This window comes from Hibiscus syriacus, unplaced genomic scaffold (assembly GCF_006381635.1).
Source record: "Hibiscus syriacus cultivar Baekdansim isolate YM2019G1 unplaced genomic scaffold, ASM638163v2 tig00110684_pilon, whole genome shotgun sequence".
NCBI classification, from domain to species: Eukaryota; Viridiplantae; Streptophyta; class Magnoliopsida; order Malvales; family Malvaceae; genus Hibiscus; species Hibiscus syriacus.
In genome coordinates, this window is record NW_024062824.1 from 1828993 (window position 1) to 1973171 (window position 144179).

The 144179-nt window shown below is 32.4% G+C and overlaps 2 protein-coding genes and 1 pseudogene across 2 annotated transcripts; 1 reads left to right on the forward strand and 2 right to left on the reverse strand.

Moving 5' to 3' along the window:
- Nucleotides 1-56522: 56522 nt before the first annotated feature.
- Nucleotides 56523-82845, reverse strand: LOC120138368. Its single transcript, XM_039153852.1, has 4 exons — nucleotides 82540-82845; nucleotides 82297-82404; nucleotides 81820-82191; nucleotides 56523-56678 (listed from the first exon to the last, which is right to left on the reverse strand). Exons 1-4 carry the CDS (start codon nucleotides 82843-82845, stop codon nucleotides 56523-56525), a joined length of 942 nt encoding a protein of 313 aa, XP_039009783.1.
- A 26560-nt stretch (nucleotides 82846-109405) lies between these two features.
- On the reverse strand, nucleotides 109406-111061 carry LOC120138369. The gene is made up of 3 exons (XM_039153853.1): nucleotides 110774-111061; nucleotides 110612-110687; nucleotides 109406-109566 (listed from the first exon to the last, which is right to left on the reverse strand). The coding sequence occupies exons 1-3, from the start codon at nucleotides 111059-111061 to the stop codon at nucleotides 109406-109408; spliced, it is 525 nt and encodes a 174-aa protein (XP_039009784.1).
- Nucleotides 111062-112373: 1312 nt separating this feature from the next.
- LOC120138370 lies at nucleotides 112374-113878 on the forward strand (annotated as a pseudogene).
- Nucleotides 113879-144179: the final 30301 nt, after the last annotated feature.

A 144179-nucleotide genomic window follows, 5' to 3' on the forward strand; every position in this document is an offset into this window, starting at 1 on the left:
GACATCATATTTTAGTCATATATCCAATATATTCATAGATATGATATCAATATGCCCAATTATCATTTATCATAAATTAGTGGATTAGATAGTTCATACCAAAATCATTATAAACGTTTTTAGAAAAGATTATAGAATATACCATAATATGATTTAAGTATTTTCCTTTAAAATCATTCGAGGTTGACTTATTGTAAGTCTTCTTCAATCATATACAATTAAAATAAGTAAGAATACACTCACCTTAAATGCCTCACTACAAAACCTTTAGTGTCGATATCCTTTATCCTTGTACTTTTTCCTTTACTTTTTATTCGCTTCGATTATGTTTTGATTAGAATCTATACAAAAGTCATATACATAACATATGTATTTTATAACATATCTTAGTAATACACTAACATAGGAATATTCTACCATAAAAATTCATAAGAAATCCATTCGATACTAAATACACTTCACAACATCAATGTTGATTTTAACATACCAAAAATTACACTTCAACTACTCGTTATGAATTCATTTAGAATTTAATTCAACTTTTTCCAATTTATTCAAAATGGTCATTTGTCATCCACTTCAAACTCAAATATCAAATAACATGATCAAATTTCCAAATAATGCCTTTAAGCCTAGTATATCAACCTTAACAAAACTATCATTTCAAATCCAAACTTTTCATCAGCTACTATTTGGTCCCTAAAGTTTGCTAAATTTCCAAAATGATCAAATTCAACATTCTAACATCATAAATCAACATTCTAACATTTAATTTCAGCATAGTCCAACTTTCAAACAATTGTATCTCAATCCTTCAATTTCCAAAAAATGTGAAAAGGTCCTTATAGCTTAACAAAGTTTGAAATTGGTCCAAATCAAATTTCAAAGTATGTAGAATCATTCTTATACCATTTCAAATCCTTAGGAAATTTTTTATATTTTTCCCATAATTTATTCATTAGGATCGACTATCAAAGTGTAGGAATTGTATTTTTTTTGGACTTGATTCAAGCATGAGTTCATCTTCTTAATAACATTCCCATGAAATCTCAATCATTTCCATATCAAATTCAATCCAAAATCAAACTTTCCTACAAACACTAGCCTTAGTTGAAACCTTATACATGTATTTCCAATTGGTTTTAATCGCCACACATGCTTGGAAATGAATCTACAACATTAATAACTTCAAAATTCAACCTTAAGCCATCATAACTCAACTTCCCCTTCATCCACCCTAACCATCGAACCAATGATCCAAGCAAGAAAAATATGAAATATTTATATCAAATATATAACTTTTGAAAATTATACTTTGGTTCATGAACTTTTACAAAGTTTTTACTCAGGCCACTAAATTTTCAATATTTACATTTTGGTGCTAGTCCAAAATTTGGGATATTACAGAAACACTCAAGGTATGGACTGATAATGCTCGCGGTAGTGGGGTTAGTGTTTGGCGACTTGCTTTAACGACAACTTTCCTTTTGGGTGCCATGTATAAAAGCTTTGGTGTGAAAAAACGAAGAGTGAAAATGAAGAAACAACAAGAATAAAAATGGGGCCTTTAAGGTTTTAGGAGGGTAACGACTGAAGGAGAATATGAAAAGGGAAAGGGAAATGATAAAATGATTTAATAGTGTTGTTGGTGGGAGTTTAAATGTTAGGGTGAAAAGATAAAATGATGAAAATAAGATTTTATCTTATCTTTTGAAATGAACGACTAGATAAGGTATGGATGGACGACTGTAATGACTGAGTTAAAAAGTGGACGATGATTCATTATTACCATTTTACCATGAAAATTTTATCGCCCAAATGGTGTTTGATACTAGCATCCAATATAGCATCAGCCATGCAAAACTGTAGCAAATGATGTGCAACAGAAGCTGAAAAAAACTGATGATGCAGTAGACAATGTCATGGCATGATGAGTGATATACTTTGCACATATTTTATTGATAAAAATTCCTTGTTGTTTATTTTATGCTACAGATTCATCTATTTTGATTTATTATTGTGTAGGAGCTTATTTTCCTAAGGCAACATTAAAAGGTACAATTTTACATTTTTTTTTATTTTCTAGAATCATGGTTAGAATCATAGGCATGACGCGGTCTAACATGATAGTTTCTAAAAGATCCAATCAGTGGCAACTTCTAGAAGATCAAGTTTGGCATTAATCTAGAAGGTGGGGAACCATAGCTATCTTAGGGAGATTTATCTTAGAAATTAAGTTTAAATCTAAAATACTCTGGAGATTTATTTTATTTTTGGATTATCTTTTTATTTTGAATTTATTTGTTCCATCTTTAGGGTTTTAGAAAACTATAAATAACCCTTTGAGTATTGCTTAAACATGTACTCCTTTCTTTATGTTTTATAAAATCCTCTCAAGTTTTTATTAAAGTTCTTTTCTTTTTAAATTTTTGTTTTCTTTTACTTTATTTTTAAAAAAATGATATGTACGATTTTGATCATGCTTAGCTAAACTTTTAATTAGCCAAAGGCCTAGCGATGACTCAATTCCGGGACTCTATGAAATATTGATTTGACAATAAAAAAAAAATTAGCTGAAGGGGTAAGGGGGAGGTAGGGTAGTAGGCTGCCCCCAACGCCAGGTTGAGAGCAACTTCCGTGGAAGACCTCCGTTATGAATTGCCCTCAGTGGGACTTGATCCCACGACCACAAGGTTAAGAGCCTTGCGCTCTACCAACTGAATGTTGTTTGGATTTCCATTTTGTAGGAAGGATCAATTGTTCGTAATTCAACTTCCTAGAAAAAACTTAGCGGCAATCCGCTAAGGTGAATCGACATCGGATTCAATTCTCACTTAGACACCATAATCTGAGCATGGACTTTTCCAACACTTATTGCTACATTGTTCTAAAGGCGATAGCAATGGTTAGTATAAGAACTGAATTTTGGAGATAAACTTGGGAATATTGGTCTATCAGAGAGAAAAGTAAGTTACAAGGGTTGGGCCTTGTAGACTGCAACCGGCATGAATCTAGAATAAAATCTCTTTCAATGATCAATTGGATTTGAGGCGAAGCGAAGCTTGAAGCTATTTTTATTCATTTAATTTTCTTTAAAATTTTACTTACTTTCAACTCTTGAATTTGTTCTTTCCAATTTTAAACATCCTTTTTTCCTTTTATTTTTTTCAAGATCAAAGCAAATCAACATCAGAAGCTCCGAAGTCCTTGCAGATCGACCCTTCTTCTCTTTACTATGCTTTATTACGTTTTTTATTAATTTTATTTTGAGAATAAAGAATTTTATTTGAAAATTATGACGCTTGTCAAATTGGTGCCGTTACGAGGGACTTCGGTAAAGTTATTAATTGTTTTTTTAATCTACGATTTGTACTCTGAACTAGTTCGTCAAGCTGACGACGTTAAACAAAAGCGCTCTAATGGGATGTAACCCTTTTTTATTTATTTTCATTCATTATATTTAATTTATTTGATCTAGTTATTAATTTAGTTTCCTTTGATTTTTTTTTTGTATTTTACGATCGATCTCAGAATTATTGTTGTAATATTTGTTCGAATGAAGTGTAGGATTTTATGCAATCACGGAATTAATTTTTCTTCCAAAGATCTCTGCCCTAATTTAAAAGTCATATGTCCATGTTAGCATCTCTCTTTAGATCCAATAAGTTCACAATAACAAAACCAATATCATCCCGTCATTTAAATGCTTCGCTTCATTTAACACACTACCCATTCCCACTTGATTTTTATTTCTTTTCGCAAACCCTACTAGTTCAATCCCTGGGCCCCAAAAATTAAAAAATGTTCTCGCCTTTTATATTTACAACCCCACGTGCAATCTAACATGTCTACCTTCCATCTTTTATTTGTTTTAAAACTAAACCCCACTGCAACATATTATATTCTCTTTTCTCCTTCATACCAACGTACCCACATGATTCTTTACCCTCAAAGTCGAGCATATTTTTTCATCAATCATTCGAAAGGCATCTCACCACATTATCATCATTTTTAAGCCGCCATGGTCAGAACAAGGAACCAAGTATTCAGTGACTATTTTTTGTCAATTAACCGTGGATCGACGCTTCTTCTTTTTACTAAGCTTTACTGCATTTTTGTTTACTTTATTATGAGATTTAGGAATTTTATTTGGCAATTATAGAGCTTGTCATGGAATTTCCTGTCCATAAAAATAAAAGAGAAAACATTAATAAAGAAATAAACAAACTAATCTAATATCAAAATTGACTTATTAAAAGAATCGAAAATTAAAGAGTTGGGATTTCGCTTGGTTTGATAGAAGTGATATTTAGTTTGCGATTATTGCAATAATGCTTGTTAGGTATGACTCATAAATATACCAGTAAATTTGTACCAGAGTTTATTTATTATAAATAGAGATGTAACCTAAACCTATGAGACATTGAATAAAACTTCTAGCGCCTCCTAGGCACCGAGGACGTAAGCACATTGCTGAACCTCATTAAATTCTTGTGTTCTTTCGTTTTACTTTACCGGATTCTCCAACAATGCTTTTAACGTTACCCATTGACTTTGAATGTGCTTATATCCACCAAGTTCTTTAACAACACAGCTCCATGGGATATACTTCAATGACTTCGAATGGCCCAAACCAACGAGATTTAAGCATCCTAGGAAATAACTTCAAACGAGAATTAATTAACAATACAAGTTACCCAGCATGAAATTATCATGGCAAAATATGTTTTTCACACCATTTTTTGCACTTATCCTTGTAAATTATTGCACTCTAATTGGCATCGTTGCGAAGTTCTTCAAGTCCATCATTCTCTTCTCACCAGTAGCATCGAGGTTGAACTTTAGACTTTTAAGTGTCCGTATTGCTTTATGCTCCAACTCCATGGGCAAATGGAAAGCTTTTCCATACACAAGGAAAAATAGAGACATACATAATGGGATTTCGTAGGTGTAAAAGCCAATCTTTCGTTGATGGGTTTACAACATTCTCTAGAATTCGCTTAATTTCACGATTAGAGACCTCGACCTTACAAATGGATTGGGGATGATATGTTGTAGCAATATGATGCTTCACACCATAACATTGTAAAGCCTTGAAAACTTGCTTACATATGGAGACATCTTAAAAGTGACTAAATGCTCCTGGTGTTCCAAAGCGAGTGAAGATATTATTGTGGAGAAATCTCAAAATCGCCTTAGCATCACTTGAAGGTAATGCTACAACTTCAACCCATTTGGAAACATAGTTAGCAACAACTAAGATGTAAAGATTACCACAAGATAATGGATAGGGTCCATAAAATCTAACCCCTAAACATCAAATAATTTTGTCTCCAATATAGGTTCCATAGGTAATTCATTGAAGTGAAAAATATAATGGTTCTTTGTTAAAGGTCACAATGCTTGACAAATTTATTTTCATCTTTGAACAAAGTTGGCTAATAGTAGCCACAATGAAGAGCCTTTGATGTCATGCACATGCGTTCAAAGTGTTCACCATAAGGTGTATTATGGCAATGATGTAGCAAAATTGTTGCTTACATTCAAGAACATATCATCGTAAAATTTGATCATTACATTGCTTGAAAGATATGGCACGTCCCAATGATATACTTTAACATCACTTAAGAATTTTTTCCCTTGGCAGTTAAGATCTAGTGGCAATAATCCACTCACGAGATAATTCACAAAAGCAATGTACCAAGGCAATACTTTAATAGCAAAAAGTTTTTTATCCAAAAAATGATCAGGAATCACAAGTATTTTTCCATCTTCACTACCAGATTCCAAATGAGACAAATGATTAGCCACTTGATTCTTAGAGCCCTTATTATATTTTACTTCAATGTCAAACTCTTGCAGTAGTAACACCCGACGCATTAACCTCGGCTTGGTGTCTTTCTTGGCCAAGATTTGCTTTAATGCTGAATGATCAATATAGAAAATCCCCTTTGCTCCAACAAGGTAAGATCTAAATTTATCAAATGCGAACACAATAGCAAGTAATTTCTTCTCGGTTGTTGTGTAGTTGACTTGAGCTTCACTAAAGGTTCTCCTAACATAATGTATAGCATGGAAGACATTGTTTCACCATTGTCCCAATACTGTAGCAACCGCTGGATCACTAGAATCACACATCAATTTGAATGGAAAATTCCAATTTAGTTCCGCTAAAATATGAGCATTTACCAATTTCAGCATGATTGTTTGAAAGGACTTAAGAACTCCTTCATCAACAAAAAATTTCTTATTTTGCTCTAGTAATGAGTATATCAGTGATTACTGATTTAAATAGTTATTATTTTTTTGTTAATTACTCCTTGTTCGTCGGTTTATGTTGCTAATTTAGACAATTTCTATTATTTTTTGTGCATGACATTGGATTCTAGAAAATGTGCTAAAAAGGGAATAATTTTGCAGTTTTTATTTTTCTGGAGTTAAGGATAGACTAGTGGGAATGACTTGGGGCATCACGCAACTGACAAGGAGTCCAATCAGCACCTTCTAGAAGGTCCAGTCAGCATTTTCGCGAAGATGGGAGAGTTAGCTGCAAATACAAATTCAACATTATGAATTATCTTTTTTTTCTGATTTAATTCAAACAATTTTCAAGGATTATCTTTTGTAATTCCTTAAGATATATCTTCATTATTTTTATGATTTTAGGAAGCTATAAATACCCTTATGGGGTAAGCTTCAAGCATATCTCATTTTTCTCATGACTTTTTTTGTTCTTGTTTTTCTTTATTTATAAAAGTTTTTACTTTTTCCTTTTCATTTTTTTGTTCAAGATTTTTCTTATTTTTCTTAAATAATGTTGAGTATGATTTCTATCATAATTAGAAAATTTTCTTATAAGCCAAAGGCTGAAGCGATGACTCAATTCTGATTGTCAAATTGAAAAGCACTTCATACCCTTCGGGATACTCAATTTTCTTATAAGCACTTCATACTCTTCGGGTTACTCAGTTTTATAATAAAAAGCTTTCTTTTCAGAAAGTCCACATTGGATTGATTGTGGTTTCGATTAACAGTTGGGAGGAAGGATCTACTTGTAGCATATTCGACTTCTGTGAACACATTTAGCAGCGGTCTGATATGGGAAACTGAGATTGAATTCGATTCTCAGCGAGACACTATAATCTGAGTCGCATTTTTCCAAAATTTTCTAACTAAGGTCGTGCTTGTAACGACTATCGCAATTAGTCCATGTAAGGACTGTTAATCAAAGATTGTTTGGATTGTCGGTTCACTTGAGAGAAAAAAAAGTTACAGGTGTTGGACCTTGTAAACTATAACCGGTATGAATCAAAAGTTAAAATCTTATTCAATGATCGACGAAATTAGAGGTAAAAGCAAAACCCTAAGGCTGATTTTCATTTTAGATTTTTGCTTTAAATTTACTTTCTTTAAATTTTTATTCCCTTTGCTTCCTAAAAAAAATCCCCTTTATTTTTATTTGCAATTTTTCGCCAGATCAATATCAAGGACAACTTCATCAACAACTTCTATAGTCTTTGCTGACTGAAGCTTATTCTCTATAATATTTTATTTTATTTATTTTTAGATTAAGGATAATTATTTGACATTAAACTAATGTGTGTCAAATTGGTGTCGTTGTCGGGGACTTCGACAAATTACTGATTAATTTTGTTTTTGTTTTATGACTATGCGAAACTCGGGCGAATTAGAAGAATTTGACTCGAAGATCGAATCACGAGCTAGAAGAATTCACAAACAAATGCTTCGAGAGAAACAAAGAAGGCGAAGAGAAGAATAAAACCTAGAAGAATCAGACGTTACCACCTATTCAGAACCAACACACTTGAGAGTATCATCACACGCCAAATTACACGTAATACCGGAAAAATCCATACCTGAGACCACACCTAACGCTGAACTGCCAGAACCGATAGACGATCAAATAATCCGAGAGTTAGTCGCAACACCCGCTATTCAATAACCACTTTGGGTCACCTTCCGTTAAGGTAAAAATTTATTTTAGCGTAAAACAAGGCTTATTCATCCTCTTCCTACCTTGCACAGGCTTTCCAGTAAGAGTCCACACAAACATCTCATAGAATTCCACTTGTTCTAATCAAGCACGAAACCATAGAGAGTTTGCGATGACCAAATTTAAATTAAACAAACATCTCACAAAATTCCCTTTTTCTTTAGTCGACATATTTAAAGATTGGTTATTTTACTCACCATCAAATTTTGTTAAAAATTGGAATGATTTAACCCAAATATTTTCGAAACATTTTTCCCAATAGCAAAGGCAATCACATTGAGAATAAGCATTATGAGAATTATGAAAAAAAATAGGGAATCACTCTACATCTATTGGGAGAGATTTTAAAAAATTTGTGCAAGTTGTCCACAACACGAATTAACCGAGCAAACGCTTCTCCAATATTTCTACGAAGGACTTTCTCCCTTAAAGATGAAAATGGTCAATATTGACAGTGGAGGATCTCTCATCCACATGACTACAAATGCATCAAAAGAATTAATTTCGATAATAGGGGCAAATTCACAATAGTTTTCATGTGAACCCTACCAACAGGTTCATGAGATAAGTTTTATTTCACTTGAAAGTTAAATTGATAAAATAGATGACGTTGTTAATTCTCTTATTTCAGGAAAAAGTGTAGTAGCAAGATTATGCGGTATAAGTACATGCTAGATCAACTGACAGACTTCTACCTGATGCTACAGGAAAATATGAGTGCCAAAGTCAATGTCGTAAGAAATTTTATGGGACCACCTAAGAAGACTTACAACCCACAAGGCAATATATATAATTCGGGCCAGAAGGACCATCCAAAATTTAATTACACATAAAATTCGAGGCTTAATCAAGCCTATCAACCGAGGTCACCTCCACTACAACCAAATCAGCCACAAAAGTCATCACTAAAAACCATCGTCGAGTGGCTGGCTATTTCCCAAGAAAAATTCCAAAATCAAATTGAAGCGCACTTACAATAAATAGACAAGCAAACCAATCTATTAGCTCAAACTATAGGGAACCTAAAGTCGCGTGGAATACTTCATTAACAAATTGAGGCAAACCCATGGGAAAATGTTAGCGCAATCACCCTTCAAAGTCGTGCCATTATCGCACCTCAAATCTAAGAGAAAAGTGTCGTATAATCCCAAAGAAAAGATGAAAAGACAAAATCCCGAAAGGATGATGAAATAGTTGGCCCAAACACCCAAGGAGAAAGGAGAGTTGACGTAGAATCCTGAAGAAAAAAGAAGGATGAACATAAATCGATTCCACACCATCTCCATATGACGTTCCACCACCTTTCTCCTCAATATTAGTAAAAAGAGACAAACTTGTCGAGAAGAAATAAATTTTATATGTATTTAAAAAATTAGAGATCATCATACCGCTCCTTGAAGTAATTTTAAAGGTTTCATGGTATGTCCAATTCCTTAAAGAACTCTGTACGACAATAAGAAGGCTCACGAAGCACAAAAAAATTAATTTAAGATAGCATGTATCAACTGTACTCCAACGAAAGCTTTCACCAAAGTTGAAGGACCAAGGTATGTTCGTCATTCATTATAGAATATGTAAGGTTGGAATAAAGTGAGCAAGGTGTGATTTGGGAATCTCCATTAGTGTAATGTCGTCATTTATATATAATTTAATTTTTGTTGAGCCCTTGAAGGATATAAGAGTTATGATACAACTGGAGGATCGATCTCTAATATATCATGAAGGACTTTTGGAGAATGTCTTAGTAAAGGTAAATGAATTCATCTTTCTGACATATTTCTATGTCATTGAAATGAAAAATGATTAGACAAATATTGCGTATAAAATTCTCCTTGGGTGCCCATTATTTAGTACAACAAATACAAAGATCGACGAAAGAAGTGAAATTGTTACGATGGAATTTGACACGAGGTCGTTAAATTGGACGTATACAAAGTGATGCGACATCTTGATAATGTTGATAGTTTAAATTTTGTCGATATTATTGAACCTATAGTTGACGAGATTATGGAATCTAGTTTTGTCGATGATTTATGCATGGAATTAGAGGAATATGATGAGGAAATGAAAGATTTTGAAAAAAAATATATTTATTCTGATTAACGTTTAATTCCTTCAAATTCTAGAATTTTACCTTCTGTTTTGTAGGCTCCTCAAATTGAATTAAAGCAGTTTTTGGATCACTTGAAGTATGCATTTTTGGGTGAAAACGAGACTTTACCAATTATAATTTTTGAAAAATTATTGAAAAATTAAGAGGAGGCTCTAGTGACAATGTTGTACACGTAGAAAGAGGCCATTGGGTGGACGATCGCTAACATTACAGGTCTTAGTCCTTTAACTTGTATGCATAAAATAAAGATTGAAGAAGGAGCTAAGTCATGAGAAGGACATCGCCGGTTAAATCCACCGATGATGGAAGTAGTAAAAAAAAGAGATACAAAAGCTTCTTAATGTCGATGTTATTTCCCCTATCTCAAATAGTAATTGGGCAAGTCTGGTCCATTTGGTCCCAAAGAAAACTTGAGTTACGGTATTTAAGAACTCAGATGGTGAGTTAGCTCCAATTAGAGTACATAATGGATGGTGAGTTTCGATCGATTATAGGAAGTCGAACTCCTTAATTCGCAAAGATCATTTTCCTCTTTCCTTTATAGATCAAATGATAGAAACATTAGCCTATAAAACTCACTACAGTTGTCTTGATGATTTTTTAGGTTTATTCTAAATCCTCGTGGTGCTAGAAGATCAAGAAAAGATGACTTTCACATGCCCCTTTGAAAGTATTGCTTATCGACGAATGTCTTTCTTTCTTTGCGATGCACCCTCCATATTTTAAAGATGTATTCTTAGCATCTTCCTAGTTTACGTTGAGAAATGTATCAAAGTCTTTATGGATGATTTCATGGTGAACGATAATTCTTTCGAACAAATACCTTTTTAATTTAACCAATATACTAAAACGATGCCTAGAATTCAACCTCATTTTAAATTATAAAAAATGTTATTTTATGGTTGATAAGAGGCTGATTATAGGCCATGTTGTTTCTTTTGATGATATTGTGGTCGGTAAAGAAAATATTGATATTATATGTCCACTTCCTAATCCCATAATGGTAACAAAATTATGATCTTTTACTGATCATGCAGGATTCTACCGTGGGTTTATCAAGGATTTCTAAAAGATAGCGCAACCATTATGCTATATACTTCAAAAAATACCAAATCTTTGACTTCAATCCGTAGTGTAAGGAGTCCTTCGATATCTTTCAAGATAAGTTCATTTCAACTCTGATTGTACAACCATCAAACTAGGACTACCCCTTTGAGCTCATCCGTGACGCATCAGACACAAGCGTTGGTACCATTCTCCCTCAAAAGATCAACAAAGTTTCACACGACATAGCCTACGCGTCTCGAAAATTGGATTCATGTAGAAAAAATATTCTATGACCGAAAAAGAATTATTTGCAATAATTTTTTCTTTAGAAAAATTTAGATCATATTTAATTCAAACTAAAATTATCATTTTTATGATCATGCAACATTACAATATTTGATAAGAAAAAATAAATTGAAGTCGACACTTATCTGATGGATTTTGCTTCTTTGAGAGTTCAATTTGGTGATTAAAGACAATAAGGGATGCGAGAACTTAGTAGATGATCATTTGAGTTGTATACCCCTCTCCATGTTTGATCCACAGATTCGCGTTGAAGTTCCCAAAGAAAATCTAATGTTTGCGCAAGGAATTTTTTTTGCTCAGCAAAGGGCAATTTATTAAAGTAAATAAAGAGTCGAAATTCAACTTATGAGCCTCATTAAAAACCTCCCTAATCTAATTGGAGGAAAAGAGTACTACATAAGAGAACAATACAAACACAACGAACCAAAAATAGAATCCTGAAACTCAAGTAACCCATCCCTTACAAAAACAACCCTTAACCATCTATAAGAAGCATAACTTTACAGCCAACAAAACTCACAAAGGTAAAAAAAATAGCAAAACAATTACAATCACCAGTTCAACTCATGACACCAGCAAACTCATACCGAGACACTAAAGCAATTCCATACACTCATACCAAACAATCACTAACCAAGCAACCAGACCACAATCATCTTTCACCCACCTGTGCAATTACACCACCAATGATAATGGCACTTCCATTATAATACCTACTAAATAACCTCATCTTAATATTCTTCAGAGCAGGACCTAATTGACACCTAACATCCAGCCCTTAAATCGTTCTTCACAAAGTATTGTCCAAGACTCGTAAGAAAATCTAAAATGAGCAAAATAATGCCTCCACAAAACCTCCAGCAGTACAATCATTCCCCCACAATAAACATAATACAAAACAATATATCCAAATTTTCCAGCTTATCAAAACCATAAGCAAACCATCTTTCTCAAGAACAATGATACTGAAATTCAACACTATAACCTTAGATTTGAAGTAATCCACAATATCGACTCAGATTCCACTATTTCGAGTTCAAAAACAAACCAACAACAACCAACTACCTAATCTCAATTGTCAATTTCTTGGACACACTCCATCTCAAACCAGCAGAATCCAAACTTTTGTCAACACAAACAACATCATCCTCTGTTCCATACCATACTCAAAGATAACAAAACAGGTAGTACAATCAGAAAAACATTGAAAAAACATCCAAGTACTCTTCCCCCAATCCTCCAGTAATGAACATCCATGAATTTAACACACAAACTCTCTAAGTACACCATAAATTACTATTAGATTTGCCAAGTGCATAAATTAATAGAATAAAAAGGAAATCCTGATTTTACATTTGGGATTATTCTACCATTGGAAGCATTGCTCTGATAAGGTAATCTGGCGATGTATCACTGAAGATGAGATAAATTTGATCCTAAACTTTTATCATTCATATTTCTGTGGTGATCATTTTGGACCGAAGCTAACTGCTCATAAGATCTTAGATGTGGTTTCTCTTGGCCTACTATTTTTTTTGATACTTACATGTATTGTAAAACTTGTGAGAGATGTCAACGTGCTTGTAATATAGGCCAAAGGAACGAAATACCTGAAAATTTGATTTACTTCTGTGAAATTTTTTATGTGTAACAAATCAATTATATGGGTCCTTTTTCTTTTTGGTTTGGAAACACATATATAATACTTGTTGTTGATTATGTTTCTAAATGGGTATAAGCTAAGGCTAACTAGAATAATGATTCCATAACAATTGTTAACTTCTTGAAAATTTTATTTTTTCCAAGTTTAGCACACTCAGGGAAATACTAAGTGATCGAGGGACTCACTTCATCAATAGGATAATTGAGGCACTCATGAAGAATTTCGGCGTAACACAAAGAATTGTCATGGCTTACCATCCCCAAAAAAATAGGATGGTAGAAGTACCAAATAATGGAATTAAGGCAAATCTTGAGAAGATCGTCAAACTAGATAAGATAGATTGGAGTCTTAAACTTCCCAATGCATTATGGATATACCAAACCGCTTAAGAAGGACCTATTGGAGTATGTTTGTATCACCTTGTCTTCGGTAAATCGTTCCATATGCTGACTGAAAAAATTACAAATACAAGAACTGGAAGAAATCCGAAAAAACACTTATGAAAGCTCTAGGATTTTCAAAGGAAAAAAGATAGGAGTTCCATGATTACATGACTTTTTTTAAATCATTTGATATTGGCCAAAGAGTTTTATTATTTAATTCTAAACTTAAACTTTTGCAGGTAAGCTTAGATCGAAATGGCTTGGACCATACACGATTATTTAATTATTTCTTCATGGCATAGTTGAGATTGAATATGACCGAGGAGCTTGATTTAAAATTAACTTCCAAATACTAAAGTCGTATTATGATAACACTCCAATTGGTTTCGTCGAAGAAATTAAATTGGAGGAACCTGTGATTTAAAAAAGGGTCTTCAAGCTAACGACGTTAAAACTAGTGCTTAATGGAAGGCAACCCATTTTTAATTTCTTTAGTTCAGTTTTGGTTTTTTATTTTAATTTTAATTTTTAATTTTATAGGTGCCCCGATAATTCTAGTCAAGTTTTAACTAAGTCGAAGCGGTATTTTTGGTCCAAACGAAGGTGAAATTTCTCCCATTGTCGAGCAGGTATAACGCGGCAGAAACTCTCCCAAACCCATCCCCTTGTGCACATCGTTTAATTAAACAATGTGCGTTAGCATCCCTCCCTCAAACCCGGTGTAAGTTAGTGCAACCCAAAACCCCAATTTTGTCCCATTGTCGCTCAAATTCAAGCCTACCCTTCATTTTCCAACATTCTTTTTGTTCGACCGCCAACTATGCCCGATACCATGTTTTTGTAACTCTCTTGGACTCCACCTTATCATCTCACCTTTCCTTTTTCAAATTTTCTTACCCCTTTGACCAATTGAAGAATTTAATACCTAGTTAAATTATTTTTCCCTTCCCTTTTTATTATCATAAACATTCCCAAACAAAGAAACCAAACCTTTTCTTATTCTTTACATAATTGCATGTCCCCTCATCGGCCCTTCTTAATCCAAGTTGATTGTTGTTCCAAATATTCTCTTATTTTCCCCTCTTCGTTACCATAGTGATAACATGAAATCAACTTGGCAACTCGTCTCGACCGTCGGTTACTCAATTCAGTAACCCGTCCCGATCTTCAATTACTATTGGTGGTGGTCGCGGCTATTTTACTGCACGACCCGTCATTGAAGTTCCAAGCGACTATGACTGGATGATACAACCACCACCTACTCACACCTCCATTCCCACTTCTCATCGTGGAGGCTAACGTTTGAAGCAACCGCGTGCACGTTCTCCTACCCCCTAGCAGGTTCACGTTCCAACGCCATCTCCTCCTTCGGCCACCTATTCCTCTGTCGATTTTATAGTGAAACTGCAAATCCCACATTTTATTCCATGCCCTCGAGATCATTCTCCCATTAGATGTCCTATGTCGCTCCATAAATGCCCAAATAACCCGAGGTAAATTCTAAACTTATTGAAATTGAGCCTTTACTAATGTGGCATCCCGTGTTTAGTTTTTTAGAAGATTTTAGGAGTGGTTTTCCAGCCCAAACACCTCCATCATCTACTACCGATAGCATGTCACCCTCTCCCCAATACTCCAGGCAGTCGCACGCTTCACCATCATTCGTTGCAAGCTCAAGCAAAGCCCCCATGCCACGCACCTGAAGATGTTCATTATTCTGAACGTCATCATTGAGGCTGCACTTACTCCGTTTTGGTTGAGGAGGTTCTTCACGGCTATTTAGACTTTGATGATGAGGAGGGTTGGTGGTTTGATAGCGTTAGGCACCGTAAGTTCCAGGTTTCCAAGTGTATTCCCGAGTGCACTATTGATTCTTTACATTTGCGAGATTCTGTTATGATGTACCATCGATTGGTTGGACATTATACTCTGACATTAGATGTAGTATACATTACGAATTGGTCTTTGAATTTTATACTACATTTACTTTCATGGCGCATCATGTCATTACTAATGATTCGACTTGTGTTATCTCTTTTCGGTTGTCTGGACAACATTTTACCATGTCTTTAGCGAATTTTAATTTTTTGATGGGATTCGTAATGAATGTAATGAATCATGATTATTTGACTACTTTACGTAAGATACCGTAGGACTTTGACAAGAATACAACTTACGACACACTCATTGGTTCAGCCGGTGTTACCTACAACACCAAGATGACGAAGGAATGGCATATTCACGATCCTTCTCTATTCTACATACACTGGTTCTTAGCATACAGCTACTCCAGATCTAACGATACTACGTCTTGTTTAAGTAAAGTTGAACTATTTTCCTTATGGTGTATGCAATCGGTAAGAAGATAAATTTGGGTTTTCGGTTTGCTCGCTCTTTCGAGCGAGCTGTGCGTCCTGATTTCCCATTAATTCTTGGCCCTTATAATACTCACCTTGCATCTCGTTCATTTTTGTTGACCTTTAATTGATCTTAGTTCATTTAGGCTTTTGCAATGGATCCTTTAGATGCACGGTGTTTGGACATGATGGGACTTCTCGCCAGCATCCCGATGCATCGCATATTGTTCCTCCCAGTATCATTACCCTGCGTAACGGGCTCGTATTCGTTCTAAGGACCTACCACATGTATCACTAAACGAGCATCCACAGTCATATGTATACAATGAGAACAATAAAGTGCACGACCAACTTAATTCCATTGAGATGAACCTTGCCGAGATTATCTCTTACCTTCCCCCAAGCCCATCTCAACATGGCCACAGTCGTGGTCGGCGTTAAATCGAGTAGTATTTTCGTTCCCTCTCTTGTGCATTTAATTTTCATATTGGGACAATGACTTAAGTGAGGGGGTGGAAGTTGCATCAAATTTTACCTTGCCTATTCGGTTAATTGGAGTTGAGTTATTCATGCATTGATGTGTTGGAATTTTCTTGTTGCTTATCTCATGTTTCACCTTATTTCTTTGATTTATTGATGAATTTTTAATCATGATTTTGTTGGAATTTAAGATGTATGATTGCACTTGGCATGACTAATTAGTTTTTCTTAAAATGTTTGGCATTCCAAGCATTTGTTAGTTGAATTGGTTGCATGACTTAGTACAATTTAACATTTCATATGAGTTTTGAGTCTAATGAGCATACATTTACATTCTTGTTCTTTTTTTAAATTGAATGTTTCGACTAATTCTTTGCATTTAGAACTTCTAGCAAAATGATTGTCGATACTACACAATCGAATATGATGTTTTAGTGTGATAGGAGCATTAGGATTTTACCCTTTTCTCTTCCCAAAAAAATAGCCTATCCTTTGTTTATTATTCCCCGAGTTAGCCAATTTTGAGAATTTTATCCTTTTATTAGTTTACCACATTTTTAACCCAAACCAATTTTGTTGCTTTCCCTCTTTTTTTCACCCTTTTTTGGAGCAAAGTAAGGTTGTTCTGAAAAAAAGAAAAAATGTGAGTTAAGAAAAATACACCGTTCGAACAGTAAAAAAATTGAAATTGTTTGAACAGTAAAAAAATAGTGTAGTTTTTTTTGAACAATAGTAGAATAAAACAAAGAAGTTTGAAAGAAAAACAAAGAAAAAAATAAACGAGTGAATAAATCTTTGATTGTTTGATTTCTTGTTTCATTCTTTCATTTTTACTTCATTTTGAATAACTCTATGGAATGATCTTCTCTTTGTCTTGAATTTTTAACCTAACTTTGGCCTTTATCCTAACGGAACCTTAGCCCCACTACATCCCCTTAAAGACCTTTTGATTATTGCACCATGTTAATACTTAGTAGTGGAGATTGGGTTTAGTTACAAGCTTATGGTAATGTTTTGATTAGGTAGACTTTAGCGATTCTTTCACCTGAAACACTATGAAAGAATGAGTGAACTACTGTGAGGTACTATGTCGTGCTTCTTTGAAATTTACAAGTAATTGGAATGTCATGCTTCCTTTATAATTGCTTTTAGTTATTTCTTTTCTTGATTACTCTTGGATTTCATCATTTGCTTTGACTTTGATTTACTTGGAAATCTTGGAAATTTTTTGAAATAGAGGTGGAAACTTCAAGATTTCAATGCATTGGTTGAGAAATTTATGAGGACAAGCATGAGGACGCCACGTTAGTCGCGTCATACATATTTTTTGAAATATAGATGTTGATTTAAATAGTTATTATTTTGTTGTTAATTACTCCTTGTTCGTCAGTTTATGTTGTAAAATTGGACAGTTTCTCTTATTTTCTGTGCAGGACATTGTATTCTAGAAACTGTGCTAAAAGGGGCGAAATTTTATAGTTTTTATTTTTCTAGATTCAAGGCTAAATAAATAGGTATGACACGACTGACGTGGCGTCTACTCAACACCTTCTAGAAGGTCCATTCATCATTTTCGTGAAGACGGAAGACTTAGCAGCAAATTCAATTTTGAAGTTAAGAAATATCTTTATTTTTTAGGATTTAATTAAAACAATTTTCAATGATTACCTTTTGTAATTTCTTAGGATTTATCTTAATCATTTTTAGGGTTTTAGGAAGCTATAAATACCCCTTATGTAAGCTTCAAGCATCTCTCATTTTTCTCTTGAACTTTTTGTTCTTGTTTTTCTTCATCTGTAAAAGTTTTTACTTTTTCTTCTTCCTTTTGTTTACTTTCCAAGCATTTATTTATTTTTCTATAAAAGTGTTAAGTATGATCTCTATCATACTAAGCTAATTTTCTTATAAACCAAAGGCTGAAGCGATAACTCAATTTCAATTATTAGCATTGAAAAGCACTTAATACCCTTTGGGTTACATACTTAATTTTTAGAATCAAGGATTGACAATCAACCATCCTTTTTATAATAAAAACGATTTTTTTTCAAAAAGTGAATTCTGGATTGATTGTGGTTTCGATCAACAGTTTGGAGTAAGGACTGGCTTGTAGCATATTTGACTTCTTGTGAACATAGTTAGCAGTGTTTTACTATGGGAAACTGAGATCGGATTTGATTTTGAGTGACACTATAATTCGAGTCTGGTTTTTCCAAAACTTTCTAACTAAGTTGGAGCTAGTAACGATTGTTACGATTAATACACATATGGATTGGTTATCAAAGATTGATTTGGATTGTCAGTTCACTTGACATAAAAACAAGTTAGAGATGTTGGGCCATGTAGACTGTAACCGACATGACTCTGATGCTATAATCTTATTCAATGATCGAATGAATTTGAGGCAAAAGCGAAAGCCTGAGATGGTTTTCATTATTTTAATTTCACTTTAAATTTATCTTATTTAAAGTTTTATTTCCTTTTACTTCTAAACAAAACACCCTTTATTTTTACTTGCAACTTTCGCCATATCAAAATCAAGGACAACTTCATCAACAACTTCCATAGTCCCTGAGAATCAACCCTTACTCTCTCTATACGATATGTTTTATTTATTTTTGACATTAAGGATAATTATTTGACATTAAAATGACGCGTTTCAAGCATCCTAATAATTTTGGAAATGTCGTTAATAAGTTGTCGATAAAATCCAACATGTCCCAAGAAACTCTTAACTCTTTTCACATTAGTACAATGAGGTAACATCTCAATAACTTCCACTTTAGCTTTATCTACCTCAATGCCATGACACAAATTATGATTCCCTAGCACTATGCCTTCGGTCACCATTAAATGACATTTCTCCTAATTTAACACAAGATTGGTCTATTCATATATCTTCAAACCGGTGGCTAAGTTTTTAAGGCATTGATCAAAGCATAGGCCAAAAATATAAAAATCATCCAGGAATACCACAAAAAAGTCTTCAACCATGTCAAGAAATATAGTCATCATACAATACTGAAACATTTCTAGAGCATTGCACAAACCAAAAAACATTCTTCGAAAAGCAAATGTGCCACAATAATAGGTCAAAATAGCCATCTATTTGGTTATAACCGCTATACCCATTGAGAAAACAGTTAAAAACATTTCCAGCAAGCATATCTATCATTTGGTCTATGAATTGCAACAAAAAATGGTCCTTTCGTGTGGCTTTATTATACTTCCTATAGTTCATGCATATATGCCACCCAACAATAGTGCGTGTATTAACTAATTCATTTTTTCAAAGAAGATAATGGTGAAATTGTCCAATTGCTATCAGAAATAGGATATATTATTCCAACATCCAACCATTTGATGATTTCGTTTCTAACCACCACACTCATAAGAGGATTCAACATCCTTTTCTGATCAATTGAATTGATGTTGGGATCTCCCAGTAATATTTTGTGCATACAAAAAGAAAGACTAATGCCCTTGATATTAGCAATGCACCAAGTAATTGCTTGTTAATGATGCTTCAAAACATTAAGGAACTATTCCTCATGCTATGCTACCAGATTTGAACCAAAAATAACATGCAAAGTCTTGTTTACTCCAAGGATTGCATACTTCAAATGATCTGGAAGAGTTTTAATTTGAGAGTGGGCAAATCTTCAATAGAGGGTTGAGGAACTTGAATAAATCGAGATGGCAGCTCCAATGACTCAAAGTGTTGCATGTAATTTCCTTCAACATCCTCATTGTCGTCTAGTTCCTTTATTGTCATAGTATTATCTTTGGCAGTATCAATGATGTGACAATAATCCCATTTTTCATGGCCAAAGACATCAATAATATCAATATAATAACATTCAACATTGTTATTCTCGTATGAAACATTATTCAAAACATTGAAAGTAATGTGTTCATTATTTAAGCGTATAGTAAGTTCTCACTTTTTAACATCAATCAAGGCTCGACTAATAGCAAGGAAAGGTTAACCAAGTATAATTAGGATATCCTTGTCAACTTCACAATCTAATATGATAAAATCGGTAGAAAAAATGAACTTGTCTACTCGATCTAGTAAGTTTTCCACAATGCCACTAGGATATACGGTAGAACGATTAGCGATTTGGAGAGTAACGGTGTTGTGCCTTGCTTCTCCACTCCCAAACTTCCTAAAAATTGTCAATGGCATGAGATTAATGTTAGCACCCAAATCACTTAATGATTTACCTACAAATTGATCACCAATAATGCAATGAATAGTGAAACTCCCTGGATCTTTGAGTTTTGGTGGAAAATTACTTGTAGCGATAGCATTACATCTCTTGGTAAGTGCAGCGATTTCAAATTCTCCAGGCCTTCTTTTATTAGAAAGAACTTCCTTCATGAACTTAACTTAATTTTGATTTTTCTCCAATGTATCAATCAATAGAATGTTGATTGATAATTGCCTTAGGATCTCAATGAATGTTTTGTATTGCTACTCTTCTTTAGTATTTTTGAATCGTTGAATAAATAGTGAATGATGCCTAGGATTTGGTTGTCCTGGAATTGGTGGTGGCATTATAGACTGTAGTGTTATCAACATTGTTGTTGGTAATGTTCCAGAATTACTACATTATCGTGCATCTTTTGCTGTAACATCCATAGTGGGTGTCTCAATATTCACTTCTAATTCCTTGCCTTTATTTTATTTTTTCAAGCCCCATATCATCATTCTTCTTAAAATCTTCAGTCAGCTCCCCAATATGGAGGCCACTTCATGTTGTTATTCCCTTGAAATGTTCATTACATTGATCATTCTCATGTGCCTTTGGAACTTCGGTGTTACCCGATAATGTTCATGTGGTCAATTGCTCATAGCATTTTCTAGTTGTCCTATTTGATTCTCCAAAGCTCTTAGTGATGATGTCTAACTTTGGTTCACAACTTCATTCATTGGGATATATTTATTTAGCAAAGTTTTGAGAGAAGTTAAGGTTGAATCTTGGTTTAAATGTTGTCATTGGTAATTTTACTGGTTGTGACATTGTTGTGGTTGCATTGTTTGATGTTGTGACTGATGTTGGGGCATCATCTGTTGTTGCGGTTGATAATGATGCTACGTATTCCAAAAGTTTCATTGGAATGCCATATTGGGATTTTCTACATTTTGGTTTCTCCAAGACAAATTAGGGTGATTTTAAAAATTGGAATTATAAGTGTTCTCATATGCATTGGTGTTGTCATTCTTTTTATAATTTCTCACAATGTACACCGATTTGAGATTTTTTTAACATTCTTCAAAGTTAAGATTATTTCCATAGTACACATAAGATTTAAAAGATTCAACCTTTACCTCATACATGCCCCCATGCTTTTAAATTTCCTTTATCATTTCACTCAATGTTGCCATCTGTGTGGCTGGCGTGTTAATAGCATTGTTATCAACTGTTACAATATTGCATCTACCCTTTATATTTCTTGTATTGGGGTATTGATAGTCATTGATGGATATCATTTCTAGTATATCCTAAGCTTCATTGTAGGTTTTATCCAGCAATGCTTCATTCCCTGATGCATCAACAACCATTCATGTTTGCATATTCTATCCATTGTAAAACATTTTCGTTATGTACAATGCTGAAAACCATGCATCGGCGATATGCGCAACAAATCCTTGAAATGCTCACATACTTCATATAAGTTTTTTTACTCCATTTGCTTGAATAATGTGAGATCATTCCCCAGTTTAGTGTTCATGTTGGGAGGGTTGAAACGCATCAAAAACTTTTGCACCAATTTATTCCATGATGTTATAGCACCAGATTGCAGCGAATGGAGCCATCCTTTAGCTTTGTTATAGAGTGAGTATGTAAACAAATTTAGTTTCAATTCTTTCTTGGGCACCCCTTAATGTACGAAAAAAGTCATACACTTCCGTGGATGCTCTAAGGAGTGCTCTGGGATCCTCGATAAAAGAACTGCTATACTACCCTATTGACTGCAACATTTAAAACATCATTGGCTTCAACTCAAAGTAGGTACCATGGATGGTAGGACAAACCATGCCAAGTTGTATATCATCTAAGGTGGCACAACATGCTCACAGATTGGTTTGTTACAGTTATCAATGTTATAAAATTCTTGTTGATTTATCCACTTCCATCCGGTAAATCATATTCACCGTTTCGCAATAGTGGAAAAGAATTGTCGCCATCACCAACATTCATAAATTGTTGATTTTGGTTTGTTGTCTTTAGCGTTGATGAAATGTTCATTCGATTTATGGATTAAAGGCTCTAATTATTGACTATTGTTGTGGGCCATGCTTCATCAACACTAAATTAAGAAAGTACCGACAAACTGAAAATGAAAAAGTCGATAAAAACAAAATGTAAAACTCTAATGCAATACCATTGCTCCCCTATAATGGGCCAAAAAATTAATGGTATGATAAATATTGTATTCAAGTAGTAAAGCGTATGCTACAAGAGCATCAGAATTTGAACCCACAAAGAGCTAATGTCTTAAAAGAATTGTAATAAGTATCAAAAAGATATGGTTGATATGGTAAGATAACAAAAAGACAGTAAAGCAATAAAATTAGGATGAAATAGTCATGTAGGGTGTAACACTCCTTTCCCGTATACATTCCCGACCATGAGTCAGAGATGTCACATGCTTTTTCAAACATTTCCCGTACTTGAAAACTAGGTAATTCCTTTTTTTTATATAATACGGTTTAATAATATAAAATAATATATACTTCTGCTATAGCATGTGTCAAACTCATATTAAAATAATATGGACTCTTTTAATGAGTATGCATGGCTACTAGAAATTTAAAACAATAGTAGGATGTCATTACCGATACCGGTAAGTAGTCTTTAATGATTGATGCCAAGCTCAGCTCCTTCTCCACTCGCTTGTTTTACCTATGCGTGAAAATTATCACTCGCTAAATATACACTTATTGTGGCATGAGAAATTAAGTAAAGAATTTTAAAAACATAAATAAACCATAATAGATCAAAACACAAATTTAATCGTATAAAATGCATAAAAACAGAAAACTGACTTGATAAGCCATGTTTCCGTCATAGAACCTGTGAAATCTTATTTCCATTTGCATAACATACTTATCAATCAGTGTATTCAAAAATCAATTTATAACCCAATGTATGACAAATGAGAATGCAAGGTACCCAATAAGCACCTAATTGCCACTATGACGTATAGGTGTTATAGTATACAACGACACTATACTAACAATTTCGGAGTGTAATTCATTATGAATACCATCCTTGCACACAAAGTGGACCCAATAAGCACCTAAGTGCCACAAAGACGTATAGGCACTATAATATACAGCGACACTACACTAACAATTTCGGAGTGGTATTTCATTATGAATACCATCCTTGCACACAAAGTGCACCCAGTAAGCACCTAAGTTGCATAGTACAACAAATGTACTGCTACAATCTTTGCACACATAATTCCCGTTATCACTTGCACTCAAAAGTTCCATTTCACTTTCATTTGAAGGTGCAATTTAACAATTGCACTCAAAAATGCCCTTTATACCAAAGACTCTCAATGCACATACAATGGAGTTCTAATCAGTATATTATACCTTTCATTTAATAGAGTATCCATAGATTCTAACATATCAATATCACATAAATGTTCAATTCGCAATTCATACCCTAAATATTCCATTATTCACATAACATGAGTAGATCATAGAAACATCACTTACCAGTTTAAATTTTGACATATGGACATTATAATTATGATAAATATCATAATTATCATGCTAAAATATTAGAGTAGGTATATTTCAAACATTTAAGATAGCATATAACATAAGAGTAGCATAAAAAGCATATATTATGACAAATTTCACATCCTGGCAGTTTGTGCTACCCTTAAAGAAATATTATTATTTTTATTAATATAAACATTTTAAAATTATTCAATTATACCAATGAAAACAACACTCAAATATTAATATAACCATATAAGGCACTCCTTCTAGTTCAATTTGTACAGTTTACAGTGAATTTTCAAAGTTGACTCACATAAGTTGTTTAGAGCAGAATCTGCTGCCCTATTTTTTGATCTATCCTCCATTTAAAATTCATATATTTTTATATACTCCTCAAAATTAATATCCATTTGTTTTAAAAAAAAAACTAAACTTATGTAAAAATTCAACGGTATAAGATTCACCCTCTAATATTTCCGTATAATTTATAGTGATTTTCTAAACTATTGTCCATAACATAAATTTCTAGGCAGATTTCACCAATTTGCATTTCCAGTTTGTTCAATAATTTTATCAACTCACCAAATGCACATGTATGCATGAATCACAAATCACATAACATTTAGGCGCCACTCCTTACCATATCAACTCTGTCACTGGCTCATTGCAAGCCAATGTTTTTTCGATAACATAAGTACAAATTAAATATGCACTCACCTATTATCGCTATCTTGCAAACCTTCCTTATAAATTCACATTCATCTTTAACTCTAATTTTACATGATATTGAATTCAATAATAATCTAAATGAAAATCATTATAAGCCATATACATTTCAAACCACATGTTAGAATCTCACTAACATATGCACACTATAGAAAATAATTTCCTAAAAACATTTTGGTGCTCATTTGATACAGTCTCCATGTCACAACATAAATCTTGACTTTATCACTTCATGTTGACCATTCCAATTCCTTTTTATCCAATTTATCCAAACTTTACATAACACTTTCACTTAACTTCCCAACTTTTCCATATTTTTGATTTAAATCCTTAATTTTTACCAACTTTCTAAAGTGACCCAATTTCACACTCTAACATCAATTTCAACATTCTAACATTAATTTCCAGCATAGCGCAACAACTATTAAACAATTACACATTAACCCCATAACTTTTCATAATTATTGAATACGTCCCCTAACTTTCCATATAATTAAACTCATCAATTTGTTTCCTAACAATTCTCTTACCTTATAATATGGCACATGACAATAGGAGATGAGAATAGCAAAGCTTTCATGAAATTTCTCCTTAATTTCATGTCAATTTATCCTTTATTTAAAATTCATTTAGTTGAGAAATGGCTAATTTACCATTAATGAAACCTTATAATTATATCCATACAAATACACATAACCCTTATCATCTTTCCAAAATCAAATATGGAAAAAAATATTATAACCTTTACCATTTTATCCATACAATTTTTCAAAAAATTAAATCTTGTCATTTTTATCCAATGGTCCAAATTGAACATGGAAACAAATTCTCAAATCCAATGATCCATATTACTTTCCATCATTTTAACATGTGGAAATAATATTTAATAAGCTTAATTTAATAAATCTAATTTTTTTTTGGTATTTCTATTTGATATGATTTACCGAATTTCTACGGGACTTTAACAGTTTGTAGCTTTTAACACAAATTTTGGATCAATCAACTGTTAACTACCAAAACATCATTATTAGGTTTGAACTATTCATTTATGGGACCAAAATACAAAACTTTTGACAAATACACTTTGGTCCCTAAACTTTTAAAATTTACCATAGTAGCCCTAAACTTTTCCAAACTTTACACTTTGGCCATTAAACTTTCAAACTTTGTATTTTGGTCACTAGCCAAAATTTGGGGTATTACATAGTGAAGCAGTATTCAGGATAGCAGTATGTTAAGGGATTAGCAAATGCGACTGTCATTTGGCAGTTTTCAGTACAATAATGTTGTGGTAATGGATTCATATGACTTGCGAAGATTAACACTACTTAATCACTTAGTACCAGTATGATACAAACTTTATGTTGCATGATATGATTATTTCATATCTTCATATTTTCATATGTTATATACAAACTTTATGTTGCATGATATGTTTATTTCATATCTTCATATTTTCATATATTATATATAAACCATATGTTGTATGATATGATTATTTCAAGTTTATATTTAATATTCATTACGTTATGCATGGTCATGATATATGTTAGACCATATACTTAAAGTATTTCATGAATTTTGCATAGATATATGACACCATAAATGTTTAATTAACACATTACATGCAAAAACCTCTATTTCTAGCTTATCCTATTCATACATGACATCTCTTAATTCTTACTTAGATAATTTTAGGTTGCATTAATCATTTATAATGTTTACCTAAGTCACATAGCTCTACTCATTTATTTCGTGCCTTTTGCTGGTACTTAGGATGTAAGGACACAATATACTAAGCTTTGAGGATCTCACATAATCCATGCCAAATCAAACCAACTTAAGGAGGCTTTATAGATGTTAAAAGTAGCTAAGACAAGCTAACGGGCAGTTGACATTAGCTGGAGGGTAGCTGAGAACTATAATAGCTGAGTTGAGGACTTGAGGCAGATGAGGATAGCTTCAGTAGGTGCCTAGCTAGCTATTTATAATACCTAGCTACCTACTTAAGCTCCTAGCTGGCTTACTAGCCTAGCTAGCTATATAAGTAACCTCTTAGCATGCACCTATCCATGTAAGCACCATGTATCTTCAATAAAACAACATGTGACTTCCTTTTGAATTCAAATGATGTGAGACACCATTGTCATGTAACTACTCGACTAAGCCTCCACAACCATTCATTTTGGACGCCAATGATGAAGGGACACAAGACTATTCATCCTAAGCAAGTAAGACCACATATTCAAACTTCCCAAGGGCCGAACCAACATAATTATTTGGACAATCAGAGTTTCAAGGCTTATGAAAGGCTAGCCAAACCATCACCTAAATTATTTAACATCAAGGGTTGCAATTTATCATGCAAAATATTACAATTTCCATAGAAAAGCACTCTTGCTAAATTGACACATAATTATTCGACAAAACCCCTTCAAATGTATAAATAGCCAATGCCTTGGCTCTTGTACGACATCACTCCCTTTACTTGAAATATAATTTGAGAGGTTTCCTCTTTGCTTAAGTTCTTTGAACTTTTATTGACTTACCAAGGCCTTAGGATCTTGTGGCATCAACCCTCTTTCCATTGATATTTCTGGTTGTTTTGGTTTCATATACCAAACTGGTAAAAGTCCTTTGTTACCACACCTTGTTCAACTTATAAGGTTTGTTGTTAGGTTTTCTATAGCCAAATATCTTAACCTATCAATTGCTTTCATAAGCCTATCACCATGCCCAAAACACTTTCACAACCATCTCCATTGTCATATTGTATAAACAGCCCACCATTTCACCCTTACATGAACTGCCAAGCCTTCCATTTGTGCCAATCTTCTTGCAGGTACTCACTTATTCACTAGATTCATAGTCAAAAGGGTACCCTACCTTACATCAAGTAGTATTCAGAGCCTTAGGTTTAGAGCCAACGTGCAAGCAAGAAGCCCTGCAACAAAAGCAAAAGAAAAATAACAAAAGAAAATATAAAACAAAAAGAAACATCAAGTGCAACAAACAAGGTGTATAATTTTGCCAAAATGGAAAAAGCAAAGGAAAAATGCTCCCAAACATCAACATGGAGTTCAAGTACAAAGCAAAGGCCAAAAGTACAAAGGAAATACCATCAAAGCAAGACTAAATCACTTCAAGAACAAGAAAATGTGCAACATCACAAGTCAAGTCATCAAGACCTTTGAATGTGGTGAAAGTGGAGGTGTAAGTGCTTGCTTATAAGAAACCTCTTTTATTTTTTTCCCATTATTTCTGAGTCACATTTTCATCATTTTATTTTGTTTATCCTAAACTATAGCCTTTTGAAGCTGACGTGTACTAAGAGTAAGAGTTTAGAAAGTTTTGAGTAAAGTTTCACAGTACCTTTGCACAAGGGGACGAGTGAAAAAACAACCCACCATTTTTCATATTGTATAAACAACCCACCATTTCACCCTTACTTCAACTACCAAGCCATCTACTTGTGCCAATCTTATTGTAGGTACTTGTTCATTCACTATATCCATAATCAAAGGGTACTCTACCCTACATCACCAATCCTAGTAATTAAAGAGATAAAATTGCCATGACTATTGGTAGCACATGATTCCATATGCTAGCTTAATTTCACAATATCAATGCTGAAAAAGGTAGAATTAAAAATCAATATTTCCAAAAATATCAAATTCATATGCATAAAGATAACTTCATTTCTAAAATCATCTTATAAAATCTACATGTGAAAAAATAAATAAAAGAAAAAATCACAATAACAAAAAACATTTCATCGAACACCTTATGTTCAAAACCAAATAACATCCTAAATAAAGAATATTACTAGTTAATAATTGCCAATTCCCTCTTTCAAGAAAAGAGACAAAAACTAAAATAGAACTCCACTTTATCACTGCTTATATATGACAATGTTCCCCCAACTCCGGTTATATGTCCTGGCGGTGGGCTTAGGTGGCCATTGCTTGAAGAAAATAATTTGGTAAAGAAAAAATTTGAGGAAGAAAAAAAATCATGATAAATGTGCGATCTTCATCCCCTATTTATAGGCCGAGTTGGTAAAGGCTCTAGCCTACAGGATTATTCCACCAAATGTGAGATTTTTAGTCATTTGATAGCAACCCTGATAGTTATCCCAATTATAAAAAGTTCTATAACCATATGAAGTGTAACACCCATCTCCCGTATACCCTTCCGTACACAAGATACAAATGTCACATCACTTTTTAAACAGTTCACATTAAAAAAGCCCAAACAAATTTTTTCGATTTCTTAAAACATAACATTTTTAAGATAAAGGAAAGAATTAATTGTACTTTTTTACAAAGTTCAACTCAATTAAAAATCCAGCGCATTATCATTACTTTGATTACATGCCAATTACGTTTTCTAAAATAAATTGTATTGTCCTATGGTTACTGACGTGTCAACCTTAATTGATGATCACCGCTGCTACAACTGCACTCCTTACTCGGTTAATCTCTGCATTTACCTATGTGTGAAATCAACACACGTTAAATATGTACTTAAAGAGACATAATATTGTAAAGAAACAATAAGTTATGCTTAAGCATATCCTGGTTATTTGATTTCAACTAATTGGTATCATCCATAAGGATTAGGTAATTCCCTATTATTAAAACCAGCTTCTTTCATACTATTATCATAAACATCATTTTTATGTCCAACATACTTTTCTTTCTATAAATTTTTCCCTTTTTTTAATTTTTCATTAATTTCATTTATGGTATCATTTCATGCCTTTAATGCGACCTTTCATGCATTTCATTTATGGAATCTGTTCATACCTTAATGCATTCTTTCATGCATTTTAGTTATGGAATCCTTTCATGCCTTAATAAATCCTTTCATGTATTTTAGTTATGGAATCCATTCATGCCTTAATGATTCATTTCATGCATTTTAGTTATGGCTACCTTTCATGCCTTAATGCATCTTTTCATGCATTTTAGTTATGGCATCCTTTCATGCATTTTAGTTATCGCATCCTTTCATGCCTTAATGCATCCTTTCATGCATTTTAGTTATGGCATCCTTTCATGCCTTAATGCATCATTTCTTCCATTTTAGTTATGAAATCCTTTCATGCCTTAATCCATCATTTCATGCATTTTAGTTATGCATTATTGTACATTATATATATATATATATATATCATCCCTTCTTATCACTTATATAGCATTCATATCACATTACATTATAATTCCTTTATTCTTTTACCCAAAGGTATTTATCTTTTCACTTAACTTACATATTTGACACTTTTTGTCAAATGCACAGCTAGTCCAATATTCTTTTACTTAATGGTATTTAACGGTTAATCTAACTGGTATAATTGACACCTTCATGCCAATTGCATAGTTAGGCCTCAAAGGCAGTTAGCCTTTCATCTAACTGGCATAATTGACACCTTCCTGCCAATTGCACAGTTAGGCCTCAAAGGCACTTAGCCTTTCATCTAACTGGCATAAATGACATCTTTCTTTCAAATGCACAGTTAGGCCTCAAAGGCACTTAGCCTTTCATCTAACTGGCACAAATGACATCTTTATGTCAAATGCACATTTAGGCCTATTAATCTTTTATTTTAGAGCAATCCCTACTATAATAATAATTCATAATATCAATTAACCCTTGCAATCGTTATACATTCTATGATTTACATTGCTGGTGCTATTACAATAATTTCTCAATCATTACTAACACCTGTCTGTTTCGCATACTCATTACCAATATAAAAATCCACTTCTTTATTATAATTTTCTTATGTCTATACCCATATATTTCCCATACGAAAATTCATATACTTAGTATGAGTTTTTTATCTTTTTGCACATAAAGTGCCCAATATGGAAATTCATACACTTAATACGAATTTCTTATCATTTTTACACATCGAGTGCCCGATACGGAAATTCATACACTTAGTATGAATTTGTTAACATTTTTGCACACTTAGTGCCATTTGGTAATCACCATACATACATCAATAAATTATACTATTTGACTATTATAGTATATACGTACATAATTAAATGCACTCACCTTACTTTCCTTGCTATGTATCCAAAACGTAAATGTTGATTACTCCAGTATTTTTCCTTTACCCTTAGTTTTGTTCATCTCTGGACCTTGATTCCAATCTAGTCAAGCATGCATTAAAACATGTACCATACCCAAATGTTAGTATACTCCTTAACCTTGTACTTTAAGGATATTCAAAACATCATTATCTCAATTTATAAAATAATTTCAACCTAATAGGCGGTTTCAAGCTCAATGGTATCGATACCACTACCTTGGTATTGATACTTCTATACTATGGTACCGATACCCCTTTTTGGTATCAATACCAATTTTAGGTTCAATGTTGCTTGGTATCGATACCCTTACCAGTATCAATACCAAAAATAGATTTGAAGTTTCTTGGTATCGATACCCCTTATCATGGTATCGATACTACTTTATCGATATCGATACTAATTAAATAAGTATCGGTACTACTCATCTAATTTATATCATTTTATCCTATAGTATCGGTACTGTTCTTAGCAGTATCGATAGCTTTGCCCAGAATTTCCAGGTTTCAACTCGATTTTCATTCCAATGTGGTCAATTCTCGTTAAATTTACCCCATACAATGCTATTAAACTCTTCCTTAACTATCCATACTAACATTCCTTCATTTAGCCTCTTAGAACATCTAAAATCATTCAAGAACATTCAATTCTAAGAATCAAACCATTTTTTCTAATATGTTCTTTATTCCATCTAATACTTCTAATCTCTCCTTTACCCCTTTGACAAGTCAAATATACCAGTAAGCATCCATAAACACTCATATTTTAACATATCACTTAAAAACCCATTTTCGTAAATCTCCAATATCTCATCCATAGCTTTGTTTTAATCCCATTTAATCATTCCTTAAGCTTCTATTATACTCAATGTTTCAAAAGCCACCTAAAAATGAAGGAATAAACCAGTAAATTGAAAACTCACCTTCAGATATGGAGGAGAGTTTTTCCACGGGAAGGGAAAGAAGAAGAAGATGATAATCCTCTTTTGTAACCTATTTTCCCTTTTTCCCTTTATTTAATACTTTCTAGAAAATGAATAAAAATTTATTTTCCCCTTAAAGGACCAAAATGCCCTCTTAATTCATCTATGGCTACATTTAGTTCAAAATACTATTCCAAATCATTTTCTTTTCTTTTACCAATTATTCAAATAAATCTTCAAATTTTAATTCTTTTTAATTTAGTCCCTGACCAAATATTTGGGTATTACAATTCTCCCCCTTTTAAGAAAAATTCATCCTCAAATTTTAAAACTTTATGCTCTTAGCACATTACTTCAAATAGAGAAATTGTTTTATTATGCGTTTTCTGGATTTCTTTAATCCAAATCTATATTGGTTCTTTTTCATAATTCAACTTTAATCGAATCCCCATTTCCCAAAGTAAGAACATGCAATGGATTTGATTGGTCATTAATAAGCAATGACATATGAAAATATTATAGGTCTTGTCCATTTCGGGAGACAAAAGATAACTCACAAAATCTATTAAGGTTCACTAATTCTCGAACTCAGTCCAAAACACAATATTTCCTTTCAAAACAATACTTTTAGTAAAACTTTATCACTTTCTTGCCACTCAACTACTTTTCTCTTTACATCAACATAAGACTTTTGTAATTAGCACAACTATAACATTGCTCACTATACAATTAATGACATCAAATCTTTTAAAGTACTCGACTACGATCGAGTCTAAATCTTGTATAGATAATTTCTATTGTGAGTCTTTAACTTTATTGAGGCATGTGTCACAACTTTACCTTTGTGCATAAGCACACTTCCTAAACCGTTGATATATGTATTAGTAAAAACTACATAATTTTTACCCAACTCAAGTTGTATAAACGTTGGTATTCATGTTACAATCCTCTTTAGTATTTCAAAACTCTCTTGACCCTTTTTCATGCTCCCAAAAATATATATCTTTCCTTAAAACTTGGTTAATAGTAAAACTAATGTCAAAAGATTTTTCAGTAACCTTAGATAGTAACCAACAAGCCCTGAATGAATCCAACTTCAGGATCATTCTTTGTGGAATTTCTGATTTACTACAACATTGGTTTCTCTTAGAATCTACTCTTATACCTTATACTGAAACAACCAGGCCAATGAAAGCCATCTTTATTAACCAGAATTTCACATTTGAATATTTTGGCAAACAAGTTCTTCTCTCGAAGAGTCTTATTTAACTGTCAAAATCTATCTATAACCACATAAATTTATCTTCCTTTTCGTTAATAACACATATACTTCCCAAGATGAAATACTCGAGTTGATAAAACTTTGATCAATCAACTCTCATAATTGAGTCTCTAATTCTCTTTACTCACTTCAGTCATTTAATACTAAATCATAGGAGCATATTAAATACCTTAATAACTATTAACCTTGAACTCTACCTTTTGATATGGAGATAACTCGATAAATTTACATGCAAAGACATCTATAAATTCACAAATTTTTGTGAGATTATCAAAAAATTATACTTTAATTATTTGAGTATCTATATCATTAACCATAAAAGCTATATATATATATATATATATCTTTATGACATTATTTTCTTCACCATCATTATCGATATCACCTTGAGCAATGATTTTTCTTTCTCACTAAAAACTATAATTTCCATAATCTCTGCATCATTATGAAATAATCGTCTCTAAAGACAAACAACTTATTTTCATTATGATTTTAACTCATCAAATGATAATTTCATCAGGTTCACCGGAAACATAGCCCCTATAATCTTTATCAATTATTTACTACTTGTCTAACTCATATTTGCACCATGACCTCCTAGGGTTTACTGCTATCATCTCACTTGAGATTAAGTTAAATATAATACATTTATTTTAAAATCTTTCATTTTCTTCTTAAAGTAATACGTATAACTTTCCCGGATTCCTTTAAAATATTCTCGAGCAGTTGAAACATATTCCATTTCAACTATGAAAATCTAATTATCCACATCATTAAATAAGAAGACTTGACAAATTTGTAGCAATAACCTTATAACAGTTAATGCAAATATTACTCTAGTAACCAAATTTACTCTTAAACAAACTCATAATCACTTGATCCACTAATAATTCATCTTTCTATAGGCTTTTAGCGGTCAATGTATTTACTGCTTATTCCTTTCTTTTTACTCAATTTAACAACACTTCGAACAATTTAATGTTTCAGTTAAATAATTCTCAATTGCAGAATCATCGTTAAACACTGGAGCATTTCTTCTACAGAATGTAGGAAAATCCCTAGCTTCTACCCTTTTTCGGTATGATAATAAAACCATGTCAAATTCTCTTGGATAGATTTTGATCTCGACCTTCTTTTCAATATTATGAACTTTCTTACCTTTATCCTTAGTTTTCGATATCTATTATGACAAACATAAGAATAACACTCAAGTTAACTAGGAGTGACATCAATCATCCTCTAATTGACACCGTCTCAGTAACTTTGACAATCTTAATGGAATGTAATCATTTTTACACTAAAATGCATTTGATTTCGGCCAAGAATCAGCTAAACCTATAGCTCTGATACGAATAAATGTAACACTCATCTCTCGTATACCCTTCCGTACACGAGATACAGATGTCAAATCACTTTTTAAACAGTTCACATTTGAAAAGCCCGAACCAATTTTTTTTTGATTTCGTAAAACATAACATTTTTAAGATAAAGCAAAGTATTAATTGTAATTTTTTCAAAGTTCTACTTAATTAAAATTCCAGAGCATTATCATTACTTTGATTACATGCCAATTAAGTTTTCAAAAATAAACTGGAGTGTCTTATGGTTACTAAAGAGTCAACTTTAATTGATGATCACTGTTGCTACAACTGCACTCCTTACTCGATTAATCTATTCTTTTACCTACGCGTGAAGTCAACACACGTTAAATATGTACTTAAAGAGACATAATATTTTAAAGAAACAATAAGGTATACTTCAGCAAATCCTGGTTATTTGATTTCAACTAATTGGTATCATCCATAAGGATTAGGTAATTCCCTATTATTAAAATCAACTTCTTTCATATTATTATCATAAACATCCTTAGTATGTCCAACATACTTTTCTTTTTGTACACTTTTCCCATTTTTTTAATTATTCATTAATTTAATTTATGGCATCCTTTCATTCCTTTAATGAGTACTTTCATGCATTTCATTTATGGCATCCGTTCATACCTTAATGCATCATTTCATGCATTTTAGTTATGGTATTCTTTCATGCCTTAATGCATCCTTTCATGCATTTTAGGTATGGCATTCTTTCATGCCTTAATGCATCATTTCATTCATTTGAGTTATGGCATCCTTTCATGCATTTGAGTTATGGCATCCTTTCATGCATTTTAATTATGGCATCCTTTCATGCATTTTATTTATGACATCCTTTCATGCATTTTAGTTATGACATCCTTTCATGCCTTAATGCATCCTTTCATGCATTTTAGTTATGCATTATTGTATATTATATATATATATATATCATCCCTTCTTATCACTTATATACCATTCATATCCCATTACATTATAATTTCTTTATTCTTTTACCCAAAGGTATTTATCTTTATACTTAACTTACATATTTGACACTTTTCTGTCAAATGCATACCTAGTCCATTATTCTTTTACTTAACGATATTTAACCATTCATCTAACTGGCATAATTGACACATTCCTGCCAATTGCACAGTTAGGCCTCAAAGGCACTTAGCCTTTCATCTAACTGGCATAAATGACATCTTTTTGTCATATACATAGTTAGGCCTCAAATGCACTTAACCTTTTATCTAACTAGCATAAATGACACCTTTCTATCAAATGCACAGTTAGGCCTACTAATCTTTTATTTTAGAGCAGTCCATACTATAATAATCATTCATAATATCAATTAACCCTTTCAATCATTATACATTCTATGATTTACGTTGCTAATGCTATTACTATCATTTATCAACCATTACTAACGCCTGTGTGGTTCGCATACTCATTACCAATATAAAAATCCACTTCTTTATTATAAATTTCTTATGTTCATACACATATATTTCCCATACGAAAATTTATTCACTTAGTATGAGTTTCTTGTCTTTTTGCACATAAAGTGCCCAATACGGAAATTCATACACTTAGTATGTATTTCTTAACATTTTTACACATCGAGTGCCCGATACGAAAATTCATACACTTCGTATAAATTTGTTAGCATTTTTGCACACTTAGTTCCATTTGGTAATCACCATACATATATCAATAAATCATGCTATTTGACTATTATAGTATATACGTACATAATTAAATGCACTCATCTGACTTTTCTTGCTATGTATCAAAAACGTAAATGCTGATTACTCCAGTATTTTTCCTTTACCCTTAGTTTTGTTCGTCTCGGGAGCTTGGTTCCGATCTACTCAAGCATCTATTAAAACATGTATCATACCCAAATTTTAGTATACTCCTTAACCTTGTACTTTAAGGATATTCATAACATCATTATCTCAATTTTTATAACAATTTCAACCTAATAAGCGGTTTCAAGCTTAATAGTATCGATACCACTACCTTGGTATCGATACTTCTATACTATAGTACCGATACCCCTTTTGGTATCGATGCCAATTTTAGGTCTGATGTTGCCTGGTATCGATACCCTGACCATGGTATCGATACTACCATACTATGGTACCAACACCCCTTACCGGTATCAATACCAAAAATAGATTCGATGTTTCTTGGTATCGATACCCCTTATCATGGTATCGATACTACCTCATCGGTATCGATACTGATTGAATCAGTATCGATACTACTCATCTAATTTATCCCATTTTAGTCTATAGTATCGGTACTGTTCTTAGCAGTACCGATACCTTGCCCAGAATTTCCAGTTTTTAACTCGATTTTCATCCCAATGTGGTCAATTCTCATTATATTTACCCCATACAATGCTATTAAACTCTTCCTTGACTATCCATACTAACATTCCTTCATTTAGCCTTTTAGAACATCTAAAATCATTCAAGAACATTCAATTCTAAGAATCAACCCACTTTTTCTAATAAGTTCTTTATCCCATCTAATACTTCTAATCTCTCATTTACCCCTTTGACAAGTCAAATCTACCAATAAACATTCATAAACACTCATATTTTAACATATCACTTAAAAACCCATTTTCTTAAATCTCTAATATCTCATTCGTAGCTTAGTTTTGATCCCATTTAATCATTCCTTAAGCTTCAATTATACTCAATACTTCAAAAGTCACCCGAAAACGAAGGAATAAACCAGTAAATTGAAAACTCACCTTTAGCTATTGAGGAGAGTTTTCCCACGGGAATGGAAAGAAGAAGATGATAATCCTCTTTTGTAACCTATTTCCCTTTTCCCCTTTCTTTAATACTTTCTAGAAAATGAATAAAAATTCATTTTCCCCTTCCCCTTAAAAGACCAAAATGCCTTCTTAATTCTTCTATGGCTACAATTTAGTTCAAAACACTATTCCAAATAATTTTCTCATCTTTTACCAATTGTTCAAATAAATCTTCAAATTTAATTCATTTCAATTTAGTCCCTGACCTAATATTTGGGGTCTTACATGAAGACTCAGTAGTTGTTGCCAGATCTATATAGTGCTTCGGTGTAGCATCACATTACAATATCACCTACAATATAAAGCAATGCCACAATATCCTTTTTTAGCTTAAAAAGTCAAAATCAACATAAAGTCTCTCAACTAACTCTTATAATGCATATTGATTAGGGCTTAAATTATGCATTAATTTTTGGTTAATTACTCCTTGATTAGTTTTTCTAAGTTTCTATTTTGGTCATTTTTGTTCACTTTCAATTCATTATATTAGATATCAGAAATATTGCTAAAACTGGTGAATTTGTGAAATTTTTGATTTTTTTGAGTCATGATTATATTAGTGGGCATGACTTGGGGCATGATTATGCCTGACGTGGTGTCCACTCAACAGATTCTAAAAGGTCTAGTCTGTAGTTGCGTGAATACCAAAGACTCAGTTGCAAATTTGAATTTAAATTTAGAATTATCTTTATTTTAGGATTTAATTTCAAGAATTATATTTTAAAAGTTTTTAATTTTATTTTAGGGTTTTTTATAAGATAATAAATAGCCCTTGTGGTATGCCTCAAACATAATCTCAAATTGCCTGAGTTTTCTTTATTCTTTTTTTATTATTTCTTTATTCTTTTATAAAGGTTTTACTTTTTTTTCAAGTCTTTGCTTTTCAATTTTTTCAATTTATTTTACTTTTAAAATGCTAAGTATGATTTCTATCATTCTTAGCTATGTTTTTCATAGCCAAAGGCTGAAGCGATTACTCAATTTCAAACGTCAGAATTGAAAAGAACCTCATACCCTTTCGGGTTATATTCTCAATTTTATGGAAACTTGATTGGCGATCGATCTTTCTTAAAATCAAAACGCTTTTACTTAAAAAATATATTTTATCTTGTATGTTGTTATAAATTAATGTTGGAGTTATAGAATCAACTAATTCGAATTCCCTTGAACACGCTTAGCGATGGCATGCTAAGAGAAATTGGGATCTAGTTTGACTTTCATAGAGAAAGCATAATTCGAGTAAAGGTTTTCCAAGTGCTTTTTAATTGTTTTGAGTTAACAGTGATAGTCGAAGTTAATCAAAACAAGGATTGAGATTTCTAAAATAGATTTGGGAAAATCAATCACCAAAGAAGATAATGAGCTACAAAGATTAAACCTTGCGGACTCAAATCGGTATTTAATCGGAGGAAAATCCTATTCAAGGATCTTTTGGAATTTGAGGCACGCAAAAGCTTGAGGTTGATTCCATCACATTGGTTTTAAATTTAACTTTCTTTTCCTTAATTCTTTTACTTTCTTCACAAATATTTCCATCAAATTCCTCCATTTTACTTTTACTAGTTATTTTTGCCTTGTTCAGAGAATCAGAAGCAATCTACATTAGCATCTTCCTTAGTCCCTATTGATCGACCATTACTCTCTCTATACTATTCTATTTATTTTTATTTAGATTAACGAAATTTATTTGACATGAGAATGATACGATGTCAAATTGGTGCTATTGTTGGGGACTTTGACAATATTTACTGATTTAGTTTGTTTTTTATTTATGACCATGCAAAATCCCAAAAAACTAGTAGATTTTGAACCTGAGATTGAAGCACTAGCCCGAAGACTACGTGGACTAACAGTTTGGGAAATTAAGAAGCAACAAGAAGAAGCACAACGCCAGGAACAACCAAATCTGAATCCTGAAACACCCATTAACACAAACACATGTTTAACGCCAGAACCACCAAAATTGATGGCAGAACAACCAATAAGGGAATTACCTATGGTACCTACCATTCAACATCCACTTTACATTGTTTTCCCTCATGGCAAAATTCTGTTTCATCTTAAAACGAGACTTATTCATCTTCTTCTTACCTTTCACGGGCTTCCCATTGAAAGCCTGCATAAACATTTGGAAGAGTTCCACTTGGTCTATTGAAGTAGGAAACCTCAGGGAGTTTTTGACGATCAAATTAAATTGAGAGTCTTCCATTTTTTTCTTTAGTCGACATAGAAAAAGAATGGTTATTTTATTTATCATTGAATTCTATTAATACTTGGAATGATTTAACATAAATTGTTTGCAGGTTTTCCTAGCAGAAAAGGTAAATGAATTGAGAAGAAGCATCATTGGAATCCAAAAAAAGACGAAGAGTTATTTAATGACTATTGGGAAAAATTTAAGAAGCTTTGTGCAATTTGTTCGTAGCACGGATTAACCGAGCAAATGCTTATCCAGTATTTCTACGAAGGGCTTTTTCCCTTAGATATGAAAATGGTCGATACTGGCAATGCAGGAGCGCTAGTCAACAAGACTCCAAATGCATCAAGAGAGTAAATTTCTATAATGGCAGCGAATTTTCAACAATTTTCAAGTGAACCCAGCCGACATGTTCACGAGAGAAGTTCTATTTCCTTTGAAAGTAAAATTGATAAATTAACTGACGTTAGTTAATTCTCTTATTGCATGAGAAGTGAATAAGTGAAAGATTATGCGGTATACATACGATGTCAGATTATTCGACAGACTGTCGCCCAATGCTACAGAAAAAATTGAAGCACAAGTAAATGCAATGGATAATTTTCTGGGACCTCCCTAGAGGCCTTACTTCCCTTACACCAATTGGTACAATCTAGGGTGGAGAGATCATTCGAACTTGAGCTATGGACCAAATCTCAGACCAAGTCAAGCTATCAACTGAGGCTACCCCTACAATAACCTTTTCAGCCACATAAATCATCACATGAATCATTCGTCGAGCGATTGGATATATCCTAAGAGAACTGACAGAAACGCTCTAAATCTCTTTTACAATAGCTTCATGAACAAATGATTCAATTAGAACAATTTGTGGGGCAATTAGAGTCACAAGGGAGGCTACGCTTGAAAACTGAATTGAATCCTAGAGAGAATGTTAGCGCCATCACCCTCCAGAGTGGTACCATTATCGCACCTTAGATCCCAGAGAGAAGTGTCCCACAATCCCAAAAGAAAGAATAAGAGACGAGATCCCAGAGGGAAGAAGAAGCAGTTGACGCAGACTCCCAGGGATAAAGAAGAGTTGACGCATAATTCCCGAAAAAAGAAGAAGGATGAATCACAATTTGATTATCCACCATCTCCCTATACAATACCAACACCTTTTTCATCACGGTTTATGAAATGAGATAAGTAAGCTGAAGAGAGTGAAATCTTTTATGTGTTCCAAGAAGTGGAAATGAATATTCTGTTTCTTAAGGTGATCCAAGAAGTGTCGAGGTACGCCAGATACCATAAAGATCTATGCACTAATAAAAGTCGACTTATCTGAAACGAGAAAGTGAATTTAGGCGAGATGTCTCAGTAGTTTTCTAATGACGGCTTCCACCAAAGTATAAGGACCAAGGTATGCTCGCAATACCTTGTAAAATTGGTGAGGTTAAAGTCAAGCGAGCTATGTACGTTCTAGGAGCCTATATCAATTTAATGTCTCTCTCTGTCTATAATTTAATTTTCACCTAGCCTTTAAAGGATATGAGAGTTAGACTTTAGCTCTCTGACAAATTGATTGTCTATCCTGAAGGACTCCTAGAAAATGTCATGGTAGAAGTAAATGACTTAATTTTTCCTGTTGATTTTTATGTGATTGATATGAAAATGATCGCTACAGCACTGATTCTGAAATTCCCCTCAGTTGTCCTTTTCTGAGCATGATAAATGCAAAAATTGATGTTTGAAGTGGTATCCTTACTATGATGTTTGACAGTGAGATCGTAAAATTTGATGGATATAAACCAATGAGATATCCAGGTAACATGCATAGTATTAATTTTGTTGGCGTTATTGAACATGTTGTTGATGAATCTAACTTTGTTGATAATTTATGCAGGAAATCAGAGGATAGAAAAGACGAATCCTGGAACTTGAAAATATTATATCTGATGAATCTGATTTGTGCCTAGTTCCATCTAACTCTAAATTTTTACTTTCCATTTTGTAGAAACCAAAAATAAAGTCGAAACCATCGTGGAATCGTTCGAAGAACTCAATATTTGGTAAAGGATGTGTATTGACGGTTATTCTTTTCAATATTTTAAAATTTGGAAAGATCTGAAGAAATCTTTATGAGAATTTTTTAATCTCATAAGGAATTTCTTAGTAGAAAAAAGCGAGTGAAGTGGAAATATTTTTCGTAGAACCTGTAGTTTAAACCAGGTCGTCGAGCTAAACGACGTTAAACAAAACACTTTAATTGGAGGCAACCCATTTTTTGTTTACATTTCTTTGCTTTCTTTTTATTTTTGTTTATTTATTTTTATTGAATATTTATTTCATTTTCATTTTTCTTGAATTCTTAGGTAGCCCGGTATTTTTGAATGTGCTTAAATGGAGTCGGATTTGGTGTTTGACTTGAACAGTGATGCACATTTTAGTTTCTGCAGAATGAGGATTCGCACATGCAGCTTTCAAAATTCACCACTACCCCACGTGCTTTATATGTTTCCTAAACCCAAACTAAAACTCAGTTCATCACCCTGGTGCAGATTAGCTTTTCCCTTTTATCAACTCAGGTGCGTTTTAGCAAACCCCAAATTTACAATTCATTTGGTATATAATCTGCCACCCAGATTTGACCAAATTAAAACCCCTTTATTATTATTTCCCCCACCTTTTCCATGAACCTTGGGCCCTACCTTTTTTTATCCCTTTTTCCCACGTGATTCTAGAAAACCCCAATTAATTCATTCTTTTTCACATTTTACCCTATTAGCCGTGCATCTCATCTCATTCCTTGAAGGGTCCATGTCTCATTCCTTGAAAGGTTCACGAAGAGTGTGTTTGGTTGGCGAACATGGATCCTTCAAGGAATGAGAAGAGATGCACGGCTAATAGGGTAAAATGTGAAAAAGAATGAATTAATTGGGGTTTTCTAGAATCACGTGGGAGTGTGAGATTCTCATGGGAATGAAATTCACATTCTCCCGTTTGGTTGGCCGGGAATGTCATTTCCGGTAATCTTACATTACTAATAGTGGATTTTTTGGGGTATATTACCGAGAATGTCATTACCTCTCTTTCCTTAGGTATTGTTGGATTACCGGCGTTTTGGACTAAAATGCCCATAACAAAATTTCTTTCAAAAATATTCTTATTCTGTCATTGAATAATAAAAATTCTACGAAGGTTAAATTACAAATTTATCCTTAAACTATTTTAGATTTACAAAAAAAATCTATAATTAAAATTTTATATGAAGTTCATAGGTTAAAATAAAATTTTACACTTTCATTAAATCTTTTTATATTTTCAATTTTGTAAAAAATATTATATAAATTTTATGAATTTAATTTTTTTAAAGAAAATATATAAATATTTTCCAACTGGTTAAAAAAACAAATATATAATAAGGACAATTTGGTCAAATATACATTCTAATAATCTTTATTCCTTTAACCAAACACGGTAATCTTACATTCCTGCTAAACCAACCAAACACAAAATACAACATTCACAGAAATCATATTCTCTAATAATATTTTATTCTCAATGATAATCTTACATTTTGTAAACCAAACGTACCTAATATTTATTTTCTGCGACAAAATAGCCGCACGACCCCTAGAACAAAACCAATAGTCTAACTTCATCATTGAACCTTCACAGTCGCTCATCCTCGTTTGCGCCGATAGATCTCAAGCTACCAGTCCTTTTTTTTTGCCGCCCTTCAATTATGAAAAGCAAGAGCATGGAAAATTTTTAACGAGGGTACATCCTCCAACGAATACTCTTCTAAACTGTCCAATCACCTTCATTTACTTTATGAGCGACTGACATTAGTCGGGGAGTATTTTCACTTATCTCTTATACATTTTATTTCTCGTTTATATTGGGACAATATGATTTTAAGTGAGTGTGAAATTAGAAATCAAATTAAATCTTACTTATTCTTTGTGATTGAAATTGAGTTTTTTATTGGTTATAATTGTTGATATTCTTTGTTGCTGATCTCTTGTTTTATTTAATTTCCTCGTTTCTTTGTGAATTTAAAGTTTAGGATGCAATATAGGATGACATGACTAATTGATGTAAATTTTTTAGGGTAGTTTCATGAATTCTTTGATTGAATTGGATGTTTGACTAAGTTAAATAAACCTTATGTGAGTTTTGAGCTTAATGAGTATATCTTTTTTTTTTCAATTGAGTGTACCAAACTAATAGATTGAATTATAAAACTTGTAACTCACTGCCTGTTGAGACTACACATTTTAATTATGATGCTTTAATGTGGTATAGGCATTAGGATTAAACCAATTTCTCTTAAGAAAACAAATAGCATAGCTTTTTTATTTCATTTTCCCTTAGTGAACCATTTTGAGCCTTATCCTTTTCTTTGATTTACCCCATTTTTAAACTTAAGCCTATTTAAATTTTCCCTCTTTTGTTACCCCCATTTCAAGAAAAATGTGAGTTTATTCCGAAGGAAAAAAATTGTTCGAAATAGTGCATAATCGAACAAAACAGTCCAGGAAATTGACATTGTTTGATCAGTAGAAAAAACCATAGTGAAGTTTTTTTCGAACAATGTAGAAAAATTCAAACAATGCGATTTTGATTCTAATGAGCAGAAAAATATAGTGCAGAACAATAGTTTAGCTCAAGCAGCAGAAAAAAAAGAAGAAAGAAAAAGAAACCAAAACATTCGAAATAAAAAAAAAAGTAAAAAAGAGAATAAAACTTTGTTGAATTTCTTGTTTCTCATTTCTTTCATTGTTACTTCCCTTTGAATAATTCGTCAGAACAAACTACTCTTTGTCTTGAATTTTTTACACCTTTTTTGGCCTTTAACCTACCCGAACCTTAGCCCCTTTACAACCCATTTTAAAGTCTTCTTTATTATTGCTTCATTTTCATATTAAGTAGTGGAGATTAGATTTAGTTATAATCCTATGGTAATGTGTTGATTGGTTTAGGCTTGAGTGATTATTTCACCCGAAGCACTTGAGCGTAATAAGTGAACCAGTGTGAGGAACTAAGTCTTGTATTATTTGATATTGATGGATGATTGAGATGCCATGGTTGATTTACACTAAATTGATTGTGCCTTGTTTGATTGATTTTGAATTTTAACATTCACTTGATTTAGTTTGCATAGAAATCTTGGAAATTCTATGAAATTGGAATTGGCAACTTGAGATTTTTTGCATGATAATTAAGAGTTACTTGAGGGCAATCATTGAATAAGTGAGGGAAATTTTGATTAGTGCTTAAATTATGCATTATTGTGGTTAATTACTCCTTGATTAGTTATTCTAAGTTGCTAATTTTGTCCCTCTAGTTCATTTTCAATATTGGATAATAGACACAAAATTGTTGCTAAAACAGGTAATTTTGTGCAATTTTTTATTTCTAGAGTCATGACTAGATTAGTGGGCGTGCTTGCGGCATGATTATGCCTAACGTGGTGTCCAATTAGCAGCTTTTAGAAGGTCCAGTCTACAGTTGCGTGAAGACCAAAGACTCAACTACAACTTCAAATTTAAATTTGAAATTATCTTTATTTTAGGATTTATTTTCAATAATTCTCTTTTAGAAGTTTTTTAATACTATTTTATGGCTTTTAGGACACTATAAATACCCCTTGGGGTATGCTTCAAACATCATCTCAGATTGCATTAGTTTTCTTTGTTCATTCTTTATTCTTTTATAAAGTTTTTACTTTTTTTTCAAGTTTTTGCTTTTGAAGTTTTTCTATTTATTTTTCTTTGAAAATGCTAAGTATGATTTCAATAATTCTTAGCTAAGTTATTCATAGCCAAAGGCTGAAGTAATGACTCAATTCCTAATGTGATAATTGAAAAACACCTCATACCCTTTTGGGTTAAATTCTCAATTTTCTGGACACTATATTGGCGATCAGTATTTCTTAAAGTCAAAATGCTTTCCCTTCAAAAAATATTTTTGGCTTAGATGTTGTTATGATTTAACATTGGGATTATAGAATTAACTTATTCGAATTCCCTTAAACACACTTAGCTGATTTGAGGACAACATGCATTTAACTGGAGGAAAAATCCTATTCAATGATCAATTGGAATTTGAGGCACGCTAAAGCCGAAGCTGATTTCATCACATTGATTTTTAATTTAACTTTATTTTCTTTAATTCTCTTACTTTCTTCACAAATATTTCTATAACAATTCCCCTCGATTTACTTGTACTAGTTATTCTCACATAGTTCAAAGAATCAGAAGCAATCTACATCAACATCTTACTTACTCCCTATGGATCGATCATTACACTCTCTATAATATTATATTTATTTTTAGGGTAAAGTATAGTAATGGTCACTGAACATTTCTGAAGCTTGCATTTAGGTCCCCCAACTTTTAAAACTTGCAATACAGTCCCCCAACATTTATTCCATTTGCAATATGGTCCCCCAACTTAAACCACCGTTAGAAATTAGGGTAAATTATATAAAAGGTTATTGAACTTTTTAGACACTTGAATTTAGGTCCCCCAACTTTTAAAACTTGCAAAACAGTCCTCAATTTCATTCTAAACCCCAATTTCCAAAGTAATTCAATTTCATTCTAAACCCTAAATTCCAAAATAATTCAATTCAATTCAATTATGTTAGATTTATTATTATTTAATTTCATCTTATTTCATGTGATACGTATTTTTTATATAAATATAATAGTATAATTCTTATCTGTTGAAGATAATTAAAAAAAGTAGTTAGGATATAGAAGAGGTTGAAAATAATTCGAATTTTAAATTTATAAAATGTTATTTTGACGTATAAATAAAAGTGTAAACTACTAGGTTGACAACTGAACTATCTAGCCCTTTTTACTTTTGTCATCGATCTTTTAAATTTATCAATCATACAACATAATTATTTAACTGTTTCAACTAAGCCACTAGTCGTTACCAATTGATACAAATGATGAAGTGGCAGTTAAAAGGAATTGACATTATTATACATTCAGTCTTTATTATTTATATAATCAATTTGGTCCTAAATTAAATAGAATTTAATAAATTAATCATTTAATTAGGATCTGACATGTGTTAGCACATGATCATGACACGTGTCATTGGTGACACATGTCACCACCTAATTATTTATATATGCTATCAATTTGGTCCTAAATTAAATAAAATTTAATAAATTAATCATTTAACCAGGATCTGACATGTGTTAACACATGATCATGATATATGTTATTGGTGACACATGTCACCACCTAATTAGAAGAAAATTAAGTTACAAAGAAGTAAAATTTGGGTCTTGGGCAAACTCAAACCTGAGTCACACAAATTAAAGATACAGGAGCCACTAAGCTAACACCATCGTTTGTGTTAAGAGATATACAATAATACATATACTAATAGTATGACCAATGCCAGAAAAAAAAAGAATGTAATGGAAAATGGAAATAATGAGATTTGAACTTCGGCAAAAAATTTGAAAGCAATAAATGATGGGAAAATATTATATTTTTTACAATAAAAATATTATATTTGATAAATTGTTTGATAGATTTAATATATTTTTAAATATTAGTTGATACAATATTTTAAAAGAATAAATTTAAGATTTATATATTTTTAAACTATATTTAATAATTATATTTTTCATATGTATAATTCATGATTATATATATAATCTTAAGTTGAGTATTTCTAATATAATTAATAATTTTAATTTCTTATTAAAAATAAAATATTCAAAAAATATAAATGATTCATACATTAATATATGAATATATATTTTTATTTATAAATCTAAATATAAATATACATTTATATAAATATATTTTTATTCGTATATTGAAATATTTTGATTAAAATATAAACATATTTTAAATACTAGTTTATACAAGAAAAATAAAATATATCAAAAATATAAATGATTCATACATTTAAATATAAATTGAATCATTTATATTTTCTATACATCTTTATTTAATAAGAAAATAAAATTATTGGGGGACTGTTTTGCAAGTTTTAAAAGTTGGGGACCTAAATTCAAGTGCCTGAAAAGTTCAATGACCGTTTATATAATTTACCCTAATTTTCTAACAGTGATTTAAGTTGGGGGACCATATTGCAAATGGAATAAATGTTGGGGGACTGTATTGTAAGTTTTAAAAGTTGGGGGACCTAAATGCAAGCTTCAGAAATGTTCAGTGACCATTACTATACTTTACCCTTATTTTTATTAACATTAAGGAAATTTATTTGACATGAAAATGATGCAATGTCACAAATGGTGTAAAAACATATACAAATGATCCTAATATGATCCTAACAATGCTAAAGTTCAAGCTTAACCAAGGAAAAAATAACCTAAATGATAACTCTTTTAGAGAGTTATCAAGGATAGGAGGGACGTAATCCAAACTAACTCACAAGTAGTTGAAGTCATGACCAGATATTCGACTTCACATGAGGACTTTCTCACGATGTTCTTCTTTTTTGATTTATATAAAATGAAATTATCGTAAAGATAACTGTAGAAACTAGTTGTTGATCGACATGTGTCAGGGCGTGAGATGTAATCTAAGTTAACAAAATCACTCAGCTGTGCAATAGATTTTGAAACAGAAAACAAACCAAGCCCATGAACCTTTTTATATAAGATAAAAGGTGATATATTTTCATAAGATGTGGTTTTCTTGGTGAAGAAACAAAACCACTCAGTCAAAATTGTATGTGATATCATGTCTACAATGTGTAAGGATCATTTAACAGCTCTCCTTCATTTATACTCAACTTGTGAGGAGAGATTATTGGCAAATCTACAATCCTCTTGTCAAGAGAACTCATTTTCTCCTATAATTGCAAGGTATGATGCCTTTGTAAAAAGAAATACCTGATGAATTACAAGTAACTTCAAAACCAATAAAGTAACGTAGCAGTCTCAAGTCCTCTAGTTTGAAGTGTTATTGCAAGAAAGCTTGTACTTCTACCAGCATCTTCAAGTTTTCTACTAACAATGACAATGTCATCAACATATACAAGGCGTGTTACCAAACTTAAAAAATACTTGGGAAAAGATGTGAAATCACTGTCTTGATACCTGATTAAGCCCATAAATGGACTTGTGTAACCAAATTAGAGCCTTTGGAATATGATTTATATCAATGAGGTAACTTCATGAACTCTTCCTCATTAAGGTTTCCATTAAGGAAACCATTATTAACATCAAGCTGATGAAGATGCCAACCATGAGCAAAAGCAATAGAAAGAAGAACCATAAAAGATGTCATTTTGGCAATCGGGAAAAATATGTCAATATAGTCAATGCCCTCATATAACACACCAAAAAATCCCCAATTATAAACCCTAGAATTTGGGGATTTTAGCCTTAAATCCCTAGGTTTTGGTTGGTGACCAAATTATAAGAATCAAAAGTTTGGTATCAATTATAAAAATCGTAGAAGACTTAGGGACCAGCTATGTGATTTATCCATTTCCTTAAATTAAAAAACCCTTCGCCTGCTCGATTATATCTATGTGCCATTTTCACCTTTTTCTTTATTTCAAAACTCCTCTAGCAGCCAACCCTCCCTCATCACCCTGTTTAACGTCCGTTCATTGGTAAATCGTTAGTGTTAAACCTTTAACCGCGATAGCAATTTCTTTCCCCATTTTCTTTTTCTTTTGATTATCGTTTGGAACCTAGTAAGAGAATGTCACAGTTCTCTTGTTATTTTCATAACGCCACTAACCCTATCACCAGCCGGCCATAGGGCCACTAACCAATGGTCTCTTTTCTGATCTGGCAGCCCATTATTTTGCTTTAACAATCTTTTATTCGAACAAGAAAAATATATTTCTATTAATGTCATTTGATGGTTCGAGTAATCTAGAAATTTAATGTGAGGAAACTAAAATTTATCCTCATAATTTTTGCAGGTGAAATGGAAGCATGAATTGAGTTACTGTCGCCTCCATCGTTACCCATATATTTCAAATCGACTTGTGTAGTGAGTGTTGACCGTGAGTTCTAATTCATAATCTTTAGTATGTTTGATTCCATCATTGATATAGAATAATTTAATAATTATTAAATATTTATCATAGGTACTAACTTGGATCGATCCACTATTCGGGTTGATCATGGGAAACATTATCATCGTTGTTAGCTATTTATCGAGGTGTGTCTCTATTTTTTGCTCATTTGTTTGAATAATTGCTTGTTTTCTTGGTTGTTTGGTAAATTACTTGAAATCATGTTTAATGTGAAATTGAATGTGTTTAATATAATTTATAAGAATACTATGTGATGCATGATGATATGTCATAATCGGATTATGTGATATTCATATAGAATATGTGATTGTATGGAATTAACGGAATCAAATTATGTGCTTCAAAGTCTCTGATTATGTAATCCTTTTTATTCGGATTGTATCAAAAATTGAATTTGTATGCCAATTTGTATGTCATTTTGGGTTGGATTTTACTAGTGGAAGTGCAGTGCATTCACTCAATGGGGGTGAATGCCACTTTCAGATTCTGTGGTCTCTACCTTAATAGTGAACCCACTTCATAAGACTTTGCAGTTGACCAGGATAGTGTTTTGTGTTTCAAAGGTCGATACCGTATTCTAAGGAATTCTGGGTTGAAGCAAGTCATTCTTCGTGTGGCTCATGATAGTTTATAGTTTATGCATCTTGGTGGTGACACGATGTATATGAACCTTCAAGAAAGATATTGGTGGAAGGGTCTTAAAAGGGATATCTTCGATTATGTGTCTCGGTGTTTGACTTGTCAGAAGGTGAAAATAGAGCATCAATTTCCATCTTGGTTGCTTTAGCACATCGCGATTCCACAATGGAAATGGGAATGTGTGACTATGGACTTTGTTTCAGGTTTTCCATTAACTCCGTCTAATAAGGACTCTATATGTTATCGTTTATCATCTTACCAAATTCACTTATTTTATTTTGGTTTGGAATGATTACTCTATGAATAAGTTGGCATGACTTTATATTATTGAGATTTTATATTTGCATGGGGTGCCATTGTCCATCATTTCAGATCGTGATCTCAGGTCACCTCAAAATTTTGGAAGGCTATGCACAGGGCACTCGGTACTCGGTTGAATTTTAATACTTTTTAATTTCCACAAAATAATGATGGCCAATCAGAGTGAGCCATTTAGATTCTCAATAACATGTTGAGAGGTTGTGTTATCGATTATAAAAGTTGTTTGGAAGAGTTTTTACCATTGGTCGAGTTTGCTTACAATAACAGTTTCATGCCAATATTAAGATGGCTCCGTATGAAATTACGTATGGACGTAAGTGTCGAACTCCAATTAGTTAGTCTGAGTTGGTTGAGCATAAGTTATTGGGTCTGAATTTGGGTTTTGAGGCAGATCTGAGGTGATCCAGCCTAGCACCAATTTTCTCTAGTACTTGCTCACATCATTGAAGATCTTCCGAGTTGATTCTAAGGAGTTATTCCATACTTCCTCTTACACTATCTTATTTATACATCATATTCTATTATGAGCATGCATTCATATGTTAATCATATCAAACTATGATTAGTTTATAATGTCCTTCATGTCCTTCATAGATATACTATGATTACATATCATTTCCTAGGATATTATTATTATATGTTCACATTTATCATTTATGAATGTCATATTTTATGATAGCCATGCATATGTTACGTTTCACATCCACTTATAACTTATTCTATGATTTTATAATATTACATAACTTATATACATTTATACTTAGCTTATATCATGTTTATGCTAGCTCATGCATTCATCCTTAGCTTATCTTAGCTCATTTGCGTGATTCACATACGTGACATCATGTATTTGGATTAGTTCTAGCTTACACATCACTTATTTGATTGTTTTCATGGTTCACATAGGCAAACACATTGGTGAGGCATCATATAGCATCTTGGTGGAGCTAAATAACAAGCATGTCAGGTCAAAGTTAGCTTACAAGGTGATACGATAACTCACTTATCTCAAAGGATATTAGTGGAGTTAAAAAAGTAGTTGAATGAGCTGAATGAGAGTTGAATCTAGCTGTAATTAAGGTAAAGTCTAGGGAGGTGACAAGTGAAGCTAGACTACCTGGATGAGAACTGGAGCACTGGAAGTGACACTAGGTACATAAACTACCTGACTACCTACCTAAGTGTCTACCTTAGCTAACTAGCTAGCTACCTCAGTTCCTAGCTAGCTATACCACCTACCTCAGTTTCCTAGCTAGCTACACCACCTACCTATTTAGCTACCTAAAATACCGATTTTATTAATTTATTTTAGGCTTAGGGACATCTTTTTCATTAAATGAACATGTACCTTCCAAAGGGTTCATCCTAGCCAAATAGATTTTCACCATTCAGCCATGTCCTTTGGAAATCTATAAAAGCCAATGCCTTGGCATTTGTAAGACATACATTTTTTTCATATCAATACGCTTGTGAGGTTTTCTCTCTTTAAGTTCCTTTTAGAACTATATCAACTTATAAAGTATTCTATACTTGTGGCGTCACCTCTATCTTTCTCACCTTGATACTTGTAGTTCTTATCTCTTTATAGATAGTGGGTCCAAGTTCGTTTATACCAACCCTTAAAGAAGTATATAAAGTATGGGTCTAGTTTCTCTAACATAGGTTCTTCTTTGGGTTAGGGCTATCGGTGCACCCCACCGCGCAACGAAAATAAACTCAATGATATAATCAGATATCCATGTACGATAAAAACAAAATCGGGATGAAGAAATATGAAATTGTCCTCAGGTTCCTGGGAAAACAACAATTTGTCTATGTAGTCATAAACAACTCGAATCCAAAGCCTCCACAAAATCATCTCGGCCTCTACGCAGTTCACCCGGTTGTGAGAAGTTTTTTCCCAAAACTATTTTGAGAAAAATATCAAAGAGATTGGAATGAATGCAAGACTGTTATAATACTTTTATGCGGCAAAGAAATCCTAACCCTTAGCTTTATTTCGTATTAAATGGTTATTCTGAATATTATATTTACGAAAAGAAATATAATAATAATATATATCAAATATTTTCTTTAATATCCATATATATATTTAGTATTATTAAATTTACATATATATCAAATATATACTAACTTTAATTATATGCATTTACATTAATGTATAATTAGATTGTAAAATTACAAAATGTTTAACATCTGCTCATTTCAACCCTGCGTGTGACCCTGTAGGTTCCTATAACATTTGTAGTAATTATTAGAACCATTCTAATATTACAAACAATTAGTGACATCTAGTAATATGTCATTGTCACCTAAATTACAAGAAGTCATATCTAATACCGTGTGACTTAGTGTGACGATCATATTTCTGTTGTGCTAGAGCCTTCATTAGGGGATCGACAATGTTATCATCTTGTGTACTCTGCATATCTCCGCATTTTATTGATCTATGATCCCTTGAATGAGATGAAAGATCCTCGAAATATGTTTGGATTGTTGATGATATATGGGTTCCTTTGCTTGTGCAATGGCTCCATTGTTGTCAGAACGACGTTCTATATCATCTGATATATTGAGAACAAACCTTAGTTCAGTTATGTACTTCTTGATCCAAACAACCTCTTTAGTAGTTTCACTGGTTGCAATGTATTCAGCCTCTATTGTAGAATTAACTACTATGTCTTGCTTTGAACTTTTCCTGCTCACAGCATCTCTATTAAGACAAAACATAAAACGTTATTGTGATCGTGAGTCTTCCTTGTCAGTTTGGAAGCTAGCGTCAGTGTAACCTTTTACAGTAAACTTTTCTTCACTCACATACACAAGAAATGTATCCTTTGTTCTTTTTAAGTACTTAAGGATATTTTTAACTGCAACCCAATGACTTTCACCATGATTTACCTGATACAGACTCGTCATGCTTAAAGCATATGATGCATCTGGGTCAGTACATATCATGGCATATATGATATAACCAATAGCCGAAGCATATGGGTCTTCTTCATTCGTTCTCTATCTTGTAGAGTTAAAGGAAACATTTCCTTCCACTATGATATACCATGTCTAATAGGCATAAACCCTTTTCTTGGATTCTTCCATATTGACCCTTTTCATCACTTTATCTATGTATGTACTTTGACTTAGACCTAGGAGTTGTCTTGGTCTATCTCTATATATTTTAACTCCTAGGATATAAGATGCGTCACCCAAATATTTCATATAAAATAAACTTTCTAACCAAATCTTAACAGATTGTAACGTAGGTATATCATTTCCAATGACGAATATGTCATCTACATACAAGATTAGGAAAAAACAATGCTCCCACTAGCCTTTTAGTAAACACGTGGGTCGTCTTCATTTTTGATAAAACCAAACTCTTTGATTGATTCATTCAAATGAAGATTTTAGCTTCGAAAAGCTACATTAGTCCATAAATGGATTTTTGTAGCTTGCAAACCTTTCCAATATTTCCAGGAGTGACAAAACCTTCTAGTTCTGTCATACACACATCCTTTTCAAGATTTTCATTAAGGAAAGTGGTTTTGATATCCATTTTACAGATCTCATAATCATTGAATGCAGCTACTAGAAGCAAGATGCAAATGGACTTAAACATAGGTACAGGGGATAAAGTTTCGTCATAGTCTATACCATGAACTTGTCGAAAGCCTTTAGCAACCAATCACCCCTTGTATATTTGTACATTACCATCCATGTCAATTTTCTTTTTAAAAAATCATTTACACCCTATAGGTTTGGCCCCTTCCGGTGGTTCAATCAAAAGTCTATACTTGATTTGTATACATGGAATCCATCTCAAATCTCATGGTTTCAAGCTATTTCTAAGAGTTTGGGCTCGACACTGTCTATTGATAAGTTATAGGCTCATTTTGATCCATCATAAGAACGTCTCCATATGTGGTAACGAGAAATCTATATCTATTAGGTACGGTGTTCTCTTGTTGATCTCCGTAGTGATTGTGTTTACAAATCTATTTATTGTTCCTCAGTTACTTTTGGAACATGTTCAACCTCTAGTTTAGGGATATTTTTTTCTTGAACTTCTCCAAGTTCAATATTTCTTCTCTTGCCTTTCTTTGAGAGAAATTCTCTTTCGATGAAAACTCATGTAGAGCTATAACACGTTGTTCTCTCTAGGGTTGAAGAAATAATATCCTTTAGATTCTTTAGGATATCCAACAAAGATACACTTATGAGATTTAGGTTCGAGTTTTGTAGACATATGATGTTTGACATAAGCTTTACAAACCCAAATCTTTATAAAAAACATACTAGGACGCTTGTCAGTCCATATCTCATATGGTGTCTTTTGAACTAGTTTAGATGGAGCATTATTTAGAGTGAAAGTATCTATTTTGAGTGCATGTCCCAAGAAAGAAGTTAGAAGATCACTGTGACTCATCATCGATCGAACCATGTCTAACAGTGTTTGATTCCTCCTCTTAAAAACCCCATTCCAATGTGGTGTATCAGGTGGTGTAAGTTGTGAGACAATTCCACACTCTTTCAGGAGTTCATCAAATTCTATGCTTAAGTATTATCCACCTCGATCTGATCAAAGTGCCTTAATACACTTACCTAATTAATTATGTACTTCATTTTTGAATTACTTAAATTTTTCATGTGCTTCAGATTTATGAAGAATAAGGTAAATATACCCATACCGACTGAAGTCATCAGTGAATGTAATGAAGTATTGGAATCCACATCTGGCTTTCGTATTCATTGGCCCACATACATCACTATGTATTAATCCCAATAAATCACTTGCTCATTCACCTTTATTATTAAAGGGAGCCTTAGTCATTTTTTCCCAACAAGCAGGATTCACATATATCATACTGTTCGAAAAAAAATGAATCTAAGAATCCATCTTTATGGAGCTTTGATATGTGTTTCTCACTTATATGGCCTAAACGACAATGCCAAAGATAAGTCTGATTTCAGTCAATTGTCTTTTATCTTTTTGTGTTTATGTTATAAATATTATTATCCTGATCCAAAATATAAAGACCTTTAACTAATTGTGTCGAACAATAGAAAACACTATCGAGATAAAACGAACAACAGTTATTCTTTATAATTATCTCAAAACCAATCTTGTCCAAACAAGAAATAGAAATAATGTTTCTAGTTAAACTAGTCACAAAATAACAATCCTATAAATTTAAATCAAGTCCACTAGGCAAAGATAAAACATATGTCCCTATAGATAATGCTACAACTCTTACTCCATTTCCCACTCGTAGGTCTTTGTCTCCTTTAGTCAGATTCCTTCTCTTTTGCAATCCCTGTACAGAAGTAAAAATATGAGAACCACAATCAATATATAATACCCAATAAGTAGATGTTGACAAATTAACATCAATAACATAAATATCTACAACAAATGTTCCATTTTCTTTTGTCTTTCTGACCTCTTCAAGGTAAACAGGGCATTTTCTTTTCCAATGACTAGTTTTGTTGCACTGGAAACATTTTTTTTTTTTGCTAACTCATCCCTTTGGTTTCAATGCATTCTTTTCTTTGGGCTTGGGTTTGCCATTACCCTTACACTTTCCTATAATTTTACTCTTTCCCTTTCCATTATTATTGCGGACCATCGGAATGGGCTTAGGTTCAACATTCTTCATGTTACTTTCATTAGTTCGTAACATGCCATGTAACTTTGGAAAAGTCTTGTTAATTTCATTCATATTAAAATTAAGGACAAATTGGTTGAAGCTATCTGACAACGATTGCATGATAACATCAATGGTCATTCATCCTTGAATGGAAATCTCAGTTTCTCCAACGTTTGGATATATCCAATCATCTTGATGATGTGAGCTCATACATGAGATCACTCACTCATTTTGCATTGAAATAGAGCTTTAAAGGTCTTGTAACTCTCTTGATGTTATTATCCCTCATATAATTCATTGAGATTTTGAATCATCTCATATGCAACCATGTCCTCATGTTATTTCTGAAGCTCAAGGGTCATGGTGGCATGCATAAGATATCCCACATCTAACATTTCATCCATGTGTTTCTTAAACTTCTCTTTGTCAGCTCTAGAAGAATTACCTGCTGGTTCGTCAGGAACAAGTTTTTCAGTGAAATATTCATTCATTTCCTGTTTGAGAACAATTCTCAAATTACAAAACCAGTCAAAGAAGTTCAAGCCATTCAACTTATCCTTCTCAAGGATCAATCATAATAAAAGTTTGTTGTCGCTATCGATGACTAAAGGATGAGTCTATATACTTTTACAAAAAGAATGAATTTGATCATCTCTATTTTGGAATAGCTAAAATAAAAATCAAAGGTTTGAAAGTAGTCCTCCACTATTTTATTCAAATTTGAAAACCCTTGCATTTTAATTTCAGAAGAACTTTTCGAAATCTTTCTAGTGAGTGAGGATCCATATTTCAACACTTTCATAAATCATCTTTGGCTTTTCTTTTTGGAGAATAGTTATTTAGGTAAGTAACACCTTACTAATTACATCTCATGTAATTCCTCCATTTGGTGAACAAATTTTGTTCATAGCATCTCATGATTTTTCCAAATAATTAACCTTTAGGTTCTAATCTTATTAAAATAGCCTAGCCAAGCAATTACCAATATTTCAACCGGTAAATATCACTTGCTTATTATTCGCATTTAAGCAAGATAAACTTATGTGGCATTGCTTTGGCAAAACCCATATAGTATCTATCAAAGCCTTAACGAGGGTAAATATTGGATAGTTAAATCAACTTATATTATGTAGAGCGATTTTTATAATTATCTCATCATTGTTCATTTTAATATTAGGCCCTTATTGATCTCATCAACTTATTAGCTTGCTAATACATCATACATTGCATCATATACATGATAGACACAAAGTAGTAAATAAAATGCAATGGTTATAGCCCAAACAAAAATATCTAAGGTGGCCCATCCCGAGCCAATGGGAGAACTAAGAAACCTAAAGGTAAAGATAACTTCTCAAGCATCTTCTTTTTTTCACCAATATATTCTTCTGCTCATTTGAATCTTCATGTGCCACGCAACTCGTATTTAAAATTTGCAACCATTGTAAATAAAGGGTTATAACCATGCATGTCAAACACCATGCATATCAAACATATTATACATTTTTCATTATGAATTTTGTTAATAATTACCAATATGGACCTTTAATATTTGTTTCCTCCAAAGGGGTCAATGGGTGGATCCCTTTACAGGGGTCCGATGGCCTCGATGTCGCCAGAATCGTGCTTTTAGGAATCTCTCAATGATTAATGTTTTTCACGCTGAAACAACCTTTTGTTTCTCTATAGACATTGATCTTTCATCACACTCATTCATTCGTGATATTAACAATTAGTATACAAATCCCAAATCGTAGAACAACAAATATATGATTAACATTTAATCAACAATCATAATTATTTGTTTAACCGAATTAACATATTAATCGCAACAGTCACTGAATCGAACGTATATATCATATATATTTGTTGAAAATAGTAAAACAAACATGCATCTCATACACATCGTATCAACCAAGAATTTTAACCCGAATTTGTATCGTATACGTGGCTCTTCTTTGTGTTAGGACCATTGGCACACCCCATGGCGCAACGAAAATAAACTCGACGATCTCACCAGCGATCCATGTACGATAAAAACGAAATTGAAAAGAAGAGGTATGAAATTCACCTCGGGTTCATGGAGAAACATCAATTCATCTATGCAAACATGAACAACTCGAATCCAAGGCCTCTAGGAAATCGTCTCGACCTCTACGTAGTTCACCCGATTGTGAGCAGTGTTTTTTTCTTTTTGACAAAACTGTTTTGAGAAAAATATCAAAGAGATTGGAACGACTAATAAAACATTATAATTCTTTTATACGAGAAAGAAACCCTAACCCTTATATTTAGTTTGTATTAAATGATTAATCCAAATTTTATATTTATTAAAAGAAACATAATCATAATTATATTTTATTTAATATCCATATATATATATATATATATATATATATATATTTGGGATTGTTAAAGTTACATATATATCAAATATATATTGACTTTAATTATAGACATTTACATTAATGTATAATTAAATTGTACAATTACAATTTGTTTAGCATATGCTCATTTCCACGGTGTAACCCTATAAGTTCCTGTAACATTAGTATTAATTATTAGAACCATTCTAATATTACAAACAATTAGTGACTTCTAGCAATATATCATTGTCACCTTACTTACAAGAAGCCATGATTCGACATAACATATTCTTGACTAACTCTTTTATATATTATATCATTTTGTCCTTTATATCTAGAATAGGAACAAGTCTTGGAATAGTCACAAATGTGTAGCCCATCTATTATTTCTTGATATATAGAGTAGACTATAATAAACAAATAATTTCTGATGTCTCATATCAACTTATTCTAGCATGCCCATGCATTTCTAGTCTCACTCAATCAAGTGGCATGTGATATGTTTCCTATTATGTATGAAGGACAAATCCTATCTTAATCATTCACATCTCACTACACATATTGTGATATGTTCAATATCAGTCTTTATAGTGCAACCAGTTATGGAGCATGTTTAACTGTATCAAAACATATAACAATATATGTTGAGATAGTAATTATCTCAAGTCTGAGGATTATACATATAGTCATCACCATAATCAATGTTGTAACTTTCAGGTAATAATCCAAGACACGTACTAATAGCGGGTCAATCTAATATATTGTTCTTTAACAATATATTCATGTATTGTTATTGACATCTCTATGTCAATGACAACTCATTATCATCAATCAATTCCATGTTAGTCTTAAATGTATTATTATTATCCATGCCCATAATAATACTTGACTAAGGATATTTAATAATAATCATACTACTATATGGACTTTATTATCTTTCGATTTATGTTAGACATAGAAATACAACTGAAAATAATAGTGGCAATGCCTTTATTCAATAGAAATGGTAAAGAAAAAGTGTCATTATAATCATCTGATGATTGGCATTTGGGCATACTTTAACACTTTCAGCCATCTTTGGGATACTATAACCATCATCGTCACCATTGGCGTGCACCATCTTCATCAGTAAAGGTTATCTTCAAGACATTCCAGCATATCATTATCTTCATCATATTCTCCTGCAACCTACTCTTATATTCTTACCTACTATACTTATCTTATTTCAATTATTTTAATTATTACTTTATCACTTATCCCATTCTATTATATACTTTTCTTGTTTGCAACCAAGCTTTCAATATGGGAACATCACTTATTATTCATCATAGATCAAAAAATAATCAAGGCATGTCATTCTTCTTCACCCTTTGAGAAGTGTAGATGGTCTTTTCTATCAAATGATATCATCGCTTTGGTATATCAACAAAGAAATGTCCCTTGAAAGCAAAACATTGCAACAAAGAATAAAACAAGCAAAAAGAAATGTGCGAAGAAAGTGCAAAAGAAATAAGGCTAAAAATCATTTCAAATGGAGATAAAAAAGAAGAAACGAAAGCTCAAGGAAAAATATGAAAAATCAACAAAGTAAAAGCAAAGAAGTTTAGTTCAATTCAAGGATTGGAAGGCACAACATCTACCGTCATGAACCAAACTTGAAGAAATGTTCTACTTGATTGTTTCTTGAGAGTGGAGGTTGTAAATATTGTTATTACTTTATAAGTCACCAATTTCATTATTTTCTTCCTCTTTCTAAGCCTTCCCTTTTTGCATCCATATTTTCTTCTCTATTGTAACCCTATCTGCAGCCAACACATAAAATTAAAACTTTCCAAAGTCTTCAGTTAGTTCTTCCAAGAACTTAACAAGAGAGATTTGAGTGTTAAAAGGCTTTAGTGTAGTGAGATCAAAAGAGGATAAAGAAAAAGCCATTAAAAGTCCTAGTGTGCAAACACGAGGTAAGAGTGACCTCTATTATTTTCTTTGGAATATTTTATGAGGCTTTGTGATAGCTTTATTGGAAAGGTCCTTTTGCTACATGTCATTTATGTATTTCACTTAAAATTCTTTCAATAGAGTATGAACATCAAAGATGTAATGCATTTCACACTATATGCCTTGTAGATGGTAGAGTTTTCCATGTGGTCTTTGATAGTGGGAGTTACACCAATTTTATAAGTACACTCATGGTGCACAAATTGGGCTTGAAGACAATGCAACATTCAGATCCTTATGAAATACAATGGCTTAATGAAGAAGAAATTACCATTACTCAACAAGTGGTAATATCGTTTTCTATTAGCTAATATAAGGATAAGGTTCTTTTTCATGTAGTTTTGATGAGCACAACTTATTTGCTATTTAAAAGATCGTGGCAATTTGACAAAAGAGCCACTCATAAAGGATTCTTAAATCAATATTCATTCATCCATGGGAGAAGAAGAGTCACATTAGTACCAATGGCACCTGACAAAGTGCTTCAAGATCAACAACATATTAAGAATAACTTTGATCTTATGCAAGAACGTCATGAGAAAATAAAAGACATTGGAGTTTGAAGTGAAAAGCTTGAACGTGAAAGCAGAGTTTAGATTATTGATAGTGAAGTAGTTGCTGAAGAACGAGTTGAAGTTAAAAATGAACATGTTATAAAAGAAGATTGTGAGAATGAAAAGATTCAAAAATAACATGAGAGTGAGAGAAGTGAATATGGAGAAGAAAATTAGAGCGATGAGAAAATTTTATCTAACCAATCTTTTCTTCCTATTCTTTCTTATTTTGTTTTGTAGGATTCTCCAAAAAAAAGCATACCTTTTCAAGATGAAGAATCAAGAAACATGCCCTCTGAAGAACCAATAGGTATGACTTTGGGAGATCCACAAGAATGTCTCTTGAAGTTTTAAAGGTTATGCCACTTGAAGTTCCAAAAGAAGTATCTTTTGAAGTGCCAAGAGTTGTGTTCATTGACATTATGAATGTATTGCGAATTCAAAAGAGAATTTGGCAACAAACACTAATCAAACATCCATACTAGTTTGCTAGTTCAATTTGTTTTGTTAATAGCTTCTCATGTATCGACTTTGATTTATTTTGCAGCCTTTCGATTCATGTATATGGTGTTATCCTATTAAACTATGATGACAAGTTCATTTGTCATTTTGGGATTGATTAGTGCACCAAACTCATCCATTACAAGGAAGTTGAAAGATCAAGACTCCTCACTAACCATCATGATGATTCAAGGAGTAAAGATGAATAGTAAGAAACCTTTCTCAAAGAACAAGATTATTCAAATCAAAGTGTAACTCAAGGGACAAGGTTCATCCTCCAAGAATACGTTGCACATGCCTATTCCAAGAGGTATGATGAATCGAGTCAAAGGGTATATCTCTACACCAAGGGATGTGATAATTCCAATGATAAGACTTCACCAAGGGAAGTTATTCATGAAAACACTTTCACATCCAAGCATGAGAAAATGGTTACTCAAACAATACAAAAAAATTTATTGAAGAAACCTCTCGATTTGAGGACAAATCACCAAAAAGAAGGGGGATGATGTGATCCACCTTAACACCAACTTTGTCCATTACTTGCTCACATCATTAAAGATCTTCCAAGTTGATTAAGAGAGTTCTTCCTTACTTTCTCTTATACTATCTTATTTATACATCCTATTCTATTATGAGCATGTATTCACATGTTAATTATATCATAAAATGCTTAGTTTATAATGGCCTTCATATCATTCATACATATACTATAACAACATATCATTTCTTAGAATATTATTATTATATGTTCACATTTATCATTTATGAATGCCATATTATATGATAGACATTCGTATGTTATGTTTCATATTCATTTATAACATATTTTATTCTTTTGAAACAATCTAGAGCTTATATACATTTATACTTATCTTATATCATGTTTATGCTAGCTCATGCATTCATCCTTAGATTATCTTAGCTCTTTTGCATGATTCACATAGGTAACATCATGTATTTGGATTGGTTCTAGCTTACACATCACTTATTTGATTGTTTTCTTAATTTACATAGGTAAACACATTGGTGAGGCATCATATGGAAGCTTGGTTGAGATATATAACAAGCATGAAATCTCAAAGTTAACTTAAAAGGTATTATGATAGCTCACTTATCTCAAAAGAGCTTAATGGAGCTAAAAGAGTAGTTGACGGAGCTAAACGAGAGTTGAATGTAGCTGGAGAGGAGCTGAAGTCCGGCAAGCTGAAAAGTGAAGCTGGACTAACTGGATGGGTGCTAGAGCAACTGGAGTGACACTAGGTACCTAGCTAGCTACTTAAGCTACATAAGTACCTACCTTTCCTTGCTAGCTGCACCACCTACGTAGTTAGCTACCAAGTCAAGCCACCTAGCAAGGGACCATGTGTTGTGCATATGCATCAAGTTGGCACCAAACACTAAGGAAACACCACTACTTGGCCTAGAGATTCACCCTTCTCTCAAGCATTGTATACATTCAGCCTAGGAGTGTAATTTTTACATTTTTGACACGCAAATGCATTCAAAATGCTACCTTGGTTGAACCAACATTTAACCATTCAGCCTAAGGTATTATTCTTCATTAAAGAACATGAAAATTCATCAAAAACATGTTTTTCAAGCACTTTCCACACCTATCCGATTTTATTACTTTGTTTTAGGCTTAAGGACATTATTTTCATTAAATAAACATGTATCTTCCAAAGGTTTCAATCTACCCAAATATATTTGTCAACATTCACCATGCCCTTTGGTAATCAATAAAAGCCAATACATTGGCATTTGCAAGAAATACATTTTTTCATATCACTTTACTTGTGAGGTTTTCTCTCTTTATGTTCTTTTTTGAGCTATATCGACTTATCCACTATTATATACTTGTGGAATCTCCTCTATCTTTCTTATATTGATACTTGTGGTTCATATCTCTTTATATATAGTGGGTCCAAGTCCGTTTATACCACCCGTTAAAGAACTATATAAAGTCTGGGTATATGTTCTCTAACATAGGTTCTTCTTTGATTCTTCTTTGAGATACTATCACCACCATCATCACCATTTTCGTGCACCATCTTCAACTGCAAAAGCCATCTTAAAGACATTCCAACATATCATCATCTTCATCATATTCTTCCGCATCTTACTCTTATATTTTTACCTTCTATCCTTGTCCTATTGTAATTATTTTCATTATTACTTTTCACTTTTTCAATTCAAACATGAACTTTTCTTTTTTGTAGCCCAAGCTTTCAAAGTGGGAGCATCACTTGTTGTTTATCCTAGATCGGGAAACAATCAAGGCAACCTATTATTCTTCACCCTTTGAGGAGTGTGGACAATCTTTTCTATCAGGAGCAAACTATCAAGATGATTTGAGATAGCATGAAGATTATTTTTTATAGACACAAATCTATGATGATCTAGAATATCATACTATATTGAGTATGTAGTGGTGACGAGGTCTTCTTGAGAGTGTATCCATGGATGAAGGTACTTATTTTCAGTCATAAAGGCAACTGAGTCCTCGTTTTATTGGGCCTTATTAAATTGTTCATCGTGTTGGACAATAAGCCTACCATCTTGAGGCACCACCTGAACTTGCTCACATTCATGAGTTTTCCATGTTTCTGGCTGATATGTTATCGATCCAACTCAACTTACATAATAGATGAGGAAAAGGTAGAGATCTAACCAAATTTGAGGTTCAAAGAAGAGCTAGTTGAAATTCTCAATAGAGATGAGAAAGTTCTTAGGAGGAAGACCGTTAAGATGATCAAGGTATTGTGGTATAATTGGGGCTATGATGAGTCCATGTAATACCACAAATTTTGGGTAGTGAACAAAATATAATTTTTGAAAGTTTTATGATCAAAGTATAAATTTTTAAAAGTTTAGGAAACAAAAAAATTAAAAGATATATTTTGACTCGTAAATGAATTGTTTGTCTCGAAATAAATGTTTTCATGGGAATCAAAAATTTTATTCGGGATTTGTATTAAAAGCTATAAAGTAGTAATGTCTGGTAAAAAAATCAGAAAATCGGGAAATCAAATTGAATCAAAATTTCACAAAAGTTTGAAGGATGCTAGATAAAGGTCAGAAATATTATTTCCATAATTTTAGAACAATGAAATTTAGCATGGATCAGTGAAATTGAAGCTAATTTCTCTATTTATTAGAAATTGTGAAAATACGGGACTAAATTGGAATTTTCAAAAATAGCTTGGGTAAAAGAGGAAAGTCAAATTGCATTGGTTCATCTTTGACTTTGGAATATTAAATTTGAAGATATTGCAATGGCATGGTTGAAATTATCAAGTTTCATTAATGGCAAATTGGTAAACTAGTTTTAAATGAATTTTAAATTCATTTATTTTTATAAAGTCATGTGCATTATGGAAAATTGGTAGAAAATTCAAGAAAATAAGCTCCTTAAACCTCTTATTGTCGTGACCTCCATTGAAGAGTAAGCAAGTCTTTATTTTTCATTTTAAGCCATTTTTAATTGGTTTTTTAATTAAGCTATTAGATAGGGAATTAATCTACTTGAAATTATCTATCATTTTGTATAATTGATTCATGGAAAACATTCTTGGATGATGAAATTCATGATTAGGGTTCATGAAGAACATGTTTGATTTTAAAGAATTAAAGGACATTTTTTATATTATTAGTGTTATAGATTAATTTCCAAACCTTTGTGATGATTAAAATAAAGTATAAATGCTTATAATCAATTTTGTCAAGTTAGGGTTTATGGAAATTGGTTGAATTTGGATTGAATTTGATGTTATGGTTATTAAAATTGCATGAATTTGATAATAGGAGGGTGAATTCAATCTTGAAATTTAATGAAATTCAAGTCCTAGTATACTAATTATATTCTGCCTAGGGGAGGAAAAATAAGGGAATATTCAAAAATTTCCTATGATCTATATTCAATATTAGAATGATTATACAAGATTTAGAAGTTGATTTGGATTAATTTGGAACCTTGAGATAGTAAAAGGATCATTTTGTAGGTTTTGTGAATTTTGAGGCATTGATGAATAAATGTGTAATTTGGAGTATTCAATTCTGAAATTTAATTAAGGAATATTAAATTTTAAGTTAGAATGTTGACTTGATAATCAAAGTGTAAATTAGACAAGTTGGCTAGTGGAATTCGAAAGATCTTGAGGTTTAAGGACTTGATTGAAAGTTTGTAAATGTGATGTCACTGTTTGAGTATAAAATTATGATGCTAGAAATTTACTACTTGAATGCTAGCTTTCAAGTTTGAATATATGTTTGGGACCAATTTGCAGGATTAGTAAAGTTAATAGTTGAATTCGAAAAGGCTAGTGAAAATTAAGGATGAAATTGCAAGTTTTCAATTATTAAAGTATTGAATTGAGTGTACTATTTACTTGTTGGAAAATTTATAATTTAATTTGAAGTAAACATACTGGTCAAGGACCATTATGAATTAAATGCAAAAGTTTATGTGAATTCTAAATAGAATTCATAAATGGTGATTTAAAAATAAAGTTGGTGAAAGTTGAAGGATTGATGATGAAAATGAATATTTATGGAATCTAATAGCTATTTTGGAAAGTTTGAAATTATGATGAAATTGCTATCTATTTTTATATTGGTTTAGTATTGATTATGCTTTATAGATGTTATTTTATCGGAATTAGATTATTTTAGTATAACAATCACATATAATTTAAAAATGGTGTTTTGTATGTTATATCGTACAGATTACGACAAATCTTGTGATTCTAGTGAATCGAAAGCAAAAGGCAAAGAACTTGAGAAAAATACTATTATAGAAAAGAGTTCAGTAGTGAGACAAAGGTGAGTGCAGTTTCTTTATTTTATTATTCTAATTTAGGAAGACTTACAATAAGTCAACATCATATTATTTTTAAAGTATAATTTATTTTAATTGTGGAATATTTCCATAATGTCATATAAAGGGTTTATGATTATATTATGTATGAAATTACCAATACATTTTTATATGTTTTTTTAAAAAGTTATTCGAATGAATTTTATAAAATGATTTTAAAGATGATATTTATTTTTAACAATGGAATATTTCCTTGAAGATTTTTAGAAATGCTATCTGAATTATTTTATAGTATTAACTGCCCAAGTTATGATTTTATGATGATGAATCGAAAATGATTAAAATTTAGAACTATTGATCTTTAAATGAATATAACATAATACGAAAATCCATTGTAAATTGCATTAAGAGTCGTAGGTACACTTGGCATGCCAGGAAGCTCAGTAAAGTAAAGTAAAGTAAAGCTACGGTACATTAATGTACATTATGATTGGCATCGTTGGTGTAAACAATAAGATAACACTTGGAGTGCATCTTATGATGATGATTTGGCACCGTGAAGTGCCTAGTGCGCTCATTATGTTTGACTCACGTACCTTGCATTCTCTTACATTTACATTGGGTTATGAAAGTAAATATGAAAATTGAATGTGAAAGTTAAGAAAAGTATCTGAAAGGAAATAATATGAAAGTGAAAATGAAAGTTTTGAATTATGTATGAATAAAAAAAGAATATGAGATAGTTGTTATATCACATATTAATATACATGAATTTGATAAAATCATGAAATGATCATTTTCAGGTTTTTGAAGAGAAAATCTGCTTGAATAGCTCAGTTTGAAAGTTTCAAAACTTTCTTTAAATTACATTGTTATGCTTTAAAGTATTTTATGATATTTTAAGTTTTATCTCACCTTAGATGTGTCACTGCCTCAATAAATGTATTTAGCGCGTGATGATTTTCATGAGTAGGTTCAAATAAAGAAAATGGCGTGGAGTAAGGAGCACTAAGAGCATCTCTTCTTGGTAAATCGAACCAACAAACTGTATATGTAAGACATATTTAACTAATTAGTGGCATGTATATTATAAATACTCTGGTTGTTATGATTGAATTGTTTTAAAGGTTAGTTGGTTGATTTTAAACAAGGCATTATTTTTGTAGTTTTATATATGTTGAGAATCAACTTCGAACTGCCTAATTGTTGTATAAAAATCAGATTAAAATTTGACGGTGAAATATTATTTTATGTTTTTATGTGAATCATTAAATGAGTTTTAAACGATAATTTGAAATTTTAAAATAAAACAAAATTTTATGCATTTTCATGTATGGAACGTTATGAAAAGTCATTGTGACATCTTTAACTCGTATTTAAGTACATATACGATTTAAGGGTGTTATATTTATTGGTATCAAAGCTGTAGGTTTAGCCGATTCTAGCCTAAACCAAGCTTATTTTATGTTGTAAATGTGTACATGCCACTAGGATGTTAAAATTACTGATCTGGTATGGTTAGGTGATTTTGTTAATGATGTTGCTCCTTAGTAAGGTAATTTTGAAATATGGTTGTGTTAGATGTCGAAAGAAAAAGGATCATCTCAAACGATCAATTTTAAGCTTCAAAATAAAGCTAAAAGTGAGAGTATGAAACCTGATAAAGGTAAAAAAAGATCAAGATTACAATCGATCCAAACAAAATAGAGAAAACTTCATTAATTCACTCTAGAAGGGTTAGAGTTGTAACAGATTATCCTCCATTTTGTGGAAGAAATATCCCATTTTAATGAGGTTACTAAAATATAGGAATCTATCATAAGGTTTAGAAGGAATACAAGAGAAGTTGAGACTGATGAGGATCCAAAAAATTAATGAATTTACTGGTGACTATGAAGTTTTTACAAATATCTTTAGATTTCTGATAAGTATTAAGTTGAATAGACAAATGCTTGATTTGATTTAATCATGGATAAATGGGAAGAAGAATAAGTCCTTAAGGCCAGAAGGCAAGGGTAAACAGTGTAAGTTATCTACTATAAGTTTAAAGAAAGATGATTCCATTTGGGTATATATAGATTATCACCAGCTAAGTGAGATGATAGTAGAAGATAAGTATGTATTTATTATGATTTATTTGGGTTCTACATATTGCTATGATAGTATAAAAATAGTCAGAAAAAAAAACATTTCCTTAGAACTCAACAATAGAGATATGATAGCTACAAATCTACTGAATTATACTGCCAAAGTAAAGCATACAAGAAAAAATTATTCGATAAAGATTCAAAGGGTTGCGTTTCTAGTGAATCTTACGGAATTATCATTTAATGAGTTTGAGATCATTTGGGCATGGATTGGTTATCTCTATATTATGATTGTTTATATTGTCGTATAAAGCAACTATTTTTGAAAGATACGAAAGGTTCTGAAATAATAGTAATCGAAGAGAAAACTAAATCATTGCTCAATGTGATATCAGCAATGATTGCAAAGAAATTGATATCAAAGGGTTGTTTAACTTTTCTTGCTAATGAAATGGATAACTTAGCATCTAAGATTAATTTGGAGGATATTTCGATAGTTAAAACAATTTCAGATGTATTTCTTGATAATTATTGGAGTTATCTTTTTTACTGTGAGGTGAATTCAAGATTGATATTTTTTTGGGAACTATGTTTATATTGATGTTTCGTATTGAATAGTTTTGACATAACTCAAGGAGATAAAGGCACAGTTATGGGAGTTATTTGATTAGGGCATTATTAGACAGAATGTGCCTCTATGAGGTGCACTGGTACTTCCTGTTAATAAGAAAGATAGATCTATGCTATTATGGATAAATTACAATTAACTGAATAAAGTGATGGTGAATATTAAATATCCTCTTATGCGGATCGATGATTTATTTGACCAGCTTAAAGGTACTTACATATTTTTAAAGATTGATCTTCGATTAGGATATTGTTAGTTAAACATTAAAGAGGAAAAATTTTCAAAGATGACTTTCAGGACCCGATATGGTCACTATGAGTTCGTAATGATGTCAGTTGATTGACTAATGTTTTGCATCATTCATAGATTTAATGAATCATGTGTTTCTATCGTACTTAAATCAATTTGTGATTGTGTTTATTTATGCTATTTTGGTTTATTCTAAGACTAAAGAAGAACGATGCACATCTTCGTATTGTACTTTAGACACTACAGGATAAAAATTTTATGTTAAGTCGTCAAAATGTAAATTATGGTAGATGTAAATCGCATTTCTTAGTCATATGATTTGGGCAGAGGGTATCTGGGTTCATTCCAAGAAAGTACAAGTAGTAGTGGAGTAGAAAACTCTGAAAAATGTTTCTGAAGTTCTAAGCTTCTTAAGATTAGTTGGTTATTATCGGCGATTCGTGAATAATTTATTGATGATTGCTTCTCCCCTTATTAAGTTGCTCAAAAAAATTATTTTATTTCTATAGATCATAAAGTGTCAAGGAAGTTTTGATTATATTTAAGAAGATTATGACAGAGGCACTGGTTCTAGTGCAACCAAAATTGGACGAAGATTATGTGACCTAGAACGATGCATCTTATAGCGGTTTGGGATGTGTATTTATGTGAGAAGGTTAAATTGTAGCCTATGCTTCGAGTTAGCTGAAGGCATATGAGATAAGTTATCCTACTCATGAATTATACTTAGCATCTATGGTTTTTGCTTTGAAAATTGGTTCCATTGTTTATATAATGAACGATGTTATAACTATACGGGTCATAAAAGTCTGAAATATCTACCGATTTAGAAGGAATTGAATTTTAGACAAAGGACATGGATTGAACTTATGAAAGATTATGATGTGATCATTGACTACTATACTAGAAAGGATAACGTAATAGATGGCGCATTTAGTTGAAAAACATTATTTGCTTTAGAGTTTAGATGATGGATTATCAATGGAAAGAAATGGTGCACTTGTTGCAGAATTGAAGCTAAGATTTGAATTATTAGATCAAATAAAGGATATTTAAGGCAAAGATGAAAAATGTTTAGAAAAGATTGAACAATAAAGTGAAACCAAAGACTTTGAGGTAAAATTTGATGGATGCTTATATTATTGAGGTCGGGTTGGAATTCCTAATGACGAAGAATTAAAGAAGGATATTCTTACTAAATCTCATTTTAGCTCTTTGACAATGTATCCATGAGGAAATGAAATGTATCAAGATTTGAAGATCGATATCAATGAGCAGGTATAAAAAAACCTATAATAGTATTTGTATACAGATGATTGATTTTTCAACAAGTATAAGTATAACACTAGATGTTATCTGCTTCGCTACAACCTATTTCCATTTCTTAGTGGAAATTAAAAAAGGGTTACTATAGATTTTATGACACATTTATCATTGACAACCAATAAGAAAGACTCGATCTAGATGATTGTGGATAAATTGACTAAGGATACCCACTTTATTCCAATTCGAGTAGATTACTCGATGGATAAATTGTTAAGTTATATATCAATGAGATAATATGCCTTCGTAGAGTAATTGTCTCGATAGTTTATATCAGAGACCCATGATTTACTTTGAGACTTTAAAAGTCTTACATACAACTTCGAGAACCCGAATAATTTTCAGCCCAACTTTTCATCTGTAAACTGATGAACAATAGGAGTGAACTATCCATATACTTGAAGATATATTAAATAAGTGAATTATTGATTGAAAAGGATCATAGGAGAAATACTTATCTTTAGCAAAATTCGCTTAAACCCATAGTTATTAGTCAAGTATTAAGATAGCTCTTTTTGAAGCATTAGATGGAAAGAAATATTAAACACGCCTAAATTTGTATGAGTTAAAGGATTGAGCCATGATCGTCCAAATTTAATTAAATAAACGAAAGACAAGGTAAAAGTTATACATGACAATATCAAGATAGATGCTAACCGACATAAATCAAAACTGAAGAAAAAAGAAATTGATTATCAAGTCAGTGGTAAAGTATTTCTTTATATATTATCATGAAAAAAATGTTCTGAAGTTCGATTGTAAAGGAAAGTTGAATTCAAGATTCATTGGCCATGCAATATTATTTAAAAACTTGGACCAGTAGCTTATTAGCTAGTATTATCTATGGAAATGGACAAGGTACATAATGTGTTTCATGTATCGATGTTTCGAAAAGTATTGATCAAATCTTTCGCATGTGATTACACTAGAAGAAATTAAAATTCATTTGGACTTATCATATGAAGAAGGATCAGTGAAAAGTTTAGCTCATAAAGTAAAAAAAAAAATTGAGGAAGAGATGATTTTGCTTGTAAATGTTCTTTGGGTGATATTATAAAGTTAAGGAAGTGACCTGGGAATGAAGAGAAAATATGAAAAACAATATCTTCATCTTTTTACTTCAAGTATGTAAATGTGTATGGAAAATTCGAGGAAGAATTTTCTTTTAGGGGAGAATTGTAATACCCCAAATTTTGGGTAGTGACCAAAAGGAGAGTTTTGAAAGTTTTGTGACCAAAGTATAAATTTGGAAAAGTTTAGTAACCAAAATTAAATTTTTAAAAGTTATATATTTTGACCCGTAAATGAATAGTTTGTCATGAAATAAATGCTTTCATGGGAATCAGAATTTTTATTCTAAATTTGTATTAAAAGCTATAAAGTAGTAAAGTCTGGTAAGAAACCGGATAATCGGGTCGAACTAGAATTTCACAAAAATTTGAAGGATGCTAGGTAAAAGGTTGGAAATATTATTTCCAAAATTTAGAATAGTGAAATTTGGCATGGATCAGTGGAACTGAAGTTAATTTCCCAATTTAGTAAAAATTAGAAAATTATGTGACTAAATTACAATTTTCAAAAATTGATTGGGTAAAAGAGGAAAGTAAAATTTTGTTGGTTCATATTGGACTTTGGAATATTAATTGGAAGATATTGTATTGGCATGGTTAGAATTATCAAGTTTCATTAATGGCAAAATGGTAAACTAGTTTTAAATGAATTTTAAATTGATTTAATTTTATAAAGCCATGTGTATTATGGAAAATTTGTAGAAATTCAATAAAATTAGCTCCTTCAACCTCCTATCGCCATGACCTCCATTGAAAAGTATTAAAGTTTTTATTTTTCATTTTAAGACATTTTAATTGGTTTTTTGATTAAGCTATTCGATATGGAAATAATCTACTTGAAATTCTCTATCATTTGGTATAATCAGTTCATGGAAAAACATGTTTGGATTATGAAATTCATGATCAGGGTTCATGAAGAACATGTCTAATTTTGAAGAATTATAGGATGATTTTTATGTTATTAGTGTTGTACATTAATTTCCAAGCCTTTGTGATGATTAAAATCATGTACAAATGCTTATAATCAGTTTGGTTAAGTTAGGGTTTATGGAAATTTGTTGAATTTGGATTGAATTTGATGTCATGATGATTGAAATTGTATTAATTTGATCATAGAAGGTTGAGTTCATACTATAAATTGAATGAAAATCAAGTCCTAATATACTAATTATATTCGGCCAAGGGGAGAAAAATAGGGAAGGTATTTAAAAATTTCCTATGATCTATATTTGATATTAGAATGATTCTATAAGTTTTAGAAGTTGTTTTGGATCAATTTAGAACCTTGAGATAGTAAAAGGACCATTTTGCAAGTTTTTAGAATTTTGAGGCATTGATGAATAAATGTGTAATTTGGAGTATTCAATGCTGAAATTTAATCAAGGAATGCTGAATTTTAAGTTAGAATGTTGATTTGATGATCAAAGTGTTAATTTGACAAGTTATCTAGTGGAATTCGAAAGTTCTTAATATTTAAGGACTTTATTACAAGTTTGTAAATGTGATGGCACAGTTTGAGTATAAAATTATGACACTGGAAATTTACTATTTGAATGCTGATTTTCAAGTTTGAAGATATGTTTGGATCAATTTGCAAGATTAGTAAAGTTAATAGTTGAATTCGAAAAGGCTAGGGAAAATTAAGGATGAAATTGCAAGTTTTCAATTGTTAAAGTATTGGATTGAGTGTATTATTTACTTGCTGGAAAATTTTAGAATTTAATTTGAAGTAAACATAATGGTGAAGGACCATTGTTAATTAAATGGAAAAGTTGATGTGAATTCTAAATAGAATTTATAAATGATGATTTAAAAGTAAAGTTGTGAAAGTTGAAGGATCGAGGATGGAAATGAATATTTATGGAATCAAATAGCTATTTTGGAAAGTTTGAAATTATGATGAAATTGTGATCTAGTTTTATATCAATTTAGTATCAATTATGCTTTATAAAAGTTATTCAATCGGAATTAGATTATTTAGTATAATAATCACATATAATTTAAAAATGGTGTTATGTATGTTATGTCATAAAGATTACGACAAATCTTGTGATTCTAGTGAATCGAAAACGAAAGGCAAAGAACTTGAGTAAAAGAATATTATAGAAAAGAGTTCAGTAGTGAGACAAAGGTGAGTGCAATCTATTTTTTTAATTATTCTGATCGAGGAAGACTTGCAATAAGTCAACTTCATATTATTTTTAAAGTATGATTTTATTTTAATTATGGAATATTTTCATAATGTTATATAAACTATTTATTATTATTTTGGGTATGAAATTACCAATATGTTTTTATATGATATTTTATGAAAAAGTTATTCGAATGAATTTTCTAAAATGATTTTAAAGATTGATATTTATTTTTAATGATGAAATATTTCCTTGATAATTTTTAGAAATGTTATCTGAAGTATGAACTGCCCAAGTTAAGATTTTATGATGATGAATGGAAAATGATTATAATTTAGAAATATTGATCTTTAAATGAATATAACATAATACAAAAGCCCATTGTATGTTGCATTGAGAGTCGTTGGTACACTTGGCATGCTAGGAAGTTGAATAAAGTAAAGTTGTGAAGCATTCACTTACATTATGATTGGCACTGTTAGTGTAAACAATAAGATAGCACTTGGAGTGCATCTTATGATGATGATGATGATTTGGCACCGTAAAGTGCCTAGTGCACCCACAATGTTTGACTCACGTACCATGCATTCTCTTACATATACATTGGGCTATGAAAGTAAATATGAAAAGTGAATGTGAAAGTTAAGAAAGTATCTGAAAGGAAAGGATATGAAAGTGAAAATGAAAATTTTAAATTATGTACGAATGTAAAAAATAATATGAGATAGTTGTTATATCAAATTTTAATTTACATGATTTTGATAAAATCATGAAATGATTATTTTTAGGTTTTTGAAGAGGAAATGGCTTGAATAGCTTGGTCTAAAAGTTTCAACGATTTTCTTTAAATTACATTTTTATGTTTCAAAGTATTTTATGATATTTTATGTTTTATCTCACTTTAGATGTGTCAATGCCTCACTAAATTTATTTAGCGCATGAAGATTTTCATGAGTAGGTTCATATAAAGAAAAGGATGTGAAGTAGGGAGCACTGAGAGCATCTCTTCTTGGTAAATCAAACCAACGAACTGTATCAGTAATACATCTTTAACTTATTAGTGGCATGTATGTTATAAATGTTTTGGTTGTTCTGATTGAACTATTTTAAAGGTTAGTTCGTTGATTTTAAACTAGGCATTATTTTGATAGTTTTATATATGTTGAGAATCAACTTCCAACTACCTAATTCCTGTCTAGAAATCATATTAAAATTTGACGATGAAATATTATTTTATGTTTTATGTGAAAAATTAAATAAATTTAACAATAATTTGAAATTTTAAAATGAAACAAAATTTTACGTTGTTTTATGTATAGAACGTTATGAAAAGTTATTGTGACATCTTTAACTCATATTTAGTACATATACATGTTAAGGGTATTACAGTCCATGTAGAAGACCGAGGATGTCATGAGAGCTCAGTATCTACACTTTTTTTGTAACTCCCTTAACCCGTATATATAAAGTATGACGAGTTAAAGATGTTAAATTAAAAATTCAAAATTTTCGTAACTCAAAATGGGTAAATGTTTTTATTTCAAATATTTCAAATTCTCAACCTTTATTATAAAATAATTATTCATAAAAAAGGAAAGATATAATATTTGGATTCCTATTTCAAATCTAAATTCAGATAGTGACTATGCATATACTCGCTATTTCGTAAAATAAATAAAACTACCTAAAAGTTGTATAAATTTTAAATCCAACCAAATTATATTTAAAACATAATTTAATATAATAATGTACATTCATACTATTAATATTATTTAATACTAACCATAATAAAGCAGTTTTGGTTTATCTATTACAAAACCAGTTCTATAACTAATCTACCAAAGCAACTAGAATATTTATAAAATACATGTCACTAATCAAGTCAAAATAACATCGAAGAATGTCTTATTGATATTGTAAATATACTCATCGATGGATTGGAATACATAGTACTCCATACTCCAACTCTTGCTTTTTACCTACGCGTGAAAATCATCACACACTAAGTATACACTTAGTGAGACAATCATAATAATGAACAGTGCAATACAACATATAATTATTATTAAACATCATTATTCAATGCAATATGATCACATTACATGTTTTTCAATAAATTTACTATATATAATTATAATGTAACCCATATATAAAATTTCTCACCGATATACCAACCATTTATTTCATAAGAACATAAGCTTAATCACTTGTTTATATTCTATTAATCAATAAACCATAGTCCAAAATATAAACCTATGGGGACCCTGGGTATAGGAGTCAAATATACATCAAAGTGCTAATACACATAAGGTTGTGCCTACCATAATACACGTAAGGGAGTGTCTACCATATACACTAAGTGTCCTTTATATACACTTTAGTGTAAAACTGAATATGCAGCCTACTGGTTGACTCTATGGCATGCCAACTATACCATTATCCCTCAATAACATGCTTGGGCATGTATTCTATATTTAGTTCATCCATGGAAATGTATATTAATATAATTCAATGTTGGGCAGTTCATACCTGAAATAACATTCATTGCTTAACATCATATATAAGCTAGTGATCAATGCAGTTATAAATATTCATAGCTTGACATATTTTGAACATGTCTAAGATATGTTGAATTACATAAATATCATGACAATATAAATAAGGTTGACTCATCGCGATTCTTCCTAATGAAGTATAAAACATCCATGTCTCATGATATGCATGCATTGTACTCACCTTGACACTTTATATATATAAGCCTCACTAAGGTTCAAACTTGATCCTTTGCTCTCAATTCGCTTCGATCACAAAAAAATCACGATATATACAAAATCATATACATATTTAAAGCATATGTTAGTGTCGTACTAACATAACAAAAATATGATAACAAAAATCCATAAAATATATTTGATACTTATTGATATAAAAATGACGTCACTATGATATAACAACTTCAATATTTCCAAAATAACTCTCCAATTCCATAAATATTCATATTAATCACGAACCACTTAACTTTCATAAACCTTACATTATAATCATCGTGTATGAATTATTTTAGAATTCATACCAACTTTTCCAATTTATGTATATTGTTCCTTCACCATTTTACTCAATTGAATTTCAATACTAAAAATTTCAGCATTGGAGTAATATAACCAATCTACTACATTCACGTTTGCATAACTATCTTTAAACCTCTAAACTTTACAAACTTTAAAAACTAGTCACTAAACTTACCAAGTTTCCAAAATGATCCAATTTTACATTCTAACATTCAATTCCAGCATATTATATCATGCATTGAACATTTGCAAATAAACTCCATAATTTTCCATAATTATCAAATAGGTCCCTTAACTTTCAAAAAATTACAAAATGGTCTCAAAAACTTTATAGATCTTTTAGAATCCTTCCACATCATTTCTAACTGTTATAACATTTTTCCATAATTTTTCTCACTCTTTAACACTGTGGTCTAATACTTTAGGTAGGGTTTCAATGGTTGCAAACTTGATTCAAGCGTGAAAAAACCCCTCTAATTAACATTTCAAAGCTTCTATAATTAAATTCCTAACATAATTTAACCAAATCAATAACATCCCAAAACCCTAGGTTTTGGCCAAATGAAATAGATGTATTTCTAGGTGGTTTTAATCAAAAAACAAGGTTAGAAATGATTCTAAAACATCAATAACTTCAAAATCCATCATCAATTCATAAAACCCTAACATCTTATTCATCCACCAAATTTAGGAACTAAGCATTTCAAGCAAGATTAGCATGCATAATTGGTACCAAAGGATAGAGCTCTTCGAATAGATCAATTTCCTATTTCACGCTTCAATCCAAACACCTAAGAAAATTTTTAAAAATAGAAAAAATTCCACACCTTAGGGTTGATACAAGGTAAAGTAGAAGAAAGATGTACAAAATGTCATAAAACTTCTAGTTAATTCCATGTTAATTTGTCATTTATTAAGCTTAAATGAATTAAAAATGTGTTTAATGGGAAATGACATTTTCACCTTTAATGAAACATGATAATTACAACCATACCTTGTCACGTGTTAATTGCCATCTTTCAAAGTCAAATATAAACAAATTAATTTTCCTTTTACAACTTTACCCATGACTCTTTCCAAAAATTCCAATCTAGCCATTATCATCCAACGGTCCATGTTTAACATGGATATAAATTCTCAAATCTAATGATCCATATTATTTTTCCATCATTTTAAAATGTGGAAATAATATTTCTAAGCTTAATTTAGAATCCTTTAAAAATTTCTCAAAATCTCCATTCGATTCGATTTACCGAATTTTTACTGGACTTTAACACTTTATAGCTTTTAACACAAATTTCATATCAAAAATCTGATTCCCACGACAACATCATTATTCGTGGTGAACTATTCAGTTATAGGGTCAAAATACCTAACTTTTAAAAAATACACTTTGGCCACTGAACTTTTCCAAACTTCAAACCTTGGTCACTGAACTTTTAAAATTTATGTTTTGATCACTAACCAAAATTTTGGGTATTACAATTTTCTCCAAGTAAATTTTATGGTCAAAAATTTCTATAAGGGGAGAATTGTGACACAATGAAAAAATCCCCAATTTTAATACCTAGAATTTGGGGATTTTAGCCTTAAGTCCCTAGGTTTCGGTTGATGACCTAATTACAATAATCAAAAGTTAAGTGCCAATTTTGAATACCCTCAAAGACTTCAGCACCAGTTAGATGAATTAACCATTTCCTTAAATCAAAAAAAAAAAACCCTCCATCTACTCGATTATATCATGCGTGTCATTTTCCCCTTCTCCTTTATTTCAAAACCCTAGCAGTAGCCAACACTCCCTCACCGCCTTGCTCGTCGTCCGCTCGTTTGTAAGTCGCCACCGTTAACCCTTCAACCATAATCACCGTCATTCTGTCCCATTTTTTTTTTCTTTCATTACCATTAGGGACTGGTAAGGGAATGTCAAAGTTCCCTCGTCATTCGGAATGTTGCGATAATCTGCGACAGGGAAGCATCCAAGTGACTGAACCCTCATCGGTTGTCGGGCTCACTTCTGATCAGACATGGTAGGCGGTGTAAACCACTGTCATTCTCCTCATTATTTTTTCACGGTCGTTTGCGTTGTCACCATCGTCTGCTATGATTGCTTCCACTAACCCATCACCAACCAGTCATGGGGCCATTGACTGGTGGTCCCCTTTTCTGATCTTGCAGCCCCATTATTTTGCTTTAACAATTTTTTATTCAAAAATTATTAATGTATTTTGATGGTTTGAGTAATCTGGAAATTTAGTGTGGGGAAACTAAAATTCATCGTCATAATTTTTGCAGGTGAAATCGAACCATGAACCGAGTTACCGCCTCCTCTGTCATTACCCGTAAATTTCAAATCAACTGGTATAACGCATGTTGACCGTGAGGGTTAATTTATAATATTTAATATGTTAGTTTCCATTGTTAATTTTGAATAAATTATTTATTATTAAATAAATTTTGTAGGCACTGATTCATATTGATCACTGTTCGGGTCCATTAATGGAAACATTATCATCGTCGTTAGCTGTTTGTCGAGGTGTGTCTCTATTCGATGCTATATTTGTTTGATTATTGATTGTTTGCTTGGTTGTTTGGTAAATTACTTGAACTCATCTCTGAATGTGAAATAGAATATGTTTAATATAATTCGGAATAACACTATATGATGCATGATGAACTGTCAAAACTGGATTATGTGACGTGCATACAATATGTGATTGTTTGGAATTAATAGAATCATATTATATGCTTCTGAATATCTAATTATGTAATGCTTTTTATTCGGATTGGATCAAATTTTGGATTTGTATGCCATTTTGCATGTCATGTTGGGTTGGATTAAGGGAAGTGTTGTAATACCCCAAACTTGAATCATGGATTGGGTGCATTATCGAGACTGAAAGAAAGAACAAGATCATTGAACGATTAATCTTATATACACAGCGGACAATACAGTTGAAGAGCTATATTTTTTTAATACAAGATTACAATTCTTAATCACTAATTATCAATTAATTTGATTAAGACATAAATCCCAATTTAGCTATAGAAGATTCCTTTGATTTCAAATATGTAATTCATTAAATCGATTACTAATATCAATCCACATGCATAGCTAGGAATTTAATGAACTTAACACAGTACATCATCATTTGATAATCAACTTATATATTTTTTCATTAATAAATAGACCCTTAATATATTATACCAAATGGCATGCTAGTAAGCTAGACACATTCCCAAAAGAGTCATTATCGATACATACATTAGGATCCTTTAGCTACATGGACTCTACTAGTTCATTATGTTCTTAGGTACATTTCATATACAACTTAATTACCCACCATATTCATAAAATTTGAACCATTATATTCAAAACTAAGCCACCTATTAGGAGTATACGGATAAGAAACAAGCTACACTTTAATTCTTCCCTTGGATAGATTAGCTAAGGAGGTGGAGCATCGAATACTCTAGAACCTATGTTTTGGGAAAGAAAGGAACAAGAGTGATAGGTACTTATAGTACTTAGCGAGGTAACATTTAATCCACTTTTAAACATTTCCATTAGTCATTCTTAATCCTTATGCATACTTATTCGATTATATATATATATATATATATATCACTTAGTCATACAATATAACATAAGGAACAAATAATCCAAACTCACACATGACAATAGAAACCTAATTAACTGCATGTACTTGACTGTGTTTAAAAAGCGTCACTTAAGCGCGATTAAAGCGCTAAGCGACTTGAGCGAGGCCCCTGGCGCTTCAGCATAGCAAAACCACTACGAATTCATTAAGCGGTAGTAATCGCTTTTGTAACGCTTTTAGCAAAGCGCTAATTAACGCTTAATCGCGAGTTTAGAATATACGATTCTGGGCTTTATCATAAATGATTTTTGGGCTTGTTTAGGGTTTAGCGGGCTATTAGATTATCAGGCTTAGATCGACTTTTAGTTTAGGCGGGCTAGGGTAAAAAATGCGATTGAAATAGGCGGTAGTCGAAGAATTTACAAAGAACGATTGAGGTTGAGCGGTAAAAAATTCACAGAGAGCGATCATCTTCCATGCCTGTCGCCTCTGGGCTCACGAATCCTGACTCACGACTCAAGTTTTGATCATCATCTTCCTCTCATCTCACTCGAGTCGCGCTGCTGCTGCACTTCATCAACTGGTACGTAATTTTGTTGTTTATATACTTATAGTTTATTGCAAAATTGTGTTTTATAGTTTATAGAATACTATTCTTCTTTATAGCTTTTTGCTTTCTCATTTTTTAAGTACTTAGTATTGCTGAATTTTACATGTAGACAACCAAAATGCTTGTTAACCTGGTAAAATTTCACTGACTTTGACTCTTGGTTTTAAAAATCGTAAAGATCCCTAAAGCGCCAAGGGTCCTAGATGCCGAAGCTCTAAGCACTAAGCGAAAGCGATCACTTTATGCACACGAAGCGCCAGAAAGGCCGAAATTCACAAAAAAAATACAGAATGTTTATAAATTATCTTATAAATACTTAAATATTAAATTGTCAATGCATATATTCAAAACTTACAAGTACTTAAACACAAAAATATAATTCTCAGTTTATTTATAAGTTATAAACACTTAAATACTTATATACCATTAACCATATGACTATACGAGCATATTAATCTCAAAAGATGGTCTACACCAAAAGTAGTCTAAAGTGAGATTAACAAAAGTATTTTTCTAAACCCTCAATTCCTTATAATTAAAAATCCTTTAAATCGTCATCGTCATCAACTCGGACAACACCATCTCCTTCATCACTAGACACTTCAATATCTTCTTCCATCTCATCTTCATCAACTAAGCATCTACGAGATGGTCTACTAGAGATAGGATTATGAGCAGGAGATTTTCCTTTATCATTTCGTGATGGTCCAGCTCCATCATTCACTACTTTTGATGCTCTAGTTAGATAACTAGACTCATATACACCGGAAGCGTTAGCAATATCACTCCATGTCAAATCCTCCTCACAAACAAACACCGCCTCATCATCATCTTCATCATCTTCCATTCTTCCCATGAACCACTCATTGCTCTCATCAATATCTTGCAAAAGAATGGGATCGGTCTCCTTACTTTTAGCTCGGCGCTCCAAGGCACTATTGAATTTCACAAACACCATGTCATTCAATCTAGATTGTGCCAATCTATTTTGTTTCTTACTGTGAAGCTACAAGAAAAAAACCAAAAAATGAATGTTAGCAACATTATGCATATATATATATATATAATTTCCAGCAATATTATTAAGAAAAAACATGTAAAAATAACTTACTTGTTGAAAAACACTCCAGTTTCTCTCATAACTTGTAGCATTACAAGTGAGACTAAGAATCCGTATAGCAAACTTTTTCAAGTTAGGAGCCGAAGATCCATACATTGTCTACCAATCAACTATAAAAAATGTAAAATGAATATGAAACATAAACTATATTTGAGAGAATAATTAATATAACTTAAAACTTAAAATATAAAGTAACATTTTTTTACCTGGTGATTTTGTTTTCCTTTCCCTAACAGCCAAGCTAATACCAAAGAGACCTTCTGCCTTTTGGTATTTAACTAACTCATTTAAAATCTTGTCTTGAGTTTCTTGGTCGCGAACAAGCCTCAACATGTATTCATAAGAACCGTTTTTAACTTCTTCGCAAAGCACACCACCAACTTCATCATAAAAGATCCCCGTGATCAAGAAATGTCCCACAACATGCAAAGGTTTATGTAGTTGACATTCCCACCTATGATCTATAATTTCAAAAGCTTTCTTGAATTCATCCTCTCGATTTGGAGAACTATCACAAATCGCCTCCTTAGCTCTATCCATTGCCTAATAGATGTACCCCATGGCTGGATTTTTTTCTCCATCAACTAGTCTAAGAACTTTCACTAAGGGGCCTGTCAACTTGAGAGAATAAAGTACATTCCTCTAAAACGTTTCTTGTAAAAAGTAAGACTTTATTTTCTTACATGTGGGTTCTTTAGACCACTTGCTCGCTTCCCACTCTTGAGAAGTCAACATCTTCCTCAAATTGTTTTTTTTTGTTTCTGGATCTGGGCAAGAGTGATGAAGGAAGTAGAAAATCTTGTGATGGCCGGTCTATGCAAGTTTCTTTGGTTTGTGAACTTTCTCATCAAGTTCACCAAAGCAATATGACTATATATATATATCCATTTGAGTAAATGACATTTTTAAAGCATTTTTAACCCTAGGAATGTGTTTGCCAATATCCTCCAATATCAAGTCTAGGCAGTGTGCACTGATTTTATTATTCTGATCTTGTATTACATATCTCCTAATCAGGTTTTCTGACCCGTTCTTTGAAGAACCTGCGTTACTCACCGTTGAAGTCATTCTATAAAAGATAAATTAGACATAAAAAACTAAAATAAAAGAAAGCAATACCAGTATACAAAGTTACAAACTATACCAGTAAGGAAGTAATAACTAAAAAAAAGATGAATTATATATTTATATACCATTTTGAAAAACATAAAACAGAAAGGCTGTGAAAATTTATTCTACCAAGTTGAAAGTTAATCAGTTTGACACTTAGACCTTATAAAGTCAATTTATACCATAATACAAACATTTAAAATTCAACAAGCATTTTGTTTGTCTAAAAACTGAATTAAACTTGAATACATGATATTCAGTTTGACCTTATAAAACATAAAACATAAAGCAATACTAGTTTGACCTTATAAAGTCAATGAACTTTTTTAAAATCAAACTATAAAACAGAAAGCAATAAAGTCAAACTATAAAGAACGAGAAAGCATTTTATAAAGTCAAACTATAAAGTCAGAGTCAGTGAAAATTTACCAGCTTAACAAACATTTTGCTTGTCTACATGTAAAATTCAGCAATACTAAGTACTTAAAGAAGGAGAAAGCAAAAAGCTATAAAGAAGAACATTATTCTATAAACTATAAAACACAATTTTGCAATAAACTATAAGTATATAAACAACATAATTACGTACCGGTTGATGAAGTGCAGCAGCAACATGACTCGAGTGAGATGAGAGAAAGATGATGATCAAAACTTGAGTCGTGAGTCAGGAGTCGTGAGCGTTAGGCTAGAGGCCAGAGGCGACAAGCGTGGAAGATGATCGCTCTCTGTGAATTTTTTACCGCTCAACCTCAATCGTTCTCTGTAAATTCTTTGATTACCGCATATTTCAATCACATTTTTTACCCTAGCCCGCCTAAACTAAAAGTCGATCTAAGCCTGATAATCTAATAGCCCACTAAACCCTAAATAAGCCCAAAAATCATATATGCTAAAGTCCAAAATTGTATCTTCTAAACTTGTGATTAAGCGCCAATTAGCGCTTTGCTAAAAGCATTGCAAAAGCACAGATTACTACCGCTTAATGAATTCGTAGTGCTTTTGCTATGTTGAAGAGCCAGGGGCCTCGCTCGAGTCGCTTAGTGCTTTAATCGTGCTTAAGCGATGCTTTTTTAAAAACAGCTCTGACTTTATAGTTTGACTTTAAAAAATGCTTTCTCGTTCTTTATTATTTGACTTTATTGCTTTCTGTTTTACAGTTTGATTCTAAAAAAGTTCACTGACTTTATAAGGTCAAACTGGTATTGCTTTATGTTTTATGTTTTATAAGGTCAAACTGAATATCATGTGTTCATGTTTAAGTCAGTTTTAGTTGTTATTGTTATTGTTTTCTGTTTTTCAGTTGTTACTTATATACTGGTATAGTTTTTTAGACAAGCAAAATGCTTGTTGAATTTTAAATGTTTGTATTATGATATAGATTGACATTATAAGGTCAAAGTGTCAAACTGATTTACTTTCAACTTGGTAGAATAAATTTTTATAGCCTTTCTGTTTTATGTTTTTCAAAATGGTATATAAATATATAATTCATCTTTTTTCAGTTGTTACTGCCTTACTGGTATAGTTTGTAACTTTGTAAACTGGTATTGCATTCTGTTATTTTAGTTTGACTTTATGTTTAATCTATCTTTTATAGAATGACTTCAACGGCGGGTAACGTAGGTTCTTCAAAGAACGAGTCAGAAGACCCGATTAGGAAATATGCAATACAAGATCCGAATAATAAAATCAACTTTATATGCTCTTTTTGTGGACAAACATTTAAGGGAGGTCTGTTTCGGATCAAAATGCACATGATTGGACTTTTTAAGGATGCTCGTAAATGTCCAAACTGTCGGGAGCATGTGCGGGAATAATTAAATGCGTTCATGATAAAGAAACAAACGGCAAAGGCAGAATAACATATGCAAGCAAAAAACTGGATGCACCAACAACAAGCTGATGAATACAATGGTGAAGAAGATGTTGTTGAAATAGGTGGCCGTAGTAGCAAGATGCCCCTACCCAAAAAACCAAGGCAAAAATGTCTTATGGACATGTACTTCACTCCTAATCCTTGGAAGCAATCAAAGCTGGGATGGAATGGAGACAACAAACTATCAATGAAACGTGTCGAAAGGACCATAAGGATAAAGTTTTTCATGAGATTGGGAGGTGGTTTTACGATGCAGGTATTATAAATAATTAAAATTTATGTTGCTGGAAGTCTTTTTTTATTTATATAAATGGAAATATATTTTTTATGTTGGCATTCCTTTTAATATCGTAACATATGAGAGTTTTCAAATAATGATTGAAGCAATCAGACAGTTTGGCCCCGAGATGAAAGTACCAAGTATGTACGAGTTAAGAGTTCCCATACTTAACAAGTAGAGGAAGTTCAAAACGAAATTGTGGAAAATAAGAAAGAATGGACAGAAAAAGGTTGTTCAATATTATCGGATGGATGGCATGATTCCGTTGTTTAAAAAGATATCATCAACTTCATGGTAAACTCCCCAAAGGGTTCGATCTTCGTGAAGTCACTTGATGTATCTGATGTTTCAAAGGATGTTGATTTGTTGTTTCATGTTCTTGATAAAATGGTGGAGGAAGTTGGTGAAGAGAATGTGGTGCAGGTGGTGACTAATAATGCATCAGCTTATGTAAAGGCAGGTAAGAGTTAAGTTGCAACTTTAGTCTTTTGATAATCTCTTGTCTAATGTCATGTACTCATCTTATTCCTCTAACTTTGTAGGGAAGTTGTTGGAAGCTAAAAGACCAAATATCTATTGGACACCATGTGTTGCACACTGCCTAGACTTGATGTTGGAGGATATTGGCAAACATATTCCTGGGGTTAAAAATGCTTTAAAAAATGCCATTTACTCAAATGGATATATATATAGTCATGTTGGTTTGGTTAACTTGATGAGAAAGTTCACAAACCAAAGAAACTTGCATAGACCGGCCATCACAAGATTTGCTACATCCTTCATCACTCTTGCCCAGATCTAGAAACAAAAAAAAAAAAATTTGAGGAAGATGGTGACTTCTCAAGAGTAGGAAGCGAGCAAGTGGTCTAAAGAACCCACGAGTAAGAAAATAAAGTCTTACTTTTTGCAAGAAACGTTTTGGAGGAATGTACTTTATTCTTTCAAGTTGACAGGTCCCTTAGTGAAAGTTCTTAGACTAGTTGATGGGAAAAAAAAATCCAGCCATGGGGTACATCTATGAAGCAATGGATAGAGCTAAGGAGGTGATTCGTGATAGTTTTCCGAATCGAGAGGATGATTACAAGAAAGCTTTAGAACATGAGAAAGTTTACTATACGGATTCTTAGTCTCACTTGTAGTGCTACAAGTTGTGAGAGAAACTGGAGTGTTTTTCAACAAGTAAGTTATTTTTACATGTTTTTTCTTAATAATATTGCTGGAAATTTTATATATATATGCATAATGTTGCTAACATCCAGTTTTGGTTTTTTTCTTGTAGCTTCACACTAAGAAACGAAATAGATTGGCGCAATCTAGATTGAATGACATGGTGTTTGTGAAATTCAATAGTGCCTTGGAGCGACGAGCTGAAAGTAAGGAGACCGATCCCATTCTTTTGCAAGATATTGATGAGAGCAATGACTGGTTCATGAAAAGAGTGGAAGATGATGAAGATGAAGATGAAGATGAGGCGGTGTTTTTTAGTGAGGATTTTACATTGAGTGATGTTGCTAACGCTTCCAGTGCATATAAACCTATTTATTTAACTAGAGCATCAAAAGTAGTGAATGATGGAGCCGAACCATCACGAAATGATAAAGGAAAATCTTCTGCTCATAATCCTATCTCTAGTAGACCATCTCGTAGATGCTTAGTTGATGAAGATGAGATGGAAGAAGATATTGGAGTGTCTAGTGATGAAGGAGATGGTATTGTCCGAGTTGATGACGATGATGATTTAGAGGATTTTTAGTTATAAGGAATTGAGGGTTTAGAAAAATTCTTTTGTTCATCTCACTTTAGACTACTTTTGGTGTAGACCATCTTTTGAGATTAATATGCTCATATAGTCATATGGTTAATGTTATATAAGTATTTAAGTGTTTATAACTTATAAGTAAATTTAGAATTATATTTTGATGTTTAAGTACTTATATAAGTTTTGAATATATGCATTGACACTTTGATATTTAAGTATTTATAAGATAATTTATAAATATTTTGTATTTTTTTATGAATTTCGGCCTTTCTGGCGTTTCGTGTGCATAAAGCGATCGCTTTCGCTTAGCGCTTAGCGCTTCGGCGTCTAGGACCCTAGGCTCTTTAGGGCGCTTTATGCTTTTTAAAACCAAGGTGCTTGAATTATACTACATTATTCAGTTAATTATTGTACAGATGCAATCATTCCATTCAAATAAGAAGATAATTTCACAATTTAAATACATGCACGATCCATGTATTTTAACCTAATACAATTAATCAATACATTTTTGTATGCCTTGGTCATTAGTTTAGCCTAGATAATCAAGTATCCAACCAAATTGTTGCCAACAATAATGCATCATTGTGTTGTACCGCAGTGCTGGTCAGCCCTCCTACTATCTTCAAATACCAACTAAACGTACCATGTCTATCGCCAATATCCATCGTAGTGCTAGATCGTAGTCCCCTATTACACAAGAACTTTGACTCTAAGGCATGTCATTCTATCTAGTACCAACTATTAACCAAGGGCTTATATGATTTCAACATACAATTCATATATTAATTACTTGTCTATCAAGCAAGATTTCATATTAAGGCAATTTGAATGATACTCTCCGTGTTACACTATTCCACAATAATCGAATCAAGATCATTCCATGAATCGCCCATAGGCCAATAACTTAGAATTATAACATGTATTTAATGCAATCAAAACAAAAAACTTTACCTTAAGTAATAACATGGAACATAATTTAATAAAACATGGCAGCATGCATGAACTCATTCATTAACAATTCAAATCGGTTTCGTTAATCTTGTATATATTTTATTAGTCCTTTCATCTCCTTGATCTCAAATTTCCATTATAGTTAAGTTTCATTTATTAAAATGTTAATTAAATAAAAATTGGTATGCAATAAGAAGAGTTATTGGGACATAATTCCCAGCCCTAAATAGAGTTACAATCACTATACTCTAGCTAGTCGCAGATCGCTATTCTCTTTAGCTTAGCTTTGGTAGGTTCCCCTTTAGATCCTTCAGTCACTTATTCAGTTCCTTTCTCTACTAGTTTATATTTAATGTAGAAAGATCATTAAAGTTTATTCATTAACAATTTAAACTTAACTAAACGATATTTCACCAAACAGTTCTAGTTCTAGTATATTATATACCCTTTACTATTATGTTCATATCCATTAATATACTTATTATATTTTAAATTGGTTTATACCATTCGAAATATAATTCCATTATATTTCCAAACATATATGGCTCATAATTTATTTCTTTCTACATTAATACATATTTTCAATTAAAGTCAGGTCAAATTTCTGTAACCAATATGTCTCTTTTAGTAGGTAAATGCACTTTAATGCGTTAATTCACCTAAAACCATTACTACTTCCTTTTGGTACTTTTTACCATTGTTTAATATGTCTTTGTTATGTATTTTTAAGTCCACTTTAGTCCTCAATAATTCAATTAAGTCCTCCAGTTATTATACTTTTCAAAACTGTCCAGTTTCACTATTTTTACCAATACATTAACTTAAAAGCTGTTAATTTTGTCTAATCGACCCTTAACAAGTTGTTATTTATTAAGTTCAGCTCTCATTCTGTTTCAAACTAGTATTACCAGTATTCCTTATTGTCTAATTAAGCCCCGATTATTTCAATTTGTTCCAAACAGTCCCTAATTTATTTTCCAACAACAATGGTGACTAATTTCAATTCTAAGGTCAATTTTCATAATTTTACTGTATTTCCTATTATTTGAAGCTTCAAATCTTTAACAAATATCAATTTTCTGCAATTCCTTCCTACACAAAATTAGTCCAGTTTACTACACAACATTTGGATCTTTGTGATTTAGTCACTTGCAAACCTTACATTTTTCGGTTATCATCCTTTAAACCAAATCAATCTACAATTTGTTTAAATCCTATAAATATTTGGTCATCCATGCTTATTCCATCATGATCTATGTTAAATTTTAATACCATACACTATTAATAATAAATAAATATATCCTAAACAAAATTTGAGAATCATTCAAATTGATCTTTAGCAAATTTAGAATAGAAGAATAGAAGAAACTTACATGGATAATAGATTAATTTTTGCATAGCTAATACAAGCTTGAAATGAAGCTTGCAATTGAACATGTATGGCCAAAACTCCTCTTTGCTTTCTCTCAATTTTTTCTTTCTCCAAATTTTCTCAATTGTTTCTTCTTTGGTCGGTTACCAAATGAAATTGATGAAGCTTGTATTACTTCATCTTTAATTAAGATATAAATGTCCTGATTAGCCTCCCATAATATTTAAGATATCAACTATTCAAGGGCAATTGTAGGAATCTAGAAATTTAGCATGCAATTATAACATTTGTATCTAATTCCTACTTGATCACCATAATTCGATCATTACTATTTCACTCCTTTCAATTAGGTTCAATTCTAATGTTTTTTTATTTAATTTAAATTAGGTTACTTTAATTTGATCAAATCAATTGTTTAAAATTCTTTATTAAGTTTTAATTCAATTCGATCCCTATGTAAATTGGCTTAATTCAATTAATCCAAGTTTTAATTCAACTCAATAATTATCCTAAACAATTTGATTAGGTCATCTTTCAATGTAATTAATTAAATGTTTAATTCAAATTCTTCAGGTTCAAGAATGTGAGCTGGATCTGATCGATATTTCCGGAGTATCGACACATGGAAAGCATTATGTATCTTATCGAATTCACTTGGGAGTGATTGTCGGTAAGCCACTGGACCAATTCTTCCAACAACATCGAACAATCTAATAAATCAAGGGTTGAGCTTCCCCTTTTTACCAAACCTAAAGACCTTATTCCAAGATGATACTTTGAGGAAGACCTTATCTCCCACACTGTACTAGATGTTCCTACGCTTCAAATTGGCATAGGACTTTTTCCTATCAAAGGCTTTCTTCAATCGATCATGAATAATACAAACTTGTTCTTTGGTTTCCCTGAGAAACTAAGGCCCAAGGACTTTGTTTTCACCTAGTTCAGACCAACATAGGGGTATTCTACATTTTCTTCCATACAAAGCCTCGAAAGGATCCATTTAAATCAAAGCTTTATAACAATTGTTATAGGCGAATTCTATAATAGGTATGTATTTCTCCCAGTTCTTTCCAAAGTCAATAACACAAGCTCTAAGCATGTATTCAAGTACTTGTATTACTCTCTCAGATTGGCCAACACTTTAAGGATGAAAGGTCATACTCAGTTCCATTCTAATGCCAAGGGCTCGCTGTAATGATTTCCAAAATCAAGCTATGAATCAAGGATATCGATAAAAAATGATATAAGTAGGAATCATGTGTAATCAAATTACTTCACGAATGTATAATTCGGCTAGAGTATCCAAACTATAGCTCATTCGAATAGGAATAAAATGGGCTGATTTAGTGAAACGATCTACAATTACCCAAACAACTTCACACTTTCTTGGTGAACTAGGTAGACCACTTACAAAATCCATAGTTATTTTATCTCATTTCCACTGAGTAAATTCAATAGGCTGTAGGAGTCCTGTGGGAACTCGATGTTCATCAATGATCCTTTGACACAAGGATTTAAGATATCTATACATGTTGAAAGATCTAGGATGAATAGAAAATGGACTTTGATGAGTTTCTTGTAAAATTTCATTCTTCAAATCATCATTTTTCAAAATACACGCCATTTAAATGAATGGAGAAATCTTGATTGGCTTTCGAATCTAATTCTGAAATGACAACTTAATGTTTAGGATCAATTTGTTACAAGTCTTTAATCCTCTAGACTAAGCTAGATTGAACTTGTAATTCACACATGAATCCATATTTTTTTATACATTCGAAGATGAGCATTAATAGTATTTGGGGCCGATTTACGATTGAGAGCATCTAAAACCACATTGGCTTTTTTGGGATGATAATCAATGACTAAATCATAATCTTTGATTATTTCAAGCTATCTTATTTGCCTCAAATTGAGATCCTTTTGAGTCAAGAGATATTTTAGACTCTTATTACGGTAAATAAATAGCACTTTTCATCGTACAAGTAATGCCTCTAAATTTTAAGGGCGAACACAATAGCAACAAGTTCCAAGCAATGCATTGGATAACTGAGCTCATGAGACTTTAATTGGCGATATGCATAAACAATTACATTATCGCCTTGCATTAAGACACATCCAAGTCCCAAATGTGAAGCATCACTAAAAATAGTGAATTTCTTGCTCGATTAGGGTTGGATGAGAACTGTGACATGAGTAAGAGTTTGCTTGAGCTGATCAAAGCTTTATTGATGCTTCTCTGTCCATGAAAAGGATACATATTTTCGAAGGAGTTTGGTTAGTGGTAATGCAATAGTAGAAATTCCCTTAACAAATCTTCTATAATACCCGACTATACTAAGAAAACTTCGAACTTCACTTACATTCCTTAGAGGTCTCCAATCCATAATAGCTTATATCTTTTTTGGATCTACTTTAATTCCCTGTGGCGAGACAACATGTCCAAAGAATGAGACTTTCAATTGCTAAAATTCTCACTTGGAGAATTTTACGAACAACTGACATTCTCGAAGTGTTTTCAAGACAATCTGGAGGTGTTCGGCATGTTTTTCCTTGTTATTGGAATAAACAATGATGTCATCAATAAATACAACCATGACCTTGTCAAGGTAGGGCTTAAATATGTGATTCATGAGATCCATGAACGGGGCAGGGGCATTAGTTAATCCAAATGGTATATCAAGAAAGTCATAGTGGCCATAGCGAGTTCTGAAAGTTATTTTTGGCACGTCTTCCTATTTAACCCTCATTTCGTAATAACCCGATTGAAGATCAATCTTTTAAAACACTAAAGCATCCCTAAGCTAATCAAATATATCCTTTATTCTTGGTAGTGGATATCGTTTCTTGATAGCGATCTTGTTTAGTTGGTGATAGTCAATACAAAGACGCATCGTACAATCCTTTTTCTTTACGAACAAGACAAGTGCACCATAGGGAGAAAAACTAGGCTGAATAAAACCCTTTTCTTAAAGCTCATGAAGTTGTTTTTTTAGCTCTTTTAGTTCAAGTGGCACCATTTGATATGATTTAATCGATACCGTATTCATTCCAAGTTGAACTTCAATCCCAAACTCTAATTCTTTAGTTGGAGGTAGACTAGGAAGTTCCTCGGGAAAGATATAGGCAAATTCAGAAACAACAGGTGTATGAATTAAGTGAAAAGTGAGGCATGCTTTTTACCAATTAGAAGTACATATTCTTTCCCTAAACCTCATAGATACAATATTTTGTTTTCGAAATATGGCCAAGCTTTGTGTTTTCTAAACCAGTCTAAGTCCGGTATTAAATCAAACTCACAACATGGTATAACGTATAGATCGGTGAAGAAGGGTACATTTCGAATAGTCAAGAGGCAATTTCTACAAATCAAGTTAATGTTCGAAACTTCTCCTAACGGATTATAGGCTATAAGACCGATTTTAGCAAGTTCAGTCTTTAATCTCAATTTTTCTATCAAATTTGATTATACAAATGAATGAGTAGATCCATAGTCTATTAAAGAATAAACATAAAATGAGTTTAACTCGACGATACCTACGATAACATTGAGAGCTTCTTCATCCTCCTTTCCCTGAATATGATCGATACGAGCAAGGGTTCGAGATTCCTTATTAGTGTGAGCAGGGGCATTCAAATGATTTGCCTTGGCTTTGCCATGATGGCTCAATTGAGCTCTTTTAGTGCCTTTGTTTCGATTTGCATGATTAGAGCTTGCAATAGCATAATTTTTGTTCAAAACTTTATTTGGATTTTACAGATAATCTTGGATGTAGTGGTTTAAGGCTCCACACAAGTAGCATAAGTTCTGTTGAGTCCTACTTGACCAAGATTATGTTTATGGCAAAATTTGCAGGTAGGATATTGAAAGACCTTCCTAAAATTCCTTGTACTATCCATAAAGACCATTGAGAATGCATTCTTAGAAACTGACTGAAGCTTCAAAATATTATTGCTCTTCTGAGTAGATATATGATTGAACGAGTTTTCCCAGCTATGTTTGGACTTCTTAGACTACCAATGGGCTTTTAGTCACTTATGGATCGTTTATCTTTCTAGGTTCTACCAGTTTTGTGTTTCTCAGAAGCTTTCATATTCGCCTTCGTAACGATAGCTTGGTTCACCAGGCTCTGGAAATCGGTAATATTCAGGGAAGTAAATATATTACTTAGGTATTCATTCAGTTCGTCGATAAACATACGACACTTTTTTCTCTCCTTCTTATTGTAATATGACCTGTATTTGCAATATTTTTAGAAGTTGCTCATATATTGTTCGATGGGTCAGTCACCTTGTTTAAGATACAAAAATGCTTCTTGCTTTCAGCCATATATTTTTCACTAATATACTTCTTGTTGAACTCTTCTACAAATAACTTCCAAGTAACAGATTCAGCAGGAGCAGTCAGGGTAATAGTTTCCCACCAGCTCAATTCCTCATCTGCCAATAGGGCCACAACACAATCAAGTTTATGATCATCTGAGGATTGCAATAGCTTGGTCACAATTCGGGAGGTATTCTCAAGCTAATACTCGACCTCTTTGGGTTTATCTTCATTGGTAACAATGAAAGTATATGCCATGTGTTGGGCTGACTTGTCGATACAAGCTTTGTAGATAAAACAGGAGAAGTAACATGCTTATCACATCTCAGTTTGACTACAAGTTGATCGAACATCTCCTTCGTGCTAAGGAGACATTCTTTTTGGATTGAATTTACTGTAGGATTTCCCTGTTGATCATGAACTTAAGCTCGTTGCTGAGCTTGTTGTATAGGATTTCGATCCATCCCTACATTGTGTCCTTCATTTTAGGACCCCTTGAGACTCTCCCTATCTGGAGCCATTCTTGTTTCCGACATTCTATGATAGAACAAGAAGGGAAATTTTAAATTAGACAATAATACAAGTATGCTTGAATATAACTCCTAGGTTGCTCAACATAACCCTATATGATACATGAGACTCTATTTAGTCCTAGACTCAACCCAAAAAGCTCTTATTACTATTTAAATGTAATATCGCCAAAACATGAATCATGGATTGGCAGCATTATCGAGACCGAAAGCAAGAACAAGATCATTGAACTATGAATCAAATATGCACAATGGAAATACAGTTGAAGAGATATATTTATTTTTGAATACAAGATTACACTTCTTAATCACTACTTATCAATTAATTCGATTAAGATATGAATCCCAATTTAGCTATAGAAGTATCCTTTGATTTCAAATATGTAATTCATTAAACGATTACTAATAGCAAACCATATGCATAGCTAGGAATTTAATGAACTTAACATACTATATCAACATTTCATAATCTACTTATATATATTTTCATTACAAAATAGACCCTTAATAGATTATACAAAATGACATGCTAGTAAGCAAGATACATTCCCAAAAGAGTTATTATTGATAAATACATTAGGGTCCTTTAACTACATGGACTACACTATTGCATTAGGTTCTTAGGTACATTTCATATACAACCTAATTACCCACCATATGCTTGAATTTGAATCATTATATTTAAAACTAAGCCACCTACTAGAAGTATAAAGATAACGAAACAAGCCATACTTTAATTATTCCCTTGAATTGATTAGCTAAGGAGGTGGAGCTTTGAATACTATCTAGTACCAACTATTAACCAAGGGCTTATGTGATTTCAACGTACAAGTTGTATATTAATTACTTGTGTATCAAGCAACATTTCATATCAAGGTCATTCAAATGATACTCTTCATGTTACACTATTCCACAATAATTGAATCAAGATCATTCCATGAATCGCCCATAAGACAATAACTTAGAATTGTAACATGGATTCAATGCAATGAAAACATCAAGATTTATCTCAAGTATCAACATGGAACATAGTTTAATCAAACATAACAGCATGCATCAACACATTCATTAACAGTTCAAATTGGTTTCGTTAAGCTTGTATATATTTTATTAGTCATTTCTTCCCTTTGATCTCAAATTTTCAGTATTTCATTTAGTAACATGGTAATTAAATAAAAAAAATTATATGCAATAAGAAAAGAGGGGTTGGGACCTAATTCCCAACCCTAAAGAGAGATACACTCACTATACTTTGGCTAGTCGTGGATCATGATTCCCTTTAGTTTAGCTTTGGTAGATTGTCCCTTAGATCCTTCACTCACATCTTTGGTTACTTTCTCTACTAGTTTATATACAATGCAAAAAGATCATTAAAGTTTATTCATTAACAATTTAAGCTAAATTAAATGATATTGCACCAAACAGCTTCTGGTTCTGGCAGATTATACACCCTTTAGTATTCTGCTCATATCTTTTAATCTACTTATTAGATTTTAAATTGGTTTATACTAATGGAAATATAATTCAATTATATGGATCATAATTTAGTTATTTCTATATTAATACAGATTTGCAATTAAAGTCAGGTTAAATTTCATTAATTAATATGTCTCTTTTTGTAGTTAAATGCACTTTAATGAGTTAATTCAAATAACATTACTAATTCCTTTTGGCACTTTTTACCATTGTTCAATATGTATTTCTTATGTATTTTTAATTCCACTTTAGTCCTATATAATTCAGTTAAGTCCTCTAATTAATATACTTTTCAAAACTGTCTAATTTCACCATTCTTACCAACACATTCACTTAAAAGATGTTAATTTTGTCTAATAGACCCTTAACATGTTGTTATTTATTAAGTTCAGTTATGGTTATGTTTCAAACTAGTATTACCAGTATTCATTCTTGTCTAATTAAGCCCCGAATGTTTCAAGTTTTTCAAAACAATCCCTAATTTATTTTCTAGCAACAATGCTGACTAATTTCAATTCCAAGATCAATTTTCTTAATTTTACAGCATTTCTTATTATTTGAAGCTTAAAATATTGAACAAATCTCAATTTCCAACAAATACATACTACACAAAATTTTTCAGTTTAGTCCACAACATTCAGATCTTTGTGATTCAGTCACATGCAAACCTTGAGCTTTTCGGTTATCATCCTTTAAACCAAATCAATCTACAATTTGTTTAAATCCTATAAATTTTTGGTCATGCACATTCATTCCATCATGATATATGCTAAATTTTAATACCATACACTATTAATAATAAATAAATCTATCCTAGACAAAATTTGAGAATAATTCAAAATGATCTTTAGCAAATTTAGAATAGAAGAAGAGAATAAGCTTACATGGATACTAGATTTATTTTTCCTAGCTAATCCAAGATTGAAATTAAGCTTGCAATTGAAAAAGTATGGTTGAAACTCCTCTTTGCTTTCCCTCAATTTTTCTTTCTCCAAATTTTCTCAATTGTTTTCTTCTTTCGCCAGCTACCAAATGAATTTGATGAAGCTGGTATTACTTCATCTTTAATTAAGATATAAATTTCCTAATTAGCCTCCCTTAACAGTTAAGATATCAACTATTCAAGGAAAATTGTAGGAATCCAGAAATATAGCATGCAATTATAACATTCATATCTAATTCCTACTTGATCACCATAATTTGGTCATTACTCTTTCACTCTTTCAATTTGGTCCTTAATTATATTCAATTCCATTGTTTTTTATTTAATTGAAATTAGGTTACTTTAATTTTATCAAATCAATTGTTTAAACTTCTTAATTAAGTTTTAATTCAATTTGAACCCTAAGTAATTTGGTTTAATTCAACTCAATAATTATCCTAAATAATTTGATTAAGTCCTTTTTCAATGTAATTAATTAAATTTTCAATTCAACTTTATTCTTTTTCTTAAGCAATTTAATTTATCCTATGTAATTCAATTAATTTAAAACCCAATCTAATTAAATTCAGTTTCAATTTAGACAAAAATAGTTTAATTCCCCTATACTAGAATTTTAAGGTGTTACAAGTGCAGTACATTCACTTGATGGGGTAAATGTTACTTTCAGATTCTATGGCCTCTACCTTTATGGAAGATACCACTTCAGATGATGTGATTTGATTGTAGTTAGCACGGTTCTAGATGTTGGGACTATCGGCTCACCCCATGGTACAGCAGAAACAAAAATTCGACGGTCTCACTTGTGATCCAAGTACGATAAACCAAAATTTGAAGGAAATGATGTAAATACTTACAGTGGGTTCCTTGAAAAATAGCAATGATAGAGCAGCTAATGGTGGTGTCGATCGATTCTAATCGCAAGCCTCCACGAAACCACGTCTCGGCCTCCACTCAGTTCACCCGATTAAGAGCAACATTTGCTTTTCCCAAAACTATTTTGAGAAAAATGGTTAAAGATAATGTGTAAAAAAGTCGCTATACCTTACACCTTTTATATCCAAGTTACCCTAACATATTAGGGATTTTATTATTTCAAATTAATTAAATCTTTATTTAATTAATTTAAATTAAATATTTGGTATTATTGAAATATATGTATATCAAACACAGATTAACTCTAGATATATTTTAATAGCGTACAAAAAATGGTACATCTTTTCTCATTTGAATCCTAGGGTGTGACCCTGTAAGTTATTGTAACGTTAGAAGTAATTATTAGAACAATTATAATATTAAATACAATGTGTGACATCTAGAAATATATCATTGTCACCTAAGTTACAAGAAAATATGATTCGACATATCATCTTCGTGATTAACTCTTTTATGTATTATATCCTTTTGTCCTTTATATCTAGAATAAGCACAGGTCTTGGAATTGTCACACTTGTATAGCCCATCTATTGTTTCTTGATATCTAGAGCAGACTTTTAATTAAAGAATAATTTATGTTATCTCAAATCAACTTATTCGAGCATGACCATGCATTTCTAGTCTCACTCAATAAAGTGGCCTGTGTTAAATTTCCTATTATGTAGGAAGGACAAATCCTATCTTAATCATACACACCCACTACATATATCGAGATATATTCAATAACAGTCTTTATAGAGCAACCAGTTATGGAGCTTGTTTAACTGCATGAAAACATACAACAATATATGTTGGAATAGTATTGATCTCAAGTCTGAGGATCATACATATAGTCATCACCATGAGCAATGTTATGACTGTCACATAATAATCCAAAACATATGTTCATGGTGGGTCAATCCAATACATTGTTCTCTAACAATATAATCATGTATCAATTCTGACATCTCTATGTCAATGACAACCCATTGTCATTAATCAATAACATGTTAGTCTTAAGCGTATTATTATTGTCCATGCCCATAATAATACTTGACTATGGATCTTTTAATAATAATAATTATGTTATTATATGGACTTTATTATCTTCCAGTTTATGTTGAACACATATATAACTGAAAATAATAACGGCAATACCTTTATTCAATAAAATTGGTAAATAAAATGTATCATTACAATCATCATATGATTGGTCTTTGGGCATACTCTAACACTGGAAAGCCCACTCCTCGGATGGTGTGACAAGTGTATGGGTGCATTATCATTTGCATAACATTCAAGCTTGTATCTATCTATGATGGATTGAATTATGAATATTATTGTTTGATTAAGACTATGTTATTACTTGTGTTTGTTCGCACTTTAGAGACACAATATGCTTTATAGCTTACTCTCCCATATTTTTTTCTTTTAGATACCCGAATTAAAAAGAATCAGTACTTAGAGAATCACAAACATCACTCATAATAAATCTTTGTTTCAGTATGAATTTTAAATGACTTTTCTTTATCGAACTATGCATAATTTTTTTTTGAATTAATTTTATTACTTGTGTTTAGGACTTTGGATATCATTGTTAATTTTGGATTGTTATGCATGTTTTAGTTATTACTTTTCATATTGGATTTCTTTGGACTTTTTTTCTTAATAATATTTATTAAAGTTTAGAATTCAAAAATCCTCCTAAGCCTTAAATGGTTGTTTTAGAGTTTTAAAAGAAAAATGGTTTCGCGAGGAATAAGTTTCAACATGACTCTCTAGATTCGATCTAATTCTTTTTAGATTGGATTTACGGGGTTACACCTCAACTTGAGTGAATCCTTTGGTGAACAAACAAGCCTTGTATTTGTCAATAGTGTCGTCAGTCTTATGTTTAATACAATATACCCATTTACAATCAATTACCATTTTACCTTCTTACAAGTAAACCACATACCAAATTTTAAGAACTTTCATAGCCTATAATTCCTTATCCATAGCCAATATCCATTTTGAAAACTTAACAAATTGATGGTAAAAGGAAGGTTCATAATTTGAAGAAACATTCGTTATGAAAGTAGCATACTCATGTGACAACTTTAATGTATCTAGGTGTTTCTCAATAGGCCAATGACAAAAGGATAAAAAGGTACAATGTAATACACCAAATGTCAGGTCAGTGACTTTATTGAAAAGATTTAAAATATGAAAATGAATTTGAATAAATGATAAAGGATAATAAATGATTTAGAAATAGTGTTTAAGACCAATTTGCAACAATGGAAGAATAAATGGGGCATTGTGGTCCTTTAAGGGAAAATGAATTTAAAATTTATTTTAATTAGGGTATTAAAGTATAGGAAAAAGGGGAAATTGAAAAACACTAAGCTATCTTCTCTCATTCTTTCTCGTGTGTATGCTCTCCTCTAAAGCAAAAGGCAAGGCTTCATTTAGATAGTTCTTTCTTTCATTTTTTATTTTTTCTTGAAACATTGAGTATTATAGAGGCTTAAGGAAGGATTAAATAAGATTAAAACTAAGAGATGGATGAATTATTTGAGATTGAAAAAATGGGTTTTTGAATGATATATTGATAAATGAGTTTTTATTGAGGTTTATTAGTATATTTAACTTGTCAAAGAAGTAAATAAGAGATTATAAGCCTTGGATGTGATTAATAACATGTTAGAAAAAGTGGTATGATTCTTGGTTTGAGATTTTTTTTGGGAGATTTTAGAAGTTGTAAGAAGTTAAATGAAATAATGTTAGTGGACACAAGTAAAGAAGAGTTTAATAGTATTGTTGGAGGTAAAAGTATGGGAATTTGACTAAATTTGTGTAAAAATCGAGTTGAAAAATGGAAAATTTGGGTAGGGGTATCAGTACTGGAAGAACAGTACCGATACTATAGGTTTAAATTGGTATAAATACGATGAACAATATCGATATTGAAGCGATTAATGTCGATACTAATGTGAATATCAATACTATGAGAAAGGTATTGATACCATGGATTTTAGAATGTAGAAATGGTATCGATACTAAAAGGGAGTATTGGTACCATAATATAGAAGTATTGATACCATGGTAGGGGGTACCGATACTATTAAGCCTGGAATAATAAGATAGGCTAAAGTTGTTATAGAAATTGAAATAATAGTGCTTTTGAGTATTATTAAAGTATAAATGTTAGGGAATATATTTGGTATGGTATGTTTCTTTAATGGATGCTTGTGTAGATCATAACCAAGCTCCTAAGTCTAGCAAGAAAAAGGGCAAGGGTAAAGTTATCAAATAGCCGGACATCATTACATCTTATTAGAGAGGCTTATCAGGTGAGTACATTTATTGTATTTATATGAGATGAGTCAACTTAGAATATTGTTATTTAACGTATGTTTTTCAATATTTAATATACTTTATGAATGAGTTTTAAAGTATGAATTGCTTTAAAATGAATGAATAAATAAAAATGCATAACGGTGCATTATCGGCATGAAATGATGCCATAAATGAAAATGCATAATGATGCATTATAGGCATGAAAGGATACAATAAATAAAAATGCATAACGGTGCATTATAGGCATGAAAGGATGCCATAAATAAACATGCATAATGGTGGATTATCAGCATGAATGGATTCCATAAATGAAAATGCATAACAGTGTATTATTGGAATGAAAGGATGCCATAAATGAAAATGCATAACGGTACATTATCGGCATGAAAGGATTCCATAAATGAAAATGCAGAACGGTGCATTTTAGGCATGAAAAGATGTCATAAATGAAAATAAAGAATAATTACTAAAGAATAATGATAAAAATATATAAAAAGATAGGTGTGCTGGGCATACTAAGAATAATTACGATGATTGTATGAAAGAAATTTGGTTTAACTTAGACGGATTTATCAGATCCTTATGGAGTATACGATTTAATTCAAAACCAAATAACCATGATATACTTATGTATACATTAACATTTATTTACAATATTATGTCTCACTAACTAAATACTTAACGTGTGTTGATTTCACGCGTAGGTAAAAGAAGAGAATAACCGAGTAAGGAGTGCAACAATAGTAGTAGCTATCATCAATTTAAGGTTGACTCGTCAGTAACAATAGGACAATATGGTTTATTTTGAAAATTAGTTCGCATGTAATTGAAGTAAGAAAAATGCTCTGGAATGTATTTAAGTTATAACTTCATGATATATTACAACGAATGTTTTTCTTTATATTAAAAATGTTTTGTTTTAAAATTTTGAAACAAAATTTTATGAGTTTTACAAACAAGTCTATGGTTTCTAAAAGAAACGTGACATCTGTATCTTGCATACGGAAATGTATACGAGAAATGGGTGAGTACATTTATTGGTATAAGAGCTAAATGTTTAGCTGATTCTCGGCCGAAACTGAGTTTATTTGAAATTTGAAAAAGGGATTACATGCCTTTAAGATTGTTGAGGCTACTAATATGGTGTCATTAGAGTATGATTGATGATGATCCTTATGAACTTTAGTGTTATTATTATTTATGTACTAATAGATGTCGAAATCCTCGAACTCACGAAGAGGGGGTACAAGATATTAGAGAAGGAACTGGTAGCGAAAGTTACAAGGCTAATAGTGAACAACCGATTCTATCTGAAAATGCTAGTACGTCTGTACATCAGGGGATGTCAGTGCTTGAGTTTGGAGCTTTTATGCAAGCTCTCAATGCCATCCTAACATAATTTCAACCTCTCCATGCTCCTCTAGCATCGAGGATGTTAATCCCAAAAGAGCTTAAGAGTTTGGGAGCCCCATAGTTTCGGGAAGAAGAGGATGAGGGTCCTATAGAGGCTGACTTATGGCTTTATGATTTTACGGTAATGCTTGAAAGTCTTCACTACTCATATTCATAAAAGCTGGGTAGAGTTGTATCTTTACATAGAGGATCAGCTCGAGTATGGTGGTCAAATACTACGATGTATCCATCATCGGAACAAGTGACCTGACAATTCTTCCTAGAGGAATTCAAGAACAAGTATCTGGGTGAGCAGTTTAGACGGGCAATGTTGTTAAAGTTCCTTCATTTGAAACAAGGTGACTGAGTCGTACATGAGTTTAAGGTTGAGTACAATAAGCTGAGTCATTTTGCTAGTGAAGCAGTTCCCAATGACAAGGCTCAACGTGATTGGTTCATAAAAGGTTTGAGGCCAAAGTTGAAAGAGATGATGTTGGCTTTAAACTTGCCTAGTTTGCAAGAAGTTATAAACTAAGCCAAGGCAATTGAAATAGCACAAGAGGAGACCCTAGCAGTGGGGCAGAGTTTGCAAACGGGGAAAAGAGTTGGAATGCCTTCAAATCCCCATCATGTTAAGAGAGGAAAGGGCTCGAGTTCCAGATATACTGATAGAGATGGTTCTGCTACAGCTTCGCAGAAAACTAAACAATCCCAATATTTTGTTGCTAGCTCGGGTAGACCATATGGGAAAAGTACTCTATGTCAAACATGTGGTAAATTACACCATGAAGTATGCAGACTTCTCAATGGAGATTGTTTCCAATGTGGCGAGATAGGTCACTTTTCCCGAAACCGTTCTAAGAAATATGGGGACAATTTGATGCAATCTGAAAGATCGGTGGCAACCTCTAATAGAAGTAGAGGAAGGGGTAGATCCAGGGGACCATATGATTCAATGCAGCGATAAGAGACTAGGGGAGTCACCAGAATTTATAACATTAAGAACGATGAGATCGGGATGACCCCGAAATCATAACAGGTACATTCCATCTTTTTGATGAGCATGTATTTGTTTTAGTTGACCTTGGTTCTACACACTTATACATTAATACAAAGTTGGTTAGAGCTAGAGGAATTCCTTTAGAACCAATCTTTAGTGAGATGATAGCGGTAAACCCAGGGGCCATAGTGCGAGAGTAATTCGATTATGTAAGAAGTGCCCGATAAAGATGCATGGGGTTGTGTTTCCGGAAAACTTGATGGAGTTGTCCATCGATGAGTTTGAAATCATTTTGGGCATGGATTGGTTGTCTCCACATCATGAATTGGTTGATTTTTGTAAGAATCGATTATTCTTGATGGATGCGGAAGTCTCCGAAATAGTAATGATCGATGAAAAAGCAAAATCACCATCTAATGTGATGTCGGCCATAACTGCAAAGAAAATGATATTAAGGGGGTGTATAGCTTTCCTAGCTAATGTGATAGATACTCGAGTACTAGAAGTGAGATTAAATGATATTCCAATAGTTAAGGAGTTTCCAAAGTTTTTCCGAAAAAATTATCGGGTTTACCTCCAGACCGTGAAGTAGAATTCAAGATTGAGCTTTACCCAGGTACCGAACATGTTTCTATGGCTCCATATCGAATGGCTCCAATTGAGGTAAGACAGTTAAAAGCCCAATTACAAGAGGTACTCGATAAGGGATTTGTGAGACCCAGTGTTTCTCCTTGGGGAGCACTTGTGTTGTTTGTGAAAAAAAAGGACGGGTCTATGCGATTATGCATCGACTATCGTTAGTTAAACAAAGTAACTATAAAGAATAAGTATCCTCTTCCGAGGATCGATGATTTGTTAGATCAATTGAAAGATGCAACAGTGTTCTCTAAGATAGATATGAGGTCGGGGTACCACCAATTAAATATAAAAGAGGATGATATTTCAAAAAGCAGCTTTTTGGGCTCGGTATGGACACTATGAATTTGTGGTGATACCATTTAGATTGACTAATGCTCCTACAATATTTTTGGGATGAACCGAGTATTCCAACCTTACTTGGATCAATTCATGGTGATATTTATAGATGATACTTTGGTGTATTCCAAGTCAAGAGAGGAAAATGATGACCATTTTCGAGTGGTTCTTGATACACTTCAAGAGAAGAAGTTGTATACCAAATGGTCCAAGTGTGAATTTTGGTTAGCTGATATTGCTTTCCTTGGCCATATAGTCTATGCATAAGGCAGAAGAGTAGATCCTAAAAAGATCCAAGCTATAGTGGATTGGCAACCCCCAAAGAATGTTTCTGAAGTTCGAAGTTTCTTGGGGCTTGCTGGTTATTATAGACGGTTCGTGAAGAACTTCTCAATGTTAGCTTTTTCCTCTAAATAAGTTGTTAAGGTAAGATATGCCTTTTGTTTGGTCAGAGAAATGGCAAGAAAGTTTTGAAATGTTAAAAAGAATAGTAACAGAGGCCTCAGTGCTCGTACAACCTGAGTCGGGTAAAGACTATGTAGTATACAGTGATACATCTCATAATGGGTTGGGATGTGTACTCATGCAAGATGGAAAAGTTGTGGCTTATGCCTCAAGACAGTTGAAGAATCATGAGAAAAATTACTCGACACATGATTTGGAATTGGCAGCAGTCATGTTTGCCTTGAAAATTTAGCGTCATTATCTGTATGGTGAGCGGTGCCATATTTATACGGATCATAAGAGCCTAAAGTGCTTGCTGACTCAGAAAGAACTGAACTTGAGGCAGAGAAGATGCATTCAGATTTTAAAAGATTCTGATTTGATTATTGATTATTATCCCGGAAAGGCTAATGTGGTAGTGGATGCACTTAGCCGAAAGACTTTTTCCGCTCTATAGACTTTGGATGCACGTATGTCTTTAAAGAAAGATGGTGCCCTGATTGCTGAACTTAAGTTAAAGTCGATGCCTTTGGATCGGGTAAAAGAGCTGGAAGGTTAAGATGAGAATTGTTTGGCGAGGATGGTATAAGTAGAAAAAGAAAAAATCAAAGACTTTGTTGAAATAAGGGTTGATAGATGTTTATATTATCGTGGAAGACTGTGTATTCCCAATAATGAGAAATTAAAGAAAAATATTCTTTCCAATACACATTATAGTCCTTTAACGATGCACACAGGTGGGAATAAGATGTATCAGGATTTAAAGAGTCGTTATTGGTGGCCTGGTATGAAAAACTTTGTATCAGAGTTTGTTGCAAGATGCTTGGCATGTCATCAAGTGAAACCTGAACACCAAGTGCCATCTGGATTTCTACAACCGATATCCATTATTGAGTGGAAATGGAAACGAGTTACATTAGATTTTGTTTCAGAGTTACCTTTATCAGCAAGTAAAAAGGACTCGATATAGGTAATTATAGACAGATTGACCAAGATAGCTCACTTTATTTTTGTTCGGGTAGATTACTCAATTGATAAATTTATGGAATTGTATATAAAAGAAATAGTTTGGATGCATGGAGTGTCTATATCGATAGTGTTTGATCGAGACCCAAGGTTTACTTCAAGATTTTTGAAGTCCTTACATGAGGCATTGGGTACTCGATTGAATTTCAACACAATTTTTCATCCGCAGACAAATGGGCAGTCAGAACGAACTATTCAAATATTAGAGAATATGCTAAGGGCATATGTGATTGAGTTTAAAGGATCATAGGAAAGGTATTTTCCTTTAGCGGAATTTGCTTATAATAACAGTTACCAATTGAGTATTAAGATGGCCCGTATGAAGCTTTGTATGGGAGGAAGTGTCGAACACCCTTAAATTGGTTTGAACTAAAGGATCGAGACCTAGTTGGCCCGGATTTGATGAAAAACATTGAGGAAAAAGTGAAAATTATCTAGAATAATCTAAAGATAGCCTACGATCGACATAAATCTTGTGTTGATTTGAAAAGAAAAGAAATTGAATTTCAAGTGGGAGACAAGGTATTTTTGAAAGTGACGCCCTGAAAGAAAAATTTATAGTTTGGGCGCTAAGGAAAGCTGAGTCCGAGATTCATTTGACCTTATGAGATCTTGAAAAGGGTCAGACCCGTAGCTTATTAATTAGTTTTTCCTCCAGATATGGATAACATCCACATTGTCTTTTATGTGTTGATGCTCATAAGGTATCGATTCGATCCATCCCACATTATCACACCAGAGGAAATAGAGATCTGACCAGATCTGACTTATGAGGAAGAACCGTTGTGGATCTTAGCTAGAGAAAACAATGAATTGCGTAACAAGAAGATTCCTTTAGTTAAAGTGCTCTGGCATAATCATAAGGTGGAAAAAGCTACATGGGAAAGAGATGAGGACATGAGGAAGCAATTTTCACACCTCTTCGTTTCAAGTACTTCTTTAAATTCAAGGACAAATTTTCTTAAGGGGGAGAATTGTAATACCCCAAATATCAGGTCAGTGACTTTATTTAAAAGATTTAAAAAATGAGGATTAATTTGAATAAATGAATAAATATATGAAATGATTTAGAAATAATGTTTAAAACCAATTTGTAACAATGAAAGAATAAAAGGGGCATTGTGGCCCTTAGGGAAATGAATTTAAAATTTATTTTAATTAGGGTATTAAAGTATGTGAAAAAGGGGAAAGTGAAAAAACTAAGCTATCTTCTCTCCTTCATTCCCTTGTAAGTGCTCTCCTCCATAGGAAAAGGCAAGGCTTCATTTAGCTATTTTTTCCTTTCATTTTTGGTTTGTTCTTGAAACATTGAGATTATAGAGGCTTAAGGAATGATTAAATAAGATTAAAACTAAGAGATGGATGAATTATTTGAGATTGAAGAAAATGGGTTTTTGAATGATATGTTGATATATGAGTTTTTATTGAGGTTTACTAGTATATTTGACTTGTCAAAGAAGTAAATAAGAGATTAGAAGCCTTGGATTTGATTAATATAATGTTAGAAAAAGTGGTATGATTCTTGGTTTGAGATTTGTTTTTGGAGATTTTAGATGTTATAAGAAGTTAAATGAAGGAAAGTTAGTGGGATAAGTAATGAAGAGTTTAATAGTATTATTGGAGGTAAAAGTAAGGGAATTTGACTAAATTTGTGTAAAAATCGAGTTGAAAAATGGAAAATCTAGGTAGAGTATCAGTATTGAAAGAACAGTACCGATACTATAGGTTTAAATTGGTAGAAATATGATTAACAGTATCGATACTGAAGCAATTAGTATCGATACTGATGTGAGTATCGATACTATGAGAAAGATATCGATACCATGGATCCCAGAATGTAGAAATGGTATCGATACTAAAAGGGAGTATCGGTACCACAGTATAGAAGTATCAATACCATGGTAAGGGTTCCGATACTATTGAGTCTGGAATTATAAGATAGGCTGAAATTGTAATAGAAATTGAAATAATAGTACTTTTGAGTATTATTAAAGTATAAATGTTAGGGAATATATTAACATTTGGTATGGTATTTGTCTTTAATGGATGCTTGTGTAGATCATAACCAAGCTCCTGAGTTTAGCAAGAAAAAGGGCAAGGGTAAAGTTGTCAAATATTCAGACATCATTACATCTTATTAGCGAGGCATATCAGGTGAGTACATTTATTGTATTTATATGAGATGAGTCAACTTAGAATGTTTTTATTTAACGTATGTTTTACAATATTTAATATACTTTCATTATGTGTATGGAAAGGATATTGTGAATGAGTTTTAGAGTATGAACTGCTCTAAAATGAATGAGTAAATAAAAATGCATAATGGTGCATTATCAGCATGAAATGATGCCATAAATGAAAATGCATAACGGTGCATTATAGGCATGAAAGGATGCCATAAATAAAAATGCATAAGGGTGCATTATAGGCATGAAAGGATGTCGTAAATAAAAATGCATAACGGTGCATTATCGGCATGAAAGGATGCCATAAATGGAAATGGATAACAATGCATTATAGGCATGAAAGGATGCCATAAATGAAAATAAAGAATAATTACTAAAGAATAATGGGAAAATATACAGAAAGATAGGTATGTTGGGCATACTAAGAATAACTATGATGATTGCATTAAATAAATCTTGTTTAACTGAGACGAATTTATTTGATCCTTATGGAGTATACGATTTAGTTCAAAACCAAATAACCATGATATACTTATGTATACATTAACGTTTATTTACAATCTTATGTCTCACTAAGTAAATACTGAATGTGTGTTGATTTCACGCGCAGGTAAAAGCAGATAATAGCCGAGTAAGGAGTGCAACAGTAGAAGTAGCTATCATCAATTTATGGTTGACTCGTCAGAAACAATAGGACAATCTGGTTTATTTTGAAAATTTGTTGGCATGTAATTAAAGTAAGAAAAATGCTCTGGAATGTATTTAACTTATAACTTCGTAATAGATTACAACGAATGTTTTGCTTTATATTAAAAATGTTTTGTTATGAAATTTTGAAACAAAATTTTATAAGTTTTACAAAGAAGTATATGTTTCTAAAAGTAATGTGACATATGTATCTTGTGTACGGAAACATATACGAGAAATGGGTGTTACATACAATTACAATAATAATGTTGAAGATAAAAAGGTTTGAAAGTGGTTCGAGAAAAGCTTTGAAAAACTACTTCATGTGATGGTGGATGTAAATCAGACACTTATTTAGGAACATAATCTTGCTAATTGTGAACCACAGAAGGCTTTAACTGAGAGTCAAAAACCTCTTCAAGATCATTAACCATTTTATCAAGCATCTCATGAGAATTTGACATACAACCTTGGTCATGTAAAGGCTCATTAACAAATGTGTCAAATAACTTTTAAGGATTAGACTCATCCAAGAATGAAGCAGATTGTGGTGCATCGTAGGAAACACTATCATAAAGAACAATAGGCAATGAAATGTTATGAAAAGGATCAACAACTGAGCCAGAAGATGATATGCTATGAAAAGGAATTATGCCTTCATGAAATGCAATATCTAGAGACACAACAATAGCATGAGTCTTCAAAATGTATACTTTGTACCATTTCATACCAAGAGCGTAACCAATGAAAATTCCAGGCAATCATCACTCGAAAAAATTTTCCGTATGTGCATGAAGCATAGAGACAAAGCATAAACACCCAAAAATCTTCACGTGCATGTAATCAGGGAGCTAAGAGTTGAAAACCTTATAGGATGACTTATTATCCAAGACTGAAGAAAGAAGTTTGTTGATAATATATGTATCTATGAGCAAGCAATTCTAAATTTGACAGACGGATAGTGCCAGATGATCTTACATAAATTATGGACTTATTTGGAAGTAGGATAGTACAATATTCAATGAAAATTAAAGAATCAAACAAATCTTTTGAATAACATAAGCCCCTGAATCAATAACCCAACATTTTCACCATCAAAAGAACTCAAATTTTTAATGTAAGAGAGGATCTTGCCTAATGAGTAGATGTGGATGTTAAATTTGACGTTGAAGCTGATTCGTGAGCATGGCTGTCAACTATTGGCACTAATGGGTAGATAAAGAATCAATATCGATAACAACGTTGATATGAGCAACCTGTGTCTCTTGGAACTCGATGACCAAGAATGACCATTGAACCCAGGGTTTCAAATCACGGTCAGAAAACATGATAACGCCCGCGAAATAGCGGTTTCGCCGCCGTCTGAGTTACCTGCTACACCCGCAATAGTACCCAATAGCACCCGCGATGGCCGCAATAGCGATCGCGACGGCCAAAATCATGGTAAACCCAAAATAATCGAAAACGTGACTGCGACCGCGATTTGAAACCCTAATTGTACCCAAGAGGATACCCATGAAGCTTGCAACATTTATCTTTAGTATGGCCCATCACATTACAGCGACTACATTGAGGATGAGACTTCTTTGGATTAACATTTTCTTTGATAACCAAAGGTAGCCTCAACAACTGGATTAGACAACGTAATGCCACATTCTTGAATGTCGAAAGAAAAAATTTTGTAATTGAGAAAAGAGGATCCAACAATAGAATCTGACCTCTCACTTGAGCAAAAGACTCATTCAGACCCATCAAGAATTGCATGGCTAACTCCTTTTCATGTTCATCTAGCATCTTTCAAACACCAAGCATGTACATGTAGGTTTAACATAAACTAACTCATTTCAAACAATCTTGATCTGTGTGTAGTAGTTACTTACTGTTAGGGACCCTTGAACCAGTTCACCTATCTTTTTTATTAAGGAAAAGATTCTTTGTCCATTTGTTTGCTGAAAACGTTCTTCAAGATCATTCCAAACAACAGTAGCAGTTGTGTAATACAAAAGACTAGTAGCAATATCTTCTAAGACTGAGTTCAAGATACAAGAATTTACAAGATTATTGGTTCTTGTCCAAGCACCAAGCAAATCAATAGAGACTGGATCCAGGTCAGATATGGAGCCATCAACAAACCCTAACTTATTTTTGGCTAATAAAGCCAATAACATCGATCGCTTCCAACTATTATGGTTGTCATTAAGTAAAGGGCTACATCACTAAGATCATGTCAGGATTGTCAGACTGGTGCAGGTAGTAAGGGTTATTGCCATGACCAACTGATCAGTGGTTTTAACCATGATGAAAAATGAAGAATTGAAGAAGACGAGAAAAACACGAGAAGAAAATGAGAAGATGATGGAAGAAAAAAAAAACTTTTGATATCATATAACGGCAGCAAGATGGAGAATAGCTTTCTTATTCAAACTTGATGGAATAAAATTTTAATAAGAAGAAGCTTAATACTTGAAGTATACAAAAACCATATATTTATAAGCTTGCTAAATAAATGTAATTGAGGTAAAAATAACTATATAACAGTTATATATTAGTTACTAACTTTAACAACAGCTTCAACAACCATGGGCAGAGTTAGCTTACAACGAGGTGTCATACGACACCCCAAAAGTTTTTGAGAAAAAAATATTCATAATTTTAATATAAAAATATTAAAAAAAATAAATTAGTATATTTTTAAAAGAATATTGATACCCTTAAAAATAAATTGACACTCATTATTTATTTTCATTCGATTAATAAAATTTTATATAATTTTTAAATTTAACACGGCTCAATAATTTTTTTAACTCCACACTATCAACGAATCTCTCCTCATAAAAAGGGTTTCTTTGAAAACTGCAGCTTCCGATGCAGTAGTAGCAATTTTTCTGGAACAGAATTTGTAGTTGTTGCGTCTAATTCTATTGCATGATCAATAGTACCAGTAGAAATATTGTCGTTCTCACTCAAAAATGTCTTCCTCTTTTTCCAATTCCTTCTTTTGCTCTTCGTCCTTTGTTTCATCCCGATTGACAACTTCTTTAACTAATATATCCCATGGTGTTGGTACAAATTCAGGTGTCCCCAAATTATTTTTATAATACAAGGTTTCTTTTCTTCCTTTTACTCTTTCAATCGTATTATTTAGCCTGTTAAACCAATCGGTATTTGTTGTGAAAATAAATATTTTAATTGGATTGTACCGGCTAATTTTTTTTTTAATGTTGAGCGGATTCCAAGTGGTTTGAGCAGTTTACCAGTAGTTTCTGAGTTCAGACAACTTCATATATCCGGTAATCACGCCTTTCAGCTGTTGAAAAATGTTAAGAAGTTTCCTTCCCTCAACTTCCCCTTTTGGTAAACAACCACATACTTTTGTGCTTTATGTGAACGCCTGGTTTGATTATTTACAACTTTTAGGGTGAGAAAAAATAAACTAAAACCGCTATACTTTTCTTTTGGTTGTTACATGTTTATCAATCTATGTGTGCATTTACCAGGGAGATTTCCCTTAAAAACAGTCATATTTTTCCTCCTGGTCTATTAGTCATCAACAAGGTCTCTTCTTCTGCAATATTTTCTACTTCTACATATGTTTACTTTCTTGTACGTAGATTAACAGGTGGGTTCAGATTTCAACGGCAAAGCCTGCTCGGTTCTGATATATTTTCATCAACAAGGTCTAAGATTTGCATGGAAACAATTTCATCAGTTCCATATCCATTCCAGCAGTATGGTTCATCTGGTATGTCCTCAGTTTCTTTACATTTTTTGTGTTCAATTATGCGAAAGTTCAGGTGAGGCATGCACAAGGACTGCACAATCTAGAACCAGACAGGAATCGAGATCCATTAACTTCATTTGAGTTTTTCGGCGCTCAGCTCACCTCTCAGGGCTGGCAACAGGTGATTTACACATAAACGAAAAGATGTTTGTGCCACCGGTCTGCTTAAGTGGATTGAGGTAGTCATCACTTCCCCCATGTCAAGGTACCAAAATTATCAGTCCCTGTAAAATCAAATATCCTACAAATTAAACACATTCAACTAATATATTCATGAGTTTGATGGGTTGAATTATTGCAGGACATTGAAAACAGCGGTAGGAATATTTCATGGTGAAGATGGAATAATTGATGAGACAAAAGCTTCGAACCGCCCACCGATTATAGCATTTGAACTTTGTCGTGAACGATTGGTATGCCTGCAAACATCCGACCATATGCACTTTTTTTATTCATTAAATCAATGATTGCAAACATGTAGATGTAGGGAAAATATGAATGTGACAAGAGAAGAAGCATCAGCCAATAAGGGTCTCGTTTCGGTGCAGTTGAGTTTTCATTGGCAAGTAGTATATGCTTCGTTAATTCCCTTTCTTCTTCTACTTTGATTAGAGTTGACCAATACCAGTAGTATATGAAGACGAAAATTTATGGAAAGCAAATGAAAGAGAACCCCTAGAAGATGTGTTAGGCAGGGGAATGAAGTTCTTCAATTGGTTAGCTCTACAACTTTGACTCAGATTTTGTTTCTTCATTTAGTTTGTTGAATGTAGTTCTTCATTTAGTTTGTTGAATGTAGGTGTTATGAAATGTTTTTGCAGCAAGCGATGATTGAACTTATTAATACTAACAAATGTCTTCCCTTGATGGAAGACGATCCACGAAGCCGGTTAGTGTTATTAGCAAATGACTTCCCTTAGTGTTTTTTGCAGCAAGTGTTTAATTTAGGATTAAAAAGAAATACCGTTGAATGTTCAAGTGACTAGCTTTCGATGTTTATCTATGCAGGTTTCAAAACTGTGATATACGTTCTGTAATTATTTTTTATGAAAGGTGAGCATATCTATTTAACACCATGTCACCATGTGTGAGGATATGATAATTTTTTTTTTTGTAATTTTGGATTAAGTAAATTCTTAATTCTTTTATTGATTAATTTTGTAGTGCGACGGGATTGGGATCAGGTTCGGTGCCTACGAACTAATTAATATCTGCTATTTTGGGTCCGACTTTGAAGACTGAAGAGCTGGGTGTTTTTCAAATAAAGTACATTTACTCACTACTTTAATTGCTTTATCAGTTTTTTTTGCCCGTAATCCGATATCATAAGTGAGAATGTTATTCAGAACGGCAGGTCTACTTTAGTCTTTATGTTTGGGCGGTCAATATTGGTTGGGTATTTTTCGTCTTTTCTTATCCTGCCGTCGGTCCTTGCCGTTGTTTTTGCTATGCCCTCCATTATAGCAATTTAATGTTTATATAAGATATAGGCTACTTCAACGTCTTTTATATTTTTTTCTCATATGATTTTGGTTTTAATAGTTAATTTCTCCCATATTTTACTTCATTCTTCAATTTAATTTGTTTTCCCTCTTATTTTTTCATATGATAAGTTCTAGATTCTTTAAAAGTATTCTCATTTTCTTTATTAGTGTATTTCTTTCCCTTTCTCTCTATTTAAAATTAAGATTAAATTTAAAATTTATAAAAAAAAAGTCATCAAATCAAAATATATCATAATTATAAAAATGTTGAAATTTAAAATACAGAAAATAAAAAATATGAATAAATTATGAAATATTAAAGAAAACCATTTTTTTAGAATTTATATTTTTAACTTATGTTCAATTAATTCTAAAATTTAAAATTCAAAAAATCAGAAAAATTGAAAAATGATTTTTCTAAAAATATTTTTTATTTTTATATATATTTTAACTATTTTTTGTATTTTATAATTTTATTTGCTTTTTTAAAAATTTTAATAGAAGGTGTTAGTATTATTAAAAAAGTAAAAATATATGAAACTACAATAAGGGTTTACAACTATCATCGTAAACTAAATAAATAATTTGGACTTTACCTAAAACATTGAAACTAGCCACTTTAGATCATATAAGGACTATACATGGAAAATGTTAAAACCCCAACAAGAGACTTTAACAAAAATAGATACGAATAACTCATATTGTATCGGCAAATGAACCACAAAAGGAAATTAAGTTATTAAAAGACCACTGAGAACTGCAGATCAGAGCTGAGCGTTGTGAGAAACTATCTACAAATGCAAAATCACGCATCCAAATTCAATTTAAATGTCCATATCATGGAAGATCGACAACATTTCGAAAAAGCACCATCTTGATCAGTAGTGGCGTCGTCAGATCCAACCCTGAGAAAATATAAATGAAAGAACGGACAAACGACCGAGAAAAAAAAATGAAAAACATGTCACAAAGGTAGAAATAAACGTGCAACGCAGGCAAAGATAAATGTACAACACATGCAAAATTATTCTTATTAAAAAACAAAAAAATAAAGAATAAAGAGAACCAATGATCGACAATCAGCATCAAAGTCGGTGTCGTCGCTGGCTAAAGAAAATCAAAGAAGAAAAAATTAATATGATCTATGAAAAACGATATAAACTCAAAAAAAATGTAAACAAAGGAGAAAACGACTAAGGAAAAAGTGATCGACTAGTGTTTGATTTTTAAAATTTTAATATAATTTACTTTATTCAATTTCATATGAAATGTTGAACCATACTTTTTTTTTGTAAAACAACGACGACAACAAAATAAAGTTATAGATAAAATAATAGTAGAGGATAAATTAATTAAATTTAACAAACAATTTAAATAATAAAAAATAATATTATTCTTTTTAAAAAATTTAGATTTGAGAGTTGTATTTATAAGATATGTTCTATTAATAAATTAAAAATATTATGAGCACATACTATTTAATAATCACCTCATACCATTTAAAAAAATCATTTTAAATTAACAATAGCGATTTCAACAACTTAATCTAAAACTTTCATAATTTTAAATTTATCCAAAACTTTGATAATTTTAAATTTTTCATCCGATTTTCACGGGGAATTTAAAGAGTAGACAAATCCCTATGATAAATTCTAGGTTGAATCATGTTTTTAGTCGTCAAACTATTTATATGACTTTATTTTGGTTTGAAACCATATTTAGCGATACATTTCAATTTTATTTTAATTATATGTCGTTAAACATTAATAGAATTATTCATGTGATAAAACTTTATGGTGACACGTCAACATCACTATTAATTTTTTAATGATGGGTGATCAAAATGGAACCAAAATATAACGTTAGGTATAATTTAAAAAATAGTTAGATGATTAAAACGAGCATGTGCAAATAATTGGGTGACTAAATATGTAATTTACCCAAAATGTATAATCAAATTTTAAATTTGGAGAGCATGCCATGTCTAAAGTAAACTCCTTTGATCCGTCTGCATTTATCAACGTCCGAACAAGCTAAATTCATCCTGGCACCGACTCAATGACGGACGGCAAGGGGAGAAGCTTCCGAGGGCACTAAAATTCTATTTGCGGAGCTCCACTAACTAAGGTGGAGATTGAATGCGTACACCACTAATGTTTGTGCATAGAATAATAATATTTGAGTTTTTCTATGACTTTACACCACAGCTTGTGATGAGTGTTCAGAATCGTTGATAATTGCTTATTAATTCTTCAATTTTATGAATTTATTGTTGCTGATTTTGTTGTATTATGCTTGTTTTTGTGTAGAATCTTACTTTCCAAACTTAGTGGTAAAACGGGCATATTCTGCATTTTTTTATTATTTGGTCATTGCTGGAGACATGGGCACGACTCTAGGCATGACACGGTCTGACGTGGCAGTTTCTAGAAGATCTAGTCAACTCGTCTTCTAGAAGATGGACGAGCAGAGTTGCATTAGGAGACTTGTTTAAAGTTTGAATTTAGGAAAAACAATTATCTTTAGGATTATTTTATTTCAATTTCTTTATTTATCTTTAGGTTTTTAGAGGCTATAAATCTTGGGGTAAGCCTAAATTCACAACTCATATTACAATCTTCTTTTCTTTCTAGTTTTATAAAAGTTCTCTCCTTTATTTTATATTTCAAGTTTTTTCGGTTAACTTTATTTTTTTAGCTTTGTTTTTAAATATGCTAAGTATGACTTTTGTCATGCTTAGCTAATTTTTTCATAAGCCGAGAGCTGAAGCGATGACTCAATTCAAACGAAAGAATTGAAAAAGGCCCTTAATAACTTCAGAATATCTCTCTCAATCTTTGTGCTTATTTTTCAAAATCAAAACAGTTTTCAAAATCAAAGATTGACTTTGGTCAAGAGGTTGTTGCGATTAAATGTGTGGGAGGAAGGATCGGCTTATTGAAAGCACATTCGACTTCCTGGAAACACACTTGGTGAGATAACTTCGCCAATAGGGAATTGAGATCGGAATTGACGGTTATTGAAGCAACAATCTAAGTCGGTTGCCACGAACTTAAACGGTAATTGATCTACGACAATTGATGTTGAATAGATCAATTTTCAAAGCCAGAATCAAAGATTGTCTTGGGTATTCGGTATACAAAATAGTCACAGGGATTTCCCTTGTAGACAAAGTAACCGACGTGAATCCTAAAGGGAAAATCTAATTCGATGATTTGAAAGAAATTGAGTCAAAGCGAGACTTGAGGTTTTTTACCATATTCAACTTTCAACGTTACACTCCTTTATTTTCATTTAAAATTGCCTTTTATTTAATCTCTTTTATTACTTAATCTCTTTTTACCAAAACCCCTTGTTTACTACATCACGTCTGGCTTAAACAAATCAAACATAAATTTATAATTTTCTAAATCCCTGTGGAATCGACCCTTACTTCTCTTTACTACTTATTTTCTTCATTTATCAATCGAGAAGAAGGAATTTATTTTGACATCAAAACGATAGTTGTCAAATTTGCGCCATTGCCAAAATCTTTTTCTCAATAAAATATCGTTCTTGAGTGGAATTTATTTATTGAGAAGAAGGTATTGACAACTTTCGTTTTGATGTCAAAATAAATTCCTTCTTCTTGATTGATAAATGAAGAAAATACGTAGTAAAGAGAAGTAATGGTTTATTCCACAGGGACATAGAAAATTATAAATTTATGTCTTATTTGTTTAAGCCAGACCTGATGTAGTAAACGAGGGGATTTTGGTAAAAAGCGATTAAGTAATAAAAGAGATTAAATAAAAGGCAATTTTAAATTAAAATAAAGGAGTTTAACGTTGAAAGTTGAATATGGTAAAAATAGCCTCGCTTTGACTCAATTTCTTTCAGATCATCGATTTAGATTTTCCCTTCGGGATTCATGTCGGTTACTTTCTCTACAAGGGCAATCCCCGTGACTCTATTTTGTATACCGAATACCCATGAAAATCTTTGATTCCGGCTTCGAAAATTGATCTAATCAACATCAATTGTCATAGATCAATTACCGTTTATGTTCGTGGTGACAGACTCAGATTGTTGCTTCAATAACCGTCAATTCCGATCTCAATTCCCTCTTGGTGAAGCTATATCGCCAAGTGTCTTCCCAGAAAGTCAAATGTGCTTTCCATAAGCCGATCTTTCCTCCCACACATTTAATCACAACAACCTCTTGACCAAGGTCAATCTTTGATTTTGAAAACTGTTTTGATTTTGAAAAATAAGCACAGAGATTGAGAGAGATATTCCGAAGTTATTAAGGGCCTTTTTCAATTCTCCGTTGGAATTGATTCATCGCTTCAACTCTCGGCTTATGAGAAAATTAGCTAAGCATGACAAAAGTCATGCTTAGCATATTTAAAAACAAATCTAAAAAAATAAAGTTAACCCGAAAAAACTTGAAAAATAAAATAAAGGAGAGAACTTTTATAAAACTAGAAAGAAAAGAAGATTGTAATATGAGTTGTGAATTTAGGTTTACCCCAAAAGGGTATTTATAGCCTCTAAAAACCTAAAGATAAATAAAGAACTTAAAATAAAATAATCCTAAAGATAATTTTTTTCCTAAATTCAAACTTTAAACAAGTCTCCTAATGCAACAATGCTCGTCCATCTTCCAGAAGGCACGCTGACTAGATCTTCTAGAAAACTGTCACTTACTGGACCTTCTAGAAACTACCACGTCAGACCGTGTCATTCCCAAAGTCGTGCCCATGTCTCCAGCCGTGACCAAATAATAAAAAAATGCAGAATGTGTCCGTTTTACCACTAAGTCTGGAAAGTAAGATCCTGTACGAAAACAAGCATAACACAACCAAATCAACAACAATAAATTAATAAGATTGAAGAATTACCGAGCAAATATTAACGATTCTGAACATTCATCAAATTCCCCTTACCTTATCTCATGCTTGTCCTCAAGTATGATATAATCAAATCAGTCAAAAATTTCATTTATCGTTCTTTGTCATGTTTCACATTCAAGGAAGCAAGGTAGAGACCACAAGAATTATTCAAGTCAAGACATTAATCAATTGAATATCACCAATTGGAACAAGTTAAATGCAATTGTAACATCCATTAATTCATTCAAATCACTCAATGTGTTTGGGGTATAGAAACGATCAATGTCAAAACCGACACGATATTACCATAGGCCTGCAAGTAAATCAAATCTCCACTACCAATAAGAACAAGATGCATAAATCAAATGGTCTTTTATTGGTTGTAACGGGGCTTAGGTAATGGTGGGGAAAAGGCTAATTAATATGGCTAGAATTCAAGGCAAGGAACTAATAAATAACAAGTTCAACTCCATCAAAACATTAAGCACAACAAGATAAAAAGACAAGTATCGAACAACAAAATTCTTTTCGAAATGCATTTGAATTTTTTTTTCTTTTTCACATTTTTGTTGTTTTGTTTCCCTTTTTTCATGTTTTTTCTCTCTCTTTTTGAACAACATATTTTTTTTTGAAATGCTATTTTTTTTCTATAGAGCATGCATCGATTAAACTGTTCATTTTCCCTGAAAAAGGGTAGAAAAAAAGGATAAAATAAAAATGCTCGGGTTTATAAATGTGGTGAAAACAAAGAAATGAGAATAGGCTCAAAAGTGGTTAACTAGGGAAAAATGCATGGGTAGGTAATTTTAGTGGGGAAAATGGAATGGTTAATCCTATAGTGCCCAAATCATTTTTAAGTATCATGTTCATGTGTAATCTCGATAGTATTTAAAATGCAAGTTCTAGAATACCAATTTTAAATTCGACAGACTCAATCAAATAAAATGAGAGCAAAATAATATGCTCGTAAACGATCAAATCTCACCAAATTGTTTTCATGCATTGAGCTAAGCACATTTCAACAAACAAAATCATGGAATATCACAAAAATGCCAACTTGATATCAATTCATGCTATTCGCTATCAGAAACATCCAAACCTAAATAATAATGTGTTCCTAAACAAGCATAGCATTCCAAAAATATTCAACAAGACAAAGAAATTCAATGAAATTTATGCAAATCCAACCAACACATACTAGCGTCAAAACAAAAAAATAAGCAAGGGGAAATTCATCTTACACTTTAAAAAAAAGATATTGTTCGAAAAAAGAGAGAGAGAAAAAAGACATGAAAAAAAGTAAAACAAAACAACAAAAATGTGAAAAAGAAAAAAAACCAAATGCATTTCAAAAATAATTTTGTTGTTTAATTGTTTGTCATTTTATCTTGTTGTGCTTAATGTTTTGATGGAGTTGAACTTGTTATTTGTTAGTTCCTTGCCTTGAATTCTATCCATATTAATTAGCATTTTTCCCACCTTTACCTAAGCCCCGTTAAAACCAATAAAAGACCCTTTGATTTATGCATCTTGTTCTTATTAGTAGTGGAGATTTGATTTACTTGCAGGCCTATGGTAATATCCTGTCGGTTTTGACATTGAGCGTTTCTATACCCCAAACACATTGAGTGATTTGAGTGAATCCCGATAAGGTGTTGAGTTATGGGCATTGAGATCAATGAATGAATGGATTTTACAATTGCATTTAACTTGTTCCAATTGGTGATATTCAATTGATTGAAAAAGTGATCAAAAAATGATTTGTAAGTAAACTTCGATTAAAGTGGAGCAGACCTTACACAGTAACTGAAATTTTTTCTCATGGCACAATCAAACTTGAAGATGGTTCAGGTACTCGATTTAAAGTCAATGGGCACAAGATTAAACCATATTATGTGAATAGCCAAGCTTTCTTAATTGAAGATCTCGACTTGGAAGAACCTATAGTTTGAATCAGGTCATCGAGGTAACGACGTTAAACATAACTCTTAATGAGAGGCAACCCATTATTTTTAATTTCGTTACATTTTCATTTTTAATTTTATTTCGATTGAGCATGTTTCATATAATTTTTATTATTATTTTGCAGGACCCAAATGCTTTTCAAACTAAAACAACAAAGATTTGGGAAATTATCATCCAAACAGTGCCAAATTCGGACATCGGGAGCAGTGTAAGTCGTGCAAAGCATTGAAGCACCGATACTGCTCGGACAATATCGATACCACAAAAACAAAATCAAAAAATGGTTCCAATACCATTAAATGGTATCGATACTACTCTATATAGATGTATCGATACTCCTATGACAGTATCGGTACCGTTGATTTCCTGTGGCGCACGTTAGCAAAACTCAAATTGTTTCCCCCCTTTTTGTTATCTTTCTGCCACCCCACTCCTCCAATCCTCTCTTCTCTTTCCTTTCCTTCTGACTGTGGACCCCACCATCCCTATCTATATCACCTTTTAATTTTAATTTCCCTTTTATCCTTATCAAAAGCAAATTTCACTCAAACTTAAACACCCCTACGCATGGCAGAACCCAATTAAACCCATCCTCCTTTCCTCCTCTTCAAAACAAATTACTTCCTCCAAAACGCTTCTACTCCTCCTCTCCAAACTAATTACTCTCCTTACCGTCACTGGCCTTACCAAACCACTACATCCTCGCTAACGTGTTTGCTCCATGATAGTACGCACAAGGAACCAACCAGACAACTCCACCGCTCCTCCGTCTGCCGTCCTTGGTAGACACCGTCGCCTCAATGCACCGGCGTTTATCGCCATACCAAGTGACTCTGACTCTGTTCCACAGCCACCCCCATTCACCCTATGCAAAATCGTGGCCAAGCTTCAATGTCATCATTACATTTGGTGTTTGCACCGACCGCCTCCCTACTCCTTGGGCCGAGTACCTCTCGGTGTGCATCAATGCCGACTGTAGGAACGTCATAATCTCATCTGTAACCGACGGGCTTTCCATCGTATTTGATGCATTCGGTGGCATCAGACTACGCTCTAGAGGTAAACACTAATCCCATTTTGATTCAACCTTTACTAATGTACCATCCGATTTATGGATTTACATAGGACTTCAACGCTGGTTTTCCACCCCCGAATCCCTCTCCTACGACGTCCAAATCTCGGCAGCAGTCTGGGTAGCAGGCTTCGCTGACCCATTCCCCTAGCCCTTGTGATGCCCCTACTCTTGCAGCCCACCACCTTCCCACAAAAATCTCGAACGTAACCGAAGGGGTCGGTCGTACGCTGTCCCTGCTGAAGAAATGCTATACGGGTACTTGCAATTTTTAGATGATGAATTGATACGTTTCAAGTCGGTAAGACATCGTCCTTTCTGTCTAGGCAAATATATTAAGACTCAAACTTTAGAAACTTTGCATTTACGTGAGTCTGTCCATACATATTTTGCTTACATTGGTTGGACTTTATATCCGATGATTAACTGTGGAACGCTTTATGAACTTGTTTTTAAATTTTACGCCACTTTTAATTTTTCGTCAAATCGTCTTCTTAATGTTAATTCACCTGATGTCATTACATTTTGACTATACGGAGTTATTTTTCAATATCTATATCAGAGTTTAATCTTGCTATGGGGTTCGTGAAAGATGTCCCAAATCATACGTATTTGAATGCTTTACTTGAGATTCCGCAGGATTTCGATGACAATATTGCCTATGAGACTCTTACCGGCTTGGTTGGCCATAAGTTCAACGTTTGCTCGACTCGAGCTTATCTTATCCACGACCCGACTTTGCGCTACATCCATTTCTTCCTCGCCTACAATTATTTCAGGCAAAATGACTCGTCTTCCTCTTTGAGCCGAGTTGAACTATTCTTCTTATGGTGCATGTCAACCGACCAGTGGGTGAACTTGGGATTTTGGTTTGCTCGGGCCTTTGAGATTGTTATTCGATCCAATCGCCCACTTATCCTTGGCTCTTACATTACACATTTAGCCTCTCGCATCGCTAGTTTTGACGTTACACGGTTTACTTATGCTTTTCTACATATGTTTTGGATAAGCGATGCTTGGATTCGATGGGCCTACTTGTTGGAACCCTAAGCGGACCATACTTCGTTTCACCGGGTGTCATCACTCCTCACCGCGAGCAAGTCTTCGTTTGCCGTAATGTGCCACAACCGCCACCTGCAGCACCTCACCCAGATATTCAGTCTTAAATGGATGAAGTTCACATCCACATCCATTCCATTGAGATGAATATTACTGAGATTCTTTCCTATCTCCTTCCCAGCGTCTCCCACTGTGGCCGAGGCCATGGTCGTGGTCAACATTTAATTCGGGGAGTACTATATTTCTTCTCTTGCACTTTAATTTTATGTTTTGAGGTAAAACGCTTTAAGTGAGGGGGGTAGAGTGTAGGTTGAATTTCGTTTTTGCTTATCTTTATGTTTTGATGCTAGTATGTGTTGGTTGTATTTGAGGAAATTTCATTGAATTTCTTTGTCTTGTTGAAATTTTTTGAAATGCTATGCTTGTTTGGGAACGCACAATTGTTTAGGTTACGATGTTCATGATATCGAATAGCATGAATTGTGATCAAGTTGGCATTTTTGTGATGTTTCATGATTTTGTTAGTTGAAATGTGCTTAGCTCAATGCGTGAAACAATTTAGTGAGATTTCAGCCTTTACGAGCATATCATTTTCGCTCTCATTTTGTTTGATTGAGTGTGTCGAATTTGACATTGGTATTATAGAACCTTCATTTTAAATACTGTCGAGATTACACATGAACATGATGCTTAAAAATGATTTGGGCACCTTAGGATTAACCATTCCGTTTCCCCCACTAAAATCGTCTACTCATGCATTTTCCCCCTAGTTAACCACTTTTGAGCATATTCTCATTTCTTTGTTTTCACCACATTTATAAAACCAATCCTTTTAATTTTATCCCTTTTTTCTACGCTTTCCAGGGCAAGTGAACAGTTTAGTCGATGCATGCTCTATAGAAAGAAAAAATAGCAGTTCGAAAAAAAATGTTGTTCGAAAAAAAGAGAGAGAGAAAAAGACATAAAAAAAAGGAAAACAAAACAACAAAAATGTGAAAAAGAAACAAATCAAATGCATTTCGGAAAGAATTTTGTTGTTCGATAGTTTGTCTTTTTATCTTGATGTGCTTAATGTTTTGATGGAGTTGAACTTGTTATTTGTTAGTTCCTTGCCTTGAATTCTAGCCATATTAATTAGCCTTTTTCTCCACCTTTACCTAAGCCTCGTTACAACCAATAAAAGACCATTTGATTTATGCATCTTGTTCTTATTAGTAGTGGAGATTTGATTTACTTGCAGGATTATGATAATATCGTGTCGGTTATGACATTGAGCGTTTCTATACCCCAAACAAATTGAATGATTTGAGTGAATCCTGGTAAGGTGTTGAGTCATGGGCATTGAGATCAATGAATGAATGAATGTTACAATTGCATTTAACTTGTTCCAATTGGTGATATTCAATTGATTAATGTCTTGAATTGAATAATTATTGTAGTCTCTATCTTGCTTCCTTGAATGTGAAACTTGACAAATAACGGTAAATAAATTTTTTGACTGATTTGATTATGTCATACTTGAGGATAAGTATGAGATAAGTGAGGGGGAATTTGATGAGTTTTCAGAATTGTTGATATTTGCTCACAATTTCTTCGATCTTGTGGATTTATTGCTGCTAAGTTGGTTGTGTTATACTTATTTTCGTGCAGGTCCTTACTTTCCGGAACTAGTGGTTAAACGGATGTAGTTTGCATTTTTTTTATTTGGTCACGGTTGGAGACATGGGCACGACTCTGGGCACGACACAGTCTGACCTGTCAGTTTCTAGAAGATCCATTCAGCGGCTGTTTATAGATGATCTATTCAGCGCGCCTTCTGGAAGATGGACGAGCAGTGTTGCATTAGGAGACTAGTTTAAAGTTTGAATTTAGGAAAACAATTATCTTTAGGATTATTTTATTTTAAATATTTATTTATCTTTAAGTTTTTAGAGGCTACAAATACCCTCTTGGGGTAAGCCTAAATTCACAACTCATATTACAATCTTATTCTTCTTTTTAGTTTTATAAAAATTCTCTCTTTTATTTTATTTTCAAGTTTTCGTTTTTTTTACTTTATTTTTTAGCTTTGTTTTTAAATATGCTAAGTATGACTTTTGTCATGCTTAGCTAATTTTCTCATAAGCCGAGAGCTGAAGCGATGAATCAATTCCATCGGGAGAATTGAACCATGCCCTTAATAACTTTGGAATATCTCTCTCAATCTCTGTGCTTATTTTTTCAAAATCAAAACAGTTTTCAAAATCAAAGATTGACTTTGGTCAAGAGGTTGTTGCGATTAAATGTCTAGGAGGAACATTCGGCTTATAGAAAGCACATTTGACTTCCTGAGAACACACTTGGCAAGATAGACTTTAAATCGAGTACCCGAACCATTTTCAAGTTCGACTGCGTCATGAGAAAAAAATTCATTTACCGTGTAAGGTCCGTACCAGTTTGATCGAAGTTTACCTGCAAAAAGTTTTAACTTTGAATTAAAAAGAATAACTTTTTGTCCGATAGAAAAATATTTTAAAAAAATTTTGATTATAGAATTCTTTTGTTTTGTCCTTATAAGCCGATTGAAAAAATGAAGAAAATACATAGTAAAGATTTAATTCTATGCCATATTGTTTCTTCTAAGGGAATTTATTTGACGACTGTCATTTTGATGTCAAAATAAATTCCTTTTTCTCAATAAATAAAGAAGGAAATACGTAGTAAACATAAATAAGGTTCGATTCCACAGGGACTTAGAAAATTATAAAATTTCTTTCTGATTTATTTAAGCCATGTTGATGTAGTAAACGGGGGATTTTGGTAAAAAGCGATTAAGTAATAAAAGAGATTAAATAAAAGGCAATTTTAAATGAAAATAAAGGAGTGTAATGCTGAAAGTTGAATATGGTAAAAATAACCTCAAGCCTTGCTTTGACTCAATTTCTTTCAAATCATCGAATTAAATTTTTCTTTCGGGATTCACGTCGGAAATTGATTCTAGCTTTGATTCTATTTTGTTTCAAATCCCCATGACTCTATTTTGTATACCGAATACCCAATGCAATCTTTGATTCTAGCTTCGGAAATTGATCTAATCAACATCAATTTTCGTAGATCAATTACCATTTAAGTTCGTGGCGGCCGACTCATTTTGTTGCTTCAATAATCGTCAATTCTGATCTCAATTCCCTCTTGACGAAGCTATCTCACCAAGTGTGTTACCATGACGTCGAATATACTTTCAATAAGCCGATCATTCCTCCAACACATTTAATCGCAACAACCTATTGAACAAAGTTAATCTTTGATTTTGAAAATTGTTTTGATTTTGAAAAATAAGCACAGAGATTGAGAGAGATATTCCGAAGTTATTAGGGGCCTTTTTCAATTCTCCCGTTGGAATTGAGTCATCGCTTCAACTCTCGGCTTATGAGAAAATTAGCTAAGCATGAAAAACGTCATACTTAGAATATTTAAAAAAATAAAGTTAAACCGAAAAAACATGAAAATAAAGTAAAGGAAAGAACTTTTATAAAACTAGAAAGAAAATAAGATTGTAATATTAGTTATGAATTTAGGCTTACCCCTAAAAACCTAAAGATAAATAAAGAAATTAAAATAAAATAATCCTAAAGATAATTGTTTTTCCTAAATTCAAAAATTAAACAAGTTTCCTAGTGCAACTGACTAGATCTTCTAGAAACTGCCACGTCAGATCGTGTCATGCCCAGAGTCGTGCCCATGTCTCCAGTCGTGACCAAATAATAAAAAAATGTAGAATGCGCTCATTTTATCACTAAGTCTGGAAAGTAAGATCCTACACGAAAACAAGCATAACACAACCAAATCAACAACAATAAATTCATAAGATTGAAGAATTAACAAGCAAATATCAACGATTCTGAACACTCATCAAATTCCCCCTCACTTATCTCATGCTTATCCTCAAGTATGATATAATCAAACCAGTTAAAAATTTCATTTATCGTTCTCTGTCAAGTTTCATATTCATTGAAGGAAGGTTCTTTACCACAAGAATTATTGAAGTTAAGACATTATTCAATTGAATATCACCAATTGGAACAAGTTAAATGCAATTGTAACATCCATTCATTCATTGATATCAATGCCCATAACTCAACACCTTACCGGGATTCACTCAAATCACTCAATGTGTTTGGGTATAAAATGCTCAATGTCAGAACCGACACGATATTACCATAGGCCTACAAGTAAATCAAATCTCCACTACTAATAAGAACAAGATGAATAAATCAAATGGTCTTTTATTGGTTATAATGGGGCTTAGGTAAAGGTAGGGAAAAGGCTAATTAATATTGTTAGAATTCAAGGCAAGGAACTAACAAATAAGAAGTTGAACTCCATCAAAACATTAAGCACAACAAGATAAAAAGACCAACTATCGAACAAAAAATTCTTTCCTAAATGCATTTGATTTTTTCTTTTTCACATTTTTGTTGTTTTGTTTTCCTTTTTTCATTTTTTTTTCTCTCTCTTTTTTCGAATATCATTTTTTTTTTCGAACTGCTATTTTTTTCCTATGGAGCATGCATCGACTAAGCTGTTCACTTGCCCTTAAAAAGGTAGAAAAAAGGGATAAAATAAAAAGGCTCAGGTTTATAAATGTGGTGAAAACAAAGAAACGGGAATATGCTCAAAAGTGGTTAACTAGGGGGAAATGCATGGGTAGGCAATTTATGTTTACTACGTATTTCCTTCTTGATCACAATTCATGCTATTCTCTATCAGGAATATCCTAACCTAAACAATCATGTGTTCCCAAACAAGCGTATCATTCCAAAAATATTCAACAAGACAAAGAAATTCAATGAAATTTTCGCAAATCCAACCAACACATACCAGCATCATGACATAAAGATAAGCAAGAGGAAATTCAACCTACAATCTACTCCCCCTCACTTAAAGCGTTTTGCCTCAAAACGTAAAATGAAAGTATAAGAGAAGGAATAGAGTAGTCCCCGGATTTAATGTTGACCACGGCCTCGGCCTCGGTGGGAGGCGCTCGGACGGAGATAGGAAAGAATCTCAGTAATGTTCGTCTCAATGGTAGTGTTCTAACGTGCACCGTTGGAAAACAATGGTATCGATACTGTCAAAGGAGTATCAATAGTACTATATAGAGTACATGGATACAACTTAATGGTATCGTTACCATTTTGAGGTTTTATTTTCATGGTATCGTGTTGCCTTAGCAGTATCTGTATCCCTAGTTTCACTACTTTGCGCGACTTTGCACTGCTCTAGAGGTTCCGAATTTGGCACTGCTCGGATATAAGTGAACCTTCATCGTTTAAGCTTGAATAAAAATATTCGGTTCTTGCAAAATAATAATAAAAATTAAATGAAACGTGCTCAATCGAAATGAAATAAAATAAAAATAAAAAAGTAGCGAAATTAAAAATAATGGGTTGCCTCCCACGAAGCACTTTTGTTTAACGTCATTAGCTCGATGACCTGATTCAGATTACATGTTCTAAGAGAAATACTTCTTCCACTTCACATGCTTTTTCCAACTAAGAATTTCCCTATGAGAAATTCTACGATCATATAATTCTTTTATTTTCTCCTTGTAGAATTTGGCATTCTCATAGATTTTTCTTTGGATTTTTTTTAGCTTTGAAAGTTTATCCGAAATAATCGGTGAAGTAGCATTTTCTCTCAAAAAGAAACTCTTTAAATTTTTTAGCATTTGCTTCAGTTCTATCTCAGTTGCCTGCAAAACAGAAGGCAGGACATTAGACTTAACAAGAATCAATTTTAGATTGGCACAATCTGAAAATATTTTTTTCAACTTCCTGATTTCTTCATCATGATCTTCTAACTCCCTGTATAGATCAAAAGAAAAATTATTTTCTACAAACTCATATTTCAAAAAATCAATAATACCAACATAATTTAGTCTCGCCACTTTATCTGGGTGTTTCATTTTTTATACACATCGAACTTAATGACCTCACCGTCAAATTCCATGGTTAAAATCCTGCTTTTTACTTCAATCTTCGTGTGTTCAGAAATGACTCCCCAATAGGATATCAGTAGATGTGCTTGTGAGATCATTCTCCATGTCAATTACATAAAAATCAGCAGGAAATATTAAGTTGTTTACCTTAACTAGCACATTTTCCAAGAGTCCTCTCAGGTAAATGACAGATCTGTCGGCAAGCTGAATTGATATTTTTGTATCCTTCAAGGGCACATTAGTAATCATATTTTAAACAGAGATAGGCATTACATTAAGAAGCGCCGATATCACACATGACTCGTTTTATCCCAACTTTACCAATTTTACAGGGTATTGTGAACATACCTTGTCTTTCAGTTTTGGTGGTAATTTTTGTTGGAATAGGGCTTAGAAATGTTCTCCCAAATTCACCTTCTCATTCCTGATAAACTTTCTCTTTGTTGTGCAAAAGTCCTTCAAAAACCGGACATATATTGAAACCTTTCGGATAACCTCAATGAGAGGTATATTGATTTCCACCTTTTGAAATATGTCTAGTATTTCATTTTCCTCAACTTGTTTATCCCTTTTTACTAACCTCGATGGAAAAGGTGGTGGCACATCATAAGAAGATGGTGTTGGATCCGTTTTTTCTTCGTCACTCTTCTTCTGGGATCCTAAATCAACAGTCTTCTTCCCTTTTTGGATTGCTTCATCTTTTAGAATAGGTGGCGCTACTATTGTACCACTCAGAAGAGTGATGGCGCTGACATTCTCCCTTGGGTTTACCTAGGTTTGAGATGGAAGCTTACCTTGTGATTCCAAGCGGCCTACGGTTTGAGCCAGTTGGCTCATCTGCTTGTCTATCTCTTGTTAGTGGGATTCAGTACGAATATGGAATTTTTCATGGGAAAGTGCTAACCTCTCAACAATTGACTGTAGTGATGTCTTTTGTGGCTGTTGTGGTGGTGGAGGTGGTCTCACTTGATAACCTTGATTCAGTCTTGAGTTTTGAGCATAACAGAAATTCGGATGATCCCTTCATCCTGGGTTGTAAGTATTACTGTAGGGATTGTAAGCTCTTTGGGGAGGTCCTGGAAAGTTCCCGACTGCATTGACTTGAGTTGCTATGTAATCTTGGATCAGTGGACAACTATCTTTTGGATGATCAGGTAATGCACATATTCCACCTAATATGTTTGGTCCTGTCTTTCCTGCAACAAGAGAGTTGACGACTTCAGTTAATTTATCTATCTTATTTTCTAAAGAATATGAACTTATCTCATGAACCCTTCGATGAGGTTCATTATTTATGCAAAATTGTTGGGAATTTGCAGCCTTTGTGGAAATTAAATCCCTAGCCTCAATATGAGTCATATTCACTAAGGCTCTGTCGCTGGGAGCATCGAATCATCTTTATTTCCAGGGGAGTTAATCCTTTATAAAAGTATTGAATTAGTGTTTGTTCAGTTAACCCATGTTATGGGCAACTAGCACATAACTTTTTAAACCGCTCCCAATAGTCGTAGAGTGACTCTCCATCAAGCTGCTTAATTCCAAGTATTCTCCTTCGTAGTTCACTTACTTTTGCCGTAGGGAAAAGTCTGTCAAGAAAAAGACGAGTCATTTGAGCACATGTAGTAATAGAATTAGGGGTAGATAAAATAACCACTCCTTAGCCGATTCAGCTAAAGAAAAAGGAAAAGCTATAAGTTTCATTTGGTCCTCGGTTACTCTCTGTGGTCTCATGCTGGAGCAGACCATGTGAAATTCCGTGAGATGTTTATTTGGATTCTCATTTGCCAATCCACGGAATGTAGAAGGAGATGAATAAGGCCAATTTTAACTGGTATAGAGTTTCGCCTTGGGGAAAATCAATGCACAAAGGCTCTTATTTAGTGGGTGTCACGGCTAACTGTCTGATAGTAAGATCGGCCATCGGAATTGGTTATGTATTAACGGATTCGCCTGAATTTGATTGTTGTATTCTTCTTTCCCGAAGCGTCTGTGCGTGAAGTCTCCTAGATCTGGCTTTGATTTCTGGGTCATACTCCACTAATGCGCTCGAATTTGTCCTGGTCATAAATCAAAAGCAAACAAAAGAATCAGTAACTTTGGCAAAGTCCCCGGCAACGACACCAATTTGAAAACTATCGTTTTTATGTCAAAATAAATTCCTTCTTCTCGATTGATAAATGAAGAAAATACGTAGTAAATAGAAGTAAGAGTCGATTTCACTTGGACTTAGAAAATTATAAATTTCTGGCTGATTTGTTTAAGCCAGGCGTGATGTAGTAAACGGGGGGTTTTGGTAAAAAATGATTAAGTAATAAAAGAGATTAAATAAATGGTAATTTTAAATGAAAATATAGGAGTGTAATGCTGAAAGTTGAATATGGTAAAAATAGCCTCAAGCCTCGCTTTGACTCAATTTCTTTCAGATCATCGAATTAGATTTTTCCTTCGGGATTCACGTTGGTTACTTTGTCTACAAGGGCAATCCCCGTGACTCTATTTTGTATACCGAATACCCAAGGCAATCTTTGATTCCAGCTTCGTAAATTGATCAAATCAACATCAATTGTCGTAGATCAATTACGGTTTTAGTTCGTGGCGACCGACTCAGATTGTTGTTTCAATAACTGTCAATTTCGATCTCAATTTCCTCTTGGCGAAGCTATCTCGCCAAGTGTGTTCCCAGGAAGTCGAATGTGCTTTCAATAAACCGATCGTTCCTCTCACACATTTAATCACAAACACCTCTTGACCAAAGTCAAACTTTGATTTTGAAAACTGTTTTGATTTTGAAAAATAAGCACAGAGATTGAGAGAGATATTCCGAAGTTATTAAGAGCCTTTTTCAATTCTCCCATTGGAATTGAATCATCGCTTCAGCTCTCGGCTTTTGAGAAAATTAACTAAGCATGAAAAAAGTCATACTTAGCATATTTCAAACAAAGCTAAAAAATAAAGTTAAATCGAAAAAACTTGAAAAATAAAAAAAAGGAGAGAACTTTTATAAAACTAGAAAGAAAAGAAGATTGTAATATGAGTTGTGAATTTAGGCTTACCCCAAGAGGGTATTTATAGCCTCTAAAAGCCTAACGATATATAAAGAAATTAAAATAAAATAATCCTAAAGATAATTGTTTTCCTAAATTCAAACTTTAAACAAGTCTGCTAATGCAACTAAGCTCGTCCATCTTCCAGAAGGCGCTCTGACTAGATCTTCTAGAAACTACCACGTCACACCGTGTCGTGCCCAAAGTCATGCCCATGTCTCCAGCCGTGACCAAATAATAAAAAAATGCAGAATGCGACCGTTTTACCACTAAGTCTGGAAAGTAAGATCCTGCACGAAAACAAGCATAACACAACCAAATCAGCAACAATAAATTCATAAGATTGAAGAATTAACAAGCAAATATCAACGATTCTGAACACTCATCAGCCTAATCAACAATGCAGGGGGATTTGACCAATGACCCTAAGCAATCACAAAATGAATGGTTGTGTTTCTTAGGTTTCCCATTTCAGCTGACTAGGTTTCCATAGTAATCATTTGGTTAAATAATTTACTTTTAAATTTTAACTAATTTATAATTATATGTTGAGTCATTTAGAATTTAAAATTTTTATAAATTAAATTAATAGTGCTCAGTGGTACTCGTCAAACGTTGTAAAATTTCCTTTTTAATATTCAAAGATTCTATTAATCTTATAAATTGATTCATTATTAATTCTTATTACATTGATAAACTATCAAAAAGAAGTTAATTAAAATATAATTTATTGAGATTGAAGGAGGTATTATTTTTCATATAATCCCTTTTTAACAATAAGAAATTTATAATTTACATTTACAAATTTTATTTAAAAAATTGTTAAAAATATTTTGGAAAAATAATGTAATTAATATTTTATTTTAAATAATTTACCTTTAAATTTTAATTAATTTCTAATTATATGTTGAGTAATTTTAAATTTTTATAAATTAAATTAATGGTATTTAGCGATGTTCATTGTTAATGGTACTCAGTGGTGATCGTCGAACGTGGCGATCGTCGAACGTGGCAGACTCATTCTATTAAAAAAAATATATTCACTCATTATTTTTTGAGACATTAAGATATTAATGATGGTTGTTGGTTTTTCAATGGTCCACAAGGGGTAATGGAGGGTGGGGGCAATTTCCTTCCCTTATAAATTTAAAATTCTCTTATATTTTAGATTGGTTTTTATATATTTTTATTGATAATTTATTTTTTTCTTAAAATTTTATAAGTTAATTCTCCTTTAAAATTTTATAAATTCATCTCATACCATAAAATCATTTATATATTCCTTCCAATGTCCGATGACTAAAGGATTCTTGGGAAGGGATAGGTTTTGCTTTTATGTTTTTACAATCCTTTTGAGTTCTCACGTTTTTTCATTTTTCTGATTTTTAATGAATTTTCTTCATAGCATTAAACAGAAAAGTAGGTGTCTCCAAGGATCTCTTTATATCAAGGGTGTATTATATGTTCCTTTTGTGCTCCTCATTTCAATGTAAACCATTTTCTTTTTCAAAATAAATAAATAAATAAGTTTGTTTGATAAGTATTGGGGAAAATATTTTACTGAAATGTAATAAGTTTAATGATTTAATATTTTACTTTTTGTATAATTTAAAACTAAAATTATCTGTGAGAGCTTTTCAATCATAAGACATGGAAGTGTTAAGAATATAAGACCTATATATCCCTTAACAAAAAATATTTTTATATTTTTAATATATTTTTCTCTTCTGTTTTTAGTATAACCACTCATTTCTGATATATTGATTGATTAATTTGGATCAGGTATTGCAGAGATAAGTGTATCATTCCCAACCCAGTTTACTCCATTCACAAACGTCAGGATTCGAACCTCTGACGTTGCTTAAGAGATCTAGTGCCTCATCTCACTAGACCAACTGGTTATAGTTTTCAACAAAATATTAAACATATTTGTAATTCAAATCTAATCTTTATATTTCTGGTATTTATTTTTTCGAACATTAATTTTTAGATTTATCAAACTACATCCAAGTTTAAAGACTTTTTAGATAAGGAAAACTGAATTTTTTAGTCTTCCAACTTTATCATTTAGCCATTTTTAGCCCCTAAAATTTTATTGCATTTTTTTGTTTATTGAATTCTTTTTATATATATATTATTTATCAAAATATAACAAAACAGTGACAAACATCATTAAGTTGACTCTTGTTATTTTCCTTCTGTCGCCTCATAAAAGATTAAGAAATTTAAAATAGTTCTTTTGTCTTTAATGAAATAATAATATTTGATTTCTAACAATTTATAATATTTTTAAACTTTTTATGATGTAAAAGAATAGGACAATATAATTCTGTTCAGTTTTGAGTTCTTTTGAAGAAAGAATTAAAAGTTCAAAGAAAAGAGACATATATAACTTTAATGATTAAAATGATTTAGCTGGTAAAGTTAAAGGGTTAAAAAGATTATTATGCCTTTTAGATATAACTAAAATGTAAATACTTAGTTATTTTTTTATATAAATATAGAGTATGTACAAGACAATATTTGTTTAAAGATAACTCTGAACCCTTTAACATTGAATGCTCATATCCTGACATTCCGAGTGCTCGAACTTGGGAGATCAAGAAATAACAACAATTACTTTATTATTGAGATCGCTTGATTCGGGCGTAAATACTTAGTTAAATCTAGTAAATTGGTAAACTTAAAACGAATTTTTTATTATAATAATCGATAATTGATTGTTTAATTTAAATTAAGTATTATAAAAATAAAAAATAAATTATTAAATTCAACCTACTATATTATATGAATTTAAATTTTAGAGGTTATTTAAAATATTCAACACTTCAATTCGTAAAACTAACTAATTATCAAGACAAGATTAGCTTATGTTCCGCCCATAGATTAAATAGTCGGTCAAGAATTAAACTAACACCTTTTCCTACAGTCTTGGTACTGTGCACGAACACTGAAACTGAAAGTAAATTAATTTGGCCCATTTTTGCTTTGGATCGAACTTAATAATAATATATATTAGGCTTATATGATAAAAAAATACCAAAAATATTTTACGTGCATTTTAATAGTAGTTTAAATTGAAAATAAATTATTATTCTCATATTCAATTCTTACATAACAGTTTAGCAAATGATTCATTGATGAAGTGATAAAAGAAATTTTATATGATTTAATTGATCACGGGCATCGTTTTCTGCATAAAAATTGGAGGGAAAATATTAATGCCCGAATATTTAGAGAATTACGATAATAGAAATCTATATTAGAGCAAAAAGTAAAGCTATAATAATTACTTATCTGATGAATGATAAATTTTGCTACCAAAAGATAAAAGGGTAAAGCATATAATAAGCAAACAAATGATTAGAGTTAAAAAGCTAAACAATGGTGTTAATGAATATATCAATCTCTCCGGAAGCTTCAATCTTCCTTTGTAACCATAACAGATGGGGTAATGTTTGTTCAGAAAAATCTCAATACACGCGTAAGGACATACTCCTTTAGTCACGTCATCTGAAGGGAACCCTAGCCAACAATAACATTTTTAATCAATTGCATCGGGCACGTCTTATTCCAGTATTGTGAGCCCTTAGCTCCCAAACCACCCTTCGAACTTAACGTTCAAATTTACCTCCAACTCACACAAGCACCAGTAAAAAGCACATCAACTCCTTTCCAGATAAATCGAACACACAGTTGATCCACTATGAATTACAACTTGAGGGAGAACGAGCTAACAACACCAGTAGTTCGTTATGCTAAACAAGATAGCCTTGATAAGCTGTAGCCTGCCCGCGTAACTAAGGTGTTGATGTGACCACTGCCTCAACTTCTATTTGATCTTATCAATTGAAGCACAACAATCTTTTCTGACAACTTCCTTTTAACCCAGACACTTCTAAATGTCAACCGGGAGCTTCCCCACCCTAAACTCTAAAACGAGATGTAATAGACTATAATATTTAGACTACCATTTGTATTTTGATTTGTCGGTTATGGTTCTGTTTAGGTTGTTAGCCCATTGGGTTGTGTAACTTTTGGCAATAAATGTGGCCATCTCTATTGTGTAATATTAATGAATTAATGAAATCATTTCTTCCCAAGCACTTCCACTCTCCGTTTTACTTTCTTATTCTTGATGAATGGTTACAATTGTTTTCCTTTTAGTCACAGAAGGTCTTCTGTCAAATCTTCGATCACCTGAGATTTACTTCTGTCATGGTATCAAAGCTATTTCGTTAACGTTTTCGGTTGGTTCAGATGACCTACTTAGCGCTTCTGACTGCCTTAAGGCTTCTACGTTTTGAGTCGATTTGTTCTTCTTTAAAAATTCTGAATTTCTTGTTCATAGTTAATGATTTTTTTTGTTCGAGCTTCGCTGTGTGATTCAGATTCTTCTATGGAGAAATTTGTATGTTGTGATTGATTTATGTTCTCTTTCTGCTCTCTAATTATCTTGATTTGTGTTCTCTTTTTTGATTTAGGGTCTTTATGTTGTTTTCCCTCTTTCTTTCTTTGCTTAGATTGTTTCTCTGACGGATTTTGATGAAATCGATAATTCTAATCCTCCTCCCGTTGTTCAATCTAAAAGTAGTAGTACTTCGAATGTTTCTCAAGATTCATCCAACAAACACTTCCCCACTAAGAAGATTAACGTAGTTTTGGATGATCATAACTATCTTCTCTGGCATCAACATGTTTATTTGATTATTAGAACTCATAGGTGATGTTTTCGGTATCAATCCTGACTATGAAAGGTTTGAAGAGCAAGATGGAGCTCTTGCTACATAGCTTCTTTCCATCGTAAGTGAAAGCATTCTACCTTATTTAATTGGCCTTAATACTGCTTAAGATATTTGGAACACGTTGCATCACCTTTATAGCAGTAAAACTACTTTTAGGTTGGTGTCTTATAGGAGGTTATTACACTCTTAAATGAAATGGAATTTGAGTATGTGAAACTTCTTAATGAAGATAAAAAAAATATATGTGACAACCTTGCTAATTTTGGGGAAGTTATATCAGAGCATGAGCAAGTTATTGCAATTTTAAATGGGTTTTCACCCGAGTTTGAGTCTGCTATTACATTCATCAAAGCCAGTGCTAGTTCCTCTGATCTTACTTCTATTAGCACTATTTTGTTAGATGCTGAGGCCAGGCAGGTTAATATGGTGGATAACATTACTGCTTCTGCTCAGTTGGTTACTCACCATCCTTCTAGTCAAAAGGTTTTTTCTCATGTTAATAAATCTGACAACTATATGTTGTTTTCCATTTTTCTTTCTTTGCTTAGATTGTTTCTCTGATGGCTTTTGATGAAATCAGTAATTCTAATCCTCCCGTTGTTCAATATAAAATTAGTAGTACTTCGAATGTTTCTCAAGATTCATCCAACAAACTCTTCTCCACTAAGAAGATTAACGTAGTTTTGGATGATCATAACTATCTTCTCTGGCATCAACATGTTTATTTGATTATTAAAACTCATAGGTTATTAAGGTTTATTGATACTAATGTGGCTTCTCCTCCTCAGTATCTCACTCAAGGTCATGTTGTCAATATCAATCCTTACTATGAATGGTTTAAAGAGCAAGATGGAGCTCTTGCTACACAGCTTCTCTTCGCTGTAAGTGAAATCATTCTACCTTATTTAAATTAATTGGCCTTAACACTGCTTCAGATATTTGGAACACGTTGCATCGCCTTTATAACAGTAAAACTACTTTTAGGTTGGTGTCTTATAGGAGGTTATTACACTCTTAAATGAAATGGGATTTGAGTATGTGAGACTTCTTAATGAAGATAAAAAAATATATGTGACAACCTTGCTAATTGTGGGGAAGTTATATAAGAGCATGAGCAAGTTATTGCAATTTTAAATGGGTTTTCACTCGAGTATGAGTCTGCTATTACAGTCATCACAGTGAGTCCTAGTTTCTCTGATCTTACTTCTATTAGCACTATTTTGTTAGATGCTGAGGCTAGGCAGGTTAATATGCTCAGTTGGTTACTCAGCAGCCTTTTAGTCAAAAGGTTTTTTCTCAAGTTAATAAATCTGACAACTATAAAAACAATGATTATTCTACTGTTACTATTGCTCAATATGATAATAATTTTTACAAGTACAAAAAACAAGTCGAGGACATTATAAAAATTCCTCTAGACCTCAGTGCCGGTAATGAGGAAGATTGGGACACCTTGTTGATAGGTGCTATTATCGATTCAATATGAACTATAAAAATGAATCTGCAAGAACTAGTCATGTAATAGAGGTTCTACTCCTGCTCAGACCAACACTTGCACATTCAGTCCTCCTCAGAATGTTATTGCTTTTGTTCTATATAACACTGTTTATTACACCCCTATGTTAAATAACTCACATTTGTTTTCACAAGATCCTCATCTGGTTTAAATTCATTAGTTACAACCTTCTGTATTCACTAACACCGCTGTTTTACCAGCTCAATTTCCTAATTAGGGTCCTACTGCCCATTTGCTTCCTCAAGCAGCCTATGCCCCTTTCTTAGTATTTCATTCTCCTACATCAGCACATGCCTTAATAGCTCTTAATGGTCAATCTGCCACCCTTGAGATTCTCGATGACAATGCCTGGTACCCTGATTCAGGAGCCACGCTTCAGGTAAGTTCAAGTAGGTAATGGTAATATGTTGCCTATCAAGTATAGGTTAGTCATCTTTTCTTACTAATTCTAGGACATTTTGCTTAAATAAAGTTTTATTTATTTCTAACATCATGAAAAATTTGTTGTCTATATCCAAATTAACTCAGAACAATTGAGTGTCTCCTAAGTTTCTACCTAATGCCTATCTTGTTCATGATCTTGTCTCTCAGAGGATGTTGTTGCAAGGGTGAGAATCGGGTGGGTTGTACAAGCTTAACATTCATGATAATATGTGTCAATCATCTAAGAATAATGTTTTGTCTATGAATAATGTTTGTCGTCTTGCTGTTGCTAATCCCTCATTAAAAATATGGTATAGAAGACTTGGTCACTGATAACTCTCCAAAAGTGTTTCATTTTAGATCATTTTTACTTAGGTTAAGTTTGCATTCTAGAATTTTTGGGATCATACTTAGATTTATTTTACCATATTTACATCATTTGCTTATTGGGAGTGAATTGCTGGTATTTTGGCTAATTTTAATGTTTTTGCTGCAAAACTGATTTTGTGGTATTGTAATGTTGTAGCCATTGCTGAGTATTGATGTTGGACTGGATTGTCGAGATAATTTTGTAGTAACTACAAAGTCAAAAGGTGGTTAGAGAAATTTTAGGAAGTGATGGAATTGCGAGATTAAAGGTTGGAATTTGAATTTTAAAAAAATTATCATTAAAAAATGGATTTTCATATTGGTGGAAAGTTTGACTTTTATGGGACATAAATATAATATTTTATATACACTTTTCCCATCTTAGAAAACCCTAGCCACCTTTTTTTATCCTACCATCGTAATGACCGCCTAAGCCATTCGTCGGGGAATATAGCAATAGCGTGGAGCATCTGTGTAGCAGCGACGATCGGTCAGGATTCAAGCTTTCTTTAGTATTATTTCCTTGAAAAACGGAGAAACTTTTCTAAGTTTGAACTATTTAATTTTATGTTGTTATTTGGATTCATCCTTATGTATGTCGATCTTAATTATTTTTAGAAATAGAAATCGTTGATATTACATGATACTTTAGTTTCAACATTGGTGTTCATGAAAGTAAACTTAAGCATATGGAGACATATGATGTCGATTGTATTGCTTAACTGCTTGATTGATGGTTTTAATGAAAGTTAATTCCAGTTGGTTAAGTGTTTAATTCTAGAAAGAGGATTAATATGTTAATTACTGCATAATTCATAACCATTTTGCCACATCATAATGGTACTGTTAATTACTCGATAACAACAATATTCCTTGGTACATTGGTCTGATTGCTCCACTGCTCGCTGTAACATTTCCTTGCTTTTATTATTCTGATTTTATTACTTTGCTATCTTTCTGTTACCTTCTTAAAATACACGTTAATTATCTTATCTTTTTGCCAACAACAACTCTTTTGTGACATACGCTCTCTGTGGGTTCGATATCCGAAGCTTTTGTAGCTTCCACTTTATTATTTAGATATGATATTGTATGCTTGCACTTTGTTGTAGCATTATCATAGCATTAATTTTTTGGCGCCATTGTCAAGGAGCAATTGTTTTACTTTAGAGTTGTTTCTTTGTTTATTAACTTTGTTTATTTTTTTGTAGGTGTGTTTTTTCCTAGCATAATGTTGCTGATGCATAACCCGTAGCAAAAATTAACATCTAGAGCCTTTTTATTCTGAAATTGAAAATACATTATGAGAATTCCATAGTCAAGAATTCCTTAATCAAGCAAACATGGACCAATATGGTGATGATAACAACACTTTGACACCAGTTCCACATGGTGAGAATGGATTGTCGGCTAACAATGAAGTTGACCAACTACATTATGTTGAAAACATTTTGATATTTCGATATAAAAAATTAAGTTAAATGAATTTTAAGATTTTCCAAAAAGATTTTCTAAGTATATTCGATATAATTATTCAAATATCAAAATATTACTTCAAATCTTTCAAATGTCATTTTTAATCCTTACTTAAGTGTAAAATTAAATTTTAATCCTTACTTACGTGTAATATTAAATTTTAATCTTAAAATAATTTCAAAATGATTTTAGAAAATATTTCGAACAATTTCAAAGCCAAAAAGTCCAGATTGCTCAGAGGGAACCGATTCCCCCTGAATGGTTTGGCTCCGAGAAATTCCAGTATGCTCGGAGGGAACCAGTTCCATCCCAAGGGGGTACCGATTCTCCCCTGATCAACGATCAAAATATTTGAATATTACACTTAGGGAACCGATTCCTCAAGAGTGGGTACCGATTCCCCCCACGCTCCAAGCAGAAATATTAATTTTTTTCACACTTAAACGGCTCCAATAACTTCTTTAATGATCCCCAACGTTCAGAAGTGATTCAATGTGTATTTAAACAAGCTTAGAAGCCATTGATCAATAACAAGAAACATCAAGCAACTAGAATCAAGAGAGAATCAAAGAGAAAGCATCAAATCTCAAGTTTGAGCATTTCAAGTCTATTTTTCATTCAATATTCATTTTTCTTTCAAGATCACTTATTGTGCTCAATTGTATTTATTCTTGAGTGTTCTTTCTTTGTTCTAGAATTGTGAAAACATATTTGCCTTGTGAGGGTTTTCTTGTAAGTTTGCAAATTTGTAATCTTCTCTTTGAGAAAACAGTGTTCTCAAGAATTGGGGTATATTATTGAGGGAATTGTAAGGTTATCTCTTTGGCCTCAAAAGAAAGAACAAATTAGTGAATTTGTTGGAAAATCCTTAGTGTGGATAGCTTAGGTAGTGGACGTAGACTTTGGTTGATAAAGTCGAACTACTGTAAATCGCTGTGCAATTACTTTCAATCTTCTGCAAAAGCTTCCACCAAAATTTTTATTGCCAATTCACTCCCTCTTGACAGATTCCATCGATCGATTAACTCAACACATTATTACAACATGGACGACTGAAATCGACCTATTCTGGAGCATGTAATATAGGTTCTATTATCGATTCAATATGAACTATAAAAATGAATCTGCAAGAACTAGTCAAGTAATAGAGGATCTACTCCTGCTCAGGCCAACACTTGCAATTTCAGTCCTCCTCAGAATGTTATTGCTTTTGTTCTATATAACATTGTTTATTACACCCCTATGTTAACTAACTCACATTTGTTTTCTCAAGATCCTCATATGGTTTAAATTCATTAGTTACAACCTTCTGTATTCACTAAAACCTCTGTTTTACCAGCTCAATTTCCTAATTAGGGTCCTACTGCCCATGTGCTTCCTCAAGCAGCCTATGCCCCTTTCTTAGTATTTCATTCTCCTACATCAGCACATGCCTTAATAGCTCTTAATGGTCAATCTGCCACACTTGAGATTCTCGATGACAATACCTGGTACCCTGATTCAGGAGCCACGCTTCAGGTAATGTCCAAGTAGGTAATGGTAATAGGTTTCCTATCAAGTATAGGTTAGTCGTCTTTTCTTACGAATTCTAGGACATTTTGCTTAAATAAAGTTTTATCTGTTTCTAACATCATGAAAAATTTGTTGTCTATACCCAAATTAACTCAGGACAATTGAGTGTCTCCTAAGTTTCTACCTAATGCTTATCTTGTTCATGATCTTGTCTCTCAGAGGATGTTGTTGCAAGGGTGAGAATCAGGTGGTTTTTACAAGCTTAACATTCATGATAATATGTGTCAATCATCTAAGAATAATGTTTTGTCTATGAATAATATGTTTGTCGTCTTGCTGTTGCTAATCCCTCATTAAAAATATGGTATAGAAGACTTGGTCACTGATAACTCTCCAAAAGTGTTACATTTTAGATCATTTTTACTTAGGTTAAGTTTGCATTCTAGAATTTTTAGGATCATACTTAGATTTATTTTAGCATATTTACATCATTTACTTATTGGGAGTGAATTGCTGGTATTTTGGCTAATTTTAATGTTTTTGTTGCAAAACTGATTTTGTGGTATTGTAATGTTGTAGCCATTGCTGAGTATTGATGTTGGACTGGATTGTCGAGATAATTTTGCAGTAACTACGAAGTCAAAAGGTGGTTAGAGAAATTTTAGGAAGTGATGGAATTGCGAGATTAAAGGTTGGAATTTGAATTTTAAAAAAATTATCATTAAAAAATGGATATTCATACTGGTGGAAAGTTTGACTTTTATGGGACATAAATATAATATTTTATATACACTTTTCCCATCTTAGAAAACCCTAGCCACCTTTTTTTATCCTACCATCACAATGACCGCCTAAGCCTTTCATCGGGGAATGTAGCAATAGCGTGGAGCATCCGTGTAGCAGCGACGATCGGTCAGGATTCAAGCTTTCTTTAGTATTATTTCCTTGAAAAACGGAGAAACCTTTCTAAGTTTGAACTATTTATTTTTATGAGCTGAGCTTGTTTTTTTTTTTTATGTTTTTAGAGATGGATTCATCCTTATGTATGTCGATCTTAATTATTTTTAGAAATAGAAATCGTTGATATTACATGATACTTTAGTTTCAACATTGGTGTTCATGAAAGTAAACTTAAGCATATGGAGACATTTGATGTCGATTGTATTGCTTAACTGCTTGATTGATGGTTTTAATGAAAGTTAATTCCAGTTGGTTAAGTGTTTAATTCTTGGAAGAGGATTAATATGTTAATTACTGCATAATTCATAACCATTTTGCCACATCATAATGGTATTGTTAACTACTCGATAACAACAATATTCCTTGGTACATTGGTTTGATTACTCCACTGCTCGTTGTAACATTTCCTTGCTTTTATTATTCTGATTTTATTACTTTGCTATCTTTCTATTACCTTCTTAAAATACACATTAATTATCTTATCTTTTTGCCAACAACAACTCTTTTGTGACATACGCTCTTTGTGGGTTCGATATTCGAGGCTTTTGTAGCTTTCACTTTATTATTTAGATATGATATTGTATGCTTGCACTTTGCTGTAGCATTATCATAGCATTAATTTTTTGGCGCCATTGTCAGGGAGCAATTGTTTTACTTTAGAGTTGTTTCTTTGTTTATTAACTTTGTTTATTTTCTTTTTGTATGTGTGTTTTTCCTAGCATAATGTTGCTGATGCATAACCCGTAGCAACAATTAACATCTAGAGCCTTTTTATTCTGAAATTGAAAATACATTATGAGAATTTCATAGTCAAGAAGCCCGTAATCAAGCAAACATGGACCAACATGGTGATGATAACAACGCTTTGACACCAGTTACACATGGTGATGATGGATTGTCGGCTAACAATGAAGTTGACCAATTACATTATGTTGAAAACATTTTGATATTTCGATTTAACAAATTAAGTTAAATGAATTTTAAGATTTTCCAAAAATATTTTCTAAGTATATTCGATATAATTAT

Bases quoted from the DNA above. Each gene is read 5' to 3' on its own strand.
- LOC120138369 (XM_039153853.1), bottom strand. From the start codon at position 111,061: ATGTTATTGGCTTTATTAGCCAAAAATAAGTTAGGGTTTGTTGATGGC. The intron at 110,688-110,773 runs GTAAGTAACTAC...GGTGTTTGAAAG, and splicing joins TGGTTCAAGGGTCCCTAACA to ATGCTAGATGAACATGAAAA. The intron at 109,567-110,611 runs GTCAGATTCTAT...TTGTGTCTCTAG, and splicing joins GTCTTTTGCTCAAGTGAGAG to ATATTGCATTTCATGAAGGC.
- LOC120138368 (XM_039153852.1), bottom strand. From the start codon at position 82,845: ATGGATAGAGCTAAGGAGGCGATTTGTGATAGTTCTCCAAATCGAGAG. The intron at 82,405-82,539 runs GTTAGGGAAAGG...GTTGATTGGTAG, and splicing joins TCTTTGGTATTAGCTTGGCT to ACAATGTATGGATCTTCGGC. The intron at 56,679-81,819 runs GTTGATGAAGAT...GTTCTCAAACAG, and splicing joins GACCATCTCGTAGATGCTTA to GAAATGAATGAATATTTCAC.